Genomic DNA, 104,991 nt, shown 5'->3' with positions numbered 1-104,991 from the left:
CAAACATCTAAGCTTAATAGGAATGAAACAAAACTTCTCGCAAATCTCTCATCTGAAAGGGGCATATACTGTAGGTAATCACAGCAACAGAATATGTTGTCAAACAATTAATCGCATCCAAAATAAAAGTTTGTTTACATAAAATGTGTACTGTGTATATTTATTATATATATATATATATATATATATATATATATATATATATATATATATATATATATATATATATATATATATATATTAGGGGTGTGACGAGACGAGACTCGAGATTGAGTTCACGAGATGAGACAAGATTTTTATACACTAATTTTAAGAAATCCTCAATGGTGAAATACATGACTAGAAAAAATATTCTGCAGGTGTATTTGAAATGTTTTAACTAATCATCTTAATGAATGTGATTTCAGTTCTACTTTCTTAGTATGACTTATCATGCAGTAAAAGACAACAATACTCAAGCACTGTAAAAGGTTTTGTCACTAACTCAACTGACTGACTTCTCTTCTGTATGATTTCAGTCTCTTCTAGATGATTTATGAGCTTCTACAACTTTTGACCCCCTAAGTGAACTCCTTTCCACAAACTGATCATAGAAATAAAAACAGTATGAATAAAAATGGTAACACTTTACAATAAGGTCTCATTTATTAACATTAATGTATTAACCAACATCAACTAACAATGAGAAATATATTTGCTACAGTATTTAATAATCTTTATGTTAGTTAATAAAAATAGTCATTCATTGTTAGTTCATGATAGTTCACAGTGCATTAACTAATGTTAACAAACGAAACCTTACTGTTTGTGCTTAATAAGATTAAGAAAAACTATTATTCATTTTTATGGTAACACTTTACAATAAGTGCAACCATAATCACACTCTCTCAATATTCAAAGTGCAAATAAGACCAAATTTTTCTTTGATACAGAGCTAAGAGATGGTTACAACTACACTGCCCAGCCTAAAATAGCTTTCATATTGAGAGATATTTGCATTCATCAAGGAGCCGCTTTCAAAATGCGGGGTATTGAAATCGCGTTTGAATCGCGCGCGCGCGTTTACTTTCACTTTTAGCGATCGCGCGTAACTCTGTAAATATGGAGCGGCGGCGACCGTTATCCAACTGAATTAAATGTTTTTTATTTAAATACAAAGCAAAACGACAGTGGAGGCGTAATGTAAACGAAGCGGTGGCATATTTATTCTTTCCTAATCATCCTAACACTCTGTCATGGCAACATCACCAGACTACTTTTCGCCTCGACGAGAAATCTCATCACAGTTGATTGTAGCCAAATTTTACCTACATAAATGTAGATTTGTTAAAGTTTCTCCATGTTTTGAGGCATTTAAAAATGACTTTAAAATTTTATTTAAATCCTTAAAACAGCTAAAAATGAGGAGTGCCTTAAAGCTCTCTAAATTACTGGCAATATATATGGATTAACCCCCCTGAATTTGCTTTTCATGTTTGTTTTTGTTTAGATTTTTGTTTGTTTGTTTGTGTTACTATTATCTTGTTTACAGTATGCTGCTTGGTCTTAGTATTAATGTCTATCATTGATAATATGTTAATGCCTGTTTGTTATTTGAAATGACTTAATAAAAAATAAAAAAATCTCATCACATATTAGTCTCGCGAGATCTCGTGCCACGAGATCTCGTCACACCTCTAAAAATATATAGCCTATATATACATACACACACACACAAACATACATGCTTATATTAAAGAAATATTTAATATAAAACTAATATATTTTATATATAAATATAATATATTTTTGTTAAATTATACATGCACGTGTGTGCATTTGTATATACGTAATAAATATACACAGTACACACACATATATTATGTAAACACAAACTTTTATTTTGGATGTGATTAATCGTTTGACAGCACTAGCATTTTTGCATTTACCACCAAATGAGGCCTGAATATAATTAGGGGCTTTTCACACCTTTCGAGGTTATATACAGTATGTACATATGTAACCCTGTTCCCTTCTCAGGGAACCCAGTTAACCCTGAGACATTTTTACATATAAAAATGCAAGATGTGGAAAAGTGAAATGGAAAAACAAACAACAACAAGAACAAAAACAACAAAAAACTGGTATTTTTTTAGAAGTTTAACTACTTTTAACTGCATTTTTTAAGTAATCAATGGCTGTATTTGAAAAAAAAAAAAAAAAAACCTATACCCTCTTTTGTTATTCGTTACTTTAGCTCACTAATATATCATGATATATCATATGAATATGAGTGAACAAATTCAGACACTGAGCATGCCGGAAGGTCTGCAGAAGGTATACAACCCTCACAGTGCATGGGTATTCTCTAGTGACTAGCCATTGAGTGTACATCGGTAGGCTTGTTATTGAGATGCATTATGGGATTGAATGAGTGCACTCGATAATGTCCACTATGGTTTTGGACACCACTACAAATGGATGTTGCAGTGCACTATATAAAGGTATAGGGGCAATTTTAGACAGAGCAAGTGTTTTTGAACAAAAAGGTTGCGTGAAAGATTCAATGAATCACTCAGTGTTTTTGAATGATTAGGCTATACATATATATGTCCGGTTTCGCAGACAAGGCTTAAGCCTAGTCCCAGACTAAATGCATGTTTGAGCTGTCTTAACTGAAAGCCATTGTTTTTTCTTAAGATGCACACCAGTAATGTTTTTCTGTCCAAATTTAACTAAGGCCTAGTCCTGGCTTAATCTAAGCCCTGTCTGTGAAACCAGGCCATATATTACTATATTACTACTAGATTATATATAATGTATTACTAGAATAATAATATTACTAAAAAATACGATATAAAAGTAATCTGTTTTAAACTGAATTTATATATCATTTTAAATAATCTCAATTTTCTTATATACGTAGGCCTATTTATTTATTTTATTTCTTTGTTTCATTTTGGTAGAGTGCAGCTGAAATTACAAGAGCAGCGGTCATGCTGTGGACACAGGGAGGAATATTTCACAGCGCTATCTCTGCCTGCTTTACAATGCCCCGCTTCTGCTCGTAAAAATGAAGTATGGCAATGCTGAGTGGAAATACATTACCGCCATAAAGCACTCTACCACGCCCGCAGTACTCCGGGAACACACCTCTCTCACACAGAACAAGAGAGAGAGACTGTTTTGTTGCTGATTAGTTGCTAAAAAAGACAGGGACTGTGATAAAATGGGACAAAGGCAATAGTCACTGACTATCTGGAGGCTTGTTAGGAACAGAGGGAAGCTAGTTCATGGATGGAAATATCCACAACTCAAACACCTTTAGAAAACCCATAAAAATCCTTAATTACCTCTTTGGGGCCGTAATAGTGTTAAAATGACTATGTTACAAACAGAGAAAGATTCTACATACAGATGCAGAAACAGTTTCAAGTGTAAACACCATAATACACACAAAACCAGTATATTTAATTAATCAATGTAGCTCATTATAAAATAACCCTCACATATTCACATTTTTATTTGGCGATATTTCCATTTCTGCTGACTGAACCTTTTTGATGACTGCATAAGACTCCTATAAGCCCCAGCATTTCACAGCTAATTTCTTCCTCTTAGTTTTCTGATAAAGTTTAAATCCAGAGAGCACTGATAACAGAGGCACTTTTGCTTCAGGCACAAAAGCAGTCTTAAACTAACCTGAAACATGGCAGCCTATTTTACGAAAAAGCCCTGCATTCATTAAATCATCAGTGATTCACTGACACCTCCTGTGTGACTTTTGACAGATATGAGGATGATGAGGCTGTCTAAATGAGTCTGAGGAATGGCAGGAGGATATTAATAACTTCCTTTTTACAGGTTTTTCCTTAAATCTTTTGCAGGGTTTCTGTAGTGTTCTCATCTGGAAGGTTTTCATGAATGTGCAGATTGAAATCTGAGAAGTACATTTATACACTTAATTTGATGTGAGCAGCTGTACGTTGTCCTGGAAAAAGATTAAACGGGCTGTATTTCATATTTTTTGTAGTTTTGTATTTCCCCCCCTTGAATTCCACTAGTCAGGTTTTTTTTTTGCACTACAAAAGAGTCATTATGTAGTTTTAAACCACTATTTTTAAACTTTTCACCATTATTACAGTCTATTTTGCTAATATATAAGATGTATCTATGTAAATTATTTACAATTGGCTAAACTACATGTAAAATAGTTCACACTTTCTGGTAGATCAGTATTAATACAATAATGACACTGTGGACATAACTACGGAGCCCCTAAAGGGACATGGTGAAGTAAAAAAAATATGAGAATGGAGAAAATTTTTGTCAATGCTCTTGCATTTTCTCACACGTTTTGCATTCCCTATGAGAAACTTTGCGCTTGCTCGCAAAACAATGTTTCTTGGGGAAACGCAAAACTTTTCCCCCCCATCTCATATTTTTTTCCATCACCATGTCCCTTTAGGGGCTCTGTACATATCAGAATATATGTATATACTTCATTAAATTGTTTTCTTTTTCTGTATTCACTGTACACTGTAAACACACTGTATTCAGAACCTTGTTTTCCATTATATTTCCATCATATACATTTCATATTTTCTAAGGGGTCAGAGTTTGGCTGCTTGGCAAGGTCCAGTTAGCTCCTGTTGGTAGATTCTCCTGCCAAAAAGCATCTCTCTCTATTGACGTTCAAAAATTGCAGTGTATTATGTAAACATTTAATTATATTATGGTAGATATTTTGTCAGTGCCCATTTTCTTTGAAATGATCTTAAAAGCATGAAATGGGCTTATGTTTATCCCTGTCTGCTGCCTTTGGCGTCACAGCTCATGTACAGACGGGGACAGTCATTAGTAAAGAGCTTGGGACTGTGGCATCAGTCAATCAGCACTGCCATTACGTCATTTTCCTGCAGCTGATCAGTCAAAATGGCATTTACAGCTCAGGTGACTGGCTCAAAAACTTCTACCGCAATTGAAACTAAAGACCCTCTTGATTATTTCATATCTGCAATGTGAGCGCTTAGACACCCATCAAGAAGCCGAAAACACACATAGCAAAACCTTTCTTTATTTCCAGCATGCTGACTTTAACTGCAGGGTGGATTCATTAGGAACTCTGAAGACCAAAGTATACTTCACTTTTTACGCATACGTGAGGGTCAGTGTACAGTGCACGTGACGCGAATTTTATCATCAGAAGAGTACGTGCGTATTGTATGCACACCGCGCGCAGGTCGCACATGCGCATTACATTTTTTTGCAGTAATTTGTTTATCCACAAGGTGGCAACCATGCCCTGGGCCGTCGATTCACAAAGAAAAAGAAAAACTGCATAAACAGAACAGAACAGAACGTAACACATGCAAGCTACAGCGACAAATATATGAAGGCCTACAGAGATTGTGCGAAGAGGTTAGAAAGTACCCTCATTTGTACAACTCTAGCATGAAAGAATACAAAGGTGTTTACATGGGTTGTAACTTGTGGCTAGAGATAGCTCAAAACTGCGCAAGCATCGAATACCTGTGTATGCGTACGACTCAAATTAAGTATATTTTCCAAGGCTGTGCGTTCGACTGTGCACGTACAGTAGTGCACGCATAAAAAAAATACACCCAGGGTTTGACACTAATGAAATTCAGCCATCCTAGACAGTTGAGTGCACTGTCTGGCCAACTAATCATTCTAATTAGCTTAATTACTCAATTAGCTACTCAGGTATAACAAGCTGCAGCATGTACTGTAATACCCCTTAAAAATCCAGATAAATAAAGGTCAAAATAGTAAAGATCTATCCGTTTCAGTGGTACTAAACCACAAGCTGCTCTGTAGTGTCATAACATTTGGAAAATCACATCTATCATGGTAACACTGATCTGAATAAATATCTCTTCCAAATAACAGGGATTAATTGTTCAAAGGGAAGCTATATTGAACTGGCAGCTATGTGGTCAGAAGCCATAAAATGCAAAACAAATTAGGCAGCCTTTTTTCTCCAAAAAATAATTTCTGTGACACCACTGTTCAACCATACCACATTAATGGCTTTGAGAGCTTTGTAAGCAGCTTATGATATACACTTATGAAATATTTGTTTACAGAGAGATAAAGGTAGATTCAGAAGATTAGAACATCAAAGTGCATCTCTTTCTCTCTCTCTTTACTGTACAAAGCAGACAGAGTTTATACTGGCCACAAGCCATCAGCTTATTAGTCCTGACATTGCACTAATGAAGAGGAAAAATTCTGCATCTATACAATCCCCAGACTTTTTTTTTCTAGCTTCCCCCTCCCTCCCTCTCTCTCTCTCTCTCTCTCTCTCTCAAGCCAACCAGAATCTGACCAATTACATGAATCTATTACAGCAAAATGAAAACATCCAAATGTGCTTGTGTCTGGTCTTGCTTTTCCAACTTTCAAATGAAATTAGACACAAATTACATTTCAGAAACATTGCTTCTGGAAACCAAAAGACACCGGCAGATTGCTTCTGCTTTCCCACAGAACACTATTCAACTGTGCCATCTCTCGTAATGATCACATTCGAAATTAAGATATGCGTCTGTTATTATAAACTTTTCATTTTTATTTACTTTAAAAGAGGATTTTAAGAATTTGAGAACCGAGAGCCTATTTCAGGTGTATACTGAATGCACAAAGCAGCTGCAGAGAATCCAAAGGCCTTTGAACCGACAAAAATAACTGGGAAAAACAAGCGACTTTAATCGCCTCTGCAACATGTGCAGCATTCCCTCACAATGGTTTTATCTATAAAAGCAGCAGCAAGGTCCTGCAAGACAAATTGATATTAATGCTAATGTCAATAATGATGAGAGACGAGCGCTATGCCATGTGAAGTTGGAGTATGCCCCCGTGAATTCTGGGTAATTTGTCGCTCGGTCCCAGCGCAGTAATGTGCACGAGAAAAAAAGGAGATCTGACAGGATTTGCTTTGTGGATGAAAAGATGCTCTCTATCTCTCTCTCTGTCTTTCCCCTGTTCTTGCGTTTTTTCATTTTTTTTTTTTTTATTGAGAGATCAAGTCGATGCGCTGGTGCAGCCTGCGGCACGCTGGGCTAATGATGAAAGAGAGAGCATTGCTGCTTCTATCATGTGCTGGATGTGTACGAATATATGAGCGTGTGTGCGCAAGCTTCAAATCCAGCTACTAACACTTTCTTCGCTCGCTCGCGCGCACGTGCGGTGTTAATCTGAGCATTGATGCTATAGTGAGAGGATAAGTGAGGACTCAGATTCTGCTGTGCCGTGGCAGAACTCTTCGTACTCGTGCGGCTTTTGAGTGACATAAACACGGCTCAGTGTTGATCGATGTGCAGACATCAGCACACCCCAGAGATGGATCATCTACAGCCGCTGAAAACACTCCCAAGATGAGGCTGAAAGCTCTCCGCCATCACACCGATAACACTAGATATTGTGCACTTCAGCTATCTCACTCACACAGCATATGCATAAAACACAAGATATCCGGCAATCTCTTTCTCGCCCCAGCGGGCACACGTACACACGCGGCTCCGGGGTAAGCGAGGACGGGGAGAATAAGAGCTGATTTCCAACAGCAGAGGTTATTATTTGGTTATCATATGCTTGTATTTCAGGATTTTTATTTTTAGGGATAGTTCACCCATAAATAAAATAAAATTCTGTCATCGTTTACTCACCCTCATGTTTTCCCAAACCTGTATGACTTTCTTCTGCGCAACACAGATATTTTGAAAAATGTTGGTAACCAAACAGTTTTAGTTACAATTGCAGAACACTGATACATTTTTCAAAATATCTTTTATGTTCCACAGAAGAAACAGTCATACAGGTTGGGAATGGCTTGAGGGTGAGTATGTTATGATAAAATTTCATTTTTTTGTGTGAAATATCCCTTTGATTTTATTCTGGTTAGGATGACACTAGTCTCAGCCTCAAACGTCACGCCCACGGACTGTTGGCTGAACGTCTGAATATGGCACACTTAACTGGTAACACTTCTGGTGTTTCGAAGTCGTCATCTGGTTGGTTGAATTCTACAGGATGTCCGGGAGACGTGTGTGTCGCGTTCTTTAACGGTCCTGTGATGCCAAACCCCCTAATGGAAGAAGAAAGCCATCATGTTTACAACTGTGACAACGAGCAGGATCAACTAAATGCTTGACTTTTAAAAGTATGTGAAGTTCACGGCTCAATTGTTGCTGTAAACTTGCACTACATTCTTGAATTAATTATGTATTAGATGCACGGCGGTCTGTTATTGTAGGGACATCGACTTTACATTTTCATGCCTCTAAACATGACGCGGAACAAAACAAACTGTGATTGGTTGCGTTACATGTCAGTCAAACATCCTCTTGGGCAGTCCTTGGCCAGTGAAACCTGTGATAGAGTCCAGACCTTCTGTCGTCTGGCTACACAAGACTAGGATGACACTAGTCATATTTACCGCTGTTCGTCGAATCCAATCATTTCAATAGGAATCCAGGTCGTACAACTAATCCATATGAATTGAGCAGTTTAGTCCAAATTTTCTGAAGAGAATGGATCGCTTTATATGATGAACAGATTTAATTTGGGCTTTTATTCACATATAAACATTGATCAGAGAACATAAACAGAAGTTCAACCTTACTTGCTTTGATGCGTGAGAAGAAACCTCTTCCAGAAGCTCAAACGTGCTGCGTAACACGAGAACGTACCTCATTGGTTCTCACAAGCGTCAAGCAAACATGCTTGAGCTTCCGTTTACCACAAATGATGTGTGAGTTGATGAATTTATATGTGAATATAAGCCTAAATTCAATCTGTTTATCATTTAAAGGGATAGTTCACCCAAAAATGAAAATTTGATGTTTATCTGCTTACCCCCAGTGCATCCAAGATGTAGGTGAATTTGTTTCTTCAGTCGAACGCAAATTATGATTTTTAACTGCAACCGCTGCCGTCTGTCAGTCAAATAATAGCAGTGGATAGGAACTTCAACTATAACAGTAAATAAAACTTGCTAAGACAAATCCAAATTAAACCCTGCGGCTCGTGACGACACATTGATGTCTTAAGACACGAAACGATCGGTTTGTGTGAGAAACCGAACAGTATTTATATCATTTTTTACCTCTAAAACACCACTATGTCCAACTTCGTTCAGCTTCCTGTTAGTGAGGTCAAAAAACGCGTTCTGACGACGGAAGTGATGTCTCGCCCATATACTTCAATGAGCGCGAGACATCACTTCCGTTGTCAGAGCGCGATCAGACCTCACACACCGGAAGCTGAACGGAGTTGGACATAGTGGTGTATTAGAGGTAAAAAATGATATAAATACTGTTCGGTTTCTCACACAAACCGATCGTTTCGTGTCTTGAGACATCAATGTGTCGTCACGAGCCGCAGGGTTTAATTTGGATTTGTCTAAGCAAGTTTTATTTACTGTTATAGTTGAAGTTCCTATCCACTGCTATTATTTGACTGACAGACGGCAGCGGTTGCAGTTAAAAATCATAATTTGCGTTCGACTGAAGAAAAAAAGTCATCTACATCTTGGATGCCCTGGGGGTAAGCAGATAAACATCAAATTTTCATTTTTGGGTGAACTATCCCTTTAAAGCGATCTTGTCTCTTCAGAAAATTTGGACTAAACCGCTCAATTCATATGGATTATTTTTACAATCTCTTTATGAACATTTTGAAGCCTCAAAGTGTCAGTTGTGTAGCTGTCAATGGAGGGACAGAAAGCTCTTGGATTTCATCGAAAATATCTTAATTTGTGTTCCGAAGATGAACGAAAGTCTTACAGGTTCGGAACGACATGAGGGTGAGTAATTAATGACAGAATTTTCATTTGGTTAGGTGAACTAACCCTTTAAGTTGGTCACACAAATTTCGACGCGTTGACCAACAGAAAGCGACTTCTGTGCTTTATACACCGCTACACTAAAGACAATGCGACGTTTTGCAAGAATTTAGCTAAAGTAACTGCACTTAAATTTGTTTATATCATAACTGATTTGACTTTTGTGTTTTCTAAAAATATAATTTATAGAATTTTTTTTTTTATATATAATTATATAATTTAATAATATTTACACTTTATTAAGCATCCAGAAGTTTCATAAAAATATCAGTTTTCAGTTTCTGAAAAGAAACAGAAACATCACTAGCCAGGTTTCTATCCCAGTTTTAATGTGAATTTTAGAATATTGAATAAAAATGCTGGATGGAAACACCAATACCAAATAAGATCAAACTGAATCTCCAAAATGTGTTTATACGCTTACCTAAGGTAGCCAAATCGCACGTTAACTACTGTACAATGGAAACACGTGCTGAATGTGAAATCGTATACTAGTTCTGTCACAGAAAGATATTGTCAAAGTACTAGAAGCTGTATAGCAACTAGTATGCGGTTTTGAATTCAACAATGCACTGAATAAATTCCCAGATGCAGGGGAAAAAAAAAGTAATGTGATGTTGCCTCAAGTCACGTGACTAATAATTTGCTCATAAAAGACCCCTGTGTCTAATTTCCATTTCCTTTTTATTTTAAGCCAATTTCTCTGTAATTGATGATTTAGATTTTTTGAACAAATACAAAATGCTGACTTAAATAATAATAATTACAAAGATAATATTATATTAATAATCTAACTACCCATTTATCTATAGACTAAGTTCAGTTTTAGAAAAGGGAAATTGTTTTAAGACAGAAACACACTAATAAGCATGCAGGCTTGCACATATAATTCATTCATACGTTTTGTATCACAGTATAAGCATTGATAATGATATTGTGCAATACTGTGTGCAGTTTGTATTTGTCATTTTAACTGACAAGGAGAGGAAGATCACAGCTCATCACGGCTTATGACTCTGTGTACAGAGATGGTGGCTTATATAAGGTCAGGTCTGGTCTTCAAAGATCAAAGCTCAGATCACATCGCTCAAAGGAAGAGAGAGGGGGGAGGTTTAGAGAAACGCGTACCGAGGAAGTGAAGAAAGTTCTTACCAAGATACACAGGCATGTGTGGAAGGCAAGACACTCATTCTCACCCGCACAGACACACACACACACACACACACACACACACACACACACACATAAACAAGCCTTCCCATGTTCACATGCAAATACAGTTACAGGATAAAAAAGCAAAGGCAATGAGTATTTTAAAGAGTATTCTTTATGAAGCAATTCTTAGCACTGACCCCTTCAAACCCCTTCCCAGGACAAGATGTCAAAACCAAACAAACTCTGATTGGTGGATGAATTCTGTCTGGACTGTACAGTACAAAGGCAATAAACATCCTCAACTGATGCTTGTCACACACATACACACTCACATTGCCTTTAGTTACAGTGCAGTTTACAAAATGCCACAGCAATCATTTAAAATAAAATAGTGAGAAAGCTACAAAAAAACCCTCCAAAATATGTTCAAAATATTTTTTTTAATTTCCTAAAAAAAAAAAAAAAATCCAACAGAATAATTTCTAGCTGTTAATACTAAGTAAAACATAAATTATTCCTTTCTTTTCCTTCTGCATTTTGAATGGGAGATGGAATTATATGATTGTGATTGTGATGTGACATGAAGTACCCTGTTCAAATATGGGTTTCACAACATTATGTAAGAGCTCATTAATTGCGTGACAAAGCAAAACTAGAGTAAATTTCCAGCCTTGAATCTCAGACATTATTGTTGGTGTTCAGCTGCAGCTTGTGGAATAAGGGTAGGCTAAGTAAAACATGTAGTGGTCTATCACAGGGGCTGACCTGCTTTCACACAAACACACGTGCATACACACACTGATCTCTGCTCAGCTGTGATCAAGAGGGAAGAGCTGCGCTTTTATCCGTCGAGCTGACTGTCAAGTAATGCCTCACATCATGGTGCCAACAGCTACCTGGAGCAACTCTGAGTCTCAAGCTCCTGAGGGAGAGAGAGAGCCAGAGAAAGTTCTAGAACACCTGCAGCATTTGTGCTATCCATGAAGCTGCAGCGAGCGCGAGTATGTATGTCTGTCCTGAGTGAGTGAATTATGCATTATAGCAGCCCGATATGTGTGAGGAAACAGTTGAAAAAAAAATCTGATTTAAAAAGAGGAAAAAGGAGACAGATAGAGACTCTGTATTGCTGTATATATAAATACTGTATGTGCACACATTCTCTCTCTCTCATGCACAATCACCATATAAATAATAAAACGCCTACAAAGCTACTGTATATGCAGAACAGACCTGCACATAATCTGTCTCTCTCTCTCTCTTCTCGTTCACTCACTAAGTACAGAGGCTAAATTCATTGTGTCACTCACTTGGCAAGTCCAGATGGAATCTGAGGAGTATTTAAATGTTATCTGGGGAAAATCTGCAAAAAGGATTTATATGGGATACAGTGTGTTAAATGTAACTTAAACAGAGTTCTAAAAATGTATAGGTAGCTGAAAGCTTAATAAGCCCAAACATTTAATACACTACCATTCAAAAGTTTGGGTCTGTAATATTTAATTATTTTTTTTTTTTATAAACTGTTTTCTATTTAAATATATATCTTAAAATATATTTTTTTAGTAAAGCTGAGTTGTCAACTCCAGTTTTCAGTGTCAAATGATCCTTCAGAAATCATTCTAATATGCTGATTTTCTTCTTACTATCAATGTTGAAAACAGCTTAATATTTCTATGAATTATTTTTAGGATTTTCAGGATACTTTCAGGATTATTTGATAAATAGAAACATCAAAAGAACAGTATTTATTTTAAATATTTTTGTAACATTATAAATGACTTTACTGCCACTTTGGATCAGTTCAATGCATCCTTACTAAAAAATAGTAAGCTATTAAAACCTAACTCCAAACTTTTGAACGGAATGAACAAGAGGCATTGAATGTGTATAACTTTTTGAATGATGGGTGTTCCAATTCTACATGTTTTTTTTGGGCACAGATTCTGTGTGGGCCTACTCAGTGAAATAAATGACAGAGAACCTAGCAATACTGACAGCAAATGAGATGCACACACATAAGATCATAATGCATCAGTGTGGTTGTGTCAGTGTAGAAAAAGGACACTAGGCTTTTCTCTCCTGTTCTGATACTCAAACATACAAACAAACAGCCACACTGAATCTAAGCTGACCAGCCCTTAACACAAAATGTGACTTTAATTTCCCAGCCAAATATTGACCACCACTGACAATTCTACCAACAATATCCAACCCTTGTACTTTGTCTATCTCTCAATCAGGTCACAAGTCTAAACAGATGAGGGGAAGGGTGAAGCCTTTGGTGAGTGTTTGTTTGGCGATGGGATGACATATCTATTGCCTATGGTATGTACCTCCTAATCAACATGAGTCAGTACACCAACATTACATTATAGTTACACACATTACCCATCATGCATCTAGTCAGCACAGTAACAGTGAGTTGTGTACAGTACAGCCCAGACTCTCACTACAGTGTCATGGTCATCAGGTACAACTCTTCAGTCACATTTTCAGTCATTTAGCAATTACATCATAACTTTAATTGATCATTATCTTCAATAATCAATTGATAGGAGCAGGAACACAGTAGCTACTGGTCTCTGTTTTTTTTTTTTTTTTTTTTTTTTTTGCTAACTGAGAGAACATACAGAGGGATAAACAAAAATATATATTAAAAAAAAAAAAAAAAAAGGAAAATGCCAGAGGTACATTGTTTAAGTTGCCTAATCAATGGTGCTGTGGAAAAAAAGATACTAAGAAAACTACAGAATAAGAAGAAATCAGTAGTTATTATTAGACTGATGGACTGATGGGTGGCTGAATGGATGGATGGAATACTAACTGGCTAGATGGACGGTTGGAATGGCAGAATATCAAAAGGACAAACGCAGCGATGTGGACACAACACAATATGTGCAAAGGGCTAAAACACAAATTATATGAAAGCTATTTAGGTAGTATTAGAGTAATTGTGAAGATCTGCTATAAATAAGAATAGATGAAAAGACGGACAGAAGGATGGATGGATGGATGGATGGATGGATTGATGGATGGATGGATGGATGAAAAGATATTAGACTTGCTTTTTTTTCTTCACAGGCACTAATGTTTTCACAGTCATATAGGAGGAATCAAAATTCAAAAATGTCTCCAGAGTCTAGAATTGCTACAAAGCTAAAACATTTAAAACTATTTCTACCACTTCCTCCAAGTATATCAAACTTAACTCATATATATATATATATATATATATATATATATATACCTGTCTGTATATATATATATATATATATATATATGTATATATTTATTTGTACATATATATTTTGTATAGATAAATTATATGATGGCAATGAAAACTGAATACAATGGGCAATAAAATATCTATGTCAATTCACAGTATAACATGATACATTCTCAAAAACATAGTATATAGAGATAATATTTCTTTTTGTTCTCAAGAAAAAGCTACATGGGAATTATAAGTCTGTTCTGTACATGCAGTCACAGAATTCTGTGTTAGCGCCTTCTGACTCGGTAAGGGTCAATGACAGATCAAGTGTACTCATGGCACACTATATTAATTCAATCATTCTACATCCATCTTCCTGCCCCCCCGCCACGCTTCCATGCCGGGTGCGGCGGACTTTCCGCTGACGCACCCGTATTCCCGGAATTGGAAGAAACGCTGACCGAGGGGATTAAGCGGCTGTGTGTGATTCAGTTTACACAACACACAATTCAATACCTGAGCTTGTTATTTCTTGACTCATGCGATGACAGGTGGGTCTTTAAAATGTGGAAAAGCCCTAAATTGTATTGTTGTTGATGACGAACCTTCCCCAGGGGGTCTTGTTTAAATTAACAAGATATGAAAGGGAGACAAACATCACTTATAGCAAATAAAGGGCAATCATATCTGTTGATCTGTGACGACATGTACAAGCCCTCTATGCCCCCCAGAATAAAAGTGTAATTGTCACTTCTTGTGATGAGTAACTGCATCCAGAATGCTACAAAATCTACCGCAAGTCTACTTTTTGCTAAATCATTTCAAAGCTACATTCAACTACAACACGGGCAAATAAGCGGTGCCTGACGTCAAATAGGTATTCAGAAACTGAATCTCAGTATGATTGACATCAATACTCTTGCCAAAATAAATGGTGTAGGATGCTTTTGGTTAAAAATCGATAAGTAATGTTTGTCCTTGACTCTTCATTATCATATGTTAACATTTGCACTGACAAGAGCCAGCAACTTGTGCTTTATTATATGCAACTCTGCACTGGAAGTAGGCTTGACTTGATAATGCACAATCAGTGACAACGGCAGCCTCAGCTCTTTTAAAAATTGCCCTTAACCATTCCAGAAACAGTAAGCTGTCTGTTCGAGATCTAATGCGTGATGATTAAGGAACAAAACAACAAGCACGATCCACTCATGGTCCACCATTTATAATTGTTAATGTACAGTTTTTAATATTATGTAGCCATCTAGTGCCAATCATAAATATTGCAACCCATCATCATTTGATGAAAGACAAGTATTGCTTTATGCAAAGAAAGGACCATCACATTGGGCAGTGCCGTGGATCTAGTTGTGAAAATTCTGTTATCAAAAGAAATGAATAGCTCATTAAAAATTTTCTTCACATCTATAATCCCACTATTTAACATCAGACACAGCTGGTTTACCCTTTTGTTAAAATACGACCACAGTGAGAGCAATAATTAGCATAAAAGAAAAGGAAACCTGAAGGGGAAAAAATTACAGGAAAAATTGCTACATTTTTGTTTTGTTTGTGTTCTTATTGTTTTTCTTTTGAAGTCTGTCTCTTCAGAACATAAAGTCATCCCTATTTGATGTCAAAGTGACACCATGGCATTGGAGTTCTGATAGGACAACAAAAGTTCTGATGAGTGAAATGGCTCCATGTAGATTCTGATTAGCTTGGAATCAGAAATACAGAAGGAGTGACATAGTTTACTCTTGTTTACTTTGAGGGCAAATTTCAATTAATAATTTTCCAGCATGGCCTTAAAAGAGGAAGCCAAACAGGTACTGATGCCATAACATCACTGTTGCAAGTGTCAAAAAAAAGGAAGAAAGAAAGAAAGAAAGAAAGAAAGAAAGAAAGAAAGAAAAAAGGGCAATTCTGTATCTATGTGCATCAGGTTGCCATGGAGACAATTTTTCAGTCAGTGGTTTGATGCTGATCATCTGAGCCTCTCCAAGACTGCATTCAGATTGAATATAGATTAATTGAATCATCTGTAAATAAACTGAATAGCCAGTTTAAGCCACAGCAGTATTTGATGTCTGTCGTCACATGTTGTATGTGGACGATGCAAAATTGTCTTTTCCTTGTTTGAGGGAGTGTATATGTGTAAACATGACATCATTACTCACAGAAAAATCCCAGACATTTGCTATCCAGTGTTCTCATTGGAGGAGAGAAGCACAGAGGACATCATAATACTCAGCTCAGACCGAAGATGGAGCACGGCTGGAGTATCCATCGTGACCGCGGCAGAATTTGTTGAGCCATTCCCTGCTTTGACTGTCGTTTCTTTGCTGCTCGGGTCACTGTCGTGGACGTTTTCCTCGTCTTGGTGCGGCGCATGTATGTGCATCACACTCCAGCTGCGCTTCACAGTAGAGCTCACACACACGCGCAGCAGCGAAGCCCCGTGTCATACTTCACTCTCTAGGCTGGAGAAATGGGCAGAACCACGGCGTGAACATAAGCTCTTGGCTTTGAGTGGCAGGTGTGGGGAGTAGAATCGCCTTGGCTGGGGCACAGACCGAAGTCTCTGGTACTGAAGCTTAGCACTGGCGGTGGCTGCCTGGGAGGAGCCAGAAGTAGCCCCAGGGGAGAGCACAGGTGGAGGGGACATGGATGCAGAGGATGGAGGTGGAGGAATGGGCATGGGTAGGGAGTTGGGAGCAGAAGGTACAGGTAATGAGGGCAGGAGTGGCTGAGGTGAGGAGGGTGATGGCTGGGGTATGTGTTCTGAGAGCTGGGCTTGCTGGGAGCTTAGGTTGGACTGGCTTCCGGATTTGGATTTGTCAGGTTTAGGGGGTGCTTTGGGTCGAGAGCTTCCACTGAAGCTGTGGCAGTGAGGAAGCAGATCCTCCTGACTGTGGGACTGAGCACTGCTGTGTTTGTGGTGTACATGGGGCCTACCGTGCCCATACTGTGTACATGTACATGATGCTGCATCTTGCATTCTATCCCGAGACCTCTGACCTTTGCTCTTTGGCCCACTGCGGCTACGCTTCTCACCCTTCATCTGTAGTTTGTCCACTGACCAATAGCGTCTCGGTGGTGGCAGGGAAGTGGGAGGGGGTGGCCACTGTGAACCTAGCCCTCCACTGCCTCCTCCAGAACCCCATCCAATCCCTGGACCTGAACCCCAGAAATCACCTGCCACACCCCACCCTTCAGCCCGACCCAAAATGGAGTCATCTCTACTGTTGACACTTCCACCTTTCTCTCGAGCAGGGTATGTTCCAAAAAACCAACCCCCACCCCCAATTCCACTGGCTCCACCCACACCAGTTCCTTCCCAGTACCTCTCAAAACGGCCAAACTCTCCTGAGGACCCTTCATCAGAAAAACTTTCCTCCGCTCTTATCCTGTCCCGCTCTGACTCCGACACTGCTCCTCGCCCTGCACGCCGCACTCTCTCCTCTATTTTCTCCCTTTCTCGTTCTCTCTCTCTCTCTTCTTCTTCTCCTTCCTCCTCCTCATCCTCAGAGTCCCACTCATGGAGGGAAAGGCCTTCTCTTGTGTTAACTCGCCCCCTTTCATAGTGGAGAAGCAGTGGCCTGCGCTCTCCTACTCTCCCTTCTGCCTCTCTCTCTACCCCACTACTCCTCCGTCTTTTGGACGAGGAGAGGAGTGTATGTAAAGAAGAGGGAGGGGAGGGTCCGGAGGCCTCTGTGCCACCTGCTTCTCCTCCACTGACCCAGAATTTAACTGAAGAGGGGAGTTTGTTTAGGTTGGGATAGCGTTTACTGGATGGTCGATGTCGTGAATGGGAGCTTTTGGGTCTTCTCTCTCTTCCTCTACCTCCCCCACTCTCATCCTCCCTTTCGTCCCCCTCTTCCTCACCTCCATCTCTTCTCCCTCGCTCTCTCTCTCCCTCCCAAGCTGAAAGACTGCCTTTGTCTACAAATGCGCTGCGGTATTGAGTGGAAAATGATGAGTACTCCCCTTCTCTATCCCCATCACCCTCTCCATCTCTATCCGCCTCAACATCACCCTCCTCTGGCTCTGACCGCTTGCCAGATGACACCTTCTTCTTCTTTTTTGTTTTCATTGCCTTCTTTTTCTTCTTTTTCACCTTGCGACGCTTCCTCTCTCTTTCTCGTTCCCTTTCACGTTCCTCCCTCTTTTTCCGTTTTTTGTTTTTCTTTCTCTTTTTCTTTTTCTCTTTTTCTCTCTCTTTCCTACGTTTCTTCTCTCTTTTCCTTTCTGTATCTCCTGGGCTCCACCACTCCTCTCCCTGTCCCTCTCTCTCTCTGCCCACCCTGCCCACCATTCCTGGAGCTGTGCTAGCTGACTGCTACCCCTCTCTCTTTCTCTGTCTTTCTTATGCTCCCTGTCTCCAAAGGTGCCCCACGGTTTACGTGGGGGTATAGGAGGAGGGGGTCCATGAGTGAGAGATCTAGGGGAAAGGATGGACCGTTCTCTGTCCCTGGTTCTGTTGTGGCCCTGAAGAAGACTAGACTCTTCGGTCAGCTCATCCAAATCCTCCTCATCCTCTTCCTCTGCCTCTCTGTCTCGGGTGCTGCGAGATGATGCTGTGGAAGTAGATGAAGGAGAGGTGGAACGTGAGGATGTGGCTGAAGATGTGGTTGAGGAGCTAGTGGTAGATGAAGAGGATGATGTGGAGGTGTAGGGGAGTGAGGGAGAGGGAGATGGAGGAGTGTAGGTTGGGGAAAGTGTGACTGGCACAGGGATGGGGAGAGGAGGAGAGGGTCTCGGTCTTCGACTCGCTTCCCTGCCTCCACCTCTCCGGCCCAGTGGCAGGATGTTTTCGTACAGTGGGCCACTGGGTTCTTTGGGCTTTTTTGGTCGCCGTTTCTTCCAGAAGGATGAAGGGAGAGGGGGAGAGGGGTGCTGCAGCGGGGGGTTAGGTGTCAGCGGGGCTGGGGCCTGGCTTTTAGGTGGAAGCCTGGGAGTTCCCAGAGATTTAACCCCTCTACCCTGACCCCCTCCACCAGTACCCACTCCCACCTTCTTCCCCATGCCATGGTCCATGCCCTTCTCCTGGTAGAAAGCCACACTAGTTGGTGGGGGTTGTTGGTGGGCTCTGGGGATGGTTTTTGGAGTTTGAGAACCCGTCTGTTGGTCCACACATGGCCCAAGTCCCTCTGGATCAATAGGTCCATAGTAGCGCTTATATCCATCTAGACCACTACTTGTACCTCCACCACTTGCCCAGGCAGATGCCACCTTTTGGGGTAAGGGCCCCGTTTCTGCTAGGGCTGCTCTCACACCCATGGAGGTGGTGGCACTAGCGGTTTTGGGTAGTCTCCAGCGGTCCACAACCGCCAGTCTGCGATCTGGACGGGGTAAGAAAGTAGTGCATGGTAGTGGAGCTCCTATAAGTTGAGTATTTGCGGGACCCAAGGCTGCTCCAGAATGAACAATTGTGGGAGGGGAACCAGGAAGAGGTGTTTTGTAAGACTGAGGAGGTTGAGGCTGTTGTGGTTGCTGCTGCTGCTGCACCATGGCAATGGCTGAATTGGATACAGCTGAAGTGACCACATGTGAGGAAGAAGAAGCAGGAATCATGGAAGTGTGATGGTGGCCAGAAACTGTGACTTTAGTCCCACCTTGTGCAGTTTCATCTTCAAAACTGCAGCAGCTATACATTCCCTAAGAGTACAAAAAAATAAGTTACGTCATATTCTGATAATAAGGGCAAATCGGTTTTCATTGCATCACTCTCACCGCATCTATAATACCACAGGCATGTCTATGTCACCATCCTTCTCATTCTACTCAAACTCTCCCATATGTCTTTCACCCAGTGACTAATAATCACTCACTCTTTCACTTCACACTCTCACTTCACATTTTCCCTCAGCCATCACTTCACACTCTCACTTCACATTCTCCCTCACCCTGCTGAAGGCCAGTAGGAAGTCCAGTTTGCCGGACTGGCCCATTTTGCTCATGCAGTGCCGCAGCCTCCAGTAAACCAGGTGTTCCCAGGCGAAGACCAGAAGACTTAGGCCCATGGCCACCAGCAGCATGTAGAACACACCGGCCATGTTGTCTATGTCTAGTTTGGAGCTCATCACTTCAATTTTATCATTATGACAGATCCCTGAGAGCCAGAGACGTTCAAGCATCTCAATCTCATCTGTGTGGAGAGGGGAGAGAAATACAAGGCATTAACATAACTCACTTTCTCATTTGATAAGTGATACAACTTCTTGGCACAGATGCATCAATAAAACATGTATGAATGCAATATGGAACTGAGATGCCTTTCCCACATGCTTGCTGTAGCAGGAAGCAGATGCTAATACTAAATGTGTGTAAATCTGTTGTGAACCTAAGTCAGGTGATATTTTGAGATCTTTAGAGTATTATACTGAAAACATTACAGGTCAGAGGTCCAGAGGTTTCCTGTGGGTAAAGGGAACATTACTGTGAAGGCCTGTTTAGAAGCTGATCAAAGGGAGCAGTTTTTGTTAATCTTGTAAGAGTGAAAGGAAGAAGAAGAGAGCAAGAGGCCTGTAGGCTAGCAAAGGCTAGGTCTTGCCTAATGATCTACCCATATCCTCTTTTCCTCGGTGGGTAAGTGATAAGACAAAAAAGGAAGGAGAGCAAAGTTCTTTGTCTTTTCAATGCTGCATTATATCATGGGAAATGAGAGGATGTGAAGAAGTAAGTAAAAGGCATGTGGAAAAGAAGAAGAGAGTGACTTTGTCATTATGACAAATAGCAGAAGCACCTTTCCTATTCAGAGAGGGGGAAGTTAACATAAAAAGAGGGATGAAGACAGATGGCAACGGGGGAAAGACAGTATATGTTCATTGTTTATGTTTGTCTGTGTGTGTATGAGGGTGTGAACGATGGAACAGAAAAGGGAAAATGAAATTAAGAAGGAGCAACAGAGTGATAGGCAGAGGGCAGAAAAACAAGAGGACAGAGAAGGAGACAGAACGGTGAAAGGGTGAGATCATAATCATTTAATTGTGCTGGAAGATGGTCAGGCCTGCTGCAAACTCAAGAGAAAATAGGAATCTCACCTTTTATCTACAGAAAGACGAGCTTGTGAATTACCGCAATCCTTACTAGACTGAGGCATGTACTGCAGCATTAACTGCTTTGATGAGAACTGGCCAACTGCACCACATTATCTCAGTATGGGCCATCTCAAAATAGTGCTGTGTAACATAATAAAAGTACATCATCACCCATCACACTGTAAATGACAGTTGCGTTGTTCTCACAGAGTTTGAATTATGGCGTCTGTCTCTTATGCTATCAAAACAAACTATCCAGCAAGCGTAACCTGCAGGCATTAATCACAATGTAGATGAGGTGCTGCAGACATATCACATAAAACATTTCACAAAAGAAAACGCAGTCAAGCAGGACGAAGAAGCGCAAGCTGAATCCCACATGGGACTTGAACAGATAACAGCACGAGCCCGGCTTGGATCCGAGTGCTGCCTCACTCTGTTGACACTGTCCATTCACCTTCTTCTGACTCCTGCCAGTGGCGCTGGCAAACCACTTCACTGACCACAGCCAAACTTAGCAGGTGTGTCATACTGAGAACATACATACATACACACACAGAGCTATATTATAAACACAAACACCATTCACACACTTGCACTGCTTTACAAATGCATGCTAATTTACAAATACACACCCACACATACAGTACAAATGTGCGCATAGCACATTCTAACACACGTAGATATACTTTCACACCTTTGCTCTTGCCATCACAGCTTCTGTTTGGCAATGGAACTCAGGGTTGGCACAATTAAGTGGGCACATTTTAACAGCTAATGCTTTAGCAAGGTCTTTAAGCTCAGGCAGACAGCCAGTCTGTGCCATTTGTGTGACCTCCAACACTGTTCCCTGTGCAGCCCCCTCTGATCCCGCCCTGACCCAAACCACTATCATGCTAAAGCAAACATTGCTCTTGGATCAGCCTTAAAGGTCAACACTTTTATAAACAGATCGGAACCGCAGAGGCATCTCTGACCACTGTAAAATTTCCTCGGAATTGTTAGTAGGTGAAAGGACTCCTATTCTAGATGACCGCTGCAAAGAAAGCTGCTGGCCCTGGGATAAAATAACTTAGTGCTTTTAGCAGGTAAGAAGTGCTTTTGCGTGGTACTGACCAATAAGGTTACCTGTGGCGTTTAAAAGACATGAAATGCTGCAGATGGACAAGTGGTTTCCTGTGGCTTTTAAAGACTCTAAAGAAACATAAAAGTACAAATTATAGTCAATGGTTGTACAACAAAAAATGATTCAATACCTCCATAGTAACTTCCCACACGTTTAAGCTACAGAGAAAATTTCTTGGATTGGCACAATTATATAATAAATGTATATGAATAGTATATGTTACGTTATGTTGATATGCCTTCAAAAAATATGCAGAAAAGGCAAACTTTTTAACTTTTAAGATGCTCATATTTAACAACAGCACTGACATTGTCTTTCATAATTGTCCAATGAAGCATGTTGAAAAAGAAGAGTGATTACATGTAGATCTGCCATAATAGCAGGAATCTGTTAACTGACATTAAAATATTTGATAATAGAGACTCATTATCCCCAGAAAACCACAATGGTTTTTAACACTTTAAAAGGTAAAACAAGGACAGAATTCAGAATATAAAATCAGATAAATAACCCACGCCTCAACAACCACCAACCAGATGAATAAAAAAAAGTCAGTGTTCATTTCACATGTTAAGCTTCTCAGCTGTTAAATTGTGGTGTTAGCTAATGGAACCTGGCACAAGTGTGACAATCGCACTGTGGGAACCTGGCGTACACACATTCTTTCAGTCTCTCTCTCTCTGACACACCAAAAGCCAAAGAGGATTTAAACAGCAATCAAACAAACCATCCAGTTGAAACAAAACACTGTGTGAGATAGCTAGTGCATTTATGTGTTTGTGTATATGTGTGTGTTGGGAGAAGGCAGGGAGGATGGTGTATAAATGACAATTAAAGAATTAGTACTTGGACAAGCACATTTGAATCAGAAGCGTTCCACTCTGACATTGCAAATCCATAACCGCTAATCCTCTATGGAGTGTTAGAATGGACAGTCACTCAATACACACATCTCACACAATAGCTTGGTTCCAAAACCTAGTGAGCTGACTAGCTACCTGCTGCCAACACAGGCAACTGCCTGTGTAGTATTCCTAACCATCATGGAAGTTTGGAATTTGGAATGCTTTGTGGTGTGCACACCATACCAACAGCACAGGAGAAACAACTCACAATAGTTTGCAGTTAGAATGTTGCTAAGCTAACAATGTGATACTTTCATAAGCATAAAATACATAACACACACAAAAAATGGGTGATATGATCAATATTAACTTTTTATTGACACTTTTAGGTATCTGGGTCAATAACGTGACGGGTCATTTTTTTTTGTCCAAAGGCAAAGATATGACATCCAGAGTATGTAAGGTAGTACAACTAGATCTCTTTTATTGACTCCAAAAGGTTTTAATTATATTTTGCTACATATAAAGGTATTTTAAAGATTTGAAGTGTCAAAAGGTAATTTGGTTTAATTGTCCAAAAGCCAATACAGCCATTTCATTTGTGATTAAAATATCTTAAAATGTAATAAATGTATATATTTTTTATTCTGGCTTTATTTTATATCATCATATATTAACATAGTGCAAAATGGTATTAAAATTATGTGCAGAAGTCGTTGCTTTGTTATGAGAAAAAATGTCCGGAAAAATGAATTTCATTGATGTCATTTGGAGTAACCAATATAAAGGGACCAAGCAAGCTAACTAGCCAGCAAGCTAGATATCAGCCTGTTAGCATTGTTTGAAAATATTGTCATCCGGTATAACCAAAAGTGTCATTCGGTAAAACCTAAATTTTGGTTGATCCGAATGACTTTTTTGGTGACAAATTTTGTCCATCTTGTAAAATGACAAAAGCAGTGTTAATTGATTATAAAAACCACATAATATCATTGTTAAGACTTAATAAAACTAAATAAAAATTAATTATCTTTCTATTATGTTTATGCATTCATCAATGACCCATCTAAGAATGCAACATAATGAAGCTGCCTACCTTTTGGAATATCTTTCACAACGCGATTACACGTATGGAAGTGCAATCACACAAAACATTTGGGTTACACTTTATTTTAGGGTGACATAGTTACATTGTACATAGTCAAATAAGTACAGAGTAATATTAATTAACTACATTTACTTACTTTAGAGTTACAGTTAAGGTTTGGTTTAGTTACTTGTAATTATGCATAATTTACTGTTATTACTATAGTAGGTACATGTAGTAAAATAAAGTGTTACCAACATTTGTTGTCTATTATACAATAACAAAATTTTTTTGTCTATTGTCAATAGTGTAATTCCAAGGCTTTCTGTTGGCCACTGCGCCAAATTCAGTTGACCAGCTTTAAAGGTGCCCTAGAATCAAAGATTGAATTTACCTTGGCATAGTTGAATAACAAGAGTTCAGTACATGGAAATGACATACAGTGAGTCTCAAACACCATTGTTTCCTCCTTCTTGTGTAAATCTCATTTGTTTAAAAGACCTCCGAAGAACAGGCGAATCTCAACATAACACCGACTGTTACGTAACAGTCGGGATCATTAATATGCACGCCCCCAATATTTGCATATGCCAGCCCATGTTCAAGGCATTACACAAGGGCAGCCAGTATTAACGTCTGGATCTGTGCACAGCTGAATCATCAGACTAGGTAAGCAAGCAAGAACAATAGCGAAAAATGGCAGATGGAGCGATAACTGACATGATCCATGATATCATGATATTTTTAGTGATATTTGTAAATTGTCTTTATAAATGTTTCGTTAGCATGTTGCTAATGTACTGTTAAATGTGGTTAAAGTTACCATAGTTTCTTACTGTATTTACGGAGACAAGAGCCGTCGCTATTTTCATTTTTAAACACTTGCAGTCTGTATAATTCATAAACACAACTTCATTCTTTATAAATCTCTCCAACAGTGTGTAATGTTAGCTTTAGCCACGGAGCACTATCAAACTCATTCAGAATCGAATGTAAACATCCAAATAAATACAATACTCACATGATCCGACGCATGCATGCAGCATGCATAACGAACATCTTGTAAAGATCCATTTGAGGGTTATATTAGCTGTGTGAACTTTGTAAATGCACTGTATTATAGTCGAGAGCTCGGGGGGGGGCAGGGAGCGCGCGATTTAAAGGGGCCGCGTGCTGAATCGGTGCATAGTTAATGATGCTTCAAAATAGGCAGTTAAAAAAATTAATTAAAAAAAATCTATGGGGTATTTTGAGCTGAAACCTCACAGACACATTCAGGGGACACCTTAGACTTTTATTACATCTTGTAAAAACTGGTTCTAGGGCACCTTTAACCTCTTGCAAAGTCAGCATGGGCAAACCTTTCACTCTCACACAAAATTCCAGATCGCATATATTCCTATTGAACAGGCTGGGTTCAGCCCGCAAAAATTTGATGAACTACGTTAAATACACAGCTTGATGCCTCACAATCCTGCATCATAGGCAGCTTATAGGCTTTGGAACACAGCACAGACTTTCTATCTCTATTTCTCTCTCTCACACACACACCACTTCTGCCATTCCCAAGACTGAATCTTTGATATATGATACATCTCTTTTATGCATCAATAGATTGCTATCATCTCCTTTAAATCAGTAAACAGCCTGCTAGCACAATGACAAATGTCACCTGGCAGACAACAAAGATACATATTACGTCATGTTAAGGAAACTGGATTACACCAAGATAGCTGGGAAGATGAAGCAGTACAGGCTAATGAATAAAGTCTTGTTAAACATGCATAAAAAAGACTTTAATCTCCCAAAGGCTTTTATCTTCTCCATCCCAAGAGCATAAATGCACAAATATACAATCCCTTATTAGCACTTTGATACTACAGAACCTTCAGTAGACTCTCACCGTCGCCCACCAGCTGCAGTAAGGCCAGGTCCAATGGCCGTTTCCAGCGGGAGTTCTTGATCAGGGCGATGCCGTAACCAGTTGTGGCGAATACTTTCCCTGAGCCGATGGTCATTACTTTACAGCCTTCATCTTTACGAGCCATGTAGTTCAACACGGCTGCATCATAGATTAAGGCATCCAGCTTACTGCAGACACAGACAGGAAGAGTAGGAGTCAGAAGAGACAGACCGTGAGATGAAGAAGGGTGACAGACAGAAAGAGAGCAGAGAGGAAAGTTGTAGTGTGGCGGCATTATATTATCACTTTTGCTAAAAATGGATAAGGAAATGACAGGCTCAGGAAAACCATGGTGTGGATTAACAACTCATGATAAATAGAGGAAGAGTGTATGAGGTGTACAGGGCTAACAGAGGAAGTGTGGGAGGAGGGAGAAAAAAAGTGCGAACACATCGTAAAGGAACTCCTGTTTGTGAGAGCAACATGGGGCTGCGAGGTGAAAGGAAGCGAGTGGAAAAGCGAGAGATGTTAGATAACAAGGTTATTATTGTTGTTTAGGAAAACTATTACAAAGACAAACTAAATAAACACAGCGGAAGTATTTTCGTTAACAGAAATATAAATGAGTTTTCAAAGGAATGAAAGCTAAATTGAAAATATAGAAGCAAGCAGCAATTATAAGGGTTGACATACTGCTGGAACTTTAAGTGTTTGTTTTTTCAAGATATAAAGCATTTCTCAGATGGTCAGTTAAGCCAGGTTCACACTGTGCAATTTTGGCCACGATTTGGCTGTCTGAGACAAATTTAGCAAATCCTAAAAGATTCCTCTGATCCTAGGCTAAAATCTGAAGTCTTTGATTGTTAGTTTGACATGTTCACCGACAGCCGATTAATGACCGCTGCGATCAGATTTTATCTCCAACGGAATTCTGGCCATGTCAGATTTGACACACAGTCCTGCAGTGTGACTTCTCTCTTGACAGCCGTCAAATTGTCTTGGTTTTTCAAAACAAGCCTTAACCAAAATTAACACTATGGATTTTTTTGTTAACCACCACTTCAGGCACACGTGTAATGCAACTCACAGTAGAGCCGGGCGATATATTGCATGCGATTGTCACGCGCATTTCGTCAGTAAAGCCGGTTCCCTGATCACCGCTAAATCGCCATCACCTGCTTTCAAATGGAGCGGCATTTAATAGACAGAGCCGTAGATCACTGACAAGCTACACAATATCGCGTTCATTATCGAAGGCGATTCATCTGCGATATGAACGCGATATTGCGTAGCTTTGTCAGTGATCTACGGGTCTGTCTATTAAATACCGCTCCATTTGAAAGCAGGTGATGGCGATTTGGCGGTAATCAGGGAACCGGCTTTACTGACGAGATGCGCGTGACAATCGCATGCGATATATTGCCCAGCCCTAGCTCACAGTCACCAAACGTGTATGGGTTGATGTAAAGTTTTCATGCGTGCATCCCAGTTTAACACATCTTGATTGTCTTACAGTCTGACATAAATGACAGCTGAGATCCCACAGTGTGACATGAGGATCATGTTCGTACAGTCTGACAAGCAACAATCGTAAAGGACTATTATAAACCGCACAGTGTGCCCCGGCTTTATTTCACGACAGTTAGAGTAGAGATCTGACCATTCTCATATTTATCACTGTTGCAGGCCCATCTACAAGGGGCTTTCGCACCAAATAGTTCTAGGAGCTAAGTTATAGGAACTAGCCACTAGGATAGTCCTCGAGAACTAATTTCTCCCCCAGGCCATGTTCCTGGTTGCATTCGCACCGGAAATAGGAACTCTGAAGAGGCCGACAGCGGCGTCTTTAAGTGCGGCATTTAGAAACACTAAAAACCGGTGGGTGGAGGATGCTGTGATCGGAGCTGTGTTTGTTGTGTGTCATGGGTTTCGTGATAACGGAAATGGAATGTAAACGCGTAATTTACAAGGCCAAAAGAGCAAAAAAAATGGGGCTAAGAGACGAAATCTCCTGTGACAAGTTTCAGTATTACATATCATCGAGGCGGAGAAAAGAACACAACCCTGCAGACAACAGGTAAATGCCATTATTGCTGTTGTCCATGTTCGTGAAGTAAATATGTTTACATGGCTTTTTAAAAATACCGGGTGACAGTGTTTGACATGCATTTGACCAATCAACGTACACTTGCATCACTGATCCTATAGTGCTGGTTTAGACCCTACTCTAAAGTAGGAGCTAATTTAGTTCCCCCAAAAGGAGTTTCTAGAACTAAACTCATTCCTAGTTCCTGCAGTGCGAACTTGGCAAAATCCGGGTACTTCAGCCAATAGTTCTAGGAACTATGAAAAGGTTCCTCCATTGTGAAAGCCTCTGTTGTCCGACTGTCATTTTATGAAAATCTTGCATTTCAAGGATGCAGACTTTTGAGCAAAATGGGCCACACCCACAAAGAACAGAAGTTAAATTTAGGATATACATTTGGTTTCTCTCTAACCATGGATTTTATAATAAAGTAATGAGCAATAGTTCTACCATACCACTACATTTCAGATCTATGGGCCTTACGATTTGGGCTATGCGATCACGGTTTTAATGAATAAACTGAAACTGAAAAACTATGTAACTTTTCAAAATTACAAACAACAAAGAACTATCTATGCGCCATTAAAACTAAATCTAAAACTAAAACTAAAACCATAATACAAAACAAAATTCAAAACTGTATGAGAAACAGAATAACGGAAGTCAGTGAGAGTAAGAAACCCAGCACAGACCCAGTCTTGAGGTGGGAGATGGCGTCCTCCACACTTTTCTGGTTGTATTTGATCATGTACTGGTGCATATCTGGATAGTTACTGCGGATGTTTTTCTCTGTGCTTCCGTTAGGGACCGTTCCAAATTTCAGAGGGGGGTACTGCTCTGTGGGGTGCTGAAACTGAGAGAGGGAAACACAGTATGAAACAGTGATTGAAACTGATGTTGCGTTGTTTTTTTCAAAGTAATTAGCGGACTAACAATAGAGCACAATGAAAAAAATACTGCAAGACTAAACATGAATGACATGTGACAGTGAACGCATGTTAGAAACAGACTAGAGCTACTGCAGCTGTCAAAACCAACTATAATACATCATAAACACAGAACAATATACAAAGCAGCAGTGCTGACATGCACATTGTGTTCATTCTGCTTTTAACAAAGGAGAACAATAGCGAAGCAGATGGGGGAAACTATTTTCATTTAAAAAGGGATTACAAAATGAACATGAGGCACTTAGAAAAAGAACCAACAAAAGCCACCACAAGTTAAATGACTTTAAGTATCCAGATTTGATGTAGCTTCTTTTCTGAAAATGACACAAACACAATGGGACTCAAACACATTTCATTTGGTGTACACAAGTACATTCATTTGCCATGACAGCAAAACAGTGTTTTTTTTTTTTTATGTCTGTGTGTTTCCTCAAGAATCCCTGTAGATTCTTCAAGGTCAACACTGAGAGCGAGGGCAAAGGAACATGTCCACGCTAGAATGGCAAATTACTGAACATCTCACAGACCCACGATGAACAAGCACTACCACAGTATTAAAACGCAAGCACAAGTAGAGGCACATCAATGCGATATACTCTGGTTACTAGCAGAAGATTGAGTATAAATTGTCCTTATTGTTAACTATGAAAAGGTATTTTGTAGAATTAGGCTGCTTTTCATGCAATATAGGAGCTGAATGGCCAAACGGCAAAGATGAGAATGTAGTGCTGTCAAATACTTGTGTTTGTGTGAGTGTACACCATTAAAAAGTTTGAGGTCAATTTTTATGTTTTTGAAACATAAACTCCCGTTTACATTAAGGTTCACATGATCCTTCAGAAATCATTCTAAGATGCTGATTTGGTGCTCAAGAAACATTTCTTATTATTATCAATGTTCAAAACAGTAGTACTGCTTAATATTTTCTGAAATCTAAAGGTTATACATATTTTATTACATTTTAAAATCAACGACTAGTCTTTCTTCCAAAATGTGTGTCATTTCAGTAATAGTCTTTGAAAGCATCGGGTCTTCAAAAGACAAATAGTGAGAAAATGTTTTTTCATGGTGTTCATCCACAGCTACTGTCAATCTCAAATTCCAGTCCAACTCTAGTCTCTGTAGTCCTAAAGAATATTGATCCCAAAATCCATGTCAACACAGCATCACGAATTATAAAATCTTTATATGCCCATCTACACGCACCAATAAACACAAGCTCTCTCTCCATCTACAGTATCTCTGAAATCTCTATTCCCCTACCTTTTTATCGCTGAGGCCAGACACAGTGTCAATGTATTCCTCTTGGATCATGAAGGCAGCCAGGTTGGCAGTGTAGCTAGCCAGGAAGATGACAGCAAAGAAAGCCCAGACAAGAACCATGATCTTGCTAGTAGTTCCTTTGGGGTTCTCCACTGGAACAGAGTTATTAAAGACCAGAGCCCAAAGAAGCCAGATTGACTTCCCTATTGTGAATGTAGAACCTCCGGCCTCTGACAGAGAAGAGCAAGTGAAACAGAGAAAGAAAGACTTTTAATACGGCCTTTGAATTTAAAAAGCTCAAAACAAGTATCAAAACTGCTAAGTTGATTAAAAAAAAGGCACTATGCAGATGATGAGGTGAGAGAGGGGTGCTGATGCCAGAGGATGAAGAAGAGAACAGAGGAGGGAGAGGAATACAGAGCACATGTCTGCAGTCCTTTATTATACATGAGTATCTGAGAAACTGACTGCACCACAAATATCAAACCCACGTCCACGCCAAGAAAGAACAGAGGTGAACTCAGCCATTATGACCCCTGAATAAACTCAGTGACAAGCAACTGCGCACATTTATCTCCGTTAAAATAGCGCTTGAGACTACTAAAGTTTGACCTTATTAAAAGGTTACATGCAGGACTAAGAGCGAATCGGACTCACTCTTGCCACTCTGAAGGCTGCGGTTGTACCCCACTGGACTGAAGAACTCAAAGATGAAAACCGTCACTGCCACCACGGTCAGGCACATAACAAACATCATCACCCACACAGCAGGGCTGTACGGCTCTGAGAGAGGGCACAGAGAAATCAAAACCATTAGTAGTAGTTTTTCTACTTGGTTTGTACACAACACAGAGCAAAAATCAATACCAGGGTTGTAGCAAACATTAGAACTGGAGAAGACTTTTGAAAAACTAAAACAAAATGAAATAAAATAAAGTAAAATAAAATAAAAAAGCATTGAGTCTATTTGGAAAAAAGTTCATTTAGTGCTTCTCAGTGAAGTGTGATAAATAGTTTGTTTTGAAAGGGAACTGTAAGTCTGATTGATGAGCTCTGAAAAGATACGCACCAGTACCTGAAAAGTCATACATCATAATCACATGCAGCAGAGACTGATTAAAGTCAAATATGATGAAACATTATGGCTCACATGAGACTCAAACTCACCAAGAAAAGCAGAGGGAGAGACAGTTCCGTTACTGCGAGAGACCATGACGCTGATTCCCGTCTCCACAAAGGGCACGGAGAAATCCACGACCTCTGACCTCTCCTCGTTGATAGTGAGGGAGCCGATCGCCATGTCTGCCCGCTTGTAGACAACCTATACGAAAGGAGGAAGTAGAGGATTGTATTTTTGCCATTTTGCCACTTTTATTTGTAGTAGGAATGTTTTATTTACAGGATTTATAGGGACTCTTTTTACAGGAGCATGATTCCCTGTAAAATGCTGCTGTGGCCAGGAAGATTTTAATGATTAATCCTTATTCCACAAGGGAAATTACTGCATACTGACCTCTTATTCAATGGATTTGATCATCTCCAAAAAGTCAAAGTGGACATTTCCTCTGGGCACCTCTTCCCTTATTTTAGATCTTCTTGGGAACCTCAGATTTGCTCAGAGGTCATGTGGCCATGGTGAATTGCAGAGGAATGAGAGACTGAAAGGTAGCTAGCTACCACGCTAACTAGTGTGAATGAGTAGCTATTGCAAATCCTATATTTAACTGGACAGTAAAGGAGCGACAGCAAAGTACAGGAAGAGAGAGGGGAACAGGACTGGGATTGTGACTCAAACCCAGGTCCCCACGAGCGCAGCAGTACTGCATGCTGTAAGTCTGGAGCAACTACCCTCTGTGCCACAGCTCTGACATAAAAAAAAATGCATTATGGAACAAGAAATGCCACCAAGCAAGCTGCTGTATTAAAAGTGCATGACCGAAGTAGTCCAAAGCACGAAGCACTTTATATTAAACACTTCAAAGATGATTGAGCATACAGTTTCATGTGGTCAAAGTGCTTGTGCCATTTAATGTGCTAGAGTGGCTTTGCTCTTATGAGTAAAACAGTTATGCAAGTAAATATTATTTGGTAGACAATGAATTTAGATATAAATTAATGTAAAATTCATTACATTTAATAAAAAAATTTACATGTTGAAAAGTAATGATTCTTCAACAAGAACTAATGATTTTAAAATGAAGAATCCCTTATATTTATCTGAAAATACATTTCTTTAACACGTTATGTCCAGGGAAGAGAATGTTCTTTAATTCAAAAGATTTTAGTTGGTGGTAATAACACATGCTTTGCATAAATGTTTATAATATAGGTTAGTTTTTTAGACAGCAGTCTTGCTACTTTAAAACTATATATTAGGGATGTCCAGATCCGATCACGTGATCGGAAATCGGGCCCGATCATGTGGTTTCAGACTCGATCGGAATCGGACGTTACCTCCCGATCAGGACTCAGATATATATGTATATATATTCTCATTATTTTTAACACATCTATAGTTACGCGGTGGCACAGAGTTAGGCCTATTTCACACTGCAAGCGTAAGCGGCACGTGAGTAGCGCATATTTTTTTCAGCGTGCATGTCAACCAACGGATGCATTCACACAGGCAGCAGGAGCAGCTCGTAAAGCGTCAGGCAGGAGCGTCGCGTAAGCAGCAGTGCCGCGATCGTCTCGGCACCGAGTCTATCCCTGTGTCTCAATCAGCTCCCTAGCTCTTTAGGTCGTGAATCAGTATATAATGAAAGTGAAGGTGGCTGATACCCTGATCAGTGCCCTGACTACTGAACTAGGGAGCTGATTGAGACACACGCTGCGCTGCTGACGCGTAATTAAAGTGAAAGCACACTTTTGATGGACAAAATAAATATAATTTCACACAAAAAGTGTTCAAAATGCACACAATACGCATGTCTAATGTGTTTTAACAAGAATTTGAGTATGACAGAAAAGAAAATTAAGAATCAAAAATAATAATAGAAGATTTACCCATTTAAACTTGTTTTTTATTATTCAATTTGGGTTAAAGTATGGTGTATTATAAAAAACTAAAGTAAACTAGCCAGAAAATATGATATATATAAACATTATTTTAGTTATTACACAGACTGCAGCATACCCAAATCAAACCAAATATATTTGTTTTTATATTAGCCTTTTTTATATTTACTGTTGCACTAAAGTGAAGTGAAGTGAACAATTTATGTTATTTATTACTTGATTGTTCAAGCTACCTCACAGAAGTGCTCTGTATGTAATTAAATAAAAAATAAGGAACGTCCTGGATCTGTTTTTTTTCGCTCTTCTTTATTCTTTTTTTGGTGTATTATATAAGTATCGGATCGGGACTCGGTATCGGCAGATACTCAAAATCAAATGACTCGGACTCGAGGGCAAAAAAACCTGATCGGGACATCCCTACTATATATATATTATATATATATATACACACTATACTGTTCAAAAGATTGGGGTCAGTAAGAATTTTTCTTTTAAAGAAATTGATACTTTTATTCAGCAAGGACTCTAATTAAATTGATTAAAAAGGAACAGTAAAGACTTACATTGTTACAAAAAATACTGTTATTCAAATAAATGCTGTTTTTCCTGAACTTTCAATTAAAGAATTCTGGAAAAAATGTATCAATGTTTCTACAACAATATTAATGTTTTCAACATTGATAATAAGAAATGTCACACTAAAAAAGCATATTAGAATGATTTCTGAAGAATCATGTGACACTGAAGACTGGAGTATATAGCTGCTGAAATTCAGCTTTTCAAATACAGTAATAAATAAATATAGTTTAATTAAAACTTTTTAAAACAGTAATATCCTATACTAAACCTAAACTAATCTTGAAAAACTATGTATCATTTGAAAGCTTATAATCTCTAGTTTTCTTATTTGATTTTCATAAATTAATAAATTACAGCTTCTTCTAACTTCTTATAACATTTCACTTACATAATATATTTCACTTCTAATCTGCCAAATTTCATCTTTAAAACAAGACCAGCCTTATGTCTATATTCCCAAGTATTCATGAATTACAACCATTTAAGTTTGGATAGTGCATTTTCATGTCTATAAAAAAAGTGGGGGTGACAGTTAACAGGTTAAATAGTAATAATAATATTACTGTTTTACTCTATTTTTGATCAAATAAAAGAAGTCTTATTGAACATAACTTTTTAGCACATTAAATATAGCCATTTAACTTGTATTTCTTTTTTTACAACCTTAAATTAAAATAGGGAATTTTTTTACCCTGACTAAACAAATCAACAGATTAATTAATTATTATAACAATCAATTGTTATACCCCTAAGGTTAGGAGGCCAAAGGTCACTAAACATGCTGTGAATAAATATAGAGGGATATATATGTTCTGTTCTGTTAATGTTTAAACGTCAACTTCATTTAGTTTCTAATTTCTTTGTTAAAGAGAAGGTAAAGGTTAACTTTTAAAAATATGTTTAGGTAAGTAATAAACTGAACTACTGAAATAATCTGTAACCCATAGAGTTACATTAATACCACACAAATGGTATTACAAAATGTAAAACTGTTGCTCCAGAAGTCACCAGAATTGAACGCTTTGGTTCTTTGAACCTTACCCCCGGGGCCCCCCAAGAAAATAAGGGTGCACTTTTCTTTACTCGATGGGGAGAAGCACCAGCAATGCCCCCGGTATAAAGAGGACGTAAAATGTTAGGGAGAGAAGAGTGGAACGAGCTGGGGAATTGACATGAAGATGAATCAAACTTGTGATGCCCGCTTGAGCACCACGGCCCAACTGCTAGTCTACGGCCTTAACAGAATTTCTCTACACTTTACTGATCAAAGCACTCACTGTGCACTAAAAACTAGACATTCAAAGAACTATCAAAAACTGGTGATGTACAACAGAGGTGAGTCCTCGGCAAGGAATCAGCATTTTGCCTGAACACAGGGGCCATATGTGGTGTGTAACAGGTGGTCTATCTGCAAATTCAGAGAACCTCCATCTCTAATTAATATTCAATCCACGTACTGGCTGCATTCCAGTATCCATAAATTGGTCGGGCAGATAGTGAAGTAAGAAGCCTGCACACATAGACGCTACAGGAGGCAGGTTATCCATCTCGAGACAGTATACCCCATACAGAGAGAAAGCATGTACGGGAATACCAAAAAGGAGGGACAACATTAACATCTTTACTTTCCAGTGCAGCTCTTTTCTCACTTCGCATTCTGTTTTATATTCCTGAATGGTGTGAAAAGCTCATGATGCAGAGGAATGGGATTTATGGCGACGAGTGCAGAGTTGAGTCACTGCCTAAAGTCATGCAGGTTACATGCTTTCCCAAATCTCCTCTGACAGCTTGAACGCTGCATTGATTCCGAAAAGACACGCACCTGCCCGCACCTATAAATGTGTGTGTTGGATTGTTTAGGTAGTATAATTTCCAGTGTGTAGCGAGAGCTTTTGCATTCTTGCGGAAAGTGAGCCTGCACATTTGTTAGTCTGCAGAGACTGTGGAAAGAACATAGATGAAGTTGTTTCCTCGTGAGCACGCCGCAGTCCCGGTCCTGCTGCAGGCCGGCACAACGCACAGGGGAAATGTGGACCTGTCGTAGATAGAAGATCAAAGCCGCTCACACACACACACTCTCGCAGCCTGAGAAAATAACCCTTAGCACTGCGCCTACAGGGGCCGTGCTGACAGCTGATTGGCTGAGCATCAAAATATGCAGTGAAGAGACCAAAAGCGAGCGAGAGAGGGAGAGAGAGGGGGGAAAGGAAAAGACTGAGAAAAAAAAGACGTGGTCACAGAAAAAAAAAGATATGCTGAAAACCAAGGAGCAAGGGGAGAAAAAAGAGAACACATAAAATACCGTGAGAAATATTAAGAGCAGAAGGATGGAAATGAAGGAGGAATGAGACAGAGAAAAGAGCTGTTTCCATTCCCTAGCAACTGTCTCGAACAGGCGTCACTCCAGGGTGTGAGCGCCACAGCGGGGTCTCGCTCTCAAAACAACAACCTCCTGTCTGTCATTCGCACTCACATGCATTGGCAAGTCGTTTTTGGCTGGCTTCAGGCCTCTGTCTTGGATACCTTTGTGTATGTGCGTGTGACCCATTAGTCAAATCCCTCGGCGCTGTGTTAAAAGGGTTCAGAGTGTTTCTGCAGTCCTGGAGGCCGGCAGATACGGGTGGGAATTCAGTCATCAAACAGGCCAACAAGTGACTTGTCTGTTACATCACGCACTGTACTGGAATTACATGTTTAAACTCTTTACAAAGAGCAGCACTCAGACCTACAGTCCTAGAGACCCAGCACTCTCAAGGACCGCAGGTTAAAAAAAAAAAAAAAAACGCCTTGATTTCTTCAGTGACCCTTTATCATAACTTTCATTAAGAATATTAACATTAACACATTATAAAATGATTTCCTTTAAAATTAGATTAGAGATTGGAATGTCATGAAAATATAAGATTGTCATGAAAAAAGGAATGTCATGATAATATAAAATATAAGAAAATAACTTTTGTAAATCATTTTTTGAGCAAGTACATAACCAGCCAGTGTTCAAAACTATCTCCTTACCTTAGAATGATTCACAACGGTAAGCTTGTAATAATGTTTTCTAATTAGAGTGGTACTGGTATGTTGCTCAAGCATGTCGCCGTTCGCCTTTGCGTCATTACATCACGTCTGTTTACATGAAGAATGAGTCCCAGCTAGTAGGCTATATGGCATGTAAGGATGCTGCTGGTAGCGGATCATTTATAGCCTTTTCTCACAGCAGCTGGAATAATTAAACTTATCATTTTGATGGTGGATTGTAATCCAGAAAGGTCCAAATGACAATCATCAGAGACAACTGGAGATTCACCCGTAGTCAAAAGCAAAAGACTTCAGACTGCGGAATTGCTACAGAAATGGAAATCTTCAGGTAACGCTAATACACACTAAATACACATCGTCATGCAATGCTGATGTTGTTAACATTAACAATTTGAGAACAAAGTATAACAATAATAAGCGATCATTAGATTTAATCACCATTGGTAGCACGATTTATTGTAATGCTTTTTTTCTCAGTTGGTCAGAACAAAAAGTGATGACATTTTGATGACATTTTCCAGTGAAAATTCTTATTTTGGTCATACTTTCAAGATATAGAATCTGTGATTCCGAAGTACAGGATCCGCAGTGACTAACAACAAACATAGATTCATCCATGTTGAGGAGCCGTGCCGATGCACAACCCATGTAAAGATGATCATTCCGGTTTCAAACAGAGATGGCGACAAAGAGGCAAAACTTACAGACTGCAGTTTTAACTATTACTTTTAACTAGGGATGCACGATACCATTTTTTAAGGACCGAGTACGAGTACCGATACTTTTTTTCTAGTACTCGCCGATACCGATGCCTATACATTTATTAATTTCTCTATCTCTCTCTCTCTTTTTTTTGGTGATGTTGCAGTTTTCCAAGCACAACACAGTGAGACTAATGAATGTAGGACAGCTTCTTTATCATTACTCTAATGAAAGCATGCAGTTTGCAATGTGTGTGTTGTCATCATTAATTCTGAAGTATTTCTTCACCTCTGAGGCTGACATTGTTTCTGCTGCTGCGGCCGGTGTCTCTGTGCACGGACAATTCTGTCAGTTACGTCACGTGAGGTATCGGTCTTTGGTATCGGGGGTATTTTTACGAGTACGAGTACAAGTACATGAGCTTGTATCGGTATCGGTGCATACCTACTTTTAACTATTTAATATTTATCAAATAATCCTGAAAAACATGTATAATGTTTTCCACAACAATATTAAGCAGCACAACTGTTTTTAACATTGATAATAATGAGAAATGTTTCTTGAGCCCCAAGTCAGCATATTGGAATGATTTCTGAAGGATCATGTGACACTAAAGACTGGAGAAATTACTAATGAAATTTCAGCTTTGCTGAAATCACAAGAACAAATTACATTTAAATATATTATTACAAATATATTACAGTAGAAAACAGTTATTTTAAATAGCAAAAATATTACACAATGGTAACATACGGTATTGGTTAAATATAACAAATATAACAAACACAATAATTTTTTTTATTAATCAATTATTTTATTGTATTGACAGCCATATTTTTTAATAGTTAGAAATCAAATATAAATATTTCTTGCTGTGCTTTGTTGTACTGTAACTTTATAAGGATTTTTTCCTGTCCACTGTTCCCTCAGCTTGCTCACACATGGTTTAATGGCAATATGCCCTCTAAAGCTGCTCTGGAACAATAATTATGCTTACTGAATTGGAATTTAAAATATAATTGGATTGGTAGAAAAAAGATACACATTTTTATTTTTAATTACTTTAATTTTAAATGCAATTAAAACAAACATAATTATCGCTTATGAAATATTTTCCAGATATTTTAATAATTTTTTTGGCTTTACTGCAATGACAATATAAAAGTCAATTATTTAATTTTGGAAACAACGTATTTATATAATATCACGCTATTATATGCTATTTTTCTCAGACCCTATAAATGGATCTTTATGCATGAAAATATATAGCTGCTTTTGTATTTTAGGAAGAGAGTCCCTCTCAAGGGGATCATCATATTTGAAGGTCCTTGGCAAGAAAAGGTTTGCAAACTGCTGCCTTAGAGTTGGATACTCTGTCACTCTCTCACCACACCCTCACATTCATCCTCATACAAAGAACATTGACACATGTCATAGGCTCACATTGCTTTCATACTGCAAATACACTGCACCATGACCTCATCTATCCCATAATCCTAGTGTTTGATCATCATGAGTACTAATACTAAAGGGAATAGCAGCCTTGCCTTTAATCTGTAGTCCTCTCTCCACCTAATGCCTGTATTTACATATGCAAGTGAAGTCTTCTTAGAGATATCGCTGACAGTGCATCCAGGGCACTTGCTCATCAGGAGAATAAGCAGAGGTGCTGATGGGAATACAACAAGCTTGGCCAGTATAAAGTAGGTGAAAAATGCAAAAAACCTCTCTTACCTCTCCCACCATCCCGTTCCAAACACCATCAATCTTTTTCCCATGTTTCCCATTGGTCACCAAGTAGAGGTCATAGGTGAAGCCGACAATTCTGGCCAATCGCTTAAGAATGTCGATGCAGAATCCCTTGCAGCACTGTTTCATAGGTGCCACCCCTTCCTGAATTGCACTGTAATCAGAGAGAAAGTGCTCACTTAGCTTTAATGCATGTGTCAGGAAAATCAATCACATTTCCAATAAGATTCAATTTGTTAACATTTGTTTGCATTTGGTACCAAATGTTTTATAATTCCTGTTTTAGTAATATAATATAATATAATATAATATAATATAATATAATATAATATAATATAATATAATATAATAATTTGTGATCAGTAATTAATATTTTTATTCAGCAAGGATGCATTAAATTAATCAAAAGTGACAGGAAAGGCTTTACTTTCATCAAAGAATCCTGGAAAAAAACATCACAGCTAAAGAATAAGCAATAAGCAATAAGAATAATAAGAAATGTTGCTTCAGCAAATCAGCATATTAGAATGATTTCTGAAGGATCATGTCACACTGAAGTCTGGAGTAATGATGCTGAAAATTCAGCTTTACCATCACAGGAATAAATTAAATTTTAAAATATATTAAAATAGAAAACATTTATTTTAAAAGGTAATAATATTAATATTATTAGCATTCCCCCTCTCCTCAGCAAGAGAAAAAAAAAGAAACACTGTTACTAGAGTGACAGAGAGTTACAGTGGGAATGTGAATTAAGGAAAGACAGAAGAATGAGAAGGGAAAGATTTTCAGTAGTAAGTTGTCTTGGTTGATTTCCTGTGATATAACTATAAATGATATAATGAGATGAAACATGGACGCCCACATGACTGGTGTGGGAGTAGTAAAACAGCATCCGCAGAGACGCATACACAGCAAGAGCTCAAGCAGATTGACAAGCAACATGATGGCTAAGTATGAGTAGAGATCGCCACAAGGCAATTCAAAATGAGAGGGGGAGTGAGGAAAAAAAGAGAGAGGAAATGTGTGATCGATTGCAAGGCTAAGATAGGTGAGTATAGCCCCTGGAACTTCATAGTGATATCTTGGGGGAAAAAAAGTGAGAGACACAGAGATTGAAAGAATGTGACAAATGACTGGAGAAAGATGACCAAAGCTTCCAAAGTAAAATCTCTGGAACAAGATTTAAAAACAACAACAACAACATAAAAAAAACATGCCATGCTTACACACACACATACATACATACATACATGCACATCTAAATATTGAAGTACACGTTATAAAGAAATCTTTATTATTAAACCAATGTTTTGCCTTTCTCATGTGATAATTGCTAATTTTTTGAGAAAGGTTTATGGTTGAAATGTTGGTGAAGAATCAGAAATTGAAGAATAAGAATTTGTGATGAATGAATGAATGAATGAATGAATGAATGAATATTTTGCCAGTAATATAAAAATAAAAAAATAATACAAATAATGCTAGCAATACATTGTGTAGAATACAATAGCAGTAAAATACAACAATAAAGGACATGATAAAATAAAATGATAAAATGATAAAATACAATAAAATAAAACTAAATTATTAAAATTTTGCATAAAATTAAGACATTAAGACTACTCTGTTGTATACAAACAATGAATGAGTTAAAGGGTTTGTTCACCCAAAAATGAAAATTCTGTCATTATTTACTCACCCTCATGTCGTTCCCACCGTAAGAACTTTGTTCATCTTCAGAACACAAATTAAGATATTTTTGATGAAATCTGAGAGTTTGGTGATCCCCCAGAGACAGCAATGCAATTACCACTTTCAAAGGTAGTAAAGACATCATTAAAATTGTCCATGTGACTACTGTGGTTCAACATTAATTGTATGAAGTGACAAGAACACTTTTTGTGCACAAAAGCAAAACAGCTTTATTCAACAATTTCTTCTCTTCAGTGTCAATCTCCGATGCTGTTCATGTGAGCACCACGATGCATGCATGTGATGCTGATGCAGATGCAGGAGCTGCCGTAGTTCTGGCGCTGCACTGTGTCTACACCGTGAACAGCGTCGGGGACTGACACAGAAGACACAGAAGAAATTGTTGAAAAAAGTCACTATTTTTGTTTTGTTTTTTCCCACAAAAAATATTCTCGTCACTTTATAAAATTAAGGTTGAACCACTGTAGTCATATGGACTTCTTTTTTTTTTTTTTTTTTTACAATGTTTTACTGCCTTTCTGGGCCTTGAATGTGGTAATTGCGTTGCTTTATGGGGGATCAGAAAGCTCTCAGAATTTATCAAAAATATCTTAATTTGTGTTCCGAAGATGAACGAAGGTCTTTCAGGTTTGGAACAACATGAAGGTGAGTAATTAATGACAGAATTTTAATTTTTGGGTGAACTAACCCTTTAATATAAAGATTATAGCTTTTAAATCTGAGGGTGTGCTTGGTTGTAACAGATGCATGGCTAAAACTCCTCCACTCATACCTGCATTTGATCTTTTTCAGACAGATTAGGTAAAAATCGGAATGACATTGGAATGTCTGTCTCACTGAAAGGTCAGAGATTCGTACAGCGAAGAAATTCCTTACCCTGTCCACTGAAACGTACAATTTTCTAATTTAACATTGGTTTCCTGGGACTCACTTGAACAATACACAACAATGTTCCTTTTCCCCCATATAGAAACGCCATGATAAATGGCAGAAGAGGAGGTCTGATGAGTACTAACCTGGCATTGAGAGGCCTTCGGCATGGCACAGAGTCCCTAATGCAGGTTCCAGAGGCAGGGTCTGCAAGCTCCACGATAACGAAGGGGCGCTCCTCCAGGGTCACAACCCTCAGGTGCTGGGCATCATCAGGCGGCTGCAGGAAGGGGCCATAGCGAGACCAAGCAGGGTATCTCAGACGTAACACCCCATTCTCCCACCATCCTACCTAAGACCAAACAGACAGTACATGGTCGAGGATCAGAGATCACTTGCGACTTGTAGTTGCAGAAACGTGGCCAATAATATAAAATAATTATTGTGGCCATTAATAATATAATGACCGTGACAAAATATGTTTAAACATGACCACTTCTCATTATGAAAATAATTCATAAGTCAATAATACATGAAAATCAAAAGGTCTTTTCAGCCATTTCAGCTATTTAAAATGGTCTATTCTAAAGAAGTCACTGAGGCCGGATTACAGGCAGGAATGGCTTCCCTTACTCAGGTTAAGCCTGTAAAGTGAGGAAGGATAGTGAAAAATGAAAGACTATCGCCCCTATGTTCATCTGTGAGCTTATAGCTGTGGGCTCTCTAAAAACAGTCCTGTGCCCTTTTTACTCACTGGGGAATGAGTGGATTTTTCTTTTCAGAGGAAAAAAAAAAAGACAGATTTTTAGCTAAGTGACGGGCCACAGAGGAAAAGGTTACGAGCCTGAGAAAAAACAGAGAAGGGGTAAAATGTGTCAAGATGGGCTATGACAGTATAACTGAGCTCGTAATCCATATACAGAAGACAGAATTGTTTCAGAGACAGAAAATAAACCAAAACAAAGTTGGCAATTAAAAGTGCACTTTATGCACTGAAGTATTATTTAGGATTTATTATTATTGTCATTATTTTTTATTTTATCAAATAATAATAAATTATCATGTATTATTATTACTATTATTAATATAGATTATACTTTGTATAAAAGTTTATTATTAAAGGGTTAGTTCACCCAAAAATGAAATTAAGTACTCATCCTCATGTTGTTCCAAATCCGTAAAACCATCTTTGGAACAGAAATTAAGATAATTTTGATGAAATACAAGAGTTTTTTTTTATCCCCCAAGGTCCAGAAAAGTACTAAAGACATGGTTAAAACAGCTGACGTGACTGCAGGGGTTCAACCTTAATGTTATGCAGCGAATACATTTTGTGCGCAAAAACAAAACAAAATTAACGACTTTTTTCAACAATCTCTTCTCTTCCCTGTCAGTCTTCTATGCAGTTGACGCACTACAGGCAGTGCAGCGCTTCTGCGTTTACGTCCGAACGCTGGCTCAGTGGCACAGCGATCACTGCATCAACTGTGTAGAAGACTGACAGGGAAAAGAAGAGATTGTTGAATGAATGAATGAATGATGCATTTATATAGCCTTGAATGACAGTAATTACGTTTCTTTCTATGGGGGATAAAAAGCTCTTGGATTTTTACAAAGATGAACGAAGGTCTTACGGATTTGGAATGACATGAGGGTGAGTATTTAATGACAGAATTTTCATTTTTGGGTGAACTAACTCTTTAATAATAATTAATACATTTTAATTCTTATTCTTAATACTAATAAACATTTTCTTATTCATCTTAATCACAAAATGCAGCTGAAAGTGTTTCACGGGTCAGAAAGTAGTTGATGAAAAACTAATTTGGAAGACTTTTATCCAAAGCAAAACACGTATGAGAAATGCTACAACACAAGTAATTCATCCTAAGAAGACAGCAATACAAACAATAGAACAATAGAATAGCTGCGATACAAATCATCACATCATTTAAAAAAAAAAAAATCTGTCATTATTTACTCACCCTCACCCACTCCATTCCTGTATGCTGTAATTATGTCCATAAACCACAAAAAAATAGAATATTTAAAAGAATCTTCAACGAGATATTTTCCATACAACAGCTTATAGTGACCACAGGTTGCAAGCTTAAAAATGGCCAAAAAGCAATGCAAAAGCATATCCATATGATTTACTTTCAGACTGAAATTTAAGTCTAAAATATAACCAAACACCATGATGTCATGACATCAAATATCTGAGCCAAATGTCAAACCTGCAAAAAGGTCATATGTGCGTCTACTTTAAAAACCCTTTTATTTCATTTCAAAAGCTTGACAGTCTGTGATCCATGAACTGTCACTGCATGGAAAAAATATGATTTGTTTGTGATAAAAAATAAAAAAAAATACAGTTTTGGAACGACACATGGGTGACTAAATAATGACAGAATGTTCCGTTTCACAAATATTCCTATAGGACACAACAACCTCTCGGCAGTTTGTAAGCAGCACACGCTTCACGTATAACTGTTTAGTCCCAATCCCAACACTCAAACTTTGTTCGCTGCATTGTGCCGTAGGAGTCTCCCCTACACACCGGCAGAGACTGGCAGCTATCAGCACCAAAGCAGCCCTCGAGAGCCATTCAGATGTTCAGCAAAAGATGTTCAGCTCTTAAAAATTGTTACAAAGCCTCCATGGCAGGCAAATGAATCAATATACTTCTCATCCGCTGTGTATGTGCACGCGTATCAGCCAGAGGCTGGCAGCTAGAAGACTTTGCATATTAGCACAGGATCAGTGCAGAGGCAACTAATTGAAAGGAATAGAGCAGGAAATGGCAGCAGTCAGCATGCAGATTCCTGCAAGCACTGGTCTCATTGGGCTAGTTACCCCACTTCTAACTTGCTCCGTAACTGAGGCTGTGCCACTACAAAGGCTCCGAAATCAAACGCATCCAGGGCGGATCATTGGAAATTACCAAAAGACGATTCGGCGACATCGGCTCACCTGGTCCCCGTCTCGTTCTCTGTTCATCAATCTGTCTGCTTGGGTCAGTTTGACTGTCCATTTGTCTGCTTTCTCTCCACCCTTCTTAAACATCCACCTTTACAGTGTGTTAACCCAAGATCTATTTTCTCTGAGCGCCACTGACAGGAGGGAAGAGAACAGGAAGGGAATGTTGAGTTTGCTGGCTCGTGTCTGCATCTGACAGACAGCGTCAGCCCGGAATCCGCCACGGAAAGAGAATCAGCCACACATCTCAACAGGTGACACCGTCTTGTATTAAGGATGTCTGAACAGCTTCATAAAATATGCATGGCGTGTCACAAAGTAGCACAACCAGGCAAGGTAGGAGGACTGTGTGGGATCCGAGTGGCTTTTTGCTGCTGCTTGAGGGATAGAAATGCTAATCATGCACAGTGTTTAGTGTCATGTCCTTACAATACTGTTTAATGTGTTTGAACGTGCTGTTGGGTTTCTCTTCTCCCTCTCTCTTTTCTGATCTTTCTCCTTTTCCCCCTCAATCTTTCTTACTCTCTCCCACCTCCGAAATGAGGCGAGTTCTCAGGGCCGATCCATGTCAGCGGCAGCCAGACGTCTTAACTCTTCTCGACGTCGGAATGTGGGCCGACAAAACGACCGAAATAGGAGTGTTGGAGCATGTGTGGAGAACCAGAGATCCTGCGGTGAATAACAAAGAGCCGGAGTAGCAGAGATCTGGGCCCAAGCTGAGGGGGCAGAGCCTCACGCAGGCAGAGGTAGAGCAGGGGCCTGATCAAACACCGTCTCCCCTGGGAACGGATAATACTTTCACAGGGTGAAACACAAACACGCTGGCATGACACCCCCGTCCCTGTGAACGTCCCTGTGAGAGGAGGATGAAACAAGGTGCTTTTACCCCAGCGCGATCCTTACAAATCCACTAGAAGATTTACACAGCATAAACACACATGGACATATCCTGACAGGTACAAAGAGGGTTTGGAGAAATGTGCTTGGCATTTCATTTCTTAAACGTCTCCCCCCGATATGTATCGATTTATGAGAACAGCGTGGACAAATGGGATCAAAAGCGCTGTGGCAGTTAGTTTGTTAAAGCACTGTAAATGCTGCATGTGGAAGCGGTCACATGAAGTGCCTTGTGCATGATTGCTTCTCAAAGTTGAGTCATCCACATCCATTGTCTACTCCATGTTAGACGGAACGCATTTAAGACAACCAGAGACAAAAACGGAGCGAAGACAAAGACGGCGAGCATCACATTTTAATAGAGCACCCTCCTAAAACAAATGGAAATTGAAAACCTCCTATAGTCAGCGTGGAAGCCTTTTAAATGTACATTATGGCACCCCATTAAATATTTTATGTGAATCACAAAGACTCCGTGACTCTGAAGTATAAAAGCATCCAGACGCCTCTAACAGCACTTTTCTCCAGAACATATCTGCAAATGAGACGCAGATGCCAAAGCCAGAACCAGCACCATGCAACCCTTAACAGACTGTTGCACTGTTTGATGGGTTTTTTAAGAGTTGTTCCGTGCACAGATTCAAAAACTACAAAATACCACTGTTTTCTATAGAGTGTGCTATTACTTGACCAAAAGTTTTAATGGAGTAGAAAAATAAAACTTCTCTCAAGATTTACTCATGTCATTTCAAAACCAATCATTTTGGCCTGTTCCTAACACAAAGCTATCAAACACAATCTGATGGCAATTCATAACGATTTTCCTCTTTGGCAAATTGGTGTCTAATTCGTTTGAATTTGTACAGTCTCATTTTCGTATCATGTGGCCCACTGACGGTTATGTTTTGGGGTGGATCTTCATGCTTACTGTTTTTTTTTTTCTTCTAAAAATCATTCAATTTTCATACAAATCACATTGTACGAATTCATATGAAATCGCCACCATGTAAAATAGTTATATTTTGTAATGAGATCAGGTTGAGCTTTAAGACTTTAAGCTGTAAGATTTATATGGTGCTCTTTTACAGTATTTTTATTTTTGCAGCTCGACAGGCCCAGTAGTCACCATTCACTTTCATTGTGTAGAAAAGAACATAATTAACATACTGCTTAGCATCTCCTCTTATGGTTGACAGAAGAAAGCAAATCATTTGGTTTTGGAACAACATGAGAGTAAATGGCAGAATTCTATTTTTGGTTGAACTATCTGTTTCATACAGGAGAAATAAAAGATTTTAAGGAAATGAAAGACTGGCCTAATTCAGAATGGACTAAATGTAGAACAGGCAGCAAGGAGGAGCTCATTGGCTGGCACCTAAACAAAGACTATACAAGAACATCGACGGAACAAATGATCAACACTCGACCTTTCAAGACGCCCTGGGCAACACAATCCCCGTGCATCCTCTCACTCTCCCACTGGAGCCCGTTAACGTGAACCTGTCGCACGACAGAACACACTGCCGTTCGAAGTGCAATCAGTGGCCCAAGGCATGAGAATATTCCTGAAAAGCATTGCTGCTACTGAATACAGTATATAATGTACACAAATAAATATGGATACTGACAAGCTATGGGAATCAGCAGAAAACTAACCCCCACTCTATATCGAAACTTTTTTTGCTCTTATGGCTCAATGTCAGTGAATATTGCCCGAAGGAATCAGAATTTCTCCCAAGTACATAATCCGCTGTCATTTTCTCTGTTAACAGATTGTAGAGGTGGAGAACACAAGCGCTGCCAGGGATTACAATTTTCAGTCTCTACGCTTGTCTTTGTGGCATCTAAATATTAATAATTCTGTTTTAAGGCACAGTTTGAGTGGCACCTTCATGTATATGACATTCTCCCCGGCTATATTTACTCAGTTGGGTTTGGTATCAGTTATTTTGTCTCACGACAGCAGCGCTCTGCAGGAGAAATGTGGAGCCACAACGTCCCATGTGGCACCTACGATATGCTGATATACAAGAAGCCAATAAATTTAAGAGAGTTTTTATTCATTTATTTATTTATTCCTTTTCCGCACAGAGATACTTAACATAAGCATAACTAGCGAAGGAAGGGGAAGAGGGAAAAGAGGAAATCAAACCCACTCTCTAAAACCATTCCACAATTAATTATTTTCCATTTATTGCTATTCAAATAATAATAATAAAGTCGCAAGCTAATAATGTAGGAAAGCGTCGCTAATCTTAATAACATACCGAGGGTATCAGGGACAAATGTAAACATAAGCTAATTGTACATTATGTACGTCCTCTTGAAACCCTAATTATATGTTTATATCATTGAGGTTTTAACGTTTCTCTGCAGTACAGCAGAAGTGCACCGTCAGCAACACAACACTCTCTCTACTGCACAATGTGATGCATTGTTCAGAGTTAATTGTAATGGTTTTTTTCTGCCGTGGACTGTCATGGGAAATGGTTTTCGAAATTAGTGTAGTGTCAAGTTGTATATCATTTTAAAACTGCTTTCAATCTATGTCTTACTGCTACAATCTGCAACATTAGGTTTTCAGCTCATAGACAGCAAGCGCATCATTACGACAGTCATGATGAAGTAAATCGCACATTTTATTAGTCGTTACCTTTAAATCCCAAAATGTACCAAAATCACAACAGTGCAGAAAAAACAGTCCATGTTATAAACAGACATCTTGCATGATATGTGGTCTTTCAAAATCCATTCCAGCACATTGGTACTGCAGTGCTCAGCATGGCTACTGCAATGCTGCTTTTCATCCTGGACATTACCAATCCATAACAGCAGTTACACAAGAACGAACAGAAATAGAATTCTGATTAGTTCTTACGTCTTCCCAGCCACTCCCAGGCGTGTAGGAGATGACATCCAGAAAGGGATTGGCCAGGTAGCCCTCGTTATTGAACGAATAGTCCCGCCCACCAAGAGTGATGTTACTGAAATACCTGCAAAGCGAACAGAACAGAGCAGAATCAGTCTGTTGAGATCCAGAAAGAATTAGTATAAAAGACTCAGAGGACACGTCAAAGAGGCACAGAACACTTCACAAACATCCTAATTAGGTCAGATTGCAAGAGTGTGGTGAAGGTAACCATTTTATTTCCTTCAGCAATAGAATCAAAGGAGGCAGTCACTCTATTTCGAGCACTTAATCTAAACCAGTAAAATACCCAGAACAGTGCCTAAATGTGACATTCTTTGTGACTGCCTCAAATGAATCTTTTTATCTTAAATCCAATATGCTTTTGGCAAAATGAAGACTGCACACTTAAAAAATTTGACTGGGTGAACAAGTTTGAAGGAGCAAAGTTTCCTTATGAGCCTTTTGTGAATATTCCTCACAAAATTCCGCCAAAGATCTGTTTGATAAATGCATGCAAAACCATTATGTATAAGCCTATTTAGCAAACCATAATTACAACAGCAGCACTAAACAGGTGAATCTCTTTTCCCCATCAATCTTCTTATGATGTGTAATGAGTGTGAGTCACACTGAATGTTACGTCAAGAGTTTCTGCTCAGTCCATGTCATTTCTCTTTACTATGTGCAAAACATGCTATAAAACGTGATTAACACTTTTTGTTTTTCCATTCTGGCAATTGTTCAGAAATTCTAGTTTCATCACTGGTAGCCAGTGTTTTTCGTTAATGAAGCTTTTTTATTTTGACGATAATGAAGACTATGCGAAAAATGTGGTTATGATAATTACACAATTTTTATTCAAACATATTTTTGACGAAAATAAGATAAGAAAAAATGACGCTGATTCTTTCAGTAAATCTAACCATTGGCAATAATTTCAGGGATAAAATGTTTGATTATTTCATTACATTTTGTACTTTTTTTTTTTGCGTCTACTAGAATTAGATGCAATTTTTGCCAAATTTGACTTAAAATAAAGAATATCAAATGACAAAATAGGAGATTTTGTTAAAAAACCACAAACAAAAAACGTCTAACATCATGTAAAAATTGTCCACTGTATTTTTCAATACAGAAATAAGTTATTTCCTTGTGAGTCTGCAAAACTTCGGATTCATTAGCCACTAGTTAAATAACTACAAGAATAACAAAGTGTAGTACAAGGTAATATTCTTTTGCACTATAACACATGTTTATGATTATGATAACGTTAAAATAATATGATAACAAGTACCAGTCTGCAATATCAAGCAGCATAATGGACTGTTTTTGTACAGCTAAAACAAATGAAAGCAGCTGACACCAGAAGCCTTGCACATTCAAGTTAAAATCGGACCCTTTCGCGTTTACGTTAAAAATAGATGAGCAACGTTCCCATTATAATAAATGAAACTGGCACATGCTTGTTGATTATAATGGGACTATTCTAGTTTTGCTGTGCTGCTTGCTTTCAGGGAAGAGACAGTGTCAAATGTGCTGCAATTGTTCATCCGCTCCCACCCACTTAGTCGTCTTAAACGCAGGGGCATGTTGAACGCCTCCCCTACAGTCCCTGCGGTGGGGGAGTAAAGGACGTCCATGCCCTAAAGGTGCAGCACTTTCACTCTCATTAGAGTGTGTCATTATAGATAAACTGACTTGCTAAAAATGCAACAAAGCAGCAAAAAGAGAAAAGAAAACAAAGCTTGCAACAAAGTTGAAGGTTAATGCCAAACAAGATGAGCTTTAAACACAGTTCTCAGGGTGAACATAAATAGAGGGCTTTTAAAAGATTTTCAAGAACACACAGTATAATAACACCATAAACTACGCTGAAAGCACCATTTATTTGCATATGCTGGTTTAGTACTTAAATCACTAAATGAATTACACAGGCAGTGTCACGCACACAAGCACAAAAGTAGCTTTTTTTAGCGCTGAAATACCATTGGCAAAAATGGTTTAAGTGTTTAGTGAATTTACGCCTATGGGTAAATTCCTTACTAATATGGCAGATATAACTACAGCTACTTCATATATAAAACATAAAATTAAAATGTACACTGCAAACCGAATAAGTTGGCAAAAATTTAAGAAATTCAAAGTAAGCAGAACTGGCAGATTTCAATTTTGTACTCATACATTTTAATTGCTCTTAACTTGAAGTTTTTGAGTACATTAATTCATACATTTAACTTAAAATTATCAACAAATATTTTAGTAGTGGAAATTTAGCTAGTTATAACTAGCTAATCTAACAAATGCTAAATGGTAACACATTTTGATAACATTAGCATTAACATAGCGTGCCCCCCCCCCAAAAAAAAAAAAACATAACACAAACTCTTCTAAATTATCATAGCAAAGTATTAAACACTACTAAATTCCCCACCTAACATTATTCTTGCACAAAAATAATTATAAAACACTTTTATCACTTACTCTCCATTTCAAGTGCCAAGGCAAAGCATGCTGGGAAACAGAAATCCTAGCCCAGTTAAATTTAAGTTCATAAAAATTAAAACAATGAAACAGTTCAGACACTTAAAATGTGTCAGTTTAGTGAACTCAAAAGAAAAGGAAAGTTCAAAATACTCATAAAATGAACTAATTTGTTTAATTTGAGTTTGCCCTACTCAAACCAATTAATTATTTTCAGCGTTAGGGTTTACATTGTATTTTATAGCCTTCTTTCACTACCCAATGAAATCTCATTTGATAAAATCAAATCCCGCCCTACATGTCCCACTGAATATTCATTTTCATTTAATACAGGATTTCACATTAGCTAAATGTTCTGCAAATACAATTTCATGTTAATAGTCACTATAATAGAGAAGAAGGTGTTGTGCTGCTTGGTGTGAGTCATGTTGTATGTTTCTGTGCAAAACATACAAGTCAAATCCTGTGTCGGTGGAAAGGACCGTCTCTTACTTCATTCTACCGCGAATCCTCTGTGTTCTGTTCCCATCCGTCTGGCAGTTAGTGACGAAGTGCGGTCCTCCAGTGGCTCCGTAGTCCTTGCGCAACGCGACAGCTCCGTGGGTAAGGATGGACACCCCACGGGCGATTCGTCTGCGAGGCTCGTCCCTCCAGCCCTGCGGTCTGACTGCAAAAAGGCGATTGGGTAGTCCGGTCAGGCCCAACTCGGACAGAGCCGGACCCACCGCGAACCATATGTGGGAGGCGCTGGCCTGACCAGCTGCCCAAGCAGCCTGGAACACCTGTTCTGCTTCCTCCTGAGAGCAGTACAACAACCGCACCTACAGTAGGAGTGGGGGCAAAGAGGACAGAGGGGACCAAGATGAAAACCAGAGAGCAGGAGCAAGAGAGGAAACAAAAGAGAGTGCAAACAAGAACACAGAGGTCAAAAGGGAGGAACAGACCATGAGCAGAATGAGAAGAGGAAATGGAAGAGAGGACAAGAGAGGAGAGGTATTAAGTTTATATATTTTAGTGCTGGAACTAATTTGTAAAATCATTAATAACTGGTCATGAAAATGTTGTGTCTTTGCGATGTGCTTGGAGAGCCTCTTTCAGTGCTTGAAAAACTTCTTTCTTAAAAAAGAAAAAAACATTTAATTACATTTTACTGTTAAATTATTATAATGAGAGTACTTCCATTTCCATGAGAGCGTCCTAATATCAAAAGAGCGATTAAAATGTCGCTGCCGTCATTACATTTCAGATACTTCATAGAGCACATGCAGATCAAACGGAGCACAACAGAAAGGGAGTGCAATCATTTGGATCAGTGAATTTAGATTGAAACTTGAAATCCTATACGCACTGCAATTAATGATATATGAACAGTAACTTTAATGGGATTACTGAAAAATAAAGGGTTCATTACAGGAACTAATAAACTGATTACAGTAGATTGATGTACTACAGCATGTGCCATGTTCAGAGGGCAGAATGTTTCTGCAGAGTCGCACATTCTACCTCTTAACACTTAACATTGTAATTTAAATGCTATTTATTCTGCTGATTTCAAACTGTAAAGAGTGTTGCGTATAATCACTTTAAATTTTTACCTCTTTGTACTGAGTAAATATATTACAGATTTCAATGTGCACATTGTTTGAAGGACAATACTAGTCAAGATATGATTAATCAAAGAACTAAGCGTCAATTAAATATTATTAGCTGCAGCTCTAATGTATTTGGACTTATTTCGGGGAAACATAATAGACAGAAATGTCTAATTATTTTACAGGAGAGAAGCAGCTTTGGAGTAATGGTGCTGGGACATTCCTTAATGAAGAAAGACAGATACTGGATGGAAAGAGAAGGAGAGAAAGAAAAATGGAAGAAAGGAAACTAGCACAATCTGGGAAGGAGAGAGAGAAAGGAAGAAAAGAGCAGAAACTGAGAGAGGGGCTAAATATTTCACCTTTACAATACATGAGAGAGAAAAAACCCAAGAGAGAAAGACTGTAAAAAAGAAGAAAAGGGCAATAGAGAACTAGGGGAAAAAAATAGAGAATGAGAGAATAAAAGATAGAGAATCCAACCTGTATCTAAACTCACCAGCCCTGAACAAAACAGATTGATGAAATTATGTTCTTGATCTGTGTGTGTGTTTTTATGTAGAGTATATAGTATATCCTGTACGTGTCTAAAGTAGGGGTATGCGTTACCTCGAAAATCACAATATGAGTAATATCACAATCATGGTAATGCATATATCACATTATAAGATGGACAGGTCTGGTCCTGGCTTCAGATTGGTCAACACAGCATTCCAGTCATGCTAAAATCCACATATAAAGCACAAAGTACCTGTTCATCACATCACTGCACAGCTCTCACAGTAGATATTTTTGTTGCATCGCAACATTCTGATATGTCAGGGGCTATATCTTTTAGCAGAAGGATGCCGCTTGATGAAATAGCTTAGTAAAATAATGTTTTTGAAAAACATTATTCTTAATATTCAGTAACTGTTGCAATAAGACACTTGATACTGTGTTAATAAAGTCACAGGTGTGCATAATTCTCACCTCTCTTATACAAATATATTTTTAGGGATGTATTAATATTCTGGCTGATAATGATAAATCAATAAGTTTATGTTATAGCCAATAACTAATAAATTGTAGAATTCTATGCCAAAAACTTTAGATGGCCTTAAACCAAATAATCATTCTTAAGACTCTTAAAATAAAAATCACAATACCAGCGCCTCACAACAAGTCAGAACTAAATTGTGGCCATTATAATCAAGTTGTCTACACTGTAAGTGCCCTCTGCAACACAGTTTAAAGAGTAAACTGTAACTTTTTGCTTAATGTTGGGTATTTTTAAAATCACACAGCAGATACACTGCAGTAATACTGTATAATAGCAATCACCACTGACTGAAACTACCACCATCATACTGCTTATTCTACTATGTAACTCTCTGTATGTATATAAATGCATACTTTATGTGTGTGTGAAATATTTATTTCCATGAGTGTGTGTATGTGAGTGTGTGTAATTGAGCAGAAGCACTGCAGACTGAATCTAATGCATACGGCATTGGGTTGCACCGCCACAGGCTCTGTGTTATATTAACACTGACATCAGTGTACCGGGACCCACAAGGCACAATAACACCCTCTAACACACACATACACAGAACAATAACAGCCTGGAGCCAGGGGGAGACAGAGGACAACCTGTGACACACATACACACACGTACACATTACACAGATATAGGTAGAGATGGGAAAGAGAATGAGAAAGAGAGTAGAATGGAGAAAGGACAGTGAGGGGTCACAGAAAGATGGTGGAGTAAACAGCCAAAAGAAAAAGTCAAATAAATGGTTAAGGACAGGAAGTGATGTCAGGTGGAGGGAGGAAGAGTAAGTGAGCGATTAAATGAGCGAGTAAGTGAATAAGTGAGACATAAACGCAATGACCTTCCCTCTCTACCTGTGCTTCGTTCTCTTTCAGCAGCCGTCGTGCTCGCGCTCCTCCTGGGTCATCTGTTAAATTCAACATCACTACGCTCTTCTTCTCCCAGCCGATGAATGACCCGTCGGTCAAACCTTCCACCACCGACAGGAAGTCCTGGTAGCCATGGTGACGTGTGGACACCACTGAGAAGGCCGTCCAATCGTACTCCTCCAGCACCTCAAAGATCACCTCCAATTGGAGTGCGGTGGAAGAGCTGAACTGCAGGAAGATTGAGCCGGTCTCCTGCAGAGTAATTAAGAAGGTAAACGACTACATTTCCCAAGACTAAAGACCGTTGATTCATTCCTTGCATAAGGCATCATGGGAACTACATTTCTTATGAACAGTTTCTAATGTGACATTCTCTAATCGTAACAGCAGACAGAGCTAGTCTTCTGCAGTGCAATTAAGGGGGAAAAATAACTACATTTCCTGTGATTGAAGACTATTTATTGCCTCCATAAAGCATCATAGGAATTCAATTTCTTATAAAGAGTTTCTGAGATATGCAGCCGCTGTAGAAACAGGAGGGAGGTACTTCAGTGACTCTAATCGTCACCGGAGTATGTCGCACAGATTTAAATTAAATTTGCAATGCAATGTGTACGTGTAGGTCCGGGAGAATGTAGGATTCAATGCAACATCTTCAAAAGGATAATATCAGGTCTCAAGAGTAAATAATAATAACAAAACATTTGTTAATGAAAAAAATCATGTCTTTTTTGCTATTGTTGTTCTCACACTGTGCTAAAGAGAACATGTTATAAATGTCGAGACGAGCAACTGAAATTGCAAAACCCAGACCGAAGCACTTCAGTGAACATGAGAGGGAAAAAAAAGAGAGCAGACCATATGGCCTGCAGCGGTAATGCATGACCCTTGGCCTTGCTATTTATCCAAATGGATGTTAGTAATGCCATCCCTTCCTACAGTTATCGGTGTGCCCCGATCAGGCCCCGACAGAGACGACGGCAGCCCTATCTCTGTCCGTTTAACACTCCTCCTCAGGCGGTACCATTAACAAACAATGCCCTTATAGCACTGCAGCAAGCCAAACACTATCTAGCAAGTGTTAGAGCTCATTAACACCAAGAGCTTGCAGAGAGAGATGTTTGTGAGGAATTTCCACAGTCCAAAGAAACTGGAATATTGTTTTGTTTTTTCTTTTAAGAAAAAATAACGCTGTCAAATAATTCAGTGCAGCTAAAGTGCATCTGAGACTGTTCAAAGTGGTCTGTTCTGAGAAATACTCAATGTCCCAGTTTTATTGTGCTATTAAATGGCATAGACAGTACAGTTGATCAGGAAAAACACTATTCATTTAAAGACAGCTATACTTCGGAGAATCAGGATCAATCGTACGGGCTGGGTACAATCGCTTTTAATAAGCATTTTACTTTTGCTTATTTTACTACTTGCATTTGCTGACACTAGCAAGGTTACAGGAAATCCTTCAAAAAGGACAAGTTTAAGTCTGTAGACTTTAGTTCTGTATTTAAAATCGTTCATTTAGTTGGTACCAAGGTTGATCAATGAAATGTGCACAGAGGTTAAGTCAAATTAATTTAACTCAGAGTATGGAATCATTGTGAATAATCACTAGTTGCTTTCTAATTTGAATGTACATAGAGTAACTGAGTAAAATCAAACTTAAAGATGTGGTCACATTGGTGAAAAAAAAAAAAAAAAAAGGTTTACTGTCAATAGTGTAGCAATGCATGAAGCACTGCTCACACAGACTCACTCATTTTCAAACCAAGCATCTTTTTATTGGTCAACGCGGCAAATTTGAATTTGATTTCACCCATGGCCAACTTGAACATGGGTGAAATCTGCTTGGGGAACTCCTAATCTTGCAGATTTCTATTTAAATGACAGGATTTCATCCACAACATTTCATTGAGCAATGGTAAATGTGACCACATCTTAATTCTGTAAACAGCCATACCTGTGGTACCCTGCCCAGACCCGCTCCCCCTCCCACAGCAACGATGGGGAGGCCGGTCTGGGCTGAAACGAACTCCAGCATGGGGGCCAGGGGGCCGGAGGCCAGCGGGAGGGGTCTCTCATCTTCATACACAAGTCCCTGAAGGGGTCTGGCTGCCAGCAGGTCACACAGCTGAGAGAGCAGAGTCCTGGGACTGCTGTCATTCACCTGTAGTCAATTCACATTCACTTCATATTCATGTTCACATTCACACCACATTGACTTCTATAGTTATGAATAAATACTCATGCTTAAGTTGCCATAATTTTACTCTACTTTTGTGTCCGCGCTTCAGTTCAAAATTAACAAAGCATTCAGGTATTCTAGGTTACTCTAAATGTAAAATCACAATCTGTCTCCACCCTGAAAGCAATCAATTCCGTTCTAGTTGCATGATCTCTTTCAGACTGACCTGAAGCCAGATTACGTTTGCAGATCCCCACTGGGTGACGACGCTCTCACCAAAGCTGCTGTGCACACGTCCGAAACCCGGGTATGGCACCCTACCCGCAGCTGCTGCAGCCCCAGCTTCCCCCTGTTGAACGGTTGAGCCCGCGTGGATCACTGCGATGTTGAAGTGCATTGATGCCACTGGGTCCCGTTCACGCTCTCGGGGCCGGAGCAAGAGATGAGGGGAGGAGCTAGTCTGACCCGCCCATTCTACCAGGGCCAATAGCAGAGACAGCGTGGGTACTGTGACCATGGCAACAAACATGGAGGCCAAACGAGAGGGCACAAAGAAAGCCTGAGTGAAACCAGGAAGGGAAAATCAAGAGAGAAACTACAATTAAAATAAAATCATAAATTCAATATATTGCATACAATTAAAAAAAACAGAGATAGAGAGAGAGTAAACAATTAGAATAAGAGAAAGAAAGCGAAGTAGAACAAGAAAGATGGCAAGAAAGTAAGAGAATTGACAAAAGAAGGAATTAAATGGACTTTATTCAGGCCACAGGCTAAAATGGAGCAACACAGGAGGAAAACAAACACACAGAGAGAGAGAGAGGGTAATTGATAGAGGGATAGAGAGAAACTGCATGTGATTTTGTGCATGTACAGGTTTAGCTGTGCTTATGAAGGCCTAAATGTCCTAGTGAAACATCTTGTGAGAGCATCTGAAGTGGACAATATTGTTTTAGTTTAAATGTAATAATGTCAACAGGTTTGTACAAGGGTTTTGCCTGTATTTAATTGGTCAATGACATACAAAGTTTTCATGATAAAGAAAAAGAAAAATCTTTTAATCCCCATTTTAATCAGTGATGTTGCCTACACAAATCTCAGCCCGCAAGCTGGTGCCTCATTCTGTTTATGACATACTGACACAAAGGACAAATGCTTTGCAATGGGCGCTTTGTTGCGTCCAGTGTAGACAGCTTTTAGCTGTTGCAACGCGAGCGACAGTGGTCTTGTCCAGTGACAGTGTTAGGGTTAGTGTGGTATCTGTCAGAAGTTAGTCAGCAAAGATACACATATGACAGGAGTAACAAACTTCATCCATCTTGTTTACTCTTCACTTCTGTTCTCACACATCATGTCATTACACAACACTTCCTTACAACACTCTTTCAAAATAGTAGTCCAAACCCAATTCTACCCACGAACACAACATTTTCCCCCTTTTTTAAAAAACAGAACAGAACATCAGTTACATCAAAGCACACAGACACATCCACACATAAGATCCAGAACAGCACATCAGATCTAAGTAACATAGTCGTTCAACCAACTAGGCTTCCGAACATCACATTTAGGTCCAGTGGTATGAGTGTGTAGCGAGCAGTGTTCTCAGCCAGAGTTGTTGGTGTGCACGCAGTGAGATGGGAAGCAGTCTTTCCATCATTATGAACGTATGTACTCACCCCAAGTCTTTTGGAAACCGTGAGAGGATCAGTAAACTCTCTGTGTCCTTAAGGAACATGCAAGGGTTTCCGTACCCTCACTTTATTCCCCTCCCGAGCACCCCGCTTAGCATTAGTGTACTTCTTCACTTTGTGTTGCAGCCACATAACCCTTCGGCGAACAATCATGTCAGTTGGCGGGTACACAGGAGGAGATAAAATAGACAGCCTTGTGTGCATTTGCCTGCCATAGAGAAGCTGAAAGGGTGAAGTACCAGTTGCACATGTGGAGTGGCATGGTACACCTGCAAGAAGTCAGTTACCACAGGTTTCCATGGTAGATGTTGCTTCCTGGCCATTTTGGACAGTGTGTTTGAGCGCACAGTTGAACCTCTCTACAGCACCATTAGCTGCAAGGTAGAAGAGAGAGGAATGATGGTGACGAATATTCCTTCCTTCCAGAACAGCAGCGAAAGCAAGCAGACGTACACTGAACACTGTTTTCAGTAACAATACTCAAAGGATTTCCATGGCAGCTGAAGACTGATGACAGAAATGAAACCACAGAATCCATAGTGACAGTGTGAGTAAAGGAGACCTCAGGCCATTTGCTGTAATAGTTAATGTTATAACAAACCTGCAGTCAGATGTAGCAGTGTCAAAAGACCAAACTATATCCACAGCCACTTTCTGCTCCCTCTGGCAGCAGCTACAGAGGAGTAGGATATGACTTGACAATTTTGTCATTGAGCTGACATACATGGCAGGAACGTACAGCATCATGAACCTGAGCATCCATTCCTGGCCACCAATAGAGATGTTTGGTTCTCACCTCTCCCTGATGTCCTCTGTGTGCTATAGAGACCAGAAGATATCGAAGAGCAGCAGGTGCAATCAGCCCTGAGCTTCGGAAGATGAAGTTGTCCTTAACAGACAGTTCCAGTCACAGTTTATAGTATGGCAACAACTCAACGTCCAGTCCCCTGTGTAAAGGAGGCCAACCATTAGAAATCTGTGCATGAAGTTTGGTTAGTGCAGGAAGAACATGCAGCATCAACATCAGCAGAAGAAAGAATTACGGGCAGCAGAATTATGGGCAGCAGATAGAAATGCAACAAATTCCTCATCAAGATCATCAATGGGAGCTGGAGAAAAAGCATTATCTGCAGGGGAAGCAGGTAAGGGCAAATGTGACATAATCAGCAGGGGCATTTTGAATTGATTCATTACATGTGATTCATCCAGAAGAAGATCCTCTGCTGGAACAGTATGACCTATGAACAGCAGACTAGTTCCCTGAGAAGGTATGACAACACTTTGGGGAATGCCTTCAGCGTGACAGCGCCTGAAGCATGTGTGCAATTTATTCCAATTCTGATTGGTGCTGCGTAGCCCCATGACGTGTGAAGGCGTAACGCGGAAGCTACAAAAGGGGGCCGGCAACACAACAGCGACAGTTTTCTCATCTTCAAGTCCTATTTGGTGTTTGTTTGCCCCATAGGCCACTCAAATATATTAGCTTTGTTATTAGAAATGGCGAGCGAGTAGCAGCAGCAACAGTTTAAGAAGCGTGTTCCTCCCTAGACAAAGCCTTCTTGCTTGATCCCCTGCCGTCGCCTTCTGGTCTCTTCGGCAACGTTTTAGCTAAGGCCGTCAGGAGATTTCAGGAGGCAAAGAAACAAGCTGCAGAGTTCCAGAGATTTATGCCCCATCGCCATAAGTCCCATGGGGCTAATGCCAGGGGGCAGCCCCAGCCATCTACATCAGGCTCCTCATACCAGCAAAAACAGAAGGACCCCTCAAAGATCTTGGGGGTCGAAGCAACACTCTCACCCAAAGCCTGTGAAGGAGAAAACGGATCTGAGGACCGTTATTCTTTATAAGCGGGCTTCATGAAATAGGTCCTGGTGGTCAAGTCAGGCCTCTGGTGATTTTCAACCCCTGACCAGCCAGTCAAGGCGATGGTCATCATCTTCTGAAATGCCAGAGGTGCTGAAGCCAATCCATAAGGAACACGACAAAAACAGAACAGTCCATTGTGAGTAATAAATGCTGTAAGGTCACGACTGTCCTCATGCAGCGGCCCTTGGTAGTAAGCATTAGTCAGGTCAGGTAGAGAAAACTTTAGAGCAGAGAGTAGTTCATCCATGTGCGGCAAATGGAAAAGAGTCCATGATCACTGCTTTATTTGGTTCTCTGAGGTCAATGTACATCCAAATTTTACTTGATTTTTTCTGTGCCACAACAATTGGTGACACCCATGCAGAGTCATCGATGTGTTCTATCAACCCAGCTGCTTGAAAGCAATTTAATTCCTCTGACACAGCACTACAAACAGAGAGTGGCAGAACTTTTTGGAGCACATGTGTGATGTTTTATCCAGCTTTATGCAGTGTATAAAGTTAAGCACATCCAAACTCAGTTGACTCAGCAACAGTGCAATGAAAGGCTGGCACAGGACAAGCAGGAAGGGCATTAGGAGGCAGGGCTTGATTGTTTTCAATCCTCACATGCAGTGCAGACATTAGGTCCCTCCCCATGTGTGGTGTCCCTTTGTCCACAATGAAGAACGTAGCAGTAACTGAGTGGGCATGTAGGGAAACTGACAAACACCCAACCAGCATTTGGGCTTTTGACCAATTCACAAGCCACTGTGCTTGTAATGCTGGGAGTGCAAGCTGAATATTCCGTGTACAGTACAGTAACTTCTGTTAATTCAATTTCAAGTATTTAATTTCGTTGATAGTCACAGTTTAGTGTAACGTCCAATCTTTTTACACTTCCTGCATGTTACAGTAGGGCAGTTTGCGGCATTAGCTAAGTGTGCCTCCGATCCACAGCAAAAGCATGACTTCCTCTTCCCCACCTGAGCAGAATTAAGAGGTGCAAGTGACAGTTTCCCCCTTCTGCATTTTACTGTGTGCTGCACCACTACGGGGGTGGTAACTTGGCGGGTATTTGAAATAGATTTAGCCTGATCGGCAGGAGATTCAATCTGGCTTGCTATCCTAACAGCTCTGTCGAGTCTAAAACCAGTTTCTAGTAAAAGTCTCTTACACATTTGTGGGCTAAGCACATTCTCTATTAACTGATCGTGAATCATTTCATCAGTACTGGCAAATGAACGAACACAGCACTGGCATTGAACACTCGCAAAGCAACTTACTGTAAAGTCAATATAGTGGAATAAAAACAAGCCTAGTTTTTTTCCCCACTGCAACTTCAAAGGAAGCAAGACAATTTTGTCGCAACTAGTGCTGGATACCTGAGACACATTAGCAACAGCCATCTTCGTGTCCAATGATAGCGGAAAAAAAAGTTAGTAAGCAAAGAAACACAGGGTAATGAACTTCATTCATCTTATTTACTCTTCACTTCCGTTCTCACACAACACTCTTTCAAAAACGTCATTTTGTTCTTTCAGCATATTGGCCGGACCACATGCTTTTGATTCTGTGTATAAAACTTTTTAAATTCAAGCAGTAGATATAAATACAACGGTTATGTGGATGAATGCATGTAAGTTGTTGCTTATGTGACAATTTATTTTATTTCAGAAAATAAAAAATCATCATAGAAGAGGCGTATTTAAATCCCTGTGTTAAATACATTTAATTTACTTTTGAATAAATTATTAGATGCACAAAAAATTAGTGTCGACAAAAATATTATTTTAATACAAAACCACAGTGTCTACGAGAGGCCCTCATTAATAATATAGTTTCTAAGGACTGTGTGTGTGCACTAATAAAAACAGTCAAGGAATGAATGGTGGTTACTGTAAGGTGAATGAATAATAACAAACATTAAAATATAAACACCCACATAAATACTTCATACCGACACTCACATACCAACATCACCGAACACGCGCACACCAATAAAATGATTTAGAGAGTTAGAGGTTAGTGCAGTTGATATGTAAGAAAGTGCCTCCACGCTGTCTTACTCTCCTTTCTATCTCAGTCACACACACACACACACACACACACAATACAAGCAAATCATTTTCAATTTACTTTTGTGGCAGCCTCCTCCTGCCTGCTCCTCTCTGTTTCATGACTTCAGGTGCTAATGCAATTGCTCGGAATCACCAGGCTCTCTGACATAATATTCCCTCTCTCCCAATTCTGTCACCGCTTTCTGGGTTTGTTCTCTTTTTGTTGTATTCTCTTTCTCCCTCTGTTATATTTATCCATCTCTAAGCCTGTTGGTCTGTTGACCCTGACGAGTCCTTCAGATAAATGAGAGAAAGAATTAAGAGGCCAAAGACGACGGAGCAATGAGAAGAATATAGGAGGGATGGAGACAGAGAGAGAGAAAGAGGGAGACAGGCAGACATTGGAATTCTGTTTGGCTGGAAGAGGTAAATATAGTCCTAATGACTAAGATGTGGACAGAGATGGGGAGGAGGGGGAAATGGAGGGAGTAGAGAAAAAGAAAGAGGGATGAAATATGGAGGAATAGAGGAAAAGAGAGAAATATTGATTACTGGGGTATGTGTACGTGTTTGGCCTGAACAAACACGCTGGCAATCCTCCAGTTTTGACAGACAAGGGACAGTATGTGTGTGTGTGTGTGTGTGTGTGTGTGTTTAAAAGGTTGGTGGGGGGAGGAGTTTGGGGGGTGGGGGATTGAAACGCACAAATGAGCAACTGACCACATTCCATAACAGCATATTACTGTTTTTGAGTTGCTTCAAATTAACCTGGAGTAATCATAGCCTGTGCTTGTCATTTGGGATCCCACTGTGCTAATGCTGTGCAAAAGCAGCAATTTACCTCCGCTTCCACAGGTTGCATTATACAGTAGGAGATGAGGGAAATGCACATGCAGTCCTGAATTCATCAAAGAGAGCCAAGAAACTCAATGATATATCATCCGCAAAGGAAGGGACATGTGCTTCGCTGTTGCTTACAGACCCCCGAGCGATTCTAAAATACTACAGTACATTACTATAACAGCTCCATATACATTTACATAAATCTCTAGTGTCCCTGACTGGTTTATTAAATATGCTGTGAACACTTTATTTTAAAATACATGTCCAGTTCAGTTGTTTACAATGAAGTTTATGAACATACAGTATAAAATGTATGTCACAAGACAAAATGTCAGTTAGGTACATTACAAAGAACTTGTGCAGTTTATGGGTCTTATATCATTACATTCATGCATGTAGCATATATGAATATTAATATTTGTAGTATTTCCAAATATAAAATGCCTATTTACACCAAGTCTGAATTTAAGTAATTTTGAGGTTGAAAATCTTGAAATTCTCTCTAGCTCTTTTTACCATGGTCATGAGAAGAACAGCAATGTTTGATTTACGAACAAATTAGTATTTTAAAGGGTTAGTTCACCAAAAATGAAAATTCTGTCATTAATTACTCACCTTCCAAAGACATACATACAGAAAGGTGTTAAGACATTGTTAAAATAGTCAACGTGACTACAGTGGTTCAACCTTAATCTTATGAATTGATGAGAATACTTTTTGTGCACAAAAACAAAATAAAAATAATGACTTTATTCAACAATTTCTAACCTGTCTGTCTCATATGCTGCTCATATGCTGCCAATCTGTCTGCCAATACTGAGTCGGCGTTCTGACGTAGAAACTGGAAGTGCTGCAACGAAAACAGCGTAAGAGAATGACAGGGGAGAGACGAATTTGTTGAATAAAGTCATTATTTTTGTTTTAGGGTACATTAGGGTAGAAGCTCTATAGTCAGATTGACTATTTTAACAATGTTTTTACTACTTTTCTGGACCTTGGATGTGGTCATTTTGTTGCTTTTTTAGAGGATAAAAAACCTCTTTCATCAAAAATATCTTAATTTGTGTTCCGAAGATAAACTAAGGTCTTACGGGTTTGGAAAGACATGAGGGTGAGAAATTAATGACATAAATTTTATTTTTGGGTGTTATATTAAGGCATATCTTTTCAATCAACTGTTGATCCAGTTGACAAAAGCAGTCTAAATTATTTGTTCAGAAAATGTACTCATTTCCTAGTTCCCTAGTTCAATTCTCTGGAACAATGATCCCATTGTAGCAGTTCATTGGGGAAGCTCACTTCAGGGATTATCAGTGAATAACGACATTTATAATATATATAAATAAACCATCTTTTTTGGGGGGTGGGGGGGTGAACATGCACTTCTTCACATCAAGTCCAAAGTATTGTATTTAATTGAGCATGTTTACATACACATTCTTAACCCAATTACGCTTAAGCCTACACTGCATGTGGTCATGTTATGTAAACTTGTCTTTCCTTATCAGAGTAAGGCATAAATGGCTCGAGCCGACACACCTATAGATTTCTGCCCATTAACCCGAATTTGTCAGGCATGTAAACACCTTAACCTGCTTATTGAAGTACGTATGTCTAGCTATGAAAGGAAAGCGCCCTTCTGAGGATTTAAGCGCATCCAGCCTGAGTGAGTATTTCACCGTAGGGGAGGAGAAAATATATTGCACACTCCGACTCTTTCTTGTCCTAAGGAATTATAAAAACGTGTTCTCATCTCGTGCAGCTGAAGTAGAAGTGGTACAGTCAAAATACTAAATCCAAAACTGCATGAGGAGAATGAAGTCCAAACAAGTTTCCAGCTGACATTTTGGAATATTAGGTTTTTAATATTTTTTTTTAACATAACTCACACAACAAATTTTAATGCTCGCAGTCAAATACACAAATGATTACACTTTGGTGTCACTGACAGGGAATAACCTGATAATAAAGTCTTTAAAGTCTTGATTTTGGGAGTTGTCAGGGTATCGGTACACATGTAAACATACTCTCTGATTTTTTTTATCTGTCAATTTTTTATTGTTCGAATACTAAAAATATGCACCATTTCCACTACACAAATATCGTGGCCAAATGAATTGAGTTTTTATTTAAATATCACATTTATCATCAACACTGGTATATTGCAACATCCCTATAAATACCATGCCAAAAGTCCCCTGCCCCTCCTTTCCCAAAAAACAAAAACAACAAATGGACAACAGAATGCTCGAGACATGAGATGGACTGCATCCACAAACACTGGCTGGATCTGGGGCCATATGCATTGACAGCTCGTGATCATTATGGCTGAGGCCATGGCTGCACTGGCTGTGAGAATGCTCCCCTTTACTGCACGGCTGTAAACACAGCTCGTAAAATGCTTCGCATGCACCGTGATGACCGACGCTATCGAAAGCACTTTAGCTGACAAACGACCACGTCATCCATCAACCTTCCACACAGGAGCAGATCCTCGTCACAATAACAAAGCCCATGCTGCACTGCACAAAAACATTATTACACTATTTAGACACCATGAGTATGTTGAACGTGTTTAACAGATGCTGCTGTATCACCATAAAGAAGTGTGTTTAATCTAGTTCAACTCCAAGATCTCTACTTCAAGAGTGCGGTAACAAGGTAATCTTACTCACAAGACAATAGATGTCTTGTCCATCTTGCTCCTTTACCAGATTTTCACCCAATCTTAGCAGATAACAAGAGAAAACAAGCAGTCTCCCCTAATTCTCTCATCAGCATTAAACAACATGCAGGCTATTAAGCCCAGACAAATTTAAGAATATGTCATAAAAATATAAACAGAAAATACTAAAAAGTACTAAAACAATGTGCAAATCTCTCCACCAGTTGGTAAAGTGGTTAAACCTTCACATCTTCAGCAACTTGGTTGGTAAACTGAGTAGCCGAGAAGTTGCAGATCTATTATAAGCCAATAAGTAAAAGGTTGTAGGTTTGAATCCCACAAGGAGCAATTTATGAACTATTATCATTGTGCCCTTGGGCAAGACACTTAACCTAAGGTTGCTCCAGGGGGACCTTCCCTGTAATAAGTGTACTCTTTGGATAAAAGTGTCAGCAAAATGATAAAATAGCAAAAGTGCTCCCAGCATTTTTTTTTCCCAAATGCAACACTGTTAGGCCCTGACAGAGGTCTATGAGAAAGAGAGGTAAGTGTACTCCTGGGGCCTCATCTCCAAAGCTTCACATTTCTGCAATATACTAAATGCATTTATCATTTGGCTTGATTCACATCTCTTATTTCATTCTAAGATAGTACAATAGATTAGCTGTTCCAAAACCTAGTGAGCTGCCTTGCTGTCTACATAGGCACCTCTGTGCACTGTATACAAATAGCATTCCTCACACACAGTGCATGGGAGATGCAAGCGGCACGAGTGGAGTGATTGAATAATCTAATAGGGCTGTTGACCTTTGATATGACATGCTGTACTCCATCTGAAAGCATTTTAAACAGAACAAGCTAATTATTTTATAATTGTTATATGTGCAGCTTTAATTACTTTTATTATTTAAAAGGCTACATGTTTGTACTTTAAAATTTAAGACCATTTAAAATGAAGCAGTACAAGCAAAAAAGTGATAAAAACATTACAATAAACCTTAAAGGGGTGATGAACTGAGAAATCAAATTTTTTCTTGAGCTTTTGACATATAAGAGGTCATCATACTATAAGAATATCAGAGCTGAAAACTTCCTTGTTAGTCAAAAGCTTTTATTGACACCAGACCCAGCAAACAACTTTTTTTGACGATTTTCAAAGTGGGGATCTCTGACATCAAAGGGCAGCAAGCACCGCCTCTGCAGAAGTAGATCAACGCCTACTTCATCCCTGCCTGTTAAGCCCCGCCCACCGATTCGCACATGACATGCAATAGAATAGGTAGTCTAAGTAACATAGGCCTACGTGGTGCTAAACCAGATCAAGCTACCAAGCAATAAACATGCCGTTGAGGATTACAAAATATTGTGCAGTTCCTGGACTCGACAGTAATGCAACATGTAAGTAACTGTGTTAATTATAATGCCTGATCTGATATGTAATGATTCAGGCTACAGTTCTTTGTGTGTCAGTAAATCAAACCCGTGACTAAACATCAACTTGCATTGTTTCTCTTAGTAGGATGAAAATAATCTGTAATTTAACGGTGATGCATGCATGCATCGATTCCTGTGAGTATAGTATTTATTTGGATGTTTACATTTGATTCTGAATGAGTTTGAGGCTATGCTCTGTGGCTAATGGGCTAACATTTAAAGTTAACATTACACACTGTTGGAGAGATTTATAAAGAATGAAGTTGTGTTTATGAATTATACAGTCTGCAAGTGTTTAATAATGAAAATAAACCGATCGTAAACTAATGAAGATGGAGAATGGGAGCACTGTGTGCTCAGGCTCTGGCTAAGCTTTTCTCAGTGCCATCAAAATAAATATCTGCCGCGCCGGCAAAATAAAAGTCACAACAACTAGCGCAGTTTACGTCACTTCAGACATGCTACTTCCATTAGATGCACAGACATGCTGCTTTGAGCATTTAAGATATGCTGCTGCATGAATAGACACATACATCCTGTAGCAGATCTAGGCAGGTGGAGCTGGGGGAGGTGGAGGGTATCAGCTACAGGACTAATGAACCAGACTATTTATATGCTGAGAAAGAAATTTTGTTGGTTGCAGAATCAGCAAAGGCCAATCAGCTTGTGTCATGTGGTAATGGTGAGATAGCTTCTAGATTGTATGTAATGGACCTATCAGCCTGCACCATCTAGAGCTTCATGACTGAACTAGATATCTGGCACACAATTTATTATCTATATCTTAGTATTAGGCCCATATTGTTCAGTATTAAATTATAATATTTAAATTTATAAAATGTATAAATTAGTTAACATTTCTCTTATTTCTCTGCCATCTTAAATTTATTTCACTGAGCTTATATCAGTGCATTATGGGATTGATTTCTCCACAAAGAATGCATGAAATGCTGCCATAGAATTTAGCCAAAAGAAGGTATCTTAGAAGGCAGTGAAATGTAAATGCTTTTTGGAACAGCCTTAAAACAGCAACAACCTATGATGCCATCAAATGCTACATAGGCATCTCACTAGCCAATGAACATTTCCCTACTAGGGTTGTCATAGTACCAAAATTTCAGTAGTCCGTACCAATACCAATACAATTTTGCAGTTCTATGTACCAATTTCGGTACCAGAGCAAAAACTGTTGAATTATGTAAAAAATGTCACTGTCAATCATCACATTTTCCAATTCAATTGCGTATTTAAATACGGTTGTCAATCCAGAAACAGTGCACACTTGGCAGTAGGGCTGCACGATTATGACAAAATCATAATTGACGATTATTCCCTTTAAACTGTAATTACGATTATTAATTAAGATTATCAAAATTAAATTGAATGTTTTGAACAGCTTTCCAGATCAACAGGAACAGGGTTGGGCACCCCTGCTTTATACCATTGTTTGAAGCAACTGCATGCCATATTTTTATGTAAAAATAAAAAACAACCTGAAAACACTCTTCCTGATTTTTTTTAATTGCTTTTCTATAGCATTAAGCCTCAAGTGTCAACTATGCATTGGTTTCTTCTTTAAATAAAAAAAGTAAACATATGCATGTAATAATAATAGGGGCTTTTGAACCATGTTGTTCTAGGAGCTTAGTTATAGGAACTAGCCACCAGGGTGGTTCTCCGAGAACTAATGTTCCCCTAGGGCCATTTTCCTGGTTGCATTCGCACCGCCAGTAGGAACTCTGAAGTGACGTAAACTGCGCTAGTTGTTGTGATGGTGGTTGATGCCCAATGTCGCTAACTGAGCAGAAATACATAATCATGTTTTGCTGGGTCCGCTTAAAGTCCTGCTGGATTTTCTCCTTAGTGTATTGTTGAGTTGTCCATCAATCACTTTTTTCCATGTTTGTAGAGTTAATTCGTGGAGTAAATATATAGGCTGTGTACATGGCTTTTTGAAAAAAAAATTCAAAAAATTATTTCGACCAATCAGCGTACACTTACGTCACTGGTAGTTCCTTTTGTGCTGGGTTAGATCTTTTACACTCTGAAATAGTCGTGATTCACCTCTCACAATGTAACATGCTCTAAACACACCTCTTAAGCATGCAGAATAATGTAAGCCAGGTACTGCAGAAATGTTGTTACCATCAACTTTTTTTTAGCACCAACTGGTACCGGAAACCCCATTCCCTACTATATAGTATTCAAAAAACAGTAGGTGAAAAGTACCCAGGTGACCTACTAATTTCAACAAGATTCTGGAGTGCACATTTGATGGACATTTTACTATCCCATGAGGCCACCGGAGAAGAGTCATGAATGGCAGGGAAGCCACCTCATAGGTCACATGACAAAGCCAACATGACAGGTCTGGATTTCATTCATACACACATTCATAATATATAGAACAAAAGTTTTTAACAGATGCAGTAAGTTCTTCATCAAATGAACCTACTCAGTATGCGATTTTGGACAGAATAGGTTTTGGAACAGCATTTGAGTCTACGTCAAATAAATTCAAATAAATTCAAATAAATTCAATATAAATAGATGGAAAATGAAAAGCCAGTTGACACAGACCTTTTTTTTTTGAGTCCTGAAAACGAGATGTTGATATTGGTCTTAAATAATAACCATTCCACTTTCCTTCACTGTGACTTAAAACCAGCACAACATTTACTGTCAGAAATAGCAGGTCCTCGATGGCAGCCTCTTTCTCATTATCTCGTAATTTATTTCACTGATGAAGGCAGGAAGCAGAGATGTTTGAAATAGCAGCCACATCTGAACAAATAAACAAGAACAACATTACAGAAAAAAAAAACTCTTAGTGTGAATCATTTTTCTCAATTCATTCTGGAAAACCTGAGAGCTGAAATGAGAAATTTGAGAGCTGGCCTTTCCACACAACCCTCTATGCAGCATTTTTGCTCACTTTCTCTCTCACACTCACTCAGATTTTTCCCACTCTCCTATTGCCTTCTGTTTGGAGACCCTGAACTGCTTTAAAGGTTGAAGAACACTATGTTCTTGTGTAGCGTGCCAGCCGATCACACCGTGCCTCTGCCTCAAACGTGCACATTTTCGTGGTTATGCTGAGTCGATTCAATCCAACAGGCTCCTCTGTCCCCATTCACAAAACAAAGAAACACCTATGAATCCTTCCATTCATAAATCAGCACCCTAATAACTTCCATTCACTAAAAACAACCCCCATGGCCTCAATTAACATAACAAGCTAAGCCAAAGACATTAATTCGCCCAATTTATCCATGCTGAGAAAACAAGTTTCCCGTCCATAAGGACTGAACAATTTCACAAGCCATTCTAATAAAATAGATCCCCTGCAATTCATTCACTGCATTTACAATAGAACGGTGCTTCTAATTCATTTTGCTTTCTTTACCTTATGAAATCACAGGACTTCCTTGTACCCGATTTTTTTTAAAAACAGCCCCTCAAGCAACATCATGCCATGTATCCGCTTACTGTCACCAACTAAGGTATCCAACATTTTCCAACCCAGGCTCATTGAAAAAACACGCCTGTAGCAACATTTCTGTAAAATTATATTACATTGCTTCTTGCACATTTTGCAACACTTTCGAAGTGAAATGTTGTGCGAGTGGCACTAAAAGTGTGTTCAGTTTTATTTGAAATAGATGAACGAGAATCTGCAAAAAACACAAAACACATCTAAAACAGGAAAAAGCTGTGCAATTGACTGTACCGATAGATTTGACAAAAAATCTGAGGTATATTTTTTACAGACTGAAGAGAGAAGCAAATGGATCGCTGCAATTCACAGAAACAATTTTGAGGTAAAATCATACCCTGTATATTGTATTGTTATATATTGTATTGACAACTCATCAATTAAATATTTCAGCATCTTATATTCTGCATAATTGGATGATTTTAGGGGAAACTGCGAAAACGAGAGTAAACCAAACGATTATCAGTTTAAACTAAATGTGTGTTCCGAAAGCTACAGAAAATGGGAAGCTAATTGATCGCTGCAATTCACAGACACTATACAAGTTTTAGGGCTAGATGATATGACGATATATATAACATTGATATAAGTGATCACCCTGATTTAGACTTACTTATATTGTATTTATATAAAGTGTTCACAGGCAAATTTGCCTTATGTATTTCCCCGGCATCGAAGTCGAGTCCAACCTTTAGTTTTCTGATAATTATTTGTTTCACTCACATTTTTGCAGTTTCTCCTATTAAATGCAATTATGCAGCAGGCCCTTTTGCCACTCAGTCCAGCTGAGGGGGTGTGTTCCGGCAGGAAAGTGACATCAATGCATACCCTCTATTAAATTTTATTGAGTAGCACTAAAGGGTTAATGTGCTGCAATAAAGTATTAACCCTTTAGCGTCCTGAGGACCCCTCACCAATGCACATTTTGCATGTCTCCCTCATCAGACACACCCAATTCAAGGCTTGCAGTCTCTACTAATGCTGATGAGTTGAATCAGGCATGTTACATCAGGGAGACATACAAAATGTGCAGTGGCTGCAATGTGCAGCTAAGCCCTACCCTAAACCTAACTGAAGCAACCATGCCATTTTAGCTTGCTTCCACAAGTCTTTTATTGCGACTCGTGTTTCACAGGACCCATACCCAAAAGCTCCACGTCGCAAGTGCAAATCTGTACCAGGTAAGCTACAGAGCAATTTACTAAAGCTGCATCCAAAATCATGTACTGTTGAGTAGGTATAACTACATTTGAATTTAAATTTATTCACGACTGTTGAAAAAGTATGTTCTATATAGTACGAATGCATGTAGTATTAATGAATTCGGACCTACTAAATCCACCATGTTGTTACTGTCACATGACATACCAGCATCAGTTACGTCCCTTCAACTCCATTCACCAATCCTCTCCCATGGCCTCATGGGATCGTAAAGTGTCCATTGTATGCGCACTTCAGAATCTTACCGGAAGTAGTAAGCCATCCGGGTACATTTCACATACTGTTTTTCGAATATGAATTCAGACATACTACTCTGTTCACATACTGTTTTTTGAGTACTACATAGTAGAGAAGTTTCGGACGCAGCGTATGTCAGAAAAGCCTTACATATGGAACTGGTTATGTGATGCCAATGTCAAAATGTATTAGTTTACAAATCATGCAGTGTGGTAAAAGTGTTTTGAGGTCATAAAATAGTATTGTACAATTAACTTTGTGAAAATAAGTCTTTATTAATTTATAATCTGCTCATGTAATGATAATTTGTGTGAAAAGGAATAAAAGTTGCTGGTGTTTTACTGCCACTCATGGGCATTTCAGATGGAAACTGCAGTGAATTGTATAGGTACGTTGAAAAATGTAGGTAGAGGCACATTTTTCCACTGAGCCTAGGTTGAATATTTGGCTGCTATTCAGAGGCTCTGCATTGATGAATGGGCTCCTGGAAACTGCTACCAGCCGGCAGCTGGCTCCGAGGACCCTCGAGTAGGAGTTCAGCGCCACAAACCTCTGTGGCGGTCTCTACATGATGCCCTGCCTGGGGTTGGCTCAACCAGCACATCCCTTAAGCTTCCAAGCCCCACTGAGATCCTGCATCCTTCCTTTCTGTCAAGCACAATGGAGTGTTTTAAGGATTAGAGCCATTCTAAGGACACACCAGGGGAAATGCCGTGAGTCAACTTGGATCATAAACCATCCAAAATCTATGAGCCCTTGGGCAGTGTCTGCCCTAAGATCCGACTTCACCCTTAATAACACCACCAGTCCTCAGAAGATCCTAGCTTTTTATAACCCACAAAGAATCTGAGCAACTTAAGGCTGGATATGGATTTCTTTAACAAGTGTTGGTCGTTGAATTTCCTTTTTCCTTGTACAGGTGGATTTAACTAGAGAAGATAATTTATTGCAGCTTTAAAAGATTGTTAGCACTAAACAACAGTGGTAAATGAAGCATGTAAGTCAAGCTTCAGCTGTTGAATCAAAGCTCCTCCAAAGGAGCGCTCAAACGGACTCTTAACTAAAATTTAATTATAAATGACCAGGAATGGCCTCCTCCTGCCTCTGTCCACAGATAATTGACTACCCACCATGAGCATTAGGTATTCATTGGTTGCCTAGATTAATCGCACAGCTTCATTTTAAAAAACCTGAAAAACCTCATCGACTTGGTTGGGGGTTTAATAAAAATAAAAAAAAAACAGTTGCCCTGTGTTGTGCCATTCTACCATTTGAATATGATTGAGATTTAAAGTGGAAATTGCCCTGGAGAAAGAGACCCGACTTCCTGAGAGCAGGGGAAATAAGCAAGCCAGGAGATGCAATCCATCAGGGAGAGTGGCCTCTTTGCTGAGCGCTACAGTGCAAAAAGACCATTATCCAGCAAAAACACACAGATTTAGATGAAATGATATCATAATAGTCGGGTCAATGACACAACACTTTTTTTTTTGTCTGGATCTTTAAACTACCTCAAATACTACTCATTAAAAATGCAATTGCAATGACTAGAATACACATTGTCTATGATAAGCATGTTTGCAATTTCATAACTGCAAAAAGTCAAAAATGTCAGGGCGATATATCTCCTGTCTTAAAGCTGCTGTCCATAAGATTTGCCTCTTAGTCGCCATCTCTGTTTGAAACCTGCAATTGCAGTTACATGCACAGTTATTATCTTTACATGCATTGTGCATCAGTATGGCTCCTCAGCACGGATGAATCTAATGTTTGCTGTCAGTCACCACACCGGTGTGGATACTGTACTTCGGAATCACAGATTGTAGTCTTGAAGTATGACCAAAGTAGGAATTTTCACCGGAAAATGACATCTGAACAAGTAAGTAACATGTCTGCCACTTTTGTTCTGACCAACTGAGGGGGAAAAGGATTACTCTACAATAAACAGACCCTTTTCACATTTCCGGGTTTCTCAGAAGCGGAAGTCATCATAGTTGGGTAAAATTCTATAGCGGTGAATGAGAGAATACATTAAACATATTTTTTGTGTTTCCATTTGCTCAAATAGAAAAAGAAAAACTCCACAATAGTGTTTTCACAACTTTCAAAAAGAGGAAAAAAATAGAAATCGATTGATAATGGCAGTCAGAAGAGAGAAAGATGTCATTTTTACTGTCACTCCCATAGCTGCTGTATTAGAAACACCCTCACAGCAGCGTTGATTAGATTTTTGTAATTTGATGCAAAGGTAATATAATACTAAGTATAGCATTATAAATGTACCTACACTCTTAGCCCGGATTTTATATTTACTTAAACTATATAATTACAATATACTTAAAATATTTAAGTTTGATTGCATTACTTATAAAATATAAGTATATTCTAATAAATTGTGGATGTAATTTGAATGTGTTAATAAATTTAAGTTAAATGCACTTAAATTATTAAGTTTTTCTCCTGACCACGCCTCTTACACATTGGTTTACGGCAGGTAATGACGCCATTTTGTCGTGGTGTGTGTGAATTCAAGGAGCTGTTGATGAGAAGTTGGAACATTTGCCTTTTTATCTTTTCCCCCCCTGAGAGACTGTTTGTGAGCAGTGAAAATCGTTTGTTAAAGTTTAAACGACGGAACTGTTTTCTCCGGTTAGCTAGTGTTCTCTCTCGCGTGCGGTGGATCACCGTGCATGAACCCCTGATCGGTGAGTTCGACGCGCGTTATTTCGTCGTTTGTTTCTTTTTCATACGAGGAGCTGTTGTTGGGCGTGTAAACTTAGTTTGAACCTCTGGCTGTCGGCGAACACCGCGGCCGCGGCCGCGCCCGCACCCGCGCTTCCAGCAGAGGAGGGAGGATGAAGCGCGAAAATGGTGAGAGCAATAATTTAACGACCGTGTTTTATTTCGACACGGCTATTGATTGAAAGATTAAGTTAAAGTTAATTAACGAGTTGAAAACAAAAACAGATGGATATACTGTTTTATCTAGGTTCATAGCTTTCTTAACAACAGACTATCTTGTTTTGTGTTGCAGGTCAAGAAGAGATGCTTTGGATTAGAAGTGTAAGTATTGCCCTTATAACTGTGAAAAGAAAGCTCAGCTATTTAACGTAAACATTATAGGCTCAAACAATGAAGTTATACAAGAACAGAACAATTTCCTTGTTTACATCTGGAACATATACATGTACATTTATATCACATGTTATGCACAATATGTACACTTATACAGCCTTCACCAAAAACTCCATATCAGCTGTGTGTCATGTGGGTTTACTGAGACCTGTTCTTTGGCTGATTATTTTATTAATCTGCATACTGCACAGTGCACAATTACATGTAAACCATAAAATCAGGTGCCATAATCAAGACTTTAACTTTAATGTTTGCTCCTCACAGAAAAGTTGTCAACGACGAGCCTGACATCAGCCTGATGGTACTTCAATGGCCAGCTCTTTCTACAGTTAAACAGGTATGTATTGATGCATGGAGTATTTGACAATACCATTATCTGATGCATTATTATATGATAATGTCTTTGTCGATCTTTGTCTTCCTCTACTAGTTTGCAGCTGACAAGGACTCATACAGGCCAACTTCAGTGAGAATCCTCTGTGTTGATCTATAAAGTGCTCAGCTAAACCCATCATGAGTGAAGATCGTCTTGGAAGGATGTTTGGTGATGGATGAACCGACCAACCTCAGGACTTCTGTGTCCTTTTTTCTGACTGATTTATGCCCTGCAACTGGACTACCCTAACTGTATGAAAAATACTTTATATTTTATTCAGTAGGTAATGCTCAACCTAGGAAAATGTGAGCTGGCACCTAAAATGGAATACTGCCACTATTGTGAACTCAGGAGTGTGAACAAACCATATAGTTTTGATGCAATTTGTTGTGATTCTGAGATTCTGAGACTATTTATGTGCTTAACAATAAGCTGATTTGTTAAAACTAGTTTTTTCACATTTTATAAGGAAATGTTTTCAGGACATGAAATGTTGTTGTATTTGGACTTGAATTAAAATAAAACATAAAATTGAATGAATGTACCTTTTATTTGCTTTTTTTTCTTAATTTTGTAGTAAAATAGAAGTTGCTATAAATTAACTTGCTTAGTACATTGAACTTAAATATATTATGTGTAATAACTACAAAGTAATTAATATTACAAAACATTTTAAGTTAAATGAACTTGAATATTTAAGTTCACATTACTTAATCATTACTTAATTTTTTTAGGGCAACCAGTTTCCTCAAATTTTTTAAGTAAATTCAACTTATCCGGGCTAAAGGCCTTTGCACACTGAGTCCGAAATTTTCGCATGCGTTTTTTCGTATTCGCAATCCTAAAAATTCGTCACGCACAGAGACCTTGCACACTGAGTCCGATGCGTATATGAATGCGTTGCGAAAAAACAAAAAAAACAAATCGCAAAACAAATCGCAAAACAATACAAAATGAAGTCTTCAAGCAGTGAGCACGATTAGTTGTCTCCTCTCTTATTAAAAAGAGAAAAAGAAAGAGGAAATATTGGGTCCATTCAATCCCGAGATTACATAGAGAGAAAGGAGAATTCACCTCATCAAGGAGCTGCGGGATTATCCGAGCGTTTCAAAGTTTACTTCAGGATGTCAGTGGCTCTGTTTGATGCTTTACTACTGGCACAATCTGTCTTTATATTTGGTCTCTTTGTATTCCTCACGTTGTTTGTCATTCAGTGCTGCTGTTTTGTGCTGTAGACGACGTGGATCAACTTGTCAGATGGCATTCTGGATTTTTGCATTCGCGTACGGTGGCTCTGAATTGTCAAAACGTCTCTCAAAATGCGTGCCACGGATGCGAAAAACGCAGAAAATCGAACCTGATCCGAATATTTTTTTGACGGACGAAAGTTTCGGAGGCAGTGTGCAAACGCGATTGACATAACGTGAGGTCGAATTTATTTTTTAACGTGCGAAAGTTCCGCATGCGAATTTCGGACTCAGTGTGCAATGACCTTAACAGTGTACGTTTAAAAAAAAAAAAATGAAAATATAAAAAACTTTGCAGGATTTACAATATTGATGACTGTTAAAATGCATCATCACAGTCTGAGAAAAGGGTCCATCACACTGTCAATGGTGATTAAATCTAACGATCGCTTAGCTCATATCGCATCAAACCGTGCAAATTATTATTGTTGTTATACTTTGTTCTCAAATTGTTAAAGGGGACATCGGATGCAAAAGTCACTTTTACAAGGTGTGGACATAAATGTGCGTTGGCAGTGTGTCTACACAACCACCCTATAATCATAAAAATCCACCCAGTGCTCAAACCATAAGCACTTTGTCAGATCAAGCCATTCTCGGATTCATGGCAAAGTGACGTCATTTTGCACTGGCCCTCCCATGACTCTTGACGGACAATGCCGTTTTACCTTGGACCTGCCCTGAATGAGTTGTAAAGAGACAGTCCACCATTGTTTCGACGCCGCGCAGGTGTAGACAAGAATGTCTCCTAAGCAACTGAGACATTTTGTTGTTGGATATAAGAATGAACATAACAGTCATCATTTACTTCCGACATCTGAGCCGCTGAAGACGCAGTGGATTCATTTTGTTTTTGAAGGGAAAACGCTCCGGATCTACCTATACGAGTTCATATCTGCGCTAAAAAGTTTGTTTTGTTAAAAAGTTCCTGAAGGATGGATCAGTACCTCCAGAAGACGTGAGTAACCTTATAGATTTTTTATGAATCTTTGCAAATTGCCTTTCCTAATAATGTGCTAGTTAGTTAGCAAGTTCCACAACAAATGTGGCTAAAGTTAAAGGCAGTTCACACCGCACAGATAAACACCAACACCTCTGTTGGAGTGTGTTGGATCAGGATGCAGCCTCCGAAATGAGACGCAGCTAGTGTGATACGCATGTGATACCCCTGTAGTTTGTCATCACTCGACTGAACATGTTTAATCGGCGTTTGTTAGCTCGTGGAATGTCTGAGCAGTGTGGTATGATTTTCCAACAAACTCTGACGTAATCTGACGAGGCCACGGACCGTTGCCATGACGATGAGGCAAGTCCCTTGCAAAGACTGCTGTTTGATCGCGCCGGCGCTGACGCACACACAACAAAGCACTGCAAATGTGACATCGCAGCTTGTTCATTATCAAAATAATACAGTCGAACAAACATATGTCATCATTTCTATTTAGAACCTTCTCACTGTAATTCATAACTGCACATTTATAATAAACAATGCATTAAAGTGATTGTTTTATTACAAACTGAGTACATTTTATGTAAAGATAACATGGTAACACTACAATAAGGTTTATAAAGGTGTTAGTTAATGACTTACAAGTAATTTTCAAATGTATTTTAATTGTTTTTGAGCATAACTGCATAAATAAGAATGGTAAATTCAATGCAATATCTGCCAAATAGCGTTTACATGGAAGATAGGGGTGGGGTCAACAGTAGCTCATTATCATTTAAAGGGACATGCATCGAAACAGCTCGCTGTGAACAGAGCTGTTTTTGACAAGGTAAAAAGGGTGTTTTTTTACACAACCATTCATAAATTTTAATCAAAGTATGTTATAGACTTTTCACGAAGACCCTAAAGAATCATACTAACTTGTGGAAAATCGGCATCCGATATCCCCTTTAATGTTAACAACATCAGCATTGTGTGACTGTGTATTTAGTGTGTATTAGCGTTACCTGTAGATTTCAATTTCTGTAGCCAATCCGCAGTCCGAAGACTTTTGCTTTTGACTACGGGTGAATCTCCAGTTGTCACTGATGACTGTCATTTGAACCTTTCTGGATTACAATCTGCCATCAAAATGATAAGTTTAATTATTCCAGCTGCTGTGAGAAAAGGCTATAAATGATCCGCTACCAGTAGCATCCTATATGCATAGTCTAGCTGGGACTCCTTTCTTTCTGTTTACAGACGCGACATAATGACGCAAAGATGAACTGCTGCATGTTCGAATTTCCCGCGGAAATCCACCAGTATTGATTTATTATAAAACATTATTACAAGCTTACTGTTGTGAATCAAGCTAAGGTAAGGAGAACACTGGCTGGTTATGTACTTGCTCAAAAATTGATTATGATCATTTGTACCCAAAAAAAGTTACGGACTGCAGCTTTAATAACACTCACTGAAACAATACAATTCTTAATATTAAAACCTTATGTAGTTTTGTACATTTTTTTTAATTGTTATTTCTTAGAAAAAAAAAATATTTTAACAAAGCCTCTTCAGTGCTTAGTACTGTATTTGAAAAATTGTTGTCCCCCAAATCAAAGTCCCTCACTGTAGTGCAACCAAGCAACATATGATGCAAGCCAGGGGCAAAGCCAGAAATGTTCAAGAGGGTGGGACAGATCGTAAGAGTATGAAAACTGCAAGCCAATTTATTATCAAAATAATAATGCAGAGTTATATAATAACTCAAATTTACAAAACAGCAAATAAGAAACAACCGAAATGAATGAATCAATGAATCAATGAATGACAAAATATGACAGTAACGACAGTACAAAACATTATATCGTCACTGTTGGAAGTATATGGTCAGACATTTGTCATTATTAACATTTTACCAAAATCAAGCTCGAATGGGATTTACGAGGTTTTTGACTAGTGAATTACGAAGAGATGCGTTTTTGTCAGTCATATAACGTCTGCATCTGAGGCAGTAAGTGCATCGTATTATGTTTTCATCAGCTTACAGGTTATGAAGTTTACTGTATGTGGGCGCTCATTTTTTTCTGTCATTTGGGCAAAATCTCATAAAAGAAGAAGTGCTTCGCACAGGCTTTTTAAGACTTTTCTGGCTATGACTCGACAACAAATGCTAGACTAAGACACTCTTCTCTGCTCCTCAAATACATAAATACTTCAAATACATAAAACTATATATATAGTGTTTCTTGAGTAAAGAAAACGCTGTACTTATTCAAAGAAACAGTTAATTTGCTGCCTTCACATGCTCAGAATAATAAGAGTATCTTAGGTAAATATTGCACATGAACGTCCCTTGAAGTTTCAGTTTAGCTCATTTAAAGTGCCAATTTTACATTTATTTTGTCTGAGAATATGTCACAAAACCTCCTGAAGTTTGATTTTTTTTTTCTTTTAAAAAGTTATATTTAGATGTTTTAAACTTTCAGATAAAAATTTTGTCTAAATGTAACAATCTCTAAGCAATTTATAACCATTGTTACAGTATTACTCTAGATAAAACTACAAAATTACTCTTTAGGGATAAACAGGTGTACTTTATTTATTTATAATGTGTGTCCAAAAAAGACCAGGGAGTAAAATAAATACAACAAAAATGTTATACAACAGAACACTAAAGCAAAAGTGACTTATTAGAGAAATATATTTTCAATCTGAACATGAATAAAAACAAATAGTGTTGCAAGTAATGAAAACAATTATGAAAATTGTCTTGTGCAATGAAAATGCAATTGCACAAATGCAAAGGTTTTTTCACAAAATACACACAAAATGAGAGAGAAAAATAAGTAGTTCAACTGAATTACTAATGTTAATGATCTTCACAAACTATAAAATAAGTATTTAGATAATATAACAACCAAACAGAGCAGTCCTGTGGCTGTACTTCTCACTGAAAGCGTCGCATTTGATTGCACCGGTTCACTGCGTAGAGAGAGACACGTTTGAAAACATAAACTGCAATAACTTATCCGATGTGAAACTGTTTTATCCTCATTTTTGTTTCATATTATGTCAAAGTCATGGAGTGTTCTCATTCAAATCTGTAATTTTTATGTTTGTTTTCATACACGCGCACGCAAATACTTTTACTTTGCACTTATTCATACTTCCAAAGAAACACGATAGTATCGTGGTTCAAATGACCAAAACCTATGTTTATTGATTGAGAGGATGATGGTTTGAACCAATCTGGGCATAGGAGGTGGAACTAGGCATCAACGATCCTTCCTGTTTGGCTTAGAGGAACAAACCACATGCTTTGCCTTAACGAATCAATGCTGCAGATTTTGATGACGTAACCAGTCTCAACACGGAGCCTCTGAATGTCAGAATGAGATAAATCGCTGGATAGCCAAGAATCTCCTCTTTACAGTACATTTAGCATACAGCATAAAGCATACAGATTGGATTAGCGATTTAAAAGTTATTAAAACATTTTAGACGTTAGTTCTTTTTGGCCGCCGGTGGCCATTTCAGTTTTAGTTAGGCTATATAGGTGTGATAAGACGTTTAATTATTTCTTATTAATTGCTTACTATAATTTCATACATCTTTTGGAAAATGACCAACTATTTATTGGGTGGGCCACAATTCAAAAGTGAGTGAGCCCATGCCCACCCGTAGCTTTGCCACTGATGCAAGCAACATGAAAAATATTTCAGTAAAAATTATATGGACCCCTGAAGACCCTCATGATTGTCAATAAACATATTAAAGGGATATTTCACCCAAAAATGAAAATTTGATGTTTGCTAGTGGATGGGAACTTCTACTATAACAGTAAATAAAACTTGCTTAGACAAGTCCAAATTAAACCCTGCAACTCGTGGCGACACATTGATGTCCTAAGACAAGAAACGATCGGTTTGTGCGAGAAACCGAACAGTATTTATATCATTTTTTACCTCTAATACACCACTATGTCCAACGGCATTCATCACTCGATTCGTTTGGTCTGATCGCGCTCTGACAACGGCAGTGGTGTCTCGCTCTCATTGAAGTATATGCGCGAGACATCACTGCCGCTGTCAGAGCGCGATCAGACCTCACTAAGCGAATGCTGAATGCAGTTGGACATAGTGGTGTATTAGAGGTAAAAAATAATATAAATACTGTTCGGTTTCTCACACAAACCGATCGTTTCATGTCTTAAGACATCAATTTGTCGTCACGAGCCACAGGGTTTAATTTGGATTTGTCTGTCGTGTTTTATTTACTCTTATAGTCCAAGTTCCCGCTGACTTGCATTATACCACTGACAGACTGCAACGGTTGGAGTTAAAAATCATCATTTGTGTTCTACTGAAGAAACAAAGACACCTACATCTTGGATGCTCTGGGGGTAAGCAGATAAACATAAAATTTTCATTTTTGGGTGAAATATCCCTTTAAAATATCAGATTATTTGACCTTTTTATGACAAGGTAGGCAAGTTCAAGTTGTAAAATGTCACGTGGTGCGACTTACCAAAAACTATGAATGAATAATTCATGATATTTGTAAAATACATAAATAAAATAAAACCATACATACACTGCTAATTTTACAGTGGTATCTTTGTTTAGAGTAAATAAATTGAAATTTTCACAACAATATGAACTTGGCACGTGCATCAAACTACATTTTTAAAAGATTATTTCTTATATTTATCACGGACACTCTTACAGTATATATCATTGACCCATTTTTTTTTCTCTGAATTTTTTTTTTTGGATGAAGGAATGATTGTCACGTTTTGCTATGTGGTTTTATTTAGTGGGCAGCCCAAACAAGCGTATTGTTTTACATTTTTGGCAAATCTAGAATGAAGTCTTTCAAAAAACCTAATGAAGCATCTGATGAGCATCCAAAAATGAAAGGCGGTTACAGTTCTACATGAGCCAAAGTGAATGTAGTGCTCCTATCTGTTCAGTGCGGTGGGGAGAGAATGGATTGGGAGCCAGTGGAGTGGCACAGGATGAGTGGGAGGTGCTGATGAGAGGAGATGAAGGAGGAGGAGAGATAGAGCTGAAAAGCCAGCAGTCTTATAGCATCCCTCCTCACACCTCTCAGACACACACCGCTGTGAGGAGGGAGCTTCACTGACAAGAGCTGAATAATAACACTCAACACAGGCATAGTAACACAATGTGTGCACTGAGAAAATTATACTTTGTAGCAAATTTAAAAAAAAAAAAAAAAAATCTCATATGTTACAGCAAAATGTATTAGTTTTTTTCTCAAATTATACTTATTATTTCTTATCAAATCTTACATTTTGATTTAATACAAATCAAAAAAATTATTTTCCCAAGGACAAAAACATTTGTATTTATTATATTTATATAGCTATATTATTTTTATATTACATATTATATTTTATATTTATATAGCTCAACAAAAACAAAAAACAAAATAGTTTTTCTATGAGGAGTGTTATTTTCTTTTACACAAAATGAACAAAACAAGTTTAAACCAAAAATGCTGATTTTCGATTTAAATAAATTAAAAAGTCTTTTAACTTTTTTCAGTGTGGACTGATCCACAAACAGAGACTTTCTGGAACTAACCTTCACTGTTAAAACAGACCAATTTGTTTGTGAACTTTCGTCTACATATCCGCACAGACAACTTGGACTGGAAATAAGGACACGCATCAAATTACACTCTCTCAATCAGTCACACACACATGCTTTCACACCACATCTGGCCAGTCCTCACACACACCGGGTGCCAGAAAAGAAGCCGGATACACACTGTGCACATCAACACAATCTTCATGGACACTGATACACTCTCACAGCTGTCAGCTTCCTCCTGTGCCCGCCTCAAAACACACACACACAAACACACAAACACACACACACATTTGCAAGAAGACACTTGGCTTTACCCACTAACATGTAATTTCAGGCACAGATGCGCAGGGTGACCACACACACACACGCACGCTCGCACACAGACATACACTATAAAATTGGTGATAGGGAGCACATGCGCTCAAATGGCATAATGACACTTACACTCATGTGCACCCCAGAACTCCACTGCACAGACGACACACAAGCATGCTGCGGTTTGCACCGATGCAACGCACGGAGCCTCTTGCAAATCACTTTAGTAGAAGAGCGTCTGCCAAGAAAATAAATGTAAATGTAATCGGAAATGGTCGCGTTATTGGCCTCATCTGCCCTCCGCTGTGCAAGCGCCGTGACTCTTTGTTTGACATGGTCATTATTAAAGGTCAATGGGAATGTTGTTAACATGACAAAAAGCCTGTTGTGGACTTTCAATCTTTGACACGACTGCTATGAAACATGCACGGTTTGGATTGTTTTACAGGTATCACTGACTCCCGCCATGTGGCTTTCATGGGTCATTTGGGCGCTATGGAAATGTCTGTTTGCTTGCATGTTACGAGGTGTCATGAATCGTTAATGAAGAAACGGAGACATGAGCGGAATTAAAAATTATCACAACTTCACAAGGGAAAATTACAAAATAATATTAAAGGGATAGTTCAGCCAAAAATGAAAATTCTGTCTAAATGTACCTAAATCAAACCAACAAGATTTTAGTTCATCTTCGAAACACAAATGAAGATAATTTGGTAACACTTTACAATAAGGTTCATTAGTTAACATTAGTTAACTACATTAGTTAATGAACTAATAATGAACTGCACTTATATAGCATTTATTAATCTTTTTTAATGTTAATTTCAACATTTACTAATACATTATTAAAATCTTGTTAACATTAGTTAATGCACTGTGAACTAATATGAACAAACAATGAACAACTGTATTTTCATTAACTAATGTTAACGAAAATGAGTAAATACAGTAACAAATGTATTGCTCATGGTTAGTTCATGTTAGTTAATACATCAACTAATGTTTAAAGGTGCCCTCGAATGAAAAATTGAATTTATCTTGCCATAGTCAAATAACAAGAGTTCAGTACATGGAAATGACATACAGTGAGTCTCAAACTCCATTGTTTCCTCCTTCTTATATAAATCTCATTTGTTTAAAAGACCTCCGAAGAACAGGCGAATCTCAACATAACACAGACTGTTACGTAACAGTCGGGGTGTACGCCCCCGATATTTGCATATGCCAGCCCACGATCCCAACATTATCATTATGAAAGGCATTAGACAAGGGCAAAACGTCTGGATAGGTAAGCAAGCAAGGACAACAGCGAAAAATGGCAGATGGAGCAATAATAACTGACATGATCCATGATAACATGATATTTTTAGTGATATTTGTAAATTGTCTTTCTAAATGTTTCATTAGCATGTTGCTAATGTACTGTTAAATGTGGTTAAAGTTACCATCATTTCTTACTATATTCACGGAGACAAGAGCCGTCGCTATTTTCATTTTTAAACACTTGCAGTCTGTATAATGCAAAACACAACTTCATTCTTTATAAATCTCTCCAACAGTGTGTAATGTTTGCTTTAGCCATGCAGCACAGCCTCAAACTCATTCAGAATCAATGTAAACAATATAACAGTATACAATACTCACATAATCCGACGCATGCATGACGAACACTTTGTAAAGATCCATTTTGAGGGTTATATTAGCTAAACTTTGTTACGGCACTGTTTAAGGCAAGCGCGAGCTCCGTGGGCGGAGAGCACGGGATTTAAAGGGGCCACAGCATAAATCGGCGCGTTTATAATGATGCCCCAAAATAGGCAGTTAAAAAATTAATTAAAAAAAATCTATGGGGTATTTTGAGCTGAAACTTCACAGACACATTCAGGGGACACCTTAGACTTATATTACATATTTTAAAAACATAATCTAGGTCACCTTTAACTAATGAACCTTATTGTAAAGTGTTACCAATATTTTTAATAAAAACTTTCTGCCCCTCCATTGAAGGACCATTACACCAAAAATTTGACACTTCAAATGACATCGCAAAAGTAATCCATATGAATCAAATCTTTTAATCCTAGTCTTTTGAGGAGACAGAATTACTTTAGCCTATATGAACAGATATAATTTATGCTTTTATTCACATATTGAACAACGCACATAGAGCACATCAAATATAGTAAACATGGAAGCGCAACCGTACTTTCCTGACATGCGAGAACAAACCTTATTGTTTGTTCTTCTTTTACTGTATTGAATAAAATACTAAAGCACATGTAAATCACTTCATTATAGTGTTATAAATATAGTGTTAATTGAATAATCAAATGTAAACTACATTTGTAAACACTACATAGTCTTACTGTACACATTAAATATAGATGAATCCTTACTAAAGCTACTTAAGTTATTCAGTCAAGATCAGTGAGTGTTTTTCCTTTGACATTAGTTGGTTAATTATCATTAATGACAGAATGCAGCAGGTATATTAGGCTGCTATCATTTTAAGAGCTAATGCACTGACCCAATATACTGTTACACATGCTTTTTTTCCCCAACTGTGTACGTTTATTTAAAACAAAACCCACTGTGTTTATGTGAATATTCTCCAAAAAGGCATTTTGAAATTTTTGTGGGTACATGTTTAGCATGTTTAGGTGGATATCCGAAGCCCATTTGCTTTTCCGTGTTTGACTCCGACTCAGAAAGCTGCCTGGGGATCCTTCTTAAATGAGCCTTTAATAACACTGTTTAATATCAAACACATCCCACAGTTTAGCAACAATAGACTGCATTTTACAACACTCACTTGGCTGATTTGGATGCTAAGTTTGGGATTTTTGGGAAACTCATGTAAGCAACAAGGCAAACTCAAACGCCAAGTCAACACACACAAAGACAGTGTGCGAGCAGCGAGCCCCGAGGTGAGATCACTTTCATTTGCGTCTTCACTAAACTTTGTCAACTTTATATATTTTAAAGCTTGCCAGTTTAGACATCCAAGCGATTTTAGACCATTGCATGTGTATTATTATATTGAGCTACTGCGCTGATGCATTGTGGCACACAAACACTCACACAGACAGTAGCTGCACATCACGTTAAGATCGCACACGTTGTCAATGCTGTCCTGTGATTTATCACTAAAGTAGCTTAGAAACTTATAAAGTTATAGCAAATATTTTTCTACTTTTGAAGTAACTACTTACAACCCACAGCTTCACAATTAACAGAGAAATGGGATGACTAATTCACACGCAATCGCTCTCTCATTAACGCATTCAAATAAATGTACTGGAACTGTGCTAATTTATATGTATCTGATTTACAAAGAACTGAAATCTGTGAGAAATGTTACGAACCACAGATAAAATAACTGCTGAGATTGAGCTGTCGTGTCGGAGCACTCTTTCATTAGCACACCTTTAATAGTCATGCATATTTACAGTACAAACCTTCTCAGTGAACTCTGAGGGCAAAAAAAGCAAAAAAATTTATTAAAAAAAATCAAACATTGATTTGAGGTCATATCGTCCAGCCCTAAGTGAAAGTGCACCGTTGTGAAGGAAAGGAAGGTGTGTGGATGGAATGCAGCAGCAGCACAATAATCATTTTACCTTGATTATCTTGTTTAAAGTTACGATTAATCGCACAGTCCTATCATCCAGTAATGAAACAAGTATTTGTGAGTCATTGAATTATTCATTCAAAACCGTAAAAAAAAAATCCATTTTATATTAATTAAACATTTTTTTAAATAAACTGCTACAATTAATATTTTGTCAGAACCTCTAGTAAATTACATGCTATTTTGTTTAGTTGTCTTTTCAACTAAACAAAACAAAATGTAGAATCGTGGGAGAAACATGATCTCTATCTGAAACAAAAAAATTGTGATTCTCAATTTATCCAGAATCATGCAGCTCTAGTTCTTGCCATTTCCAAAAAGCAAAGCCAATGTTCATTCTCATTCACTGTTCATTCTCATAAGCTCTGGCTTATTCTTTTTTTGCCAGTAGACTCTCCCCTGTTCTACGTTTTTTTTTTTTTTTTAAATGGGTGATTCTCCGGAGGTTTAATGTGCTCCATATAAACCCTATTAGACAACTAACCTATGCCACTCCCACACCATTTTACCATAAATGCTTGTCAGTTCATTTGGTAGTGCATTTTATCCATATTTCAAAGTTTTATTTATGAAATCACATCAAAAGATGTACTTCAGTCCTACTTAAGTGGATCAAAAAAACTCAAAACTTAAAATACATTTTAAAATGCATTTTCATTCAATTGCAACAAACATCCAATTAAGTGTCCAAAAACTAAGTGTTAAGTGTTTTTTCTGTAATTAGTATCATTGCATATGTGAATAAAAGCACAAATTAAATATGTTCATCATATAAAGCGATAGTGACTACGTTTACATGGACAGCAGTAATCCGATATTAATACGATTAAGACAATACTCTGATTAAGAAAGAACCATGTAAACAGCAATGTTTTATTACCTTAATCCGACTAAAGTCATACTCGAAGTAAACACAAATCGAATTAAGACAGGTGGAGTATTCCTATTTTAGTCGCATTATTGGAGTGCATTGTAGACATGTACACACCTTAATCGCACTATTAACGTCATGTGGGAGTTTTTGCCACATTTTGCCACAGGACACATAATACACACACGGCAGTGGTCAACCGTTTGACGGCAAACAAGAGAGCAAGCGTCAAGCAAGAAGCCACAAATCAAATTCCTCTCACCTCATCTCTCATCCAGTACCTCTGAGTTTGTCGCGGTGGCATGAATAAAAGTTGCCGAATTAAAGTACAGGAGGCCTGTTGCTGGAGAATTTGTATCCACCGTTGTCTATTTACAGAGCCCCACACATGAGAGAGAAAATAAATAGTAGCCTGGGGTAAATCGTGCAAACGATTTACTAATTTGTTCCCTCTATGTATAAATCGAGGGAACGAATTAGTAAATCATGCACACAATTTATTTATTTATTCTTGCATGTCATGGCTCCGTATATATATTTGCACGTATTGCATGTCAAATAATTAACTGCACTTGAAGCTTTCATAAGATTAAAAATGAAAACTCCCAAAACTGTATATGGCACGAACTGTGTGGTGATGATACGTGAAATTCTGTAGAGAACGTCGGACGGCGTGCCGTGGGGACGTAATGACGTTTGCCTTTAATCGATCTAAGTTCTATAACATGTAAAATGGGAACATGAATGGAATATTCTAAAAGCAACTCATGTAAACACCTTAATCATAATATTGTCTTATTCAGAATAAGGTCAGTAATTAGATTACTGCTGTCCATGTAAACGTAGCCAGTGTCTCTTCAGATACCTGGATTAAGCCACTCAACTTAAACTGATTTCTTTTCTGTCTTTATGAACTTTTTGTAGCTTGAAAGTTTGTGAGGGACAGAAATTCCTCTGGTATCCTAAAAATTCCTTCATTTGTATTTCAAAGTTGAGTGAAATGGTTTGGAACAACATGAAACGACAGAATTCTCATTTGAATCCATTTTGGGTGAGCTATCCCTTTAAAGGCAACAGCATCTTAAAGAACATTAATCAAATTCAATTCCCTGTTTAATGCTGACTGGTCAGTATCCAGAGTGAGGCCACACCCATCATTTTACAGTTTTTTTGAAGATTGTGTATTGAGCTCTTCGGATGAGCTTATTAAGCATGTAAAGTACTATGCTATTAGTATGTATATTAGACTCAAGGTAATCTCTCTAGGTAGCTTTTGTGCAGTTGCCCCTAATTACCACGTGCGGTAGGAAGAAAGAGATGATGAAAGAGAGAGAGCAAGAGAGAGAGAGAGGTGTCTGACAAAGCGATGAGGGGGAGCTCATAATTCCTGTACTTTTAATGAAAGTTGTTAGGAAAGCTTCACTGAGGCAACTAAGCAAAAAAATAAAAATAAAAAATTCTCTGTGTCAGAGTCGCACAGAGTTTAAATTAATGCATCATTTCATAAATGCAGCCTTGCGTTGTCCTATTTCTTTGAAACAGATGACAGTTGTTGCCCAATGAGACAGTTTCTCTCATGCTCAGCACACCATGCTGTGAGTTAACCAGCAAATTATGGCTGTAATAACGCAAGAACACCCTCCTCTCTTCAATCATTGAGACAGTGTATCTATAGATATTTAAAAACTAAATGCAGTCAGCAGTCCTAAACACACATGTACAAAGAACAAACAGGATAGGTAAACATAACTCAAAATAGTAAATGCCAGACCCTAAAGCCACAACACCATATTAAAGATATTAATAATTTATGAGATTTAAACTACATGGCAAACAGTTGTTACAGTCAGACGGCGATGCACGGATGTAACAGCACTGCTCATACAGGCCTACGGCAACATTAGATTACAGACGCACCAACATGCACACCTGTGCATCACATGCTTGATTACACTTACAATCTCACTCTCTGTCCTTGCCTATCTCTCCTTCTCTCTCTCTCTCTCTCTCTCTCTCTCTCTCTCTCTCTCTCTCACACACACACATACACACACACACACACACACAACTGGACTGAAGGTAAATACTTTGAACAACAAGTAATCTGATCAAACAATCTACACTACATGTATATTTGTACTTCAGACCTACATTTTTCACATTTCAAAAACAAAATGTATTTTGCAGAGTTCAAAAATTAGTAATTATTGCTGGTCCAGCTGTTTCAAATTTTTACTCTGACTTCATCACATATAGTAATACATTTTATTTTTAGAAACGTATTTGTGTCAGAAAACATATGTTCATACTTTCTACGGAAAGGATACTCAAAACAAGAGAATATTCTGTCATGATTTACTCACCCTCACGTCAGTCATTCCAAACCTATTTGACTTTTTCTTCTTTGGAGCAGACACTTTATTTGTCCATAAAATGGGAGTCAATGGTCATCAAAACTGTTTTGGTTACCAACATTCTTCAAAATATGTTTTATGTAGGTTCTTCAGAAGTTATACAGGTTTGGAACGACATGAAGAGTACATGAATCTTTTTCTTTTTTTTTTCTTTTTTTTTTTGGGTACACGGCCAATAGGCACAAGATATTATGCAACTGTAATTCACTGTAACAAAATGTGCAAATGTAATTTGTTGTTAACAATTTTATTCTAGCATTAGTAAGTAACTATGACAATAGAGTGGCACAGGAGTAATGTAAGACTAATTCGTCAGTGAATCCCTTGGAATCAGAGTTGCCAAGTCCGCAGTTTTCTCGCGGAATTGGGCTACTTTAACACCATTGCCGCAGGTGTTTTTCATGTCCGCGGGTTGAAGCGACCCCAAATAACATGATATTTAGCCCCTGGAGTGTGAATTTTACTGGAGAAACACCGCCAAAAAGTGGAGTTTACCCCCCAGAACGCACATTTTTAGTACTTATTAGAAACATACATTAATGGCTTATAACTCTTTGAAAGAAGACTTTAAAAATCTCAAAAGTAAAAACACTTCTGGAAAAAGGGCTGCTGAAAAACTGGACTGTGCACTCTATTAGGCATACTGAGAGAAAAAAAAAATAAGCACCATTATGTACTCCATTTCAAAAGCATCTACGAAATTAAAAGTTATCAATGAACCATTTCTGTTCTTGCTTTGATCTAAACAAAAATAATTCGGCTTTATCTTTTGTAGATCTGTGTCAGGTAAAAGCATGCCGTCTTTCTTGTCATCCTTTTTCTCCATTAACATACTGAACAGAAATCTGTCAGTACGATCAATCAGCACCTTGAATACATACAGCGTAAAATGTCTCCTCAGTCGGGTCCACCATTATCAGTGTCATTTCACTGCCCCTGGATCTCATCTCGTTTCATCCAACAGCTGCTGTACACATCTCTGCACCTCTCCACTTCACAGAAACAGCCTCACAATACCTGTCTTATCACTAGAGACCTCCCCAAGGGGAAAAGCACGGCCTCACTGGCTTGATTTTCAGCCATTGTTAGTTTACATCTGTCAATAGCGTTTTATGGACTTGTCTTTAATTGGATATCGGAGATGAATGAATCAAGAGATGCCGTGAGCTCACAGTGTCGGCGAGCTCACGTTAAGCTGTCAGGTGAACTGCCTATGGAAGCGAGGGAAGTCTTGCAGGGATTTCCGTGGTAACTGTACAGGACCGCAGTTGTAGTTAGACCGAAATATCCGTGGTTACGGTAACCGTGGAGATGGGTGAAAGGGAGGACTCAGCTTCCTGTGGAAACTCATGGCTGATTAGAACAGGATGCCACAGAGTGCTATACTTTCTGTGTTAACGTTTCCTCTTGATATGCTAACATTTCCGGCTCCTTGTTAAAAGTCGCTTCTGTTTCCCTTTTCAGAGCTTCTTCATCACCACAATGGATCATAGAAACACGCTCTTCCTTTTTATTCTCCTCCTCCTCCTCCTCCTTCCATTGCTCCTTTACTACCACTTGGCCTCAGCTGTATAACACTATAAGGCATTACACAAAATGCTTTTAAAAATGTTTTTTTTTTTTTATGTAAACATGCGCTAGACAGACATGTTTGACTGTTGCGCTCATGACTTTTGCAGCGTCTTGCAAATGACACGTCATTTTAAAAACGACACTCAAGTTAATATGGAATCCCATTTCAGCAACATAAAAAATGTTTTGGTAAATTGTAATTAAGACATGAAAAGTCATAATTCTGATATAAAAAGCCTGAATTATTTCATCCTAAGACATCCTAAAAAGACATTATAATAGAATTAAAAATCATTATGAAAAGAAAAGTCAGATTTTTTTGTTATAATTGACTTTAAATGTCATAATTATGAATTTTATCTCATACTTAAAACTTAGTGTCAATTTGACTATTTATCTAAAATGATGATATTGCAGATAATATTACTTTTTATGTCATAATTGTGATAAATCTCAGAATTTTGACATTGATTTTGACTCATCTCTTAGTATCTCATAATTTTGACTTTTTATCTCATACTTGTTAAATGTAATCATTTTTTACTATTTATGTCAATTATGACTTTGTCATAATTTGACTTATCTCTTAGTATATAATTTTGACTTTTCATCTCAATTAGGATTTATCAAAGCATGATTTTTTTTTTTTTTATGTGGTGGAAAATGGCTTCCATAAGTTTATTTTTATTATTGAAAAAAATGCATAAATCTACAGCAATAACTTGACATAGTAACTTATAAATAAGAAGAAACCAGTGACGAATACACACATACGACTTCCCTAAGTTAAAAGAAGTTCAACTTTTAAAAAAACATGTCTCTAGACTTTGTGGGGGGAGGGTTAATTGTATTTTGTCATTTCACTGCCCAGCGTCATGTGTTTTTAAACTTCAAATGCATTCAGTGTGAACGGCCCCTAAAGCAGCAGTAACTCTGTATGTGTGAGACATAGTGGGGGCTGCTTTAAATGAGTCTACAAAGTCTGAGCGACTGTGGGGTCCCACGTGCTTTCCCCATCTGACCCCGAGCACCCAAAACTGTGTCTGAGGTCTAATGTAAATTAGAATGGCCTTTATCAATAGCGAGCCAGTCTAACCTCTGGGGAGTCGGGGGAGAGGGGAGCAATGTAATCTCTTCCAAACACCAGCCTATGATCTCGTTAAAGACTAATTGATGTTCTGTGTTAACGAGCTTTACCTTAATTAGTCACATTTAAGTGAACGGGGGATACTGAGAGGGAGTTGGATGCAGTTTGGGGCATGCTGGACTCATCAACACAGCTATGCGAACGAAAAAAAAAGTAATCAGATGGAGAGACTGATAGAGAAACGCTGAAGAGAGGGATCCAGCAGAAAAAAAAGAGATGTTAAAAAACCAGCAATACTCTAGAGCCTGAAAGCCCAAGAGACGGAACGATAGAGAGGATAGAGAGCAAAGGTAAAGGAGAAGATAAAGAATCAATGCGCTGAAACAGAAAAGGAGAAAGAGGAAAAGAGAAATGCAAACGTTGATTCAAGGCAAGCTGCTCTCATCTTTCTGTCTGAGCCCTCCAACCATGTTCAGTCTCAGATATTCAATTCCTCTTCTCGCTTTCTTCCTCTCCTTCATTTCCTCCTCTCACTCCCTCGTTCTGTTTGCACTGTATTTCTCTTTTCCCCATCCTTCACTGTATTTCTATGTCTATGAGTCTTCTCCTCCCCATCAGCTTCATCTGTATCCACACCTCAGCTACATCCTCCTTTTCAGTGCATTATAGTCTCTCACCTTCTTTCATTCTATACTCTTTCATTCTTTCACTCTCCCTCCTTCTTTATAAGTGCACTCCCCCTCCCTCTACAGTAAAGCCTGGAAAGCAGCTGTAAGACAGACCGCTGGAGTGAAGCTATATTGACACTGAAGGCAACACATTAACATTACTGTGCGCATTACAGTACTGCAGTGTGTGTGTGCAGTCCTTGGTGATTTGTGTGCCCAGTATCCACAACATGCCTTGTTCAATAAATGTGCTTTTTTGGAGGTCATAATCTTTTCTCACCCTTTTTACCTGCAGGACCAGATACTGTATGTACATGAAAAGAGTCTCAAGACAGCAAATCAGTACAGCGTGAAGCTTACGAAAGGTCACGTTGCACAACATGCTGCTAGTACACTAAACATATAATTGAACTAAAGTGTTTTCTGTGTATGATGTATGCCAGCACTGATCTCAGGCCTGTCTTGGTGTATATTAAGACCTCACATTCCCTCTGCAGGACTCCAGGCTCCATCGTAACAGCTTTAATAAGTTTGGCGCAAGGAGGGAGTAAAACTTATTACAGAATATGAAGCAGAAGCCCCACATAAATGATTTTACTTCATCTAAACGCCAACGGTTTGATTCATATCGCAGGAGGAAAACTGTGGGCCTATGATGGGCTCATATGAAATTAACATAATGAGCGCTGCTCATAAATCTCACTGATTTCTTACCCAACTATTAAAAAGCAAATGGCCAGACTTGGAAAAGCGACAGCAATTGGTGTATTGAGATATTTCAATTCTCAGTCTTCCCATTTAAATGATTATAAAAAAAATAGAATAAAAAATAGTCGAAAATGAATAGGCTATGCTATGTAAATAAGCTCGCATGGCACTGAAACACCAAGAGTATCAAACACACATACACTATGAGACACTGAAAACTGCTCAGTAAAATTGACAAATCCGCAGTTTACATACACAACTGGAGACGAGCAGCCTGACAGCGCGGCACATCGGCACGATCATTAGCCGCACCGAAGCAGCATTTTAAATACGTTTTAATATTCAGTTGCTTCACAGTTGTTGTTTTTATGAAAATCACTAATTGTGCCCGCAGACTGCGCGTGTCTCAGTGCCGTTTCCAGGCGCGTGCGACAGTGCGCGCGTGCGTTTTCGCGTGTTGCTGTAACCTCTGCGCGTATCTGTGCAGTGAGAGTGCAAGAAAAGTCTAAGTATGTGCCGTTTCACTGAGGAACAAGTGGGCTTATAAGCACTGGCATATGTGCGCGCGTGCAGCAATGACAGAAGGGTCAAACCCCCGCGCGCGCCGGCCGTATCCATCTCTCTTTCGCGTGCCATCCATCTTTTCCAGTACCCTCACCCGGAGCCACCGGTGCACTGTCAGTGCCATGTCTCCTCGCTCCACGCAGTCAAGTCCGTGCAGAAACACAGCAGTATTCATTAAACTGTTACTTACTGTGTTTTCACGCGCCTGTCCCCCCTCTCTCCTTTCGGCCCTCCATTCTCTTCACATCATTCCCCTCGAGGTATCCTTTTTGCGGCTTCTCCGGGGAAAATACACCTAGAAATATATATATTCTACATGTATTCAATTTTCGCGAGCTCTCTCTCTCTCCACCTATCTCCCGCTCCCTCCTCTCTCTCTCTCTCTCTCTCTCGCTCCTCTCTCCCACTCTCTCTCTCCCTCTCCCTCTTTCTCCGCTCTTTTGTTAAAATTCAGTATATGCGCCTCGTCACCTAGCAACCGTCAACCGTCAACCTCCCTCTCTCGCGCGCGCGCCTCCCGCCTCTCTCTCTCCCTCTCTCTCTCCATCACTAGCGACACGTGTTGAATGCTAAACTTAGCGGTGTGGAATAATATTAATAACTGGGTGGCTCGAGGTCTCTTCCTCTGCCTCTCCCTCTCTCTCTCCCACTCCACACACACACACACACACACACACACACACACTCACTCTACCGCGCGCACACACCTCCTCCTTTCGCTCGCGCATATCATCATGCAATATAAATATTTACTAGAGCCACTCAGTCCTCTGTTGCATGCCCCCCGCAGCCCCCCTCCGTGTCTCTTTCCCCTCCCATCATCCCGTACTGCGAATCAATGGTGCCGTATCGCCACTTCTGCTTCTCCGAGCAAAACGGAGAGGTGTGCGTCCATCACGCTGTCCATCCGTTTCACTGGACACGCGTGTATCCATACAGCAAAGACTGGGAAAAATACGCACCGACCGTGTGCGCGCGCGCGCGTGTTCTGGAGAGTGAGTTACCGTTGCTTATGCCGGGAAATGGATGGGAGTAAGTAGCTTGAACTGCAGTAGCCTATTAATGGAATATCAACGTGTTAATACATGCTTATTTTATAATAAATATTTTTTTCGTTAAGCGCTTTCATATTATTTCACTGAATCTCATTCTCTTTTTATATGTGGTCGGATGTGGTCACTTGTCAATCGATTAATAAACCACTAACTCAATAGCCCGTGATTAATACTGACACTCTGTGTTTCATTTAGTGAGCTCGAATGATAAATGGTCAATGTTTTTTTTCAGAAGGTCACTCCTTACTGAATCCCAGCGTGACGCAGCGCTATTGATGAAATACCGTTCAGCCATTTAAAGCGCAGTCGTTTCCAACCCTGTTCCAGGAGCTACACATTTTGGATGTCTCCCTCATTTAACATATCCATTTAAAGTCTTGGAGTACTCTACTAATGAGCTGACGAGTTTAATCAGGTGTGTTTGATTTGGGAGACATCCAAAGTGAGTACTGTTGGGGGCCCTCCAGGAACAAGAATGGGAACCAGCCTTTTAAAACATATACTGATCCGTTTCCTCATCTCCACTGAGGAAATCTATCAGCATCATGTCTGTGCTAGAGAATGTACTGGATATAACAGTCAAAACACTCACTCATTCAATGCTTGAGTGCAATGTAATGCAAGTTCATTCGCTCCATAATTATATTATTAGTTGTTATTATTATCAGGCCCTCAATAGAACGGGGACCAGTTGTAAGTTATAGGATAAATTAGCACTAGGTCACAACTTTAACTTACACACTGAATATTTGAGCAATGCACTAAAAGTACTTGAAACCTAACCATATATAATCTAAATATTTATGAAAGCCTCTGACCAAGATGGTTGGAATAAAATGGCAGAGCTCACATTATATTACCTGACTACATATAGTACATATTTAAACTATATATTTTTAAAGCAAAAACAATTTGATTAATCTCCAGCATGAAATTGAAGTTCTATAATTTTCCAAAGTGCATTTCCCTGTGTTATTTGCATCACAGGTTTCAATGCAAAAAATAATGAATTAAAACGAATAAATTGTTTAACACAAAATCTTAAGGTGCAACATTACTTTATGGACAGCTTACAACCCAGTAGCTAAGCCTTCCCTTAAAGTTAAAGTTCAACCAAAAATGAAAATTCTGTCAGGTTTGGAACAACATGAGAGCTGGTGAGTTTAGATGATGACAGAGTTTTCCATTTTTGGGTGAACTGTCTCGGTAACACTTTACAATAAGGTTCATTAGTTAAACATTATGTATTAACTAACATGAACTAATCTGAGCAATACATTTGTTACTGTATTTACTAATCTTCGTTAACATTAGGTAATGAAAATAGTTGTTCATTGTTTGTTCATGTTAGTTCAAAGTGCATTAACTAATGTTAACCAGATTTTAATAATGTATTAGTAAATGTTGAAATTAACATTAACAAAGATTAATAAATGCTGTATAAGTGCAGTTCATTATTAGTTCATGTTAACTAATACTAATAAACCTTATTGTTAAGTGTTACCACAATCTCTTTAAAGTCATGATAAAATGGAAGTAGTGACAGATCTTTTCTTCTGTACGACATACATCTGAGAGTACAGATTATCGAAAAAAAAGAGGACTTATTTCTAGAGAGTCTGACTTGTAACCCGAAGGTCGTGGGTTTGAGTCTCGGTACCGGCACACTGTAAAAAATAATTGCTGGTTTAACTTAAAAAAGTAAGTTACCTGGTTGCCTTAAAATTTTGAGTTCATTATCAAGTTAAATTTATGAACATAATATAATTTGAATATAATTTGAGTTAATATAATGAAGGTGTGTGTTCACGGGTGTGTGTTCAATAATCACTTGGGTGAAATGCAGAGCACGAATTGTGAGTATAGGACATACTTGGAGACACGGCAAGTCACTTTCGCTTTAGAGAGAATTCTGTCATTTTCAAGTTCCCGTTCTAACATTTTGATTAAACATTACAAAGTAAAAGTAAAAAAAAAAAAAAAACTAAACTAAACATATGCACAAATTAATTGTTCACATTAAGATCTATAACATGTATTTAGAAAATAGATAGGGTGAATTTTAAAGGTCCCGTTCTTCATGATCCCATGTTTCAAACTTTAGTTAGTGTGTAATGTTGTTGTTAGAGTATAAATAAAATCTGTAAAATTTTAAAGCTCAAAGTTCAATGCCAAGCGAGATATTTTATTTAACAGAAGTCGCCTACATCGAACGGCCAGTTTGGACTACATCCCTCTACTTCCTTCTTTAATGACGTCACTAAAACAGTTTTTTGACTAACCTCCGCCCACAGGAATACACAAGAGTTGCGTTTGTAGAGTGTGTTTGTCGCCATGTCGTCGAAACGCTGTTATTTTCATCCCGCAGTCCAATCACCGGGTCTGATTCCGGCTCAAATTGATAGGGTAAAATTAAAGACATGTTTACAATAACACTGAGCGCGTGCATCTCCACGTTATGGTAAGAGGCGTGACCTTTCCGGGCAAGGTTCGCTAAGCTGCTGTCGAATCACAACACAGGAACCGCTGGCACAATCAGAACTCGTTATGTTTTTCTGAAGGAGGGACTTCATAGAACAAGGAAGTCATCAGCCCGTTTTTATGACAGTGGAAACAGCGGTACAGATAAGTAAATTATGTGAAAAATATGTGTTTTTTTTACACGCGAAACATGAACACATGTTATATTGCGCACTATAAACACAATCAAAGCTTCAAAAAACCACGAAAAACGGGACCTTTAATTTCATGCTGACTGTAAGACTAAATGGTGCAACCAAATGAAGTACAGACTTAGTTACAAACTTACCAGCAGTTACTAAGCCCCTAGTATAAACTTTACATCCCAATTTAAAGGGAGGAAAAATGCCAATGAAAGTCAAGGGGACCAATGTTGTATTAGACATCATTGAAAATTCAGCTGAAACAACACAATATGGGGGCGAGTAAATCATGACAGAAATTATTTTTGGGTGAACTATCCCTTAAAGTAAGACCATACAAATGGACTGGTTCAACCTACCCGGGTCATCACAATGATTTGTGTGAGAGAACAAGGGAACCAGTGCTCTAGTTGTCAGGTTGCACATACCCATATATCAATCATCAGTCTGATTCCCATTGGCCAGCGACAGATGTCAGTTGAATGGTTCGCAACATAAACTGTCACAGCGAATGAGTGTGGTTTTGAAGTGAGGGCATGTTAACAAGTTTCATTCAGTGGAATTTATGTTCACACCCTTTTCACCCTTTTTCTCTCTCTCGGCCTCACTCTTTGTATACGTGTCCTGTTGTTTGAGTTACAGCTCAGAGCACAACAGATGAGTAAACATTGATAGTCACAAGTAAATCCCATCAAATCAGATTGGGGAATGCAAAGGCTACGCTCCCTCCTGCCCTAGCTCTCAGTTCCTCTTTTTCTCTCTCTGTTGGCATTTCTTTCATTCTCTCTTTGACTACTCACAGAGTCTGATTAGAGTTGATAAAGAAAAATCCCATTTAATCAAGTAAATAGTAGATGGAGGAATTGAGCGGCAGTCCCAGAGGCACACACAGGGCCTTATAGGAATCATATTGAAGGTTCGTACAGGCCTTGGGATAATAATATGGACTACGACATGGCATCTGGCATTAGTGTCGGATAAAACAACCAGACGTGAGGGAGAAGTGCAGAAGAAGCTAATAGGAGAACTAAAGAGAGTGACTGCCTGAGGGAAGATGGAGAGAGTGAGAGCCCTATTCAGCAGTGCCACACAGACTTTCCTTTCACACTGGGAGACCTCGACGACGATTGAATTTTTTCTCGGTCCGAGCTGTAATAGAAAATAACCAAGTACTTTTGCGCAATAGCTGTCAGCGACCTTCTGAGAAGAATAGGGCTAATCCTTTACGGTGCCCTCGCAGAACGGCTCTGTTCAAATCCGCTACATTTCATTTCTTGAATAAATTTTCTTCTTCTTAAAGATAATTTTTTCCCCCCTCACAGTGAGACTGAACCCTGTCTTTGACTGGGCCTGTGTTAAACGTAGACTCGAAATTAGGCTTTCAGCAAAGAAAGAAAAAGCTACAGAACGTCACATTCATTTTCACAGGCGGTAAATGATAGGCTTTGTAATCCCGAGCTAATTATCGCAACAAGCGCAAATGTACATCACCGTTTTTCAAGTATCCACATTTGTGAATATCTAAAGACTTTGTATGAATAATTCTTTAAGACTCCTTGCTTGTGTTGGTACGGTATAGTTGGAGGGTTCAGAAGGAGTTGATGGAAGCCACGAGAGCCTTCAGTCCCCGAGGTTATTTCTCTGATCACTTATAATTCCATTTAAACAGTATTACTCTCAACGAACAGCTTCATCCACAGCTAATGATGGCATGATGCCGCATGTTTCAAGATCCTTCTTTCTCTTTCTCGAGAGGTATTCGACAGGGTCGGACAGAGATTCGATGAGAAGATTGGAAAGCCCTTCATCATCCAGAGCACTGGGGGTTTGGGCTTTATCCCAGTGTGTGCCAAGTTCTCAGATATATCGGTTAAAAGCCCCAACCAATCAGTGCTCTAAGCTGTCTAAAGATGCAGAACCCCAGCCATTATGAAGTGTACATTGTTCTATTCGCTCATGTTTAAGTAATATTCAGAGTTCAGTACTAGTTTAAGGAGTAGTTCACTTTAAAATGAAAATCACCCCAAGCTTTACTCACCCTCAAGCCATCCTAGGTGTATACGACTTTCTTCTTTCTGATGAACACAATCAGAGTTATATTAATAAATATCCTGATACATCCAAGCTTTATAATGGCAGTGAAAGGGACCAAAGCGTATGAAGCTCAAGAAAGTGCATCCATCCATCATAAACCTGCTGAAGCGAAGCAATGCATTTGTGTAAAAATACCCATATTTAACAAGTTAAGTAAAATATATAGCTTCCACCAGACCGCCTTCTGTATTCAACTTACGGAAAATGCGTAACTCACATCGCGTCAGTTAAGCTTTTTTCGTAATTTGAATACGGAAGACGTAGGACGTAGCGTAAGCTTTTTGAACTGCGAGAGGCGCTACACTTTCTTAAATACGGAAGGCGGTCTGGCAGAAGCTAGATATTTTACTTTATAACTTGTTAAATAAGGATATTTTTCTTATACAAACGCATTGCTTCACTTCAGAAGGCCTTTATTAACCCCCGGAGCCGTGTGGAGTGCGTTTATGATGGATGGATGCACTTTGTTGAGCTTCATACTCATTGGTCCAGTTCACTGCCATTATAAAGCTCGGATGCGTCAGGATATTTATTAATATAACTCCGATTGTGTTCATCAGAAAGAAAAAAGTCATATACACCTAATATGGCTTGCAACTGAGTAAAGCTTGGGGTAATTTTCATTTTAAATTGAACTTATCCTTAAAGCTCAATCGACAGCATTTGTGGCATAATGTTGATTACCACAAAAATGAATTTCCAGTTGGGGAAACTTACAATGGAAGTGAATGGGGCCAATCTGTAAACATTAAAATACTAACGGTTTCAAAAATATAGCAACAGAACAACATGTGTTAACATTACTGTAGTGTGTATTCGTGGAGGGGTGACCATTTTTTGTGTGAAGTTTTTTTTTTCAAAAACACTGAAACAGCTGTAAAATTATTATTTTAACACCTTTACAGCTCAAAAATAAATAAATAAATAAATAAATAAATAAATGCACATGTCATAACAGAAGAATTATTGTACATGCTTTTATAAAATGATAGACTTCACATTTCTGTTTTTAAATCTTTGGCCTCATTTACACCCATTGTAAGCGCCTCAATGTAACCTTGATTTTTTTTTTTTTTTTTTTTAAGAAAACAAGAGATTAGTTGACTGATTGAACTTAACCTTGAGCCCAGGATTGACAAGCTACATCAATGCATTTTTTTTTCAAATGTACATATCTCAAAATCCCTTCATCAAGTGAACCAAGACAAGAACCAAGTCTCCGCCATGCATTTTTTCCTCTTTGATAAGCTGTTACACTCAGATGAACGTCAAAACACAAAAGAAAAGATCTGTCGCTACTTACGTGTAATCATGACTTTACATAACAGCATCTACCAAGAAATTAGATCTTTTCATTTTAATAATTTTGTAAACATATGGTGCCAAAATGCTGTACAAACTGAAAACACAAAATTTTTATAAAATATGCCTATAAAATAAAGTAAAAATTTAAAATAAAAAAGGCCACTCTGAGTGCCACACCAAAGTTTTAAACTATCGGCAATCTCGGAGGTGGGACCTTCCAAAAAAAAAGAAAAAAAAGAAAAGAAAAAAGAAAAGAAAAGAAAAGAAAAAAGAAAAGAAAAGAAAAGAAAAAACACATATAACCTGCTTGGTTACAGTATATTGGAAAGGAGAGCATTTTCAAGAAATGACAGTTCAGGAGAGTCACTTGAATTTTTGCCACATGGTTTCCACTCTACACTAATACCAACTACTGCACACAGGCAACTGGTATCGCTAGCCAAAATAAGACATATTGAGTCTGTCGCTGCCTGCAAGATGACAGGGTTTAGTTTAGCCTGATCCGGTTAAGCTGATAAAACAATTGAACAGAACAGAAACCGAAAGACATTACCATTTACTCAGAAGCTGAGCCGGTTTCTTTTGTTTGAGGATTGAAGGTGTAAAACTACTGTGCTTTGAGAAGACAACATAGTTATGCTAAGTAAAGAAAACAGGGCAGTTTACAGTGAAACCAAAATCACCAGAGCAGAAAACTATTATGCTTTGCTGGGGGCGTTCAAATTGCAAATGGGAGCTGGATCTGCTGAGAAAGGGTATGGTGGAGGAGATGAAAAATTTCATAGGCTTCCTCCTGTAATGCTTAATTACCTCTCTCCTGTACTTGAGGTAATCTTTAATCAGATGAGCACCATGGACTCTAAGGGGGTGCGTGAGTGCCCTGCAGCCGCCTCTGATCAAATTCACGTACACACAGCTTTGTTTTTCAATCATAGTGGGGAATTTCCATAGACTTCTATTGTTTTTATTCTGAGCTAATGATATTTTGATTCCCTATATCAATTATATTATATAAAACGGATAGTTCCGGCCCTTGATTCTGATTGGTTGAGCCGCGTTCGAAGACATTGTAAAATTCCTGAAAACATATAGCGGACAGCATTACGTAAAGGTGTGTTCACGCCACCTCGTAATTCCTGTAATTAAGAGATTCTAGCTTGTAAAAAGTGTTCACGTCCTCGTAGAGTTCGTAATTACAGCTTGTAGGCTGGGAGTTTTCTGAAAGCTCCCAAGTGTACCACGTGGCTGCTGTATTATGCATTATGTAGAAGAGTATTGTGAGAAATATATCGAGTGACTGAGTGTACTGAGTACTGAGTGTACAAATTTAGCATTTTCTTTCAGGTCAGTCCTATGTTCATAATAAAAAATCTGTTTGAATGTCTGCTGCAATCTTGTCCTTTTAACATTTAATGGGATTTCCCATGCCCTGCTGACACTGACAGCACTAGTCAAAGCATTCGTCATTTGCATATTGTTCCATGTTCACAACAAGTTTCAATATAAAAGTCTTTGCGACTGAGTGATTTACTCATAAAGACAACAAAGATTGGCGTAATAAACGTAACTTCTGTTGCTGTTCACAGTCAGGGACTATTTTTTCCAGCGGAAGGAAGCCTTTTAATGATTTTACTTCATGAAAGTTGCATAGATATTTTTTGGCTTTAATATTTGTATTGTGTGGTATCCGTTTTATAAAAGCAATAAGCTCTGTGAAGCTGTGGTTTACAGTGAATTTATAACAGCTAAGGGGGTTTTAGGCACTCTGCTCCACGTCGTGCCTAACAACGCCCCTTAGCTGTTATAAATTCACTGTAAACCACGGCTTCTTGGGGCTTACTGCTTTCATATAATATATATATAAATCCAGTCCTTAAAGGTGCCATCGAATTGAAAATTGAATTTACCTTTGCATAGTTGAATAACAAGAGTTCAGTACATGGAAATGACATACAGTGAATCTCAAACTCCATTGTTTCCTCCTTCTTATATAAATCTCATTTGTTTAAAAGACCTCCGAAGAACAGGTCTATCTCAACATAACACCGACTGTTATGTAACAGTCGGGATCATTAATATGTACGCCCCCAATATTTGCATA

At 38.6% G+C, this 104,991-nt stretch overlaps 1 protein-coding gene and 1 long non-coding RNA gene across 2 annotated transcripts; one reads left to right on the top strand and one right to left on the bottom strand.

Annotated features, from left to right (window-relative positions):
• Positions 1 to 11,156: 11,156 nt before the first annotated feature.
• LOC125242973 (glutamate receptor ionotropic, NMDA 2D) lies at positions 11,157 to 96,410 on the bottom strand. Its single transcript, XM_048152118.1, is given in 17 exon segments — positions 11,157 to 18,492; positions 18,495 to 19,877; positions 20,126 to 20,367; positions 22,376 to 22,453; positions 26,221 to 26,408; positions 28,999 to 29,159; positions 30,520 to 30,749; positions 31,177 to 31,302; positions 31,687 to 31,840; positions 39,589 to 39,757; positions 42,336 to 42,541; positions 48,944 to 49,058; positions 51,950 to 52,278; positions 54,940 to 55,206; positions 56,912 to 57,118; positions 57,363 to 57,695; positions 95,964 to 96,410. Coding segments are annotated over 16 exon segments (5,970 nt in total). The 5' UTR covers positions 57,666 to 57,695; positions 95,964 to 96,410; the 3' UTR covers positions 11,157 to 16,680.
• Positions 75,028 to 76,095, top strand: LOC125242975. The gene is made up of 3 exons (XR_007178958.1): positions 75,028 to 75,501; positions 75,665 to 75,693; positions 76,030 to 76,095. It is a non-coding gene; the product is annotated as an uncharacterized LOC125242975 (long non-coding RNA).
• Positions 96,411 to 104,991: the final 8,581 nt, after the last annotated feature.

The sequence above is a fragment of the Megalobrama amblycephala genome, linkage group LG13 (genome assembly GCF_018812025.1).
Source record: "Megalobrama amblycephala isolate DHTTF-2021 linkage group LG13, ASM1881202v1, whole genome shotgun sequence".
NCBI lineage: Eukaryota > Metazoa > Chordata > Actinopteri > Cypriniformes > Xenocyprididae > Megalobrama > Megalobrama amblycephala.
Note: the sequence above shows the minus strand (reverse complement) of the source record. Positions and strands in the feature narration are given on the sequence as shown.